General features: G+C 41.8%; 1 protein-coding gene across 1 annotated transcript; it reads left to right on the top strand.

Annotated features, from left to right (window-relative positions):
• The first annotated feature begins 29,872 nt into the window (after nucleotides 1-29,872).
• Nucleotides 29,873-142,002, top strand: LOC109866658 (leucine-rich repeat and fibronectin type-III domain-containing protein 2). The gene is made up of 5 exons (XM_020455440.2): nucleotides 29,873-30,145; nucleotides 89,532-89,647; nucleotides 99,640-99,740; nucleotides 127,576-128,972; nucleotides 138,775-142,002. The coding sequence occupies exons 4-5, from the start codon at nucleotides 127,597-127,599 to the stop codon at nucleotides 139,796-139,798; spliced, it is 2,400 nt and encodes a 799-aa protein (XP_020311029.1). The 5' UTR covers nucleotides 29,873-30,145; nucleotides 89,532-89,647; nucleotides 99,640-99,740; nucleotides 127,576-127,596; the 3' UTR covers nucleotides 139,799-142,002.
• The last annotated feature ends 2,177 nt before the right edge of the window (nucleotides 142,003-144,179 follow it).

The following is a 144,179-nucleotide window of genomic DNA, read 5'->3' as shown; positions in this document are numbered from 1 at the left end:
GGAAATTATTAGACCAAAAGATGAGGACACAACAGTTCACCTGACACAAGACTGAATGCATACATTACACTCGATTTTATGTGCATTTTACATTTACTGTACTTTTCACCATATTTGTTGATAACAAAATCGGAAAATACTTTGGATACATTAAGTAACATGATAAGAATATTCATGGAAATGTGGGGTGGGGAGAGGACTAACTGGTGTCTCCAAGTGGCCTCACACCTCTGCAGAGTGTGCACAGTTCCTATGACATTTCAATACCTTTTCATGGCTCAAAGTAGAGTCTTCAACTATAAGGTCCTTTTTTAGCTCTCCTAGCTGTGCCATTGAGGAACTAGAGTATTTGCATTTGTAGTTTTGTTTGGAACACAACCCTACAACCTCAGCATCAACAACTACTGTTGTTGTTTACGCAATCCAAAACAGCCCATTATAAATCGCAATCTGGGTCAGGTGGGCATACTTTAAAAGCATGTTCTATTGCCACCATGGCTGGCTAACTTATACAATATGATATTACAGTGTTAGGCTTTCCCAATGCAAGGAGAAGGAGTCATGAGTGCATTCAGGTACATGTGCCTCGGCTAATTATCTTCACAATTTCTAAGCTCATTCTGTTCAGAACAACCCAGGACATGACACCATGTCATCTTGTAACTGTACATCAAACATAGTGATCATAAAATGTTGACACTGTATATGACATGAGTTCAGTTTTATGATACGGAAATGTGTAATGCACATTTGGACGGGTGGGTGGCTTGCATGTATGACATCAAAGCGGTATTTATTATAATACTTCACATCTATGGAAGACCAGACCTGCCATAACAGAATTCGATGAATAAATAAATGCACGCAAAAAGAGAAATGTATCAATAAATCCACACATAAATAAATTAGCAAGGAAAAACAAAAATACGAACCAAAATGTATTAATTTTCTCTTCATCATCTGTATGTACTTAATTATTTATCTAGAGATGATCTAATTACTCAAACTGTAATTCATTTTATTCATGTATTTACTTCTAAAATTTCTTCCTCCAATATGATGATGAGGGGATGTCAAACGTCTGTGGGTGGTATCTACCACACCATTGGTTGATCAATGTCATGGCGCGTTGCTCAATTGCTTTTGCCTGCTACGTGAAGATACTCACCCACAATAACAATTTGCCACAATAGTAGAATTTGTGTTTCGCCTTCAAAATAAAGGTTCTGCATTGAAACTGATGCAAACAGATACAAATAGTGGAATCATGTCATATTCTGAATGGATAATGCTTAACATGTTTGGATTATATAAATTCAACAAAATACTATAATTTGTTTTGTTTGCATATGGGGCATACTGTATGCATTGTACAGCCTTGTCTAAGGATCTTGGGTCCATGAAATATTCACAACTGTGAAGAGTTTACACAAATATTAGCATCGTAGCTCTTATTGCTGGACTTTGACAACACTATGAAATGAGCCACATTGTGTTGGCCGTTGCTAATAAACAATCCATCTCCAGATAATCTGCTTCTCCGTGTGGAGGCATCAAAAGACTTGGGTCGGCTAGCTGCCATTAACTAGACAACTATCTTGAAACTGCTGGGGGAACGCTGGCCAGCTAACATCAGCTGACTACCACCCACAACGAGCTAAGTGGACTCAAGCTAGGTTTCTAGAAAATAACAACTAGCTATATAATTGGTAGTTATATTTTAAAGACTAGCTAATCACTATTCTAACAGTTTTTGTCAAACTACTTCGTTCCTCTGTTTGTATATATTTTTTTTGGTGACCTAAAGTTGGCCAGAAAAATGCCCCTCCTAATTATACTTCAAATAGATTGCGTTGTTTTCATATAATTTGGCTGATAAGTGGGCTTTTGCACATTTACATGGGTGTTGCATTAGCTAGTTAGCTAAGTTACTGACAGACTAAGTTCATTCTTATTCATGTTTTTGTTGCATTTCAGGTGGAGTGGCATTGCTAACAGGCAAGCATGCAAACAGGCCAGCATGCAAACAGGCCAGCATGCTAACAGGCCAGCATGCTAACAGGCCAGCATGCTAACAGGCCAGCATGCTAACAGGCCAGCATGCTAACAGGCCAGCATTCTAACAGGCCAGCATGCTAACAGGCCAGCCCTCATACTCACAAAGAATCTCAAAATAGAAGTATTGATTTCAGGATCAGTTTTGCCTTCACACTGAGAACAATTTTATATATACACAGTTGAAGTCAGAAGTTCACCATAGCCAAATACATTTAAACTCTTTTGTTCACAATTCCTGACATTTAATCCGAGTAAGAATTCCCTGTTTTAGGTCAGTTAGGATCACCACTTTATTTTAAGTGAAATGTCAGAATAATAGTAGAGAGAATGATTTATTTCTGCTATTATTTCTTTCTTCACATTCCCAGTGGTTCAGAAGTTTACATACACTCAATTAGTATTTGGTAGCATTGCCTTTAAATTGTTTAACTTGGGTCAAACATTTCGGGTAGCCTTCCACATGCTTCCCACAATCAGTTGGGTGAATTTTGGCCCAATCCTCCTGACAGAGCTGATGTAACTGAGTCAGGTTTATAGGCCTCCTTGCTCGCACACACTTCCTTCGTTCTACCCACTCATTTTCTACAGGATTGTGGTCAGGGCTTTGTGATGGCCAATCCAATACCTTGACTTTGTTGTCCTTAATTAAGCCATTTTGCCACAACTTTGGAAGACCAATTTGTGACCAAGCTTTAACTTCCTGACTGATGTCTTGAGATCTTGCTTCAATACATCCACAACATTTTCCTTTCTCATGACGCCATCTATTTTGTGAAGTGCACCGGTCCATCCTAAAGCAAACTTAGGATATAACTAAGTTATTGTTTATTAGCAGCGGCCAACACTGCCAACACTGCCAGTGTACAGCACTCTGGGTTTCTGCCAACACTGCCAACAGTGCTGGCAGTGCTGCCAGAAACCCAAAGTGCTGTACAGAAACCCAGCCTAAAACCCCAAACAGCAAGCAATGCAGGTGTAGAAACACGGTGATTAGGAAAAACTCCCTAGAAAGGCCAAAACCTAGGAAGAAACCTAGAGAGGAACCAGGCTATGTAGGGTGGCCAGTCCTCTTCTGGCTGTGCCGGGTGGAGATTATAACAGAACATGGCCAAGATGTTCAAATGTTCATAAATGACCAGCATGGTCCAATAATAATAAGGCAGAACAGTTGAAACTGGAGCAGCAGCACGGCCAGGTGGACTGGGGACAGCAAGGAGTCATCATGTCATTTAGTCCTGAGGCATGGTCCTAGGGCTCAGGTCCTCCGAGAAAGAGAAAGAAAGAGAGAATTAGAGAGAGCACACTTACATTCACACAGGACACCGAATAAGACAGGAGAAGTACTCCAGATATAACAAACTGACCCCAGCCCCCCGACACATAAACTACTGCAGCATAAATACTGGAGGCAGGAGGGGTCAGGAGACACTGTGGCCCCATCCGAGGACACCCCCGGACAGGGCCAAACAGGAAGGATATAACCCCACCCACTTTGCCAAAGCACAGCCCCCACACCACTATCTTCAACCACCAACTTACCATCCTGAGACAAGGCAGAGTATAGCCCATGGCACAACCCAAGGGGGGCGCCAACCCAGACACAATTTTTAAAATATATTTTCCTTTATTACTTTCTAACCCTACCACCCCTCCCCTAATTGGAGTAAACTAATCAACAACCATGCTTAGGCTTCTACTTTCAGCCCATACGTGCTATGTAAACTTTACAGGCAAAGTCTATTTTACAATAGTAAAATGGTCTTAATTCTTACTCCTTCCTCTAACTTCAACCTCACCTATCTATTTATTTCACAACCGTTCTGAATCTATATATGTTTTACAGACACAGTATGTTTGACACTAGTTAACTTGTTATTAGTTGTTATTGTTCCCAACCTTCAGCTCCGTTCAACCCCTCCCATCTATCTCTTAACACCATCCATATTGGGTTTCTATTTGCCATATTTTTCAACTGTTTAGTGATGTTTCACAAAAAGTTCTGAACCTTTCTATTCTCAGAATTTTTACAGATTTTAAATCAAAAATTACATTTTTTTGCTAAAACTATTATTATATTATTGATTGATTGACTATGACTTTTCAGATCACCCAGAAGTGCTATCTGCAGAGTTAGCTCCAGATAGGTTTTGCAATTCTTCAGTCATTCATGGACCTGTGACCAAAAACAAGCTGCATATGGGCAGTACAAAAATAAATTATCTAATGATTCTGTCTCTTCGTAGCAAAATTTGCAGAGCTGGGAAGATTGTATCCCCATATATATATATATATATATATATATATATATATATATATATATATATATATATATAAACATTCTATTGGTTGCAATAATTTTGTGTAATAAATTAAAATTGAAAAATTGGTTTTGAATCCGGCATCATTTTGTGTATCAGTTCATAAACCATGTGCCATGGAATCGGTACATCGAAAATCTAAACTATTTTGCAATCTATAGGGAAGAGCTGTCAATTTTTTGGTCCTTAAATGAAACTGGTATACGTTTTTATTTATCTCAATTTTCTTTAACCAATTATGGTCTTTAATGCAGGGCTGCCAGACAGGTTCCCTACTTTTTTCCCCTTCGGCTTTCCTCTTCAATTTTTGTGGTAATTAGTTGGTTTTAGTTTTGTGTAGAGCAGACATATACATATATGTTTGTTAGCTGTACGTTTGACTGTACGTTTGTATATTTATTTTTTACACCATTTAACTAGGCAATTCAGTTAAGAACAAATGTTTATTTACAATGACAGCCTAGGAACAGTGGGTTAACTTCCTTGTTCAGGGGCAGAATGACAGATTTTTAACTTGTCAGCTCGGGGAGTCGATCGAGCAACCTTTCAGTTACTGGCCCAACACCCTAACCACTGGGCTACCTGCCACCCTCGTTATATGATACTGCTAAAGCAACACTCGAGTGGTTTAAGGGGAAACATTTAAATGTCTTGGAATGGCCTAGTCAACACCCAGACCTCAATCCAATTGAGAATCTGTGGTATGACTTAAATATTGCTGTACATCAGCGCAACCCATCCAACTTGAAGGAGCTGGAGCAGTTTTGCCTTGAAGAATGGGCAAAAATCCCAGTGGCTACATGTGCCAAGCTAATAGAGACAAACCCCAAAGAGACTTAAAGCTGTAATTGCTGAAAAAGGTGGATCTTTCTTGTTTAACACGAAAAAATATTTTGCATCTTCAAAGTGGTAGGCATGTTGTGTAAATCAAATGATACAAACCTCACAAAATCCATTTCAATTCCAGATTGTAACAAAATAGGAAAAATGCCAAGGGGGGTGAATACATTCACATGCCTCTGTATATGTCACTACCTTTGATTCCTTCCCCAGGCATTATTGTTTTTGTTTTGAGTTTCATGTCAGTGTGCTGTTAGTGGTGCTTGTTTTGAAATATGTTCTGTTTATTTTATTAAAACACTCACTCCCTGAACTTGCTTCCCGACTCTCAGCGCACATCATTACAGAATGACGCCTCACCAAAGCGAAGCATCAGGGTTTTTGTTTTGTGTTGGAGGGCGGGTCTGGGTGTCCGAACCGGAACTACCTGGGGGGCCTCTGCCGGTTTCTCCGGTTCCCATGCCTCAGCTGGCTCGAAGGGGTTCCATACCCCAGCGGGATCAATAGGCTCCCATGCCTCAGCTGGCTCGATACCAGGCGGTGATTCAACCGGGCAGGATGCTTTCGATGGTGCAGCTGTAGAACCTTCTGAGGATCTGGCGACCCATGCCAAAACTTTTCAGTCTCCTGAGGGGGAAAGGCTTTGTCGTGCCCTCTTCACGACTGTCTTGGTATGTTTGGACCATGATTGTTCATTGGTGATGTGAACACCAAGGAACTTGAAACTCTCGACTCGTTCCACTACAGCCCCGTCGATATCTTGATTTGGATCTCTTTTAGTCCCCATTTGGACTCATCTTCCTAGAGTCCTTAAACATTCAAATACAATTTATTATACGAACACATTTCCACATATAACACACTATTACATTACATACATAATATACTAACATAATGACCCAACTAATACTCAATTTAAAATTATCTTATCGACTGATGACCAATCAAGAACATTGCGCATGACTACAACAGAAGAACCATATCTCCACCTTAAAACCATCCCTGCTGCTTTGTTCTGTGCATTCAAAAGCCTCCTAACTTCACTTGATGATGCATTTCCCCAGACCACAGAACAGTAGTTCACCTGACTCTCAATTAATGCTTGTGTTATTTGCTGAAGAATTTTTCCTGGTAAATATTTAGCTATTATTCTGATTATGCATGCTGTTTTAATATTTTTTTTACAAAGATTAGTTATTTGAGACGACCATGATAAGCAGTTGTCTAGTTGCACGCCCAATAGTTTGGTTTCTGCCATTTCTTCAATTTGTACTCCTCCCATACTTAATTCTATCCCATGCTGTTTTTGCCTTTTCCCTAGTGAAACAGACCAACATAACCTTGGTTTTCTTGGTGTTTAAAACAGGTTTGTTTTGGCAAACTCACTCCCTTATATTCTCCAAATCTCCTTGTAAAGCTTGCTGTACCAGTTGAACCGTTTGTCTTGCTGCATAAATTGTAGTATCATCTACAAATATAGTAGCTTGAGTTTCAGCTAAGGCATAGGGAAGGTCGTTGGTATATATTAAATAGAGGCCCAAGGCAGCTGCCCTGCGGTATTCCACAGTTTAACACGAGGGGAAGAAAATGAACCATTGATATAGGTGGACTGTTTCCTGTCAGTTAGATATGACTGTACCCAATTCAATGCTACCACCTTAAAACCATAATGCATTCATTTTGTCAAAATTATTTCATGATCCACTAAATCAAATGCTGCACTGAAATCTAAAAATAGTACACCCACAAACTTGCCATTATCCATAGCATTGAGCCACTGGTCAGTCATGTCAACCAATGCAGTGGTAGTGGAATGTTTTTTGCAATAAGCATGCTGATTGGCTGTAATTAGATCATTCTTTTTCATGTACTCCCATATTTGTCGACTCACAATACCCTCAAATATCTTACTGAGTGTAGGGAGTAGACGAATTGGTCGACTATTGGCAGGAGTAATTGGTTCTTTGCAGTCTTTTGGAATAGGACACAGTTTCGCATGCTTCCATACATTTGCAAACATCCCTTTTTCCAGTGACCAATTAAATATGTTTCTTAGTGGAACTGCAGTCTGGGGAGCAGCACATAGAAAATAAATATTAATGGGGGCCTGTTTGGACCGCCTTTCCTGTAGTCCACGATCAGCTCCTTTCTCTTGTTCACATTGAGGGAGAGATTTTTGTCCTGGCACCACATTGACAGTTCTCTTACCTCCTCCCTATAGGCCTTCTCATCGTTGTCGGTGATCAGGCCTACCACTGTTGTGTCGTCAGTAAACTTAATGATGCTGTTGGAGTCATGTTTGGCCACGCAATCGTGGGTGAACAGGGAGTACAGGAGGGGACTAAGTACAAGCCCCTGAGGGGCCCCTGTGTGAAGGATCAGCGTGGCAGACGTGTTCTTGCCTAATCTTACCACCTGGGGTCGGCCAATCAGGAAGTCCAGGATCCAGTTGCAGAGGGAGGTGTTTAGTCCCAGAGACGTTAGCTTAGTGATGAGCTTTGTGGACACTATGGTGTTGAACGCTGTGCTGTAGTCAATGAACAGCATTCTCACATAGGTGTTATTTTTTCAAGGTGGGAAAGAGCAGTGTGGAGTACGATTGAGATTGCATTATCTGTAGATCTGTTGGGGCAGTGTGTGAATTGGAGTGGGTCTAGAGTATCCGGCAGGATGCTGTTGATGCTTTCAAAGCACTTCATGGCTACCAACGTGAGTGCTACGGGGCGGTAGTCATTTAGGCAGGTTACCTTCACTTCCTTGGACACTGGGACTATGGTGGTCTGCTTGAAACATGTAGGTATTACAGACTCGGTCAGGGAGAGGTTGAAAATGTCAGTGAAGACACTTGGTCCGTGCATGCTTTGAGTACACGTCCTAGTGATCCTAGTGATCCGTCCAGCTTTGTGAATGTTGACCTGTTTAAATGTTTTGTTCACATCGTCTATCGAGAGCGTTATCACACAGTCATCCCAAACAGCTGGTGCTCTCGTGCACGCTTCAGTCTTGCTTGCCTAGAAGCAAGCATAAAAGGTATTTAGCTCGTCTAGTAGGCTCGCGTCACTGGGCAGCTCGCGCCTTGGTTTCCCTTTGTAGTCCGTAATAGTTTTCGAGCCCTGCCACATCCGACGAGCCTCAGAGCCAGTGTAGTAGGATTCAATCTTAATCCTGTATTGACGCTTTGCTTGTTTGATGGTTCGTCTGAGGGCATAGCAGGATTTCTTATAAGCATTCGGATTAGTCTCCCGCTCCTTGAAAGTGGCAGCTCTAGCCTTTAGCTCGATGCGGATGTTGCCTGTAATCCATGGCTTCAGGTTGGGATATATACATACTGTTAATGTGGGGATGACGTCGTCGATGCACTAATTGATGATTAGCCTATTCCAATGTAGCCTATTCCAGTCTGTGCTAGCAAAACAGTCCTGTAGTGTAGCATCTGCGTCATCTGACCACTTCCGTATTGAGCGAGTCACTGGTACTTCCTGCTTTAGTTTTTGCTTGTAAGTAGGAATCAGGAGGATATAATTATGGTCAGATTTGCCAAATGGAGGGCGGGAAAGAGCTTTGTATGCATCTCTGCGTGTGGAGTGAAGGTGGTCTAGGATTCTTTTTCCTCTGGTTGCACGTGACATTTGGCAACATTTTTGGTAAAACTGATTTAAGTTTGCCTGCATTAAATTCCCCGGCCACTAGGAGCACCGCTTCTGGGTGAGCATTTTCTTCATTGCCTATGGCCTTATAGAGTTGGTTGAGAACGGTCTTAGTGCCAGCTTTGTTCTGTGGTGGTAAATAGACAGCTACAAATAATATAAATGAGAACTCTCTTGGTAGATTGTGTGGTCTACAGATTATCATAAGTCATCATAAATTCTCTACCTCAGGTGAGAAATGCCTTGAGAATTCTTTAATATTAGACATTGCGCACCAGCTGTTCTTGACAAATAGACTCACACCCCCACCCCTCGTCTTACCTCTGTTCTGCGGTGCATTGTAAATTCCGCCAGGTCTATATTATCCGTATCATCATTCAGCCATGTCCTGGTGAAACATAAGATATTACATTTTTTTAATGTGCTGTTGGTAGGATAATCTTAATCATAGGTCATCAATTTTATTTTCCAATGATTGCACGTCAGCAAGAAGAATGGATGGCAGTGGAAGTTTACTCGCTCGTCTGCGGAGTGTCAGATGGCAGACCGATTCTGAGGCCCCTTTTCCTGCGTCTTTTCTTCAAGCAAATTAAGGAGATCTGGGCCTGTTCCAGTGAAAGCAGTATAGCCTTCTCGTCGGGCTCGTTCAAGGAAAAGGTTTCTTCCAGTCCGCGGTAAGTTATCGCTGTTCTGAAACCGTTTTCTCCGTTCGGTGGGTGTGCCGGGTGTGGCTTGAAGCAATGAGTGACGTATTTTAAAAGGGCAGTGGTGCAATTTGAATGCACAACCCAACCCTCCCTGTTTTTTAACTGGCCGTTCAGTACAGCACCATTTTCATTCAATTGAGTGTTCTATTAAGTTATGTGCTGAATGCAGCCCTGACCAATTGAGCTAAATGATCATTTCAGTGATTGCTTAAATTAAACACAACTGGTCCTCCAGGTTGGTTAAATCAGAAACATGAAGTGCCTGTGGCACTCCAGGACCAGGGTTGCCTACCCCTTCCCTAGAGATATTGATAACCACGTTTCCAGCCGAACCTTTTTGTGAGTAAAGTGCTTGTAGTATAAAAAAATTCATTACAGGCTTGATGGAAACAGAAACATTTTCGTAAAACTTTTAAAATGTAGATCAAACAAAATACGTTAGACAAGGTGGGATCTGTTTGTGTCGGTAAAATTAATATGTGGGAAATGTCGGTGGAAACTCTTTTACGTTCAAATATTGATATAATAACGATCACATCAGCGTAAAACCCACTACGACTAATCAGGAAAGAATTCAGTTTATTCGACTACAGATTAAATCATTTATGATGAACTTCACAGGATGTTGAATGTGCAAGTGATGAGCTTGATGTTCCTTTCCAATAAATATAAATAAATAAGGGTCTTATTCTAGTGACATGATTATCGATGCTTACCTGCCATTTGACAAATAAAAATGATCTTGCTCTTTTGTCCATAATAATCTAATCATGTAGGCTATACCTGGGGCGGCAGCGTAGCCTAGTGGTTAGAGCGTTGGACTAGTAACCGGAAGGTTGCGAGTTCAAACCCCCGAGCTGACAAGGTACAAATCTGTCGTTCTGCCCCTGAACAGGCAGTTAACCCACTGTTCCTAGGCCGTCATTGAAAATAAGAATGTGTTCTTAACTGACTTGCCTGGTTAAATAAAGGTAAAATTAAATTAAAATACCTGCACTCTAGCCAACAGCACAGTTACAGTACTGTGAGAGAACTGTCGGTAGAGTTAAAAATGCGATGGAATCCCAAATAACTAGTATTTGTTATTCGGTACATGGGTATTTAACTGCAAAATTTATTTTTATGTGCACTATGTCATCATACACAGCCTTTAATCAATTTAATGGAAACACAAACTCCTGGTGGGAAAATGTGCATATTGTTTTTATGCAAATTTTAGAATATTCGCATGAAAATCTGTTGCCAATTGGATGGAAACCTAGCTAATGACACTAACAAAAGGGTTGAATTGTTCAGCAACATGTGCAATAATTGCTAACGTGGCTTTAGTGAAGAAAGATACATGATGTGACATGGGCTTGGATGGTGGCACACATCTTCTTCAAGCTTTCTGACTGAATACTTGAATACTCTGTCAACAATTATTGTATGTAACCACTCAAATTCATACAAACTCCTACGGATGCAATCATTGACTTACATTCACTATATCGGCTTGTCACGTTCTTCAATCTTGTCTGGGATATATATTGTAGTTGACTGACCTGTGTGATGTATCTGACATGCATTAATAAAAATGTATTCACCCTGGACATGAGACTTGCATTTACTTTTCAACTTTTGAATCATAAGCTCCAAATGTTGTCTTTGTTTAAGTTACCACATGACAAGGTAGTGAGTGCTAGAAAGAGCGAGAGCCCTTACCCCTGACCTCCCTCTGGTCCAGGGCCTCCTCCCTAGTATCATGCAATGTAAACGAAAACAATATGGTGACTTACTGACACAAGGTGCTCCGTGTTCCTGCTGGTAGCAAGCCTCAACCTGGATGCATAGAAATGTACCGCCTTGTAGTATGGTTCCATCCATCTCCACCAGGCTCTAAGAAGTCAAATGACAAACCTGCAGAGAAAAATAAAATACAATTGTATCTGTATTTAGGATTCATGTATCAGTTTGCCTACTTCACATTCATGTCTGTAAATGACAACAATAGATCTGATTAAAAGTACGCATGCAATTTTGTGATAACGGCTATGACAAAATACATGGCATACGTGAATTTATAGCTAGCTAAGAAATTATTTATATTATGCCACCACGTTTCATCTCACTAACAATTGCTAAGGCAAAGAGCAAATTCCATGATTGTAGCTAATCCATATTGTTGCTAGCTTCACATAGGTTATTTCCATCATGATAACATGCTCCTCCTTATTTGACTGTAGTTAGCTAGATGCCTGTAAATGTTAAGACCTAATTTAACAGCCAAATGGCTTCAAATATGGATGCTGTCAATAATTAGCCAATGTAGCTAACTAGCTAAATAAATGACAACCCTATTAAATACGAGTGGTGCACTGCATCTCAGTGCTAGAGGCGTCACTACAGACCCTAGTTGCAGACGACACAACAGTGATAGGCCTGATCACCGACAATGACGAGACAGCCTATAAGGAGGAGGTCAGAGACCTGAGACTTATTCTTCTGGTGGTGCCAGAATAACACCCTATCCCTCAACGTAATCAAGACAAAGGAGATGATTGTGGACTACAGGAAAAGGAAGACCGAGCACACCCCCATTCTCATCGACGGGGCTGTAGTGGAACAGGTTGAGAGCTTCAAGTTCCTTGGTGTCCACATCAACTACAAACTAGAATGGTCCAAACACACCAAGACAGTCGTGAAGAGGGCACGGCAAAGCCTATTCCCCCTCAGGAAACTGAAAAGATTTGGCATGGGTCCTCAAAAGGTTCTACAGCTGCAACATCGAGAGCATCCTGAATGGTTGCATCACTGCCTGGTATGGCAATTGCTCGGCCTCCGACCGCAAGGCACTACAGAGGATAGTGCGTACAGTCCAGTACATCACTGGGGCTAAGCTGCCTGCCATCCAGGACCTCTACACCACCAAGACCACAGCCACCCCAGTCATAAACTGTTCTCTCTACTACCGCATGGCGAGCGGTACCGGAGCACCAAGTCTAGGAACAAAAGGCTTCTCAACAAGTGTTATCCCCAAGCCATAAGACTCCTGGACAGGTAATCAAATGGCTACGCAGGCTATTTGCAATGTCCTGCCCCCACAACCTCTCTTTTACGCTGCTGCTACTCTCTGTATATCATATATGCATAGTCACTTTAACCACATCTACATACTACCTCAATCAGCCTGACTAACCGGTGTCTGTATGTAGCCTCGCTACTTTTATAGCCCCGCTACTGTATATCGCCTCACTACTGTTATTTTTCACTGTCTTTTTACTGTTGTTTTTTATTTCTTTACTTATCTATTGTTCACCTAATACAATTTTTTTACTTAAACATGTCACTGTTCTTTAGAGCCTGTAAGTAAGCATTTCACTGTTGTATTCGGCACATGTGACAAACATTGATTTTATTTGATTAAGTTCAATTCCAGGCTGTATCACAACCGGTCATGATTGGGAGTCCCATAGGGCGGGCACAATTGGCCCAGTGTTGTCCGGGTTAGGGTTTGGCCATCATTGTAAATAAGAATTTGTTCTTAATTAACTGACTTGTCTATTTAAATAAAGGTTAAATAAAAATGAATAAATACAATTAAGTATCCACTATTGGTTTATAAATGGTCTAGCTAACGTGAGCTAGCCAACATGCATTGCTTCTGACACATGCCACGATATTGCTTGCTTTCCATCTGACAGATATTTATCTATTGTTGCTAGCTAGATAATAATGGTTTATGATAATTACAGTTTAGTTCATTATCTAGCTAGCTAAGTGTTAAACTGAGAGTCTGGCTGTAAAACACAGCTAGCTAGCCACCTCGACTTTATTGTAGCCAAACTAGCTAATGTTAGCTTGATACTCACTCAGTAACGTTAGCTTACCATGCTTTTCTGGCCAACTGGACATTACTCTCGTCCATCCCGGTCAACTCCTTCTTGCCTACTCATATCTCTTGGTCTTTTTCTAGGTTCAACACTATATGGCTGTAGTCTGATGCCTTATTTTCAAAAGCAACCCACTCGTAACACAGCCACATGGTGCAGTCAATTGCTCAGTTTTCCAAAACTGTTCACCTCTTTCTACATCATCAAGCAAGGACAATATTCCATTTAAACATTTTTGTGTGCTTTTATGGTGGGCGTGTGGCACAGCAGCATACAATAGATTGTATCTCCAATTTCCCCAAAATAAGTGACATAGCTACTGTATATGTGCTACACATTATTGTTTGAGCAGTGTAAAAACATTGGCCTTAAAATCTTGTACACCATTCTGCCATATTGTACACAGGCAAATGCAATCGACCAATGGTGTGTTAGATACCACCCACATACGTTTGCTTGACACCCCCTCATTATCATATTTGAGGAAGAAATACATAAATAAACAAATGAAGAAATAATATAAAGGAATAAAATGGAAGAAAGTGGGATAAATTATTTAAATAACTATGTATTTATTTGTGTGTGTGTTCATTCATTCATCCATTTATTTCATTCTAATTCTGGCAAGTTTGATCCTCCATAAACATCTCATTTTTAAAAGTACATAGAGTCTTTATTTACAGCATTTCCTTCTCTCAGACAACACAATTGAGTTGGAGGGATGGGGGCTACTTCTTGTCGATTAAGGTGCTTACATTCTGAATGGATGTCAGTCAAAACTCATTGAGCTCTGATGTCATGTATAGCATGTTACTGTACAGCCACTGTGTACTAATTTAGGCGGTTGTCAGTACCCAAAGCTGCCATTTTCAACCCTTATGCAGGTGTGCGTGTAAATGGTTAACCCTAAAAGCGGCAACATTTTCTGTTGTTGTTTGAACACACTAACTGGGGTCATTTTTCTAGCATACAGAAAATGTTATTTTTCATTACTTCATATTAACACAGAAACCATAGTGTTGAAAATGTTATTGTCCATAACTAGCTGTTTGACAAAGTCCACAAAAAAATTATTGTTGAAAAATGATGACGTTTTTGACCCCAGTTGCACTTTTAGGGTTACAGAGGCTGATAGGGGTGCCATCAGAAAAAAAACAAGTAAAATAAAGTGTTGACAGATTTCTAACATCAAAGGCCCAGAGTTTGCAGAAGAAGGTAATTTGGTGTGGTGTACTGATCGTGATCCAAGAAGCATCCACGTTGGGGGCTGCTGCTTAGGAACAGAGTTGGTGTTGTGACCACTGTGTTTTAGAAGGCTGTATCCTGTTGCCTTGGCTCACCGCCACCGATGTGAGCTGATAGGTCACGGCAGGCCTTGAAGAGACTGGGTAAATATATTGTGTCCGGAGAAGGATCAGGTGGCGAGGCAATAGCGACAGAGGATTACACAGAGGTCAGGGCAGAGAGGGAGCTCAGGGTACCCAGGGAGTGTCTGGATCTGTGCATTAGAGTGGCTTAGACTGTGTCTGATCCGGATCCATGCTTCTTTTCTTGGGTTCAGATGGATGAGGGGGGGTTGGGATTTGCTTAACAACATGCTTGGCTGCCTTATCAGATGTCTGGAACATTATTGTAGTTAATATACAGAGTTTTTCAAGAACAACTTTAGTACAGAGGCTTTCGGACTTGGGGAACACGTAAAATAGTGACCTGTTGATATTTAAGGTCCATTATGTAGTTTTTTGTACAACCTAACAGATTTTAGACATACTGTTCATTTCTGTTATGGATTTGTCATTCTTGTTGAAAGCAAGTCTGATAAGCTATAGATTTGTTCTATGTGCAATATATTTTTCTGCTTCACCATAAGTTTTGTGTTTGCTTCTTTGATTTTCAGTTTGTACATCAGCTTCAAACAGCTGTACAATATTTGGGGTTATTAAAAATATATTTCACAGCAGATTAGATGGTACAATGGTTCTCTGTTGCATCAACTGAAATCCAACGAACATTCAAAAATGATAGAAATCAACAAATGTAAGAGCTATTACCACATACTGGTGACATGGGCCTGGATGGTGACACGTCTTCAAGCTGCCTGACTGCTACAACGGTTCTAGGAAACCAGGCCTCGATGGTGACACATCTTCAAGCTGCCTGACTGCTACAAAGGTTCCAGGAAACCAGGCCTGGATGGTGACACATCTTCAAGCTGCCTGACTGCTACAAAGTTTCTAGGAAACCAGGCCTGGATGGTGACACATCTTCAAGCTGCCTGACTGCTACAAAGGTTCTAGGAAACCAGGTCTGGATGGTGACACATCTTCAAGCTGATTTGATTTGATTTGCCTGACTGCTACAAAGGTTCTAGGAAACCAGGCCTGGATGGTGACACATCTTCAAGCTGCCTGACTCTGCTACAAAGGTTCTAGGAAACCAGGCCTGGATGGTGACACATCTTCAAGCTGCCTGACTGCTACAAAGTTTCTAGGAAACCAGGCCTGGATGGTGACACATCTTCAAGCTGCCTGACTGCTCCAAAGTTTCTAGGAAACCAGGCCTGGATGGTGACACATCTTCAAGCTGCCTGACTGCTACACAGGTTCTAGGAAACCAGGCCTGGATGGTGACACATCTTCAAGCTGATTTGATTTGATTTGCCTGACTGCTACACAGGTTCTAGGAAACCAGGCCTGGATGGTGACACATCTTCAAGCTGATTTGATTTGATTTGCCTGACTGCTACAAAGGTTCTAGGAAACCAGGCCTGGATGGTGACACATCTTAAAGCTGCCTGACTGCTACAAAGGTTCTAGGAAACCAGGCCTGGATGGTGACACATCTTCAAGCTGCCTGGTTGCTACAAATGTTCTAGGAAACCAGGCCTGGATGGTGACACATCTTCAAGCTGCCTGACTGCTACAAAGTTTCTAGGAAACCAGGCCTGGATGGTGACACATCTTCAAGCTGCCTGACTGCTACAAAGGTTCTAGGAAACCAGGCCTGGATGGTGACACATCTTCAAGCTGCCTGGTTGCTACAAAGGTTCTAGGAAACCAGGCCTGGATGGTGACACATCTTCAAGCTGCCTGACTGCTACAAAGTTTCTAGGAAACCAGGCCTGGATGGTGACACATCTTCAAGCTGCCTGACTGCTACAAATATTCTAGGAAACCAGACCTGGATGATGACACATCTTCAAGCTGCCTGACTGCTACAAATATTCTAGGAAACCAGGCCTGGATGGTGACACATCTTCAAGCTGTCTGACTGCTACAATGGTTCTAGGAAACCAGACCTGGATCAATCCCCTGATCAAACCCCTGAGCAAATCTAAGAATATACCTCTACCTTTTGTGATAGGAAGAGTGATTATCAGTGACAATATACTATGCATTGAGGTGATGCTTCTGTGTAATCAATAGTGTTACTATTTTATTTGTACTATTATTTTGGAACTGCATCGATGGGAAGGGCTTGTCAGCAAACATGTCACAGTAAAGTCTACAGTTGTTGTATTCAGAGCATTTGATAAATTAAATTAGATTTGATTAAATCACGTGTTTGAGGACTGGATCTTCACAAGCCCATTCATATAAGATCACTCATGTTTCATTGTATACATCTTTCTAAATGTATATAAATGTAATTGAAAAGGGAATATACAAAATCCCCAAAAGTAATTCCTGGAGTCGCCTCTTCACTGTTGACTGGTGTTTTGCGGGTGCTATTTAATGAAGTGGCCATTTGAGGATTTGTGAGTCGTCTGTTTCTCAAACTAGACACTAATGTACTTGTCCTCTTGCTCAGTTGTGCACTCCCACTCCTCTTTCTATTCTGGTTAGGGACAGTGTGCTCTGTTCTGTGAAGGGAGTACTACACAGGAATGTACGAGATCTTCAGTTTCTTGGCAATTTCTCACATGGAATAGCCTTTATTTCTAAGAACAAGAATAGACTAACGAGTTTCAGAAGAAAGTTTTGTGTCTGGCCATTTTGAGCCAGTAATCAAACCCACAAATGCTGATTCTCCAGATACTCAACTAGTCTAAAGAAGGTCAGTTTTATTGTTTCTTTAATCAGAACAACAGTTTTCAGCTGTGCTAACATTATTTCAAAAGGGTTTTCTAATGATCAATTAGATTCTGAAGCGGCAGGTAGCCTAGTGGTTAGAGCGTTGGACAAATAACCGAAAAGTTGCTAGATCGAATCCCCAAGCTGACAAGGTAAAAATCTGTCAGTTAACCCACTGTTCATAGGCAGTCATTGTAAATAAGAATTTGTAATTAACTGACTTGCCTAGTTTAAAAATAAAATGTGGCTTTTAAAATGGTAAACTTAGATTAGCTAACACAATGTGCCATTGGAACACAGGAGTGATGGTTGCTGATAACAGGCCTCTGTACGCCTATGTAGATATTCCATTTTTTTTTTTTTTTTATCTGCCGTTTCCAGCTACAATAGTAATTTACAACATTAACAATGTCGACACTGTATTTCTGAACGATTTGATGTTATTTTAATGGAGGAAAAAAGTTTTTCAAAAACAAGGACATTTCTAAGTGACCCCAAACTTTTGAACGTTAGTGTACATATTTAGTGTTAGAGAAAATGTGCCTCTCTTGATCAAACCGTCTACACCCATCACTGTGAACGTCTCACAAAGCTCTAGCTTGGCTTCCTGAACTCGTTAGGAACTCACATTTTACCTCATATCATTAAAGAGTGTTTTTTGTTTTAAATCTATTCATTATTTTAGATTACTGGCTATAAATCAATCTAAGAATGTGCTACAGTGACAAAACTCTGCTGCTGCATTACAATGTAAGGATTTCATGCATATGTGTTGTTAGTGGCTGTGATGTAGGCTTCAGCCAGGAGTTGATGGACAGTCGGAATAGCAAATTAAATGGTAGGAGGGACATCCCAGGTTCAAGTGGTGTCAGATTTCACATCCTGCTTCACATATGCAGAAGAGACATACTCCTGTGTCCGTGTGTCACGTTAGTCATAACGAGGAGACCAAGGCGCAGCGTGATATGAATACATTCCTCTTTAATGAAAGAGAACACTGAACAAATTATACAAAACAAAATTAACGTGAAGCTTTATATAACGAGTGCTGACATGCAACTAACCATAGACAATAACCCACGAAACCAAAATGGAAAATGGCAACCTCAATAGGATCCCCAATCAGAGACAAAGATAAACATCTGTCTCTGATTGGGAACCAATTCAGGCCACCATAGACAATACCAAAACAAGACAAGACAAGACAAAAACACACACCACCCTCGTCACCCTGACCTAACCAAAATAATAAAGAAAACAAAGATAACTAAGGTCAGGGCGTGACAGTACCCCCCCAAAGGTGCGGACTGCCGGCCGCAAACCTAAATGGGAGGGTCTGGGTGGACATCTAACCTCGGGGGTGGCCCTGGACGCCGCCCCCCTTCTTTACTCTGAGTCCGCTCTTGTAGCACAGACCCGTGGATCATCGGAGGCTCTGGACTGCGGATCCTCGCCGTAGGACCCGGGCTGGGGACCCTTGCTGCGTGGATCATCACCGGATGTTCTGGACTTGGGACCGTCGCTGGAGGCCCCGGGCTGGGGACCGGCGCTGGAGACCCCGAGTTGGGGACCGTCGCTGGAGACCATCGCTGGAGACCCCGGGCTGGGTACTGTCGCCAGACGCTCTGGACTGCCGAGGCGCACTGTAGACCTGGTGCGTGGTGTTGGCACTGGTGGTACTGGACTGGTGACACGCACCTCAGGGCGAGTGCGGGGAGGAGGCACAGGATACACTGGACAGTGGAGACGCATTGGAGATCCAGAACATAGAGCTGGCTCAATACGTCCTGGCTGGATGCCCATTCTAGCCCGGCAAATGCGAGGAGCTGGAGTAGAGCACACCGGGCTAGAATAGCACACTGGAGACACCAGTTACACACTCCCCACGGTAAGCACGAGGAGTTGGCTCAGGTCTCCTACCTCACTCATCCAATCTCCTCGTGTGCCACCCCCCAAAAAAGTATTGGTGCTGCCTCTCGGGCTTCCGTGCTAGCCGTGTACCCTCATATCGTCGCTGTTCCTCTATTCTCCGGTATTTCTCCTCCTTAGAACGGCGATACTCCCCAGGCTGCGTCTAGGTTCCTGCTCCATCTACTATTTCCTCCCATGTCCAGGATCCTTTTCTGTCCAAAATCTCTTCCCAAGTCCATAACGTCTGCTCCTCCTTTTCACGCTGCTTGGTCCTGTTATGGTGGGCTATTCTGTCACATTCGTCGTAACGAGAAGACCAAGGCGCAGCGTGATATGAATACATTCCTCTTTAATGAAAGAGAACACTGAACAAATTATACAAACCGACCGTGACGCTATCTATAACGAGTGCTGACATGCAACTAACCATAGACAATAACCCACAAAACCAAAATGGAAAATGGCAACCTAAATAGGATCCCCAATCAGAGACAACAATAAACAGCTGTCTCTGATTGGGAACCAATTCAGGCCACCATAGACCTACATTTACTTAGACAATACCAAAACCCCATAGATATACAAAACCCCCTAGACAAGTGAAAACACATACCACCCTCTTCACACCCTGACCTAACAAAAATAATAAAGAAAACAAAGATAGCTGAGGTCAGGGCGTGACACAGTGAGAATCCGGGCTAGCGCTCAATGCAAGACATTTCACTCTACTGTGTCCACATATCTATTGTACTATGGATTGTTAAGCATCATAATAAATCAATCTGGGTTGTGTTGCCTGTGATAAGAACCAGTCCCTTTGCATTACATTTTCAATTCCAGTTAGGCTTTTCTAACTTGCTTTCATTAAAAATAACTTTAAGTTAAGCCACAATACAGCATCAAACAATTATCATTCGACAGTGACCAAAATGTAAGATTAGAAACCATAGAATTTGTGTTGCACATCAAACCCCTTTCCCAAAGCTGTGTATAATGCAACAGCGAGAGGGATTTCTAAATCGTGCACTGAGCCCTGAGGCAAAAAGAAAATCTCTGTCTTTAAATTAGACAATTTGAGTGTAAAGGCAGGTGTTTGTTTACAGTTGACAGCGCATGCTGTGGGAAGTAAACCCCCCAAGCAGAACATAAATATTTTATATATTTACAAAAACAAATATATGGGGGATTGGAAATGATGCAGACAATTACATTGATGGAAGCCAGAATCTATGTGTAATATTAAAGCTCCCCACCTATTTTTTTTTAATTACAAAAAAATAACTTGTGATTTCATCTTAGAAAGGTGCTCTTCTCCTCCAACAGTAGAGCTACAGACTATAATAATAAATGCATGTGGTTACACAACACTTGTGGAGATTATTTAAGAACCAACACCATTTGCTATGCTGTAAATCTCTCAGAAGTACAGTAGCTATCTTTGTGTTCTGTTGTTTTTTGATTTTGGCATTCATTAATGTCAGTCAACACCACACGTCCGCATAGACATACATAATACATGCACAAAAACACAAAGCATAGACATGCATGTAATAGCATATATGTATTGTAAATGCTAAGTAATTGTACCTCATTTGGATCTAGATGACAGATGCAGGCAGTCACAGGTCATGACATCAACTGATCCCAATACTCTGACTGATTCTCCTTAGCTGCTTGACTTAAACGCTGATCAACATTTTAATCTGAGGGAATACACATTTGCATTATTATTACCAGGAAAATATGAATGAGATGTTAAAGTAAACATCTGTTTGAATAAAAATTGTAATCCCTGTTACAGGATACAAATGCATTTAACAATATTACTCCATGGGACATGGATTCAAATGCATGAAGCATTCTGTCAAAGGAAACATGTTTTTTGATTGCTTATATTTTCTCTGGATGAGAGAAAACATGCTGCTGTCTTATCTTAAATTTCTTAGGGATTGGTGTCCCTTCCATGGGATGGTTGAGCTAACGTAGGCTAATGTGGTTAGCATGAGGTTGTAAGTAACAAGAACATTTCCCAGGACATAGACATATCTGCTATTGGTAGAAAGCTTAAATCTAGCTGCACTGCTCAATTTACAGTAGCTATTACAGTGAAATAATACCATGCTATTGTTTGAGGAGAGGGCATAGTTTTGAACATGAAAAGTTATTAATAAACAAATTAAGCACATTTGGGCAGTCTTGATACAACATTTTGAAATGAAATACAATGGTTCATTGGATCAGTCTAAAACGTTGCACATACACTGATGCCATCTAGTGTCCAAAATCTAAATTGCACCTGGTCTGGAATAATACATTACGGCCTTTCTCTTGCATTTCAAAGATGATGGTTCAAAATAAATACAAAAGAACAGTTTTTTTCTTTGTATTATCTTTTACCAGATCTATTGTGTTACATTCTACTACATTCCTTTCACATTTCCATAAACTTCATAGTGTTTCCTTTCAAATGGTATCAAGAATATGCATATTCTTGCTTCAGGGCCTGAGCTACAGGCAGTTAGATTTGGGTATGTCATTTAAGGCAAAAATTGAAAAAAGGGGCTGATTCTTAAGAGGTGTTTGGATGTTTTACTGACTTCTTAACTGACTTCTGAATGTACATGTACATTATGAAGTATGCTACTGGGTATAATAGCTTCACTCCCCAGCTGTCTCTATATGCAGTTATACGAATGTATGAACATCCATGCCAACCACTGTGAGCATTATCTTAGCAAGAACATCAGCAATACAAATACTGTAAGTACACAGTATACAGTATATGTCTGGGTATTTAAACAGTTTCTAAACAAAGCCAGTGCACACAGTTTCTGGTATTGATGAATGTGAATAATAATAAACAGAACAGCCACATATGCACAAAGAAACTGTAGACTTCTAGTCTAAGACTACGACATTGCCAAGATGGCGGCCATGATTCTAGGTTAGTGAGACATAATCTAGCTGTATTATTTGATTTACCTTTTAGGAAAATGTATTCCATCTCCAGGACTTCAAAGGGCTTGGAGTGTGGAGTCCAGGGGGTTTGTGAAATTGCATTGACTCACTATACCCAAAACGTCCGCATCTCAGAGGATTTTTGATATCCTCTCGACAGGTTGAAGTGATGCCATTTCTGACAACCCCATCAACCTCAAAAACACATCCATGAACACACACTCCACGTCATTTATTTCAAGTAGGCAGAGGCAAATTGTCAGGTAGCACACCAAAAGTGAAGGTGATCGAAAAGGATGAGAAGGTGTTTGCCTCTTTCTCCATTTTCTCTTAGTCAATGAAATCTCTGTAGGAGAAAAGTGTGTAAAATCGAGGCAACACTTGGAAAAGGCCTAAACAACTTAGATCTTAGTAAGAAGCAGAATACACCTTGCTTTCATCAAGAGGTTTTGTATCCAATTACAAGAGAGGAAGAAGCATAAGAACAACATAACTCATTTTGTTTTAGGTTAAAGTTCCTCTTTTTCTATGCAAAAAAGCAAACTACCACAGTTATTTTGTGTCTGCCCAGAAGACATTAATATGACAAAACGTGCATGCCACATGTCATATTCTAGCAGCAAAGTCAGTTGAGAGAAGGGACATAATTATTGAACTGATCTTCCCAGTAAAAAATAAAATAAGAATCAAATCATGAAAAATAAATATGCACTGTCTTCTCTTTTAGTACATTCACACACCTGAAGTATTTACATCACGGTAGTATTAAAGCTCCCAAACACACCCTGCATCGACCACAGGCAGATAACTACAAATAAAATACATCCATAGCGCATACTTCCATGTATACTACCTAACTGAGAGAATGGACTGGGCCATAGCCAGAAAGGAATGTTAGATGTGATGCTGAAGGACCAAGACAGCCAAAGCCCAATCAACCCCTCACTAAGACCAAGAGCAGCAACCACACGTGTGCATTCTCAGTTCATGTTACCCCTTTAGGCTGCCCTCAGATTCCTCACACCCTGGTCAATTCTGTTGGCGTAGGGTTTTTTATTTTGCTGACTAAGCATGTTAGGGCCATTCTCAGGATGTTACATGGAAGTATAGAATTCTCATGACTGTAATCCCTAAAATAGGCCCGGATGGCTACCCAATCAACGTTTTCTAGGAAGAATTTCCTTTTTGCAGGCTTTTCGCTGTGCATTTACATCAACCAAGCAAAGACATCTAAACAAACAGATGGAGAGTATTGTACACACACACACACACACACACACACACACACACACACACACACACACACACACACACACACACACACACACACACACAGGTTAATGTAGACTAATATAGACTTTAATACAGACATGTTAAGATGTCTAACACACCATTTAGTGTACTGTAGACATCTGCTTTGTGTGCAATCATTGTGTTCTCTTTAAATGATCTGTAACAGCATGAAAGTGATATGCCATAACACCTTGCTCTGGGTTCAAGGTTTAAATTAACCCAAGAAGGGGATGGTGTTGACTGCTTTTCACACAGCTTAAGTAGATTATTTTATTTCTCTATGATGAGTAAACAGTTTCAAGCTGATTGCCATATCAATTTCCATAGCAATTATACCCATATATGAATGGTTCACTTTCTCTCAGGACAATTTTCTATATAGGCCGGTGCTGGAAAGCATCATTAAAAACCTAGCATCACATTACTTTTGTTCTATGGAGTATTTGTTTTACCATCGTGTCTCACTCTAAATAACATGTGATTATTATAAGATGAAAAGGTATCTTCTGGAGCATTTTTCTAACTTAAAAAAACTTCAACTAGAAAAAGTCTTAAAAGGTATTAGAAATAGATCAAAACACAATAATGTTGAAGAAAACATCCCTGCCAACTAAGGTCAACATTTATATTTAGTTTTGCAGAAATCATTTGCCTTCTGTAAGCTTAAGAAATATTGCCTAGTGTCTTGTCATTCTGTTACCAAAAGTAATTTTCTAATTTCTCTCCCTCATGAGAAAAGATAATGAAAGTTCACAGAAGTAACAAGTAAAGGTAGACCTACTAATTAATTATAGTGTATATAGTAGTGTATTGTTCAGTACAGTATAGTACAGTAAAAAAAGTATAGTTCAGTACAGTAGAGTAGAGAACAGCGAAGAAAAGTATAGCACAGTACAGTACAATATTTATTTTATTTAATTTAATATTTATTTACCTAGGCAAGTCAGTTAAGAACAAATTCTTATTTGACGGGGGCTGGGATTAAATGGTACCAAAAAATGTATGCAGCATTGAAGGTCCCCAAAAACACAGTGGCCTCCATCCTTCTTAAATGGAAGAAGTTTAGAACCACAAAGACTCTTCCAGGAGTTGGCTGTCTGTCCAAACTGAGCAATCAGGGGAGAAGGGCCTTGGTCAGGGAGGTAACTAAGAACCCAATGGTCACTCTGACAGAGCTCCAGATTTCCTCTGTGGCGATGGCAGAATCTTCCAGAAAGACAACCATCTCTGAAGCATTCCACCAATCAGGCCTTTATGGTAGAGTGGCCAAACAGAAGCCACTTCTCAGTAAAATGCACATGACAGCCCGCTTGGAGTTTGCCAAAAGGCCCCTAAAGGATTCTCAGACCATGAGAAACAAGATTCTCTGGTCTGATGAAACAAAGGTTAAACTCTTTGGCTTAAAGACTAGATGGAGAGGTCTTCTGGTCAGACTTCGAAGGTGCACCCCACACACTGCTTCCGAGTATATTACTTGCAAATGTCCAGTCTCTAGAAAACAAGGTAGACAAAATAGGGCAATGGTTGCTTTCCAGAGAGACATCAGGGATTGTAACATAGTCTGTTTCACGGAAACATGGCTCTCTCGAGATATGCTTTAGGAGTCGATACAGCCACCTGGATTCTTTGTAAATCGCGCCCACACAAATAAACATCTCTCTGGGAAGAAGAATGGCGGGGGTGTATGTTTCATGATTAATGACTCATGGTGTAATTGTAACAACATACAGGAACTCAAGTCATTTTGTTCACCTGAACTAGAATTCCTCACAATCAAATGCCAACGTATTACCTCCTCAGAGAATTCACCTCGGTTATTGTCACAGCCATGTATATTTAACCATTCTGACCACGACTCAATTTTGCTCCTCCTTTCCTATAGGGCAGAAACTTAAAAAGGATGTACTAGTGTTAACAACTATTCAATGCAGGCCTGACCAATCGGAATCCACGCTTCAAGATTGTTTTGATCACGCGGACTAGGACATGTTCCAGGTAGCCTCAGAAAATAATATTGAAGTATACGCTGATTTTATAAGTGAGTCTATAAGGAAGTACGTAGGAGATGTTGTACCCACCATGAGTAGTAAAACCTACCCTAACCAGAAATCGTGGATAGATGGCAGCATTCGCGCAAAACTGAAAGCGCAAACCACCTTATTTAACCATGGAAAGGTGACTGGGATTATGGCCGAATACAAACAGTGTAGTTATTCCTTCCACAAGGCAATCAAACAAGCAAAATGTCAGTATAGAGGCAAAGTGGAGTCTCTATTCAATGGCTCTTCTACTCCATGGCCGATATGAGTAAGACATTTAAACGTGTTAACCATCGCAAGGCTGCTTTGAGGATAGTCGTGTCCTCAGAGCATGCGCAGACCAGCTGGTGTGTTTATGAACATATTCAATATCTCCCTATCCCAGTCTGCTCTCCCCACATGCTTCAAGATGGCCACCATTGGTCCTGTACCCAAGAAAGCAAAGGTAACTGAACTAAATGATTATCATCCTGCAACACTCACTTCTGTCATCATGAAGTGCTTTGAGAGGCTCATCAAGGATCATATCACCTCCACCTTACCTGTCACCCTAGACCCACTACGATTTGCTTACCACCCCAATAGCTCCACAGACAATACAATCACCATAGCACTGCACACTGTCCTATCTCATCTGGACAAGAGGAATACCTATGTAAGAATGTTGTTCATTGACTATAGCTCAGCATTCAACACCATAGTACTCTCCAAACTCATCATTAAGCTAAAGGCCCTGGATCTCAACCCCGCCCTGTGTAATTGGGTCCTGGACTTCCTGACGTGCAGCCCCCAGGTGGTGAAGGATAGGAAACAGCATCTCCACTTCGCTGATTCTCACTGGGGCCCCACAAGGGTGCGTGCTCAGCCCCCTACTGTACTCCCTGTTGACCATTACTGCATGGCCATGCACAGCTCCAACTCAATCATCAAGTTTGCAGATGACACAACAGTGGTAGGCTTGATTACCCCCAACGACGAGACAGCCTACAGGGAGGCTGTCGTGACAGCAAAACAACCTCTCACTCAACGTCAACAAAACAAAGGAGATGATCGTGGACTTCAGGAAACAGCAGCGGGAGCACCCCCCTATCCACATCAGCAGTGGAGAAGTGGACAAGATGGAAAGTTTTAAGTTCCTTGGAGTACACATCACAGGCAAACTAAAATTGTCCACCCACACAGACAGTGTGGTGAAGAAGGCGCAACAGCCTTGTCACCTAAAACCCTCACAAACTTTTACTGATGCACAATTGAGAGCATCCTGTCAGGCTGCATCACCACCTTGTATGGCAATTACACCGCTCACAACCGCTAGGCTCTCCACGGGGTGGTGCGGTCTGTACAACGCATCACCGGGGCAAACTACCTGCTCTCCAGGATACCTACAGCACCCAATGTCACAGGAAGGCCAAAAAGACCAAGGACAACAACCACCCGAGCCACTGCCTGTTCACCGTGTTACCATCCAGAAGGCGAGGTCAGTACAGGTACAAGCTGGGACCGAGAGACTGAAAAACAGCTTCTATCTCAAGGCCAACAGACTGGTAAACAGACATCACTAACACAGAGAGGCTGCTGCCTACATACAAACTTGAAGTCATTGGCCACTTTAATAAATGGATAACTAGTCACTTTAATAATGCCATTTTAATAATGTTTACATTTCTTACTCATCTCATATGTGTATACTGTATTTTATTCCATCTATTGCGTCTTGCTTATACCATTCTGTCATTGCTCATCCACATATTTATTATTCTATTCCTTTAATTAGATTTGTGTCTATTATGGAAGTTGTGGAACTGTTAGATTACATGTTAGATATTGCTGCACTGTCGGAACTAGAAGCAGAAGCATTTTGCTACACTTGCAATTACATCTGCCAACCATGTGTATATGACCAATAAAATGTGATTTGATTTGATTTGAATGCCAAGTATCACATCTGGAGGAATCCTGGCACCATCCCTACAGTGACGAATGGTGGTGGCAGCATCATGCTGTAGGTGTAATGAATACTCAGGGAGAAAAGGTGTAGATTCCCCCGCGCAGAGTGCGACAGATGTCTATTAAGACTTCGCAGAATGCAGGAATCGTGGTCACATGCAGGCAATGGTCAAACACAGGTAGACAGTCAAAAACAAACAACACCTCACAATCATACAAACAGAAAGAACTGAACTAAATAGGGAACTGATGAGACCAGGTGAGAAACGAACACAGGGGAAATCAATGAACAAAAATTAAATACAGGGCTATGTTCCAGAACACAAAGAAACATGACTACGATCAAGAACACAAAGAAACAGGGCTACGTTCCAGAACACAAAGAAACAGGGCTACGATCAAGAACACAAAGAAAAAGAACACAAGGTTGACTAAGAAAAGAAAAGCAGAACCTTACAGTAGGGATGTTTTCAGAGGCAGGGACTGCGAGACTAGTCAGGATCGAGAGAAAGATGAACGGTGCAAAGTAAAAAGAGATCCTTAATGAAAATCTGCTCCAGAGCACTCAAGACCTCAGACTGGGGTGAAGGTACACCTTCCTACAGGACACTGACCCTAAGCACACGACAAGACAATGCAGGACTGGCTTCTGGACAAGTCTCTGAATGTACTTGAGCGGCACAGCCAGAGCCCGGACTTGAACCCGATCAAACATCTCTGGAGAGACCTGAAAATAGCTGTGCAGTGACAATCCCCATCCAAGCTTTAAGAGCTTGAGAGGATGTGCAGAGAAGAATGGGATAAACTCCACAAATACACGTGTGCCAAGCTTGTAGCTTCATACCCAAGAAGACTCAAGGCTGTAATTGCTGTCAAAGGTGCTTCAACAATGTACTGAGTAAAGGGTCTAAATGCTTATTTAAAGTGATCAAGTGATATAAAAGAGCAAGCATTTCTAAAAAACTGTTTTTGCTTTGTCATTATGGGGTTTTGTGTGTAGATTGATGAGGGAAAAAATTATTGAATCAATTTTAGAATAAGGCTGTAACATAACAAAATGTGGAAAAAGTCAAGGGGTCTGAACTCTATCCGAATGCACTGTAGATGGCCACACAATAGGAAAATCATAATAATGCACACACCATGCATATACACTGTATGAAAGAATATCATCATTTTGGAGGGGATCTAAACTTAACTAGGCCAATTGAAAACATCAAACCGGACACAAATAAAGCAAATGGCACGACAAATGATATGATAAAACTCTGACTCAGACTTATGGCAAGTGGCCTATGTCCACCACCAAATTTCATGTAGTGCGTCTTTTGAGTGGTCAAAGCTACGCGAATGACTTTGTATCTGGCTTTATCTGACTTTGTATGCACCCATGTTCAATCTTGTTTCACGTAAATGTCGTTATATTTCAATATCTAGGATTAATGTTTTAACTATGACTCCAGCTGTGACAGATTTCAACCTAGGCATTTGGCATCCTCATCTGAATGTGTTTGTTTTGGTCTCTGATTTCAACAAATATGAATGATATAAAGTATTATCTAAGAATGATAACCAATCCTCTCAGTTGAACGATGCTTTTTGACATTGTTTTGACTGTTTTCAGCAGAATATTAATAGGATCATTGAGGTTGTTTTTAAAAATCTCAATATCAAATCATTTCCAGATATCGGTTTGTTAAGCTTTAAAACTTTAGGTTGGATGAAATTAGATGAAATATCGGATAGAGAACAATATGCGAGCAATGTTGGTGAAGGTTGTTAAATCTTGTATGGAAACCTGGCTATAATGGTGTTGTTGCGGCTGAATGAGCGCTACCAGTCACTCACTTTCTGTCTCTCCCGCGGTTACCGAGACACGGGCTGGTTATACCACCTACTAGAGGCCTCAACCAGCTATCTGCTGATCTCCTCTGAACTGCGGTACATCTCGTGTGATTGTTGCAGCCAGAGGATGTAGTCTACTCTTTTCTACATGGTTTTGCTAGGAGGGCAAATTTATCCGGGATAGCTATACTGCCAAAAACCGGATGCATTCTGAATTGAACAGTATTGGGTTTTTAATCATATGATATTTAAGTAGCCTAAGGAAGAACGGGAATCGTTTCCAGTAAGAACGACTTACAGTACGATACATTATGACAATCGAGTGAGCATTTGGTTTTTATTGAAATAACTCAATACACATTTGACCAGTATCGCTGCGCCAATGTACTGTAGTGACCGCCTTTCAAACTGCTGAAGTACTTCGCTGAGAGACTGGAGCGGATGTTTCGCACTGAGTAGGTCGCTTTGCAACTCGCACTATCCACAGAGCGAGCCGGTGATGAGGGCTGGTCGGGATTGCGTTAGTATATTGGAAATTCAAAACGATTTTGGAATAATGGCGAAGTGAAAGTAAGGACGCCGAGGATGCAACATCTTGTTGGTAGAATACACGATGGACAAACGCCTGCCGTGAACGGTAAGAAAGGCACAACCACTGTCCGTTTTCTGTTAATGAGGTTTCATGATTATCAAATCGTTAGAATGGCACATTGAAAAGTCAGGTACTTTGTCTAAACGTACTTTCTCATGCCCTTATCCATTGTAAATTATTTTCAAGAAATCCATGACTATGTATAGTTACTGCCAAAATGGGTGTATAGTTCAAGTTGGTATTGATATTAGATGGAATTACTCGTGTTGTTGTTTAGAATATTGCTGCATTCGGTTATCACTTTTCGCCTGCGCCGCCACCCTAGTCGCATTTGATGCCAGGCTGCGCGTGCATGTCCCATGGATAGGCTATTGAATCCTATATCAAGAAACAGTCATTGAGATTCAGCAATCATGATCAAACACGACTGACTGTGAGATAACGATATCCATATTCATCTAGCTTTTCAATGATTTAATTGAGATGTAAAGGTACATTTATAGCAAGGTTTTTAAGGGGACATGTGATTGGGGAATCAAATTGGACATGATTATTCTATTATCATGACCCAAATGCAGATAAACGGCTGTTAATGCATGATTAACGAAAATGTAGCTTGTACATGCATGAGCATGTTACAGATTATCCTGGCACATTCAAACACTTTGGAGCCATCTGTGACTTGAAGTGCACCAATTTTGCACTATTCTGTCCCTGTCATTACACTGCATGCATATTCAGGCATGAACTTAGGGGTGGCTGGGAGCCTAGTGGTTAGAGCATTGGGCCAGTAACTCAAAGGTTGCTGGTTTGAATCCCTGAGCTGTCAATGTCTGCTGGAAAAAGAACTGCTTGCATTGCTGGAATTGTTGCTTACATATTATGTGTAGGGGCCTGGGGATTCGTTTTCAAGAACTACTGAATACTAGGGATACTCTGTGAGTACCAAAAACACCGCATCCAGTACTGTTGCTTTCCCAAGTTGGCTGCATCCTATGTAATAGATGGATGAACTGCTGGGAAAATAAGTAATCTTATCCAAAGTGTGGAGTCATATGGTGAAAATGACATGTTCCATTTAGAGGTGGGGATGGAGAGAGCACCATTGAAAAGAAACACGGAAAATGTGTTGGGTATTCATGTCACCTTCATTTTCTTTCATTTGAAGCACATGCAATCATGCCTGTAAAATGATTTTGTGACCTTGGGACTATAATGTTATATTTGCACAAAGCAATGTTCTGAAATATTCAGCATCAAAGTTTTCACATCCAAGAACTAAAAACTGTTTTGTAGTGAATTCGTCTTTCATAAGCCATTAAGGTCCTCACCTTTAAAGTACCCAAAGTGTGTAGAATCAAAATCCTTAGATATTTGTAAATATGTTATTTTAGGTGGGTGCAAACACAGAACCTTGTGGTTTTGAAATTTCAATCTGGATTCAGCCATAAGGTTCTATCTGGCGCAGAATGTTACAAATATTTATATTTCAATAGAAAAGTACAGCTATTTAATGATTAAATAAATAGAATGCTCTTCTTTCTAATCCCATCAACAAATGTATTGTTAATGTTTGTCACACATTTGTTAAAGCGCTAGTTCACTAAAATGACAAGTACACTGTAGCCTATGGAGAACTAGCAACATTGCTAAAGCTTAGCCCTGGATGAGTAAACTGATACATTTTTCTTGTCTCCGACACCCACAGTCAGTTAACTACTTGCTAGTTATCAATACAATGTGGTATGCTAATCCTTCCATGGAGGTTTTCATATTGATATGGAACAAGACAAAAACAGCAATGCCTCTCCAATGCGCCTTTACCTTCGTGGGAATTGGCTTATATGGACATGGCTAAATTGAACTGTTTCTTACAGAAGGCAATTCAGAGAAACAGATGGTAATTTTGCTGCACATAGAAAGGCGTCCGGAGTGCATTCAGGTGCGTGTGCAGCAGTGAATGTTCTTCACAATAGACAAACATGGGCTCATTCTGTTCAGAACAACTCAGGACATGATGCCATGTCATCTTGTAACTGTACATCAAACATAGTGATCATGAATGTTGACACTGTATATGACATGACATTTATAATATGGAAATGTGAAGTGCACATTTGGACTCACGGGTGTTTGGCTTACTTGTATGGCATCAAAGTGGTATTTATTATAATCCTCAACGTCTCATATTTCAAATACATAGAGTCCTCTTAATTTACAGCTTTTCTCTCATTCGGAACACCATTTTTTTTAAAGTTTCCCAATTAGTAGGAGGGAAGGAGGCCACTTCTTGTTGCGTTCAGAACGTCTGTCAGTCAACACCCATACAGGACTGTGAAGCTCAGAGCCTGAGCTCTGATGTCATTTATAGCATGTTACTGTACAGCCACTGTGTTTATTTGTTTTTACCATAAAGAGCTTAAGTGATGGTCATTCTTCTGAACAAGTGGTGAAAAACATCTAAGTAATTGTAAAAGAGGACCAGAACCTATTATATGAATAATCAAGAATTTGGGACTATAAGGTTCTATATGCAAAATGTATGGTTTTGAGATGAGTATTTTTCAAGTTCCAGATCTCAGAACTGTTTTGTGATGTCTTTCTCTTTCATGACTCAATAAGTACCTTACATACAGTTACTTTTGATTGACAACCCAGCATTGTGTGATGTTTGCAAAGATAGAACGTTCAGATTTTTCACACATTTTTAAAAACTTTTTCACAAATCTGACACATCTCATGTAAAGGACCACCTAAAGAGCAACGATCTATGTAGGTAACTCATTTTTGACCAAAATGTCAGCTAGAACCTTAAAGTCACAAGGTCCCGATTTGTCCAATTTGGATAATTGGAATGTGGTTTTTAGAGAAGATTGGCAACTAGCTATATTCTTTTGCCTTTATGTAAGCATAATTTAGCCTCTGCTAAGGGATCTGAACCTTAATCACACTGGAGGTAGTGTGCTTGCCCTGTAACCACAGGGTTGTTGGTTCAAGCCTTGCTCTGGCTTTTCTCCCCCTCAATTGCTTTATGTCTACAACATAAACTTAGTAGTAGTGTTGCTTCAGAGAGATGATATTGCATACTCTTGAATAGCAGCAATGAAACATGTATTTTAGCTTAGAAAGCAGGTGAGCTGCAGTACTGTGTTTTTAACCATGAAGTTTCTAGTTCAGAACTTTACTTTCTCAGTATTTCCATGCTATATAGTCACGTGTTCAAGAATGTGTGAAGAAAAAATAATGAGCACCTTCCACAACATGCTCTCCAAACCTGCAGTGCTAGTTCTAAGATATTTATAAAACTGGTCCTAGATTCTCTGTCCTGCCAGAGCTGCCTGTGAAGTCAGTCCACAGCGGTCAGTCTGTGTGAAGTAGTTTACAGAGGCACCGCCAACAATAGGCTAACCTTAATACCTGTGCTGCGCAGCCAGGAACACTTAACTCCCTCCCTGGTGGAGCTAGCTGGCTCACTACCACGTCACAGCAGGCAGGCCATGCAGAGGGAAGGGATCCTGGCTATAGTGCTCACTGCTAAACCCATTGTCTGCTGTTTAAGAGATGGCCTTTGCCTCACAGGGATTAGAAACATGCCGCTAATTTACTTACTATTAACCATTTCACACTACAGCTGGGCGATATAGCCAAAATATCATACCACGGTATTTGACAGTATTTTATGTTTTTGAGTAGTGACCCTAGGGTGGCAACACATACATTCTAAGTGATTTCAATGGGTCTTTCTCCATTCTGATTGTTTTATACTGCTCAATTCTACTTCAACCAATAATCAGTTTCTGCATTTTCATACATTTTGGCATTTTCTGCACTCATTTGAGATAATTTCCCATGTAGGGCTGCATGATATGGGCAAACAATCTAGGCCTTATGTTGCAATTGCAATTTGACTTGCGATTTAGAGCAAAACATTTGGGTGAACTGTTGGAATCATGGAAATAGAATGTATAGTTAGAATATAATAGTTGGCACTTTGAATACAGCGATGTTTGACATGACGACAAATGAAAATGCCAGGGAGAAGTTATTGTGACATGGTAGGCACCAAAGTGTTAATAGTAAGTGTTTCTTAGGGGACCTTATAATCTTTGGCTACATTGAATGTATTTTCTTAGCTATATCATGTGGCTAACATACAGTATTCAGGCTTTGCATATTCCTCGATATACCGCCCTGCCCTAATTCACACCATACCTCCCATGAGCACGCTCCAACTTCATGGTGACATGGCTGCATGGAGGTCACAGCTCAAATCTCAAGGATGTAGAGTTGGTGGAGGGGTTAACAGACAAAAAAAATCACATCCAGATTCTGCCATTTTACAAGGAATCTGATTCCCCACCTTTTTATTGCACAGCATCTGTATTGGTAACTGTATGTGAATCCATCCCCCTTCTCCCAATCTGTATACTGGGAGCCCCTGTACATAGACCTTAAAATAGAAAAATAGACACTTATTCTTGTGATTGTATTCTAATGACAACATTAAAATCACTCTTGTGAGGATTCTTTATTCCTTGTGCAGCAACAACATATATACCATTATTGGTCTATTTAATGTGAAAAGTTCTACGGGTTGGGTTGGATCGCACTCTGGTGCAGGCCTTTGGGCTCTCTAATAATACCTCTCTAAGCAGCCCCTGGGCTGGGCCTCTCAGAGGATCTGCTAGCTATAAATAATGTCACATATGTCACCGTTCTTCTGACTGACGCACGCTAAGCCCCATTCTTAGCTGCCTGCACACTACACAGGACGCACAGCACAGAGAGCGTGCACGGTTGTGTGGTGTGTCTGAGGGACTGAGCTATGGGACTCCAACTGTGTGTGTGTGTGTGTTTGTGTAGGGGATTGGGAGGTGACATAGACCTCAGGCCTGCTTCTCTCTATCTCTTCATCCACCTCTTCATATTACTCCTGGTTTTATCACCTCTCTGCATCGCTGGTGTTTTCTTCCTTACTCACTAAGCTTGCCCTCTCTGCCTCGCTACGCTCTCTCTCCATCTCCTCTCCTCTCCCCTCCCACGGAGCTTGCCCTCTCTGCCTCACTCTCCCTCCCCTCTCCTCTCCTCCTCTCCCCTCCCACCCAGCTTTCCCTCTCTGCCTCGCTACACTCTCAGTTCCTCCCTCCCTTTTCCTCCTCTCCCCTCCCAACCAGCTTGCCCTCTCTTCCTCGCTACGCTCTCTCTCCATCTCCTCTCCTCCTTTCCCCTCCCACGGAGCTTGCCCTCTCTGCCTCACTCTCCCTCCCCTCTCCTCCTCTCCCCTCCCACCCAGCTTTCCCTTTCTGCCTCGCTACGCTCTCAGTTCCTCCCTCCCTTTTCCTCCTCTCCCCTCCCACCCAGCTTTCCCTCTCTGCCTCGCTACGCTCTCAGTTCCTCCCTCCCTTTTCCTCCTCTCCCCACCCATCCAGCTTGCCCTCTCTGCCTCGCTCTCCCTCCCATCTCCTCCTCTCCCCACCCACCCAGCTTGCACTCTCTGCCTTGCTCTCCCTCCCCTCTCCTCCTCTCCCCACCCACCCAGCTTGCACTCCTGACTGGCAGACTGTCGAGCCTGCCAGAGAAAGAGGTTACTGTCACTTTGTTTTGCCAAATATATTTTCTGAGAATTTTACACGCCCGTCAGCATAAGGAAACAATAGCATCGCCGTGGGACGTATAAAGACTGCTTGCTGTGCTGAGCACTAAAACCATCAAAATTGTTTTACAGTCTTAAAGGGATACTTCAGGATTTTGGCAATGAAGCCCTTAGTCTACTTCCCCAGAGTCAAATGAACTCATGGTAACCATTTTCATGTCTCTGTCCAGTATGAAAGAAGTTGAAGGTAGTTTGGCTCGCCAATGCGCAATGACTGGTAGTCTATGGGTATCTGCTAGCATGCTAGACTTCCCGTCATTGCACTAATGCTAGTTAGCAACTTCATTCAAACTGCACACAGAGGCATAAAAACGATATCCACAAGTTCATCAGACTATGCGAAAGTAGATTTAAAAAAAAATGCATTTCACCTTTATTTAACCAGGTAGGCCAGTTGAGAACAAGTTGTCATTTACAACTGCGACCTGGCCAAGATAAAGCAAAGCAGTTTGACAAAAACAACAACACAGAGATACACATGGGATAAACAAACGTACAGTCAATAGCACAATAGAAAAAATCTGTAAAAAGTTTGTGCTAATGAAGTTAAAAGGTAAGGCAATAAATAGGCCATAATGGTAAAGTAATTACAATTTAGCAATTAACACTAGAGTGATAGATGTGCAGATGAGGATGTGCAAGTAGAAATACTGGTGTGTAAAAGAGCAGAAAAACAAAAACAAATATGGGGATAAGGTAGGTAGTAGGATGGGCTATTTACAGATGGGCTGTGTACAGCAACAGCGATCGGTAAGCTGCTCTGACAGCTGATGCTTAAAGTTAGTGAGGGAGATATAAGTCTCCAACTTCAGTGATTTTTGCAATTCTTTCCAGTCATTGGCAGCAGAGAACTGGAAGGAAAGGTGGCCCAAGAAGTGTTGGCTTTGGTGATGACCAGTGAAATATACCTGCTGGAGCGCGTGCTACGGGGGGGTGTTGCTGTGGTGACCAGTGAGCTGAGATAAGGCAGAGCTTTACCGAGCAAAGACTTATAGATGACCTGGAGCCACTGGGTTTGGCGACGAATATGCAGTGAGGACCAGCCAACGAGAGCATACAGGTCATAGTGGTGGGTAGTATATGGGGCTTTGGTGACAAAACGGATGGCACCTTGATAGACTGCATACAATTTGATGAGTAGAGTGTTGGAGGCTATTTTGTAAATGACATCGCCGAAGTCGAGGATCGGTAGGATAGTGGAGATGCTTAATATGAGTCTGGACTGAGAGTTTACAGTCTAGCCAGACAACTAGGTATTTATAGTTGTCTACATATTCTAAGTCAGAACCATTCAGAGTAATGATGCTAGTCGGGCGGGTGCGGGCAGCGATCGGTTGAAGAGCATGGATTTAGTTTTACTAGCATTTAAAAGCTGTTGGAGGCCATGGAAGTGTTGTATGGCATTGAAGCTCATTTGGAGGTTTGTTAACACAGTGTCCAAAGAAGGGCCAGATGTATATAGAATGGTGTCATCTGCGTAGAGGTGGATCAAAGAATCACCCGCAGCAAGAGCGTCATCATTGATATATACAGAGAAAAGAGTCGGCCCGAGAATTTAACCCTGTGGCACCCCCATAGAGACTGCCAGAGGTCCGGACAACAGGCCCTCTGATTTGACACACTGAACTCTATCTGAGAAGTAGTTAGTGAACCAGGCGAGGCAGTCATTAGAGAAACCAAGGCTGTTGAGTCTGCCGATAAGAATAATGTGATTGACAGAGTCAAGTCTTTATCGATGGAGGTTATGATATCGTTTAGGACCTTGAGCATGGCTGAGGTGCATACGTGGCCAGCTCGGAAACTGGATTGCATAGCGGAGAAGGAACGGTGGGATTCGAAATTGGCGGTGATCTGTTTGTTAACTTGGCTTTCGAAGAATTTAGAAGGGCAGGGCAGGATGGATTTAGGTCTGTAACAGTTTGGGTCTAGAGTGTCTCCCTCTTTGAAGAGGGGGATGACTGCGGCCGCTTTCCAATCTTTGGAATCTCAGACGATATGAGAGGTTGAACAGGCTAGTAATAGGGGTTGCAACAATGGCGGCAGATCATTTTAGGAAGAGAGGGTCCAGATTGTCTTGCCCAGCTGATTTGTAAGGATCCAGATTTTGCAGTTGTTTCATAACATCAGCTGCCTGGATTTGGGCGAAGGAGAAGCGAGGGAGGGGGCTTGGGCCAGTTGCTGCGGGGGGTGCAGAGCTGTTGGCCGGGGTTGGGGTAGCCAGGTGGAAAGCATGGCCAGCCGTAGAGAAATACTTATTGAAATTCTCGATTATCGTGGCGACAGTGTTTCCTAGCCTCAGCGCAGTGGGCAGCTGGGAGGAGGTGCTCTTATTCTCCATGGTCTTTACAGTGTCCCAAAACTTTTTGGAATTAGTGCAAATTTATTTTTGAGAAAGCTAGCCTTTGCTTTCCTAACTGACCTTGTATATTGGTTCCTGACTTCCTTGAAAAGTTGCATATCGCGGGGACTTTTCGATGCTAGTGCAGTATGCCACAGATAAAGGGACTCATTCCCAAAATCCCGAATTATCCTTTTAAACCACAACACCAAGCACAGGGAAACACACCCACAATTACTTCAAAATTGCTGACCAACATGCCTGAGATCAGATGTAACGTGGGACCTAAAAACTGAATTCATAAGCTTTTTAGCTACAAGCATTCCCACAATGTTTAAATACATAGAGAGTATAGAGAGTTAACGCTTTCCTCAAAGGTGTCAATATCTCCTACTGTATACTGTACGTGAGGCATTTATAATTCCTTTGATACTGCAACACCCATAGAGGTGTCATAACTGGTTCCATAAAGGGTGTTATGAATGCCTTATGTACACTCCCTTCCAGTAAAGTGTTACCATTATAGCAAAGCTTCCACAAATAACAAACAGTGGTGCCATCTGATAGCAACCAACAACTGGTTTAATATTCATGTCAACCATCTCCTTCAGCAACTTGGCATCTATTTCAAAAGAGAGCGACAGCATTGCCCAATGTTTATTGAGCCACCTTACAGATCCTTTAATATCCATGCACGTCAGTGGAGGCTGCTGAGGGGAGGACGGCTCATAATAATGACTGGAATGGAGCAAATGGAATGGTATCAAACATGGAAACAGTGTGTTTCATGTATTTGATACCGTTCCTCTTATTTCTCTCCAGCCATTACCATGAGCCAGTCCTCCCCTATTAAGGTGCCACCAACCTCCAGTGATACACGGTGATTGTATTGTACGTTGCTAGGCATCATTGATTAGCCATGGTGCACATTAGCCATAGTGTAGAAATTAAATTCTCCCTTCATTTGAACTCTTAAAGTGTTTCATGCTGTGAAGATGAATGCTAGCACTAGAATGTGTCCACTCTTAAACCTGGGTTGAGTGTTGGTTGATGCTGTGTTCTGGTGATCAGAGTGCCCTCACTGTTGCCTGCCAGTGGAGGCTGCTAGCCTGAGTGTCAGTCAGAGCACCAAAGGCATTAGGCTAAAAGGACTAAAAGGCTCAAGAGATGAAAGCTCCTCTGCACAGACAGGCACTGCACTCAACTATATAAGCCTGGACTTCCTGACTGTACATAGGCGTAGCCTGGACTCCCTGGCTGTACATAGGCGTAGTCTGGACTCCCTGGCTGTACATAGGCGTAGCCTGGACTCCCTGGCTGTACATAGGTGTAGCCTGGACTCCCTGGCTGTACATAGGCGTAGCCTGGACTCCCTGGCCGTACATAGGCCTTGCCTGGACTCTCTTGCTGTACATAGGCTTAGCCTGGACTCCCTGTCTGTCTTACTCCTGATGTCAGAGAAGACAAGACAGCAGCAAGTCTCATTTGTTGTTACAACCACTGCAATGTCCCCTCATCAGCCATTGATTCTGTCCTTGGACCAGCAGCATCCCTAAAGCTGGGATTAGATGGTCACGCCTGTTTCATCAAACAGTGAACTGAACATATATGGGTAGAACAGGGTGTTCAATCAAAAGGGATGGATGTGGATTATACACAGAACAGTGGTTTAGCCTGCTCCCAGATCAGTCTTGTTAAATCCTATGGTCATTATCACGAGTTGGCATCAGAAACAAATCTGCGACCAGGCTAGGTTTGTCTTGTCCCTTCTGGTGAGGGTTCAGCTGGCAGTATCGCGTGCCACCTACCCAAACCGACCTATGCCCAGTTTAGTCATGTTGTCCATTTTTGCTCAGTTGTGGAGGTGGATAAACAATTTTTATCGGTTGGTCCCAAATGTTGTTGTTTTTTTGGTTCCAAATGGTTGGTTATAGCGAATAAAGTTAAGCTAACCCCTCAATTGACATATTTTAAGAATGCACTGCAATTATCTATTTTGATAGGGGACAGTTGCTAAAGATTAGGGTAGATCATTCACGGGACAAAAAGTTGGTTGAGAATCAGACATTTTGGGCCATTTATAAATAACGTATGGTTTGTAATTGTGGGATGTTGTCTTTGTTAAATAGCAGACGATCAAAGCAAAATAGGACAAAGAGTCATCATTTCCCACTCTCAAGCCTGTCTGTGCAAAGCCAAAAGTGGGCCCAAAGCCAAATCCACTGCTCATGTATTTAGTTATTCCTGATTCTCTGATCCCTCTCTCGTATGGACAATCCAATCCCATCACTGACAGGTCAGCACTTACAGAGTTAGAAACCAACAGGATTATAGACTGAACAATATATCCAGACATATCTTCTCTGGTGCTCTTTAGTTGTTTTGTCAGGGAAAATGTGTGGCTGTATGATACAGGCCTGGCTGCCTGCATTGCCTCTTGGTAATTCATTAAGATCTAATATTTGCTTTGTGAAGCCTCTCAGTTCTCCAGTGCAAGTAGTGCTGCTTTCTTCCAGCAGCACGCGTTCCATCACACTGTTTACACGCCAGGCTATATAAATTACTTCTCTGCATCAGAAGCACTGAGTGTCTCTGGAAATTGAGTTCAAACAATGTCAGACATTCTTTGGACACCTAACATGTAGCGCAGGTACTTTTCAATTGTTATCTGTTCAATTGAAATATGTCTGTACATTCCAGAAATAGCTTGGAACATTTGAGAGATATAGACACACAGTGAACACTTAATGCAAGAATATTTCAAGTAAACTGCTGCCTACATATTCTCTAATTAGGATTCACATTTTGTATATCACAGTTGTAACCTGGGGTATTTGTCTCTCTTGTTAGCTCCAGTGGGACACTTAAGATGGACGGCGAGGGTACAGACATACAAATAGAGAAATTGAGCTGCGCGTCTCTCTCAGCTGCCAGAGAATAAGCCCTGTGTCATTTCTTCCCCACTGTAGCCCTGAAATTAAACAAGTCTAAGGCACAGATTTACGTCGAGCTTCAGTTGGCCTTTGTGTAATTTTCTAAAGATTAATTTTGCAGTGAGGGCTTGGCTTCAGCCGCTCAATGACTCTACTCTCCCATGGAGAGAGAGGGAGGGGTGGAGAGAGGGGGAGGAAGAGAGGGAGGAAGAGAGAGAGGTGCAGAGAGAGAGAAAGATCAGGCACTGAGAGCGTCAATGTGAGAAAGGACCTAACTCTTGAAACATTGAGCAACGTATGATGAGAAAGACACAGAGAGAGTGAGATGATGAAAAAAGAGAGAGAGTGACAGAGGAGAGATGGGAAGAAAAATGATAGTTGAGAACAAGGCTGCAGAGAGTGAGAGCTGGGGAATGAGTAGGAAGCAGGAATTGAGGGGAAGAAAGGGAGGAGTGTTACTCATCATTGCACTAGAGGCTCTCATTAACACAGGTCCCTATGTGAGTGGGGGTACTGTGTCCGTGTCAGCGTGCCACAGCTGACCCGTTCTCTCTCTGCCACACGTTGTGCCATGCCCTTGAGCCATTTCCTGGCTTGCTGCAACACCTTGGCGTGCTGCATGCTGAGTGACTGTGATCTGAATGTGAAAGAAGACCACACCTACATGTGAACGCTCTCTCTCTCTCTCTCTCTCTCTGTCTCTCTCTCTCTCTTTCTCTCTCTCTCTCTCTCTAGTGCTTTAGAATGCTGGGTTATTACATTTTATATATGTGACAGGCAGCTTCTGGAATTTATGAATATGACTCACTCAATTATTATCTGTTACTGTAGTTGCCCATATTATGCAAGTTGTTATGTAGACCAAGTCAAATACATTGGTTACAGTAGTCCAAGCAGAGAAAAAGAGAAAGTCTGCTATTTGTCTATATGTTAGACATAGCATTTTCCTTATAGGACAGAGAGCTAAGTAATAGTCTTATTACTAATACTGTTTACAGATGAACGGAAAGTTACCGTTCTGGAAATTACACACACTCACATAAACACACACACACACACACACACACACACACACACACACACACACACACACACACACACACACACACACACACACACACACACACACACACACACACACACACACACACACACACACACACACACACACACACACACACACACACACACACACAGCTGTGTCCCAGAGCATCAGTATAACAGCTTTGGGAGTGTATAGTGGGAGGGAGAGCAGCAGGATAGCATGGTTCTGTTGCTAATGCTAGAATACTGGAACTCAGCATGGGTCTCCCTGCAGATATATCTTGTCTTTGATAGCTCTATATTACACCCGTTATCAGGCAGTTATACAACAACTGCCCAAAAGGTTAAGACTGGGTTTGTTTTAAAATGACTCCCTTGCTTTGATAACACTCTCATCTTACATTCAGCTTTCATATCGGGAGCTATGTGGCAAGACATGTTGTCTGGCAATTAATAAATTTCTTAAAGTCGCAGATACATTGTTAAAAACAAGCATGCATGCACACAAACACACAAACACGTACACACGTACACAAATACACACCCTTGTGATGTATAAATAGTACTGTTAGTTGTGGAACGATACATCCGTCAAACAACAATCCAACTCTGGTTTCTTGGCAACTGCATCGGCCCCTATTTATCCTTACTGCCTGGTAAGTGGAGCAGTTTGTAGAGTGAATATCTCCTAAGGGAAGGGTTGAAATCATACAGCTATTCCCTCAGGGTAGTAGCAGGCAGACCCTGGCAGAGGTGCTTAGAGCCTTTAGAGGGTTCTGTTCTCTCTCCACATGTCCATATGACAAGGATTCACTCTGTTGTGTTCTCTCTCCACATGTCCACATCACAAGGATTCACTCTGTTCTGTTCTCTCTCCACATGTCCACATCACAAGGATTCACTCTGTTCTGTTCTCTCTCCACATGTCCACATCACAAGGATTCACTCTGTTCTGTTCTCTCTCCACATGTCCACATCACAAGGATTCACTCTGTTCTGTTCTCTCTCCACATGTCCATATGACAAGGATTCACTCTGTTCTGTTCTCTCTCCACATGTCCACATCACAAGGATTCACTCTGTTCTGTTCTCTCTCCACATGTCCACATCACAAGGATTCACTCTGTTCTGTTCTCTCTCCACATGTCCACATCACAAGGATTCACTCTGTTCTGTTCTCTCTCCACATGTCCACATCACAAGGATTCACTCTGTTCTGTTCTCTCTCCACATGTCCACATCACAAGGATTCACTCTGTTCTGTTCTCTCTCCACATGTCCACATCACAAGGATTCACTCTGTTCTGTTCTCTCTCCACATGTCCACATGATTCACCCTGTTCTGTTCTCTCTCCACATGTCCATATGACAAGGATTCACTCTGTTCTGTTCTCTCTCTACATGTCCGCATGACAAAGATTCACCCTGTTCTGTTCTCTCTCCACATGTTTCACCCTGTTCTGTTCTCTCTCCACATGACCATGATTCACCCTGTTCTGTTCTCTCTCCACATGACCATGATTCACTCTGTTCTGTCCTCTCTCCACATGACCATGATTCACTCTGTTCTGTCCTCTCTCCACATGACCATGATTCACCCTGTTCTGTCCTCTCTCCACATGACCATGATTCACTCTGTTCTGTCCCCTCTCTATGTGGCACCGCTTGAACTTCTTCTTTGCACATTGTCCTCAGCTGGTGTGTGAGGGATGAGTGGCCTCAGTACTTTTGGTTCCTCCTGGTTCAATGATAGCATGTTGTGTTAACTTCATTACATTATTCAGGCAATGTATGGCAAAGACATCAAGAATCATCTCATTCAACCTTGTAGTGGAACTTTGCTCGTGAAGAAGCAGGATTGTGTAAAAGAAAAAAAAGAAAAAAAAAGTAATTATTATGTTTGCTCTTTCAGCAGATACAATTGTTTGGCCCTAAATAAAATAACCCTAAAACATGTTGTATTAAAGGAAGAACGAATCATTTAAATGTTCAGTACTTGTCATTCTTAATAAGCAGGCTTTTGTGGAGGAGCAGCAAACCCACAGTATTAGTTGTTGATGGCAGTTTTCTCCCACAGCCTCATTGTGTAATTGATCTGCCGTTCACTGCATAGCCGTTGACACCAGGCAAGCCCTGAAAAGAGGACGGGAGTGCCCAGGGGACCAGCACAGCACAAAAAAAGAGCTTTGAAGTGAAGCAAATGGTGGAGGAAGAATTCAACCTACATACCGGCTGGAAGAAACACATGGTTGCTATTCATGGCACACAATGTGTGTGTGTGTGTGTGTGTTTGGGTGCATACGTGCGTGTACACAGTATTTGTCTATCTACAAGGTGCAGTTTTTCTGCAGCTGGTCCGCCTCTTCTGGTCTCATTGACAGGGTTTAGAAAAGGGTATTATTTCACTGTTCTTGATATTATTTGCATGGTACAGTACAGCCTACCTATTAACTGAGTCCTAACTTTCTCACTGCAATCATTTCGACCCCTTGATTGGCCTGGCATGATGGCAGGATCTGAATTCAAATCAAATCAATTTTTTTGGTCACATACACGTACATGTTTAGAAGATGTTATTGCGAGTTTAGAAATGCTTGTGGTTCTAGTTCCGACAGCGCAGCAATATATAACAAATATTATCTAACAATTTCACAACAAATACTCTATACACATAAATCTAAGTAAAGGAATGGAATTAAGAATATATAAATATATGGACAAGCAACGACAGAGCGGCATAGACTAAGATACAGTGGAATAGTATAGAATACAGTATATACATATGAGATGAGTAATACATAGACTAAGATACAGTGGAATAGTATAGAATACAGTATATACATATGAGATGAGTAATACATAGACTAAGATACAGTGGAATAGTATAGAATACAGTATATACATATGAGATGAGTAATACATAGACTAAGATACAGTGGAATAGTATAGAATACAGTATATACATATGAGATGAGTAATACATAGACTAAGATACAGTGGAATAGTATAGAATACAGTATATACATATGAGATGAGTAATACATAGACTAAGATACAGTGGAATAGTATAGAATACAGTATATACATATGAGATGAGTAATACATAGACTAAGATACAGTGGAATAGTATAGAATACAGTATATACATATGAGATGAGTAATACATAGACTAAGATACAGTGGAATAGTATAGAATACAGTATATACATATGAGATGAGTAATACATAGACTAAGATACAGTGGAATAGTATAGAATACAGTATATACATATGAGATGAGTAATACATAGACTAAGATACAGTGGAATAGTATAGAATACAGTATATACATATGAGATGAGTAATACATAGACTAAGATACAGTGGAATAGTATAGAATACAGTATATACATATGAGATGAGTAATGCAAGATATGTTACCATTATTGAAGAGACCTTTTGGTTGCCCTAAATATCAATAATTTAGTGGAACGGAGACCACAGTTTGTTCCCTGTTCGGACTTTGCCTCTGACAGATAGGTTAGCGATTACAACTTTGGGCCAGTAACTGAAAGATTGCTGGTTCGAATACCCGAGCTGACGAGGTAAAACAAATCTGTCCATGTTCCCTTGAGCAAGGCACTTAACTGTTTATTCTGTGGAACCACATTACAGGTCAAGCTATCAGACACATTTTAAACTGTGCTTATTCTGTGAAACCACATTACAAGTCAAGCTATCAGACACATTCTAAACTGTGCCTATTCTGTGGAACCACATTACAAGTCAAGCTATCAGACACATTTTAAACTGTGCTTATTCTGTGGAACCACATTACAAGTCAAGCTATCGACACATTTTAAACTGTGCTTATTCTGTGGAACCACATTACAAGTCAAGCTATCTGACACATGAACCCTTTACACAGGTGGATATTGGCCCATATAGATAAGGCCAAATTGAGATGTTTCTAACAGAAGAACTATAAAAACTATATGCATGACCATGGTAGCAATTGAAAGAGAACACTGGGGATTATGGGGAAATGATCAGACCAAAGGTGAGGACATAACAGTTCACATGACGGAATCCAAACATTACACTGTTGATTTTATGTGCATTTTATATTCACTGTACTTTTCACAGCATTTGTCAGTAACAACATCTGAAAATCCTCTGGATACATTCAGTAACATAATAAGAATAATCGTGGACATTTTGGAGTAGGTGCAACATAAGACAAAAACTATTACGAAGGTTTGAGTGAGAGGACTGGTGTCTCCAAGCTGTGCGCAGTTCCTATGTCATTTCAATTTATGACTCAAGGAAAGAGCCTTCAAATATAAGGTGCTTTATTTTAGCTCTCCTAGCTGTTCAACGGCACGTTGAGGACCTGAAGCAAGAACACTTGTACTTTTTTGGTTTGGAACTGTTAGGTTCTAATTCTTCAGAGTAAATAACTCACGGACACTAGAGAAGCTTTAACCAAGTTGAATTCTACCCAAAGGGTCATTACAGCTGTAATTCAGACAACAAAACATTTCACACAAGCACTGATATTTAACCCTTTCTCCTAGGCTGAGTCTCCTCCTCCACAACCGAACAGCAAATGTATCCCTGTTGTTAGACAGAACCTTAGTGATATCTGTTCTTCCTCACTTCGTCTAACCTGACCTCTACCCCAAAGTGCTCACTCCTCCCCAACTCAAGGCTGTCATGGTGACTGGTACCAGACTGTGTCTCTTCTCCTCCCAGAGGATCCCTGATGGCTAACAATAACATATCCTGACATAATGTAAACGTTATACATGACCCTCTCTCCCTCAGTGACATTGTTAGTTTCTAAGATTTCCACCCGTCTCCCCTTATCAATGCCTGTCACATGTAATCGCTTCCCTGCACTCAACACATTCCAAGCTTAGTTGCACCCACTATATACCTTCCTCCTATAACCCTTAACTTCTGGTGTCGACCCTCAACCTTAGCACTCCATCAGCGACATGAATAAGTAACATTGCATATTCTCAGAACCCAACAGAACACAGCCTACTGTTCAATTCACATTCACTTGGAAAAGATTATAAATGAACAAACAATGATAACAAAACGTGATCAAAAAATTATAAACAATTATTATAAATGAACAAACAATGATAATAACACATTAATTACATTTAAAAATATATATATATTATAAATGAACAAACAATGAATAACAAACATTCACCATGAGGTTTACAAACTCAGAGACTTATGGCCTCTGTTCTATGATCACACCATTTTATTTCCATCTCTTATCACACAACGAAATGGCAAAAACGCTTTTTGTTTCTCCACTTTCTCTTTCTGGTTCCTAAGAAAGTGACGGCATAAGACTTGGAACGCAACAAAAAGACACACAAAACATAACAATATTAACAATGTGATAAAGTATGCATAAGTATATATGCATGAAAACCAAAGTTTGAGACCATGACAATTCCCACTCTCTCTTCACTTGACACTATTCCTCCAGGATACTTTTCTGGTGGATTCCACAAAAATGAAAGCCCTAAAAAAGCCTCCTCATGCTTTCACCCAGTTCTCCCCTTTCGGCCCCAGGTTCTGAGAGGCGTTCTCAAGTCATGTCATTTTCACTTTGTTCCCCATGTCCTCCATTTTCACCTGATAGGCACGTCACCTACCTGATATGCAAGTGCGTATCCCTAATCAACGATACATCCTCTTGAGGTAACTCAGCACTGTATATACTTTCACATCAATGACTTCAACATGTTGTTTAGAGTACAATTACCCCAACATCTATCCTCTATCATATGATGCATTAACCAATAAAGCAGCTAACCCAACCCAACTCTGATGTTTAAAGTAGCTCCCAGACCTAACCCATCTGCATGTCTTACAGTAGAATCTAGTCTTTGTCTCTCGCTCCGCTTCCTCTGACATGGTGTCTTCATGCTCACCCATTATGCAGCTGGACCTCACTTCACGTGAGAACTATGCCTGCCCCCCCCCCTCTTTACCGATGCAGGAGCTGTAAGGAGTAGTGTGTGTGGACCAAACCAACGCTGTCCTAACACCCCCGCCAGGTGTCTCTTGATGTACACTCAACCTCCAGAATTCCGCCCTTGCCCTTGGTTATCTCTGCTTTCACCTGAGGATATACATACTGCAACACATGAGTCATTTCCTTACAACATAGACTCCTCTTATGGCAAGTTCACTAATTTGTGACATTTGAATAACAGCCTCCCCTGTACTCCCATCGGTCTCCCAGTTACCAGTTACCAATCCATGTGGCACGAGCCCTCATCAACTGATATCCCGACAATGTTACTAAAGTAACCCCTGCTACTACAAGCATGGCCCATGACTATAGTCTCACAATACCCCACATTTGCGCCATAGTCCAGTTCCATGCTACCAATATAGCATCCTTCACTACTAGTTCTGCTCCTTCAGTTACTGTCCCTACAGCTCCATCAGTTACTGTCCCTACAGCTCCTTCAGTTACTGTCCCTACAGCTCCATCAGTTACTGTCCCTACATCTCCTTCAGTTACTGTCCCTACAGCTCCTTCTGTTACTGTCCCTACAGCTCCATCAGTTACTATCCCTACAGCTCCTTCAGTTCCTGTCCCTACAGCTCCTTCAGTTACTGTCCCTACAGCTCCTTCAGTTACTGTCCCTACAGCTCCTTCAGTTACTATCCCTACAGCTCCTTCAGTTACTGTCCCTACAGCTCCTTCAGTTACTGTCCCTACAGCTCCTTCAGTTACTGTCCCTACAGCTCCTTCAGTTACTGTCCCTACAGCTCCATCAGTTACTGTCCCTACAGCTCCTTCAGTTACTGTCCCTACAGCTCCTTCAGTTACTGTCCCTACAGCTCCATCAGTTACTGTCCCTACAGCTCCATCAGTTACTGTCCCTACAGCTCCATCAGTTACTGTCCCTACAGCTCCATCAGTTACTGTCCCTACAGCTCCTTCTGTTACTGTCCCTACAGCTCCTTCTGTTACTGCCCCTACAGCTCCTTCAGTTACTGTCCCTACAGCTCCTTCAGTTACTATCCCTACAGCTCCTTCAGTTACTGTCCCTACAGCTCCTTCTGTTACTGTCCCTACAGCTCCTTCTGTTACTGCCCCTACAGCTCCTTCAGTTACTATCCCTACAGCTCCTTCAGTTACTGTCCCTACAGCTCCTTCAGTTACTGTCCCTACAGCTCCTTCAGTTACTGTCCCTACAGCTCCTTCAGTTACTGTCCCTACAGCTCCTTCAGTTACTGTCCCTACAGCTCCTTCAGTTACTGTCCCTACAGCTCCTTCAGTTACTGTCCCTACAGCTCCTTCAGTTACTGTCCCTACAGCTCCTTCAGTTACTGTCCCTACAGCTCCTTCAGTTACTATCCCTACAGCTCCTTCAGTTACTATCCCTACAGCTCCTTCAGTTACTATCCCTACAGCTCCTTCAGTTACTGTCCCTACAGCTCCTTCTGTTACTGTCCCTACAGCTCCTTCTGTTACTGTCCCTACAGCTCCTTCAGTTACTATCCCTACAGCTCCTTCAGTTACTGCCCCTACAGCTCCTTCTGTTACTGCCCCTACAGCTCCTTCAGTCACTGTCTCTACCGTAACTTTCGTGAGAATAGCTCCTGCATGTAATCTGTCAAATGTTCGCCGGCTGTTAGAAATTGGGAAAAAGATGAATGATTTGGGAAAAATGTCCAACCTAACCTCTGAGTCACAGGTTTCCTGAAAGTTTACCATAGTGTCTGAAATGCCACCACTATCTCTTCTACTCTCACCATGATCTAGGTATGTGTAATGTTCAACTAATCCCCCATATTGTACACAGTTAGCTGTCCTCCCTCTACTATGAGCTATCTCCTGTAACAATATACATCTAACCCATAACACACTAGTCACTACTCCTAATGCATCTCTACAGTTATGAACATACTAACACATTCTCAAATCAATTAGTCTATATACATAATTTCAGTGACATTTGTTAGTTTCTAAGATCTCCACCCGTCTCCCCTTATCAATGCCTGTCACATGTAATCGATTCCTTGCACTCAACACATTCCAAGCTTAGTTGCACCCACTATATACCTTCCTCCTATAACCCTTAACTTCTGGTGTCGACCCTCAACCTTAGCACTCCATCAGTGACATGAATAAGTAACATTGCATATTCTCAGAACCCAACAGAACACAGCCTTGCATCCCCACCATTACACAATTACTGTTGTTGCTTACGCAATGCAAAACGTTCCATTATAAATCTAAATCTGGGTCAGGTGGGCATCGTTTGAAAGCGCATCGACCCGTATATGGGATGACAGGGGTTGTGAGTGTAAAGGGCTACACATTAAACTGTGCTTGTTCTGTGGAACCACATTACTAGTCCTGCTATTAGACACATTAACATCATTTACCTTTGAAGTATCCCAGTTAACGTCTCACAATCAGATTAGCTCCATTTCCCCCTCATGCCATCAGTTAGTGCTCCAGTCTGGCTCATATTTGTCCTACCGTTGGCAGCCGGCATCCCTTGGATTGACTTGGGTCAGAATGCCCATGTACCGACAAATATCAGATCAGACTTTTGATGCTGATGGGATTTCTTAGAAAACGTATTTGCTGTGGTTTATATTTGATCGTATTTTGGTCAGTGTAACACAGACTTTAAAATGATGTATTTCATAGCTGATAGGAAAGATTATGTCGACCCGTGTTTTTGGAGGTATTGGGTAATGTTCTATATTTTGTAGGCTAGCGATTACGACTGTATCATGTTTTTTCCCAACTGACAAGAGCTGGGTTCTGCCAACTACAAAGTGCAATTTCAAAAACAAAAAATGTAAGCCTGGTCCCAGATCAGTTTATGCTGTCTTTCAAGTTGGCAAGACAGCACAAACAGATCTGGAACCAAGCTAGCTTTGGAGTGCAGAACAGATCGCCTCACCCCCTTTGCTTTGCAGCCTCAGGACGTGTCAGTGTGTTCTTTGTTTTGTGTGATATTTTTGGATTGTCGTTAAAATGGCTCCACAGCCTGTACTCTGTAGCTAACGAGTGAGGCAAAGACTCTCAGGGTGACAACAGGGCTAAACTGATGACAGAACCCTGTGCACTAATGCAGCCCAATCCATTAAACATGGCCCAGTGGACATCCATTAGAGAGACCTATTCCCCACTCTATAGCACTGCATGGGGACAAAGAGCAGGTACAGCTGCTGTACAATACTCCTTGCTGTCATTTAGATGCCTTTCCCCTCCTGCTCTCTTCTTGGTCTCTAGCCGTCTCCATACAGCTGGTGACAGCAGTAAAAGGAGGTGGCTCTTCTGAACACACCCAGTCTGCTGTGACATCAGACAGACAGATGGGGGGGAAAGAGAGGAGGAGCGAGAACACACACAACTGTGATGCCAAACAGAAGAAAATAACAATAATTTCATACCTTGATTACATTGACACATGATCACATCTCTTTTTGAAGGGGGGGGGGATTCTTGGGAACAGATTTCCCCCAACATCTTTTTCCTGAATTCCTGGTGATTTGAGTCAATTGCAGGCTGGTTTTGGCCTGCGGGCCACCTGTTGCCGGCCCCAGTCTTACAATAGGTCAAAGCAACATCCTGCATTCTTGTTAGTATTGACATTTTGAAATGTGGCATTGACTTTTGAATGGCACTGATCTTCTGTACACAAAGTGGTAACTGTCAACTGGAGTCTGTTTGCTCAGGGTTTTACTCTTAATACAGAGATATTGCTGGTGCCGCTGCTTGTGAGAGTATGTCTGTTTTATTTGAGTTGAGTACTCCCTTGATCCCTTGTGTTATTACAGCATGATGTGGTGGCTGTAATGTATCAAAGGGGACTTTGGACATTGAGATTAAAGTCAGCCAACCACAACATGTATCCCATTGTTGTGCTGCTGTGATCTTACACTGGCTGTTTTGTTATGGCCTACGTCCTAGGAGGTCCTTGGTCACATTTATCTTATATACACTGAGTATACCTTCCTAATATATTGAGTTGCACCCAATTTTGCCCTCAGAACAGCCTCAATTCATCGGGGCATGGACTCTACAAGGTGTCGAAAGCGTTCCACAGGGATGCTGGCCCATGTTGACTCCAATGCTTCCAACATTTGAAATATATGCCATTTAGCAAATTATTTAATTCAAAGCCACATAGAGTCATGAGGGCATACATTTTACAAATCAAATCAAACCCACAATCCTGGCGTTGCAAGTGCCATGCTCTACCAACTGAGCCACAGAGAACCATGACGGGCATCCCAATCATGCCTGCCTGTAGATTTGAGCTTCTCCCAAGGGTGTCAGCTGCCTCACTGGGATTTGAAAATAATTTAAGTGACCAAAAAAGTATACTCCAATTTCCCACGTATGTCCACTTGATGATCATGGCCTACTCCGCACTGTATGGATGTATGGCAATGCTGAGACATCTTCCATTCCGTGGCAATATCCAAACAGTTTCACTATGTCATAAAAGTGCATTGTTCAATGTGCTCCTTGATGCATAAAACACAAATCATCCAGATGGATAAACAATCTGAATTATTGATAAGTTATTAAGGTAAATGAAAATCAATGGCTATTAAGTCACTCAGCCAGGACCATCAGTTAAGGAGTTGAGCAGGAGTTGTTCTTCTCAGCTGAAGATGCTGACCTTGTCCCGGTAATAAAAAGAGCAGCCGTTCAGTTTCAATCCTGTTAGTAAGCACAGCCAATGTAATATTTATAACATTTATTGGCTGAAGAATTAAGTTCAGCTTTCCTGAATTGAATCTCCCGTTCACAAAAATACCAAGGGGATGACAGGAGAATAAAAATCACCTCTCCTGCTTCCCAGTGAAAAATGGCCTGCATCCCCCATGTATCACACTTCCCACCAGCTATAGGTCTCACTTAATATTAATATAAATGTATGTGGATCTTAATGCAATATTGCAACATCTAATCTCAATACAGTAAGTGATATATCATATGATGTAGGTTAGTGAAATTTTGACCAGCAAAAAAAAGCTTATTTTTTTAAAGGATGAAAAATAGTGTTTGACTGAAAATCTGATGTACTATTGCTGCAATTCTTCATCACAAAATGTGGTGTTTGCAGTTGTTAAATCCCTATGTTAGCAATGTTTACCTCTAAATGAATGCTTTGCATTCTTGGGTAGCTGAAATTGAATTGAATTGAATAAGAAGCTCCGCCTCTTGTTCAGCTGCAATATTTGGTTCTGTAATGCTTTTCTTTGTCACGCCTCTGTCTCACCCAGATCACTATTGTTTTTCAAATGGTATTTGTTGCCTTATCTTACTTTCACCACAGTTGTCCCCTTGCCCTTTTGTCAGCCACCTCACGATGTCGGCCGAGTGCCCACGCATCAAGTTAGACTTGCAACCACTCTAGCAAATCAAATTGAATAAATTGGTTAAATAGATCAACTTCAACTATTTATAAACTATTCCACTCAGTTGGTGGAATATCTGCATGCCAATAACCAGGCCACTTTATAAATAGCCTTAAGTCCCCTGTACTTTTGTTAAGTTTATAATTAGCTCTATCTGTACACATCGGCTCCACGCCAGATCCATTTATATTGAATCAGGTTATAAATAGGCCACCACTTAAAGCCCTGTCCCATTGCTCAGTAAGAATACGGAATGACATACGAAGCATGTTGTTGGCGCACTCAGAGAGTAAATGTCTCTCCAATTAAAATAGAAAGCTTTGTCGTGATGCGTTCTCCTTTGCCACTGTGATGTATAGTAGTATAAGCTAATTGCACAACTTGTTTAGTTAACTAGGATAACCATGGTGGACATACAGTACTTTGGCAGGGCTTTCTATTGATTTATAATCTGCTCTCACAAACCAGTAAGAAGTCCCATTCAGACATTAGAAGTACACTAGGCATACTAGAAACACACAATGCGCACAAAGCTTTGATTACTCTAGTTACTGAGAAGTGATTTAATCACTGTTCTGACCCTCTCCGTTAAGCCCCTTTCAATCTAAGTTTAGAACCTTAAGATGAGACCCTGGTCAGTGAGTGTCAGTCTTAAGACAGTCTTTCAGGGTCAGACACTGACTTTCACCATTAGGATGCAAGCTAGACAGATGGGAATTTTACTAGTCCTAAACCTCAATCGACAGGCATATTATTGCACAGTTAATGGGTATGGGGATAGGTGGTGAGTGTGTGTGTCCAGGAGTCTGCGTAACAGAATAACAATGTTTTAAGCAAAGGTATTACGTATTAAACCAGCAACTTAACCTATGCCCCTGAAATGAAAATTAGCAGTTAAGTAGCCTAATTTGGGGAATACAAAACAGTCATTTATTAACATAGCCTCTGAACATTTCTTAAATGTGCTTAACATTTAAATTGTTAGTCATCTAGCAGATGCTCTAATCCAGAGTGATTTACTGTAGTGTGCATACATTTTAATACTTTTTTTGTACTGGTCCTTCGTGGGAATCAAACCCACAACACCAGCCTGCTTCCTACTGGGCCGTCTTTAGCCTGCTTCCTACCGGTCCGTCTTTAGCCTGCTTCCTACCGGGCCGTCTTTACCCTGCTTCCTTCTGGACTGTTTTTAGCCTGTTTCCTACTGGGCCGTCTTTAGCCTGCTTCCTACTGGGCCGTCTTTAGCCTGCTTCCTACTGGGCCGTCTTTAGCCTGTTTCCTACTGGACTGTTTTTAGCCTGCTTCCTACTGGACTGTTTTTAGCCTGATTCCTACTGGACTGTCTTTATCTTGCATCCTACTGGGTGTCTTTAGCCTGCTTCAACAGGTGAATCTTACTATCAACATTGTAAACAGAGTCAGAGGCATGTGGTGGCTTGGGGAATAGGGACTTAAGGAGGCGCTACTAATCCTGTTGAAGTAGGCTAATTAGAGCACATGACTTTACACTCACATGGAGAGAGAGAGCCTTCAGATTACACAGATCCACAAAGAATTCGAAAACAAACCGGATTTGGATCAACTCCCATATCTACTGGGTGAAATACCACAGAGTGCCATCACAGCAGCAAGATTTGTGACCTGTTGCCACAAGAAAAGGTCAACCAGTGAAGAACAAACACCATTGTAAATACAACCCATATTTATGCTTATTTATTTTCCGTTTTGTACTTTAAGCATTTGTACATCATTACAACACTGTATACAGTTGAAGTCGGAAGTTTACATACACTTAGGTTGGAGTCATTAAAACTTGTTTTTCAACCACTCCACACATTTCTTGTCAACAAACTATAGTTTTGGCAAGTCGGTTAGGACTAAAGGTCGACCGATTATGATTTTAACGCCGATACCGATTATTGGAGGACCAAAAAAGTCGAAACCGATTAATCGGCCGATATAAAATATATATATTTGTAATAATGACAATTATAACAATACTGAATGAACACTTATTTTAACTTAATATAATACATCAATAAAATCAATTTAGCCTCAAGTAAATAATGAAACATGTTCAATTTGGTTTAAATAATGCAAAAACAAAGTGTTGGAGAAGAAAGTAAAAGTGCAATATGTGCTAACATTTCAGTTCCTTGCTCAGAACATGAGAACATATGAAAGCTGGTGGTTCCTTTTAACATGAGTCTTCAATATTCCCAGGTAAGAAGTTTTAGGTTGTAGTTATTATAGGAATTATAGGACTATTTCCCTCTATACCATTTGTATTTCATTAACCTTTCACTATTGGATGTTCTTATAGTCACTTTAGTATTGCCAGTGTAACAGTATAGCTTCCGTCCCTCTCCTTGCTCCTCCCTGGGCTCGAACCAGCAACACACCACACCACAACAGCCACCACAACGAAGCAGCGTTACCCATGCAGAGCAAGGGAAACAACCACCCCTAGGCTCAGAGCGAGTGAAGTTTCAAACGCTATTAGCGCGCGCTAACTAGCCAGCCATTTCACTTCGGTTACACCAGCCTCATCTCGGGAGTTGATAGGCTTGAAGTCATAAACAGCGCAATGCTTGACGCACAAGGAAGAGCTGCTGGCAAAACGCACGAAAGTGCTGTTTGAATGAATGTTTACGTGCCTGTTTCTGCCTACCACCGCTCAGTCAGATACTTAGATACTTGTATGCTCAGTCAGCTTATATGCAATGCTAGAAAATATCTAGTAATATCATCAACCATGTGGAGTTAACGAGTGATTATGATTGATTGTTTTTTATAAGATAAGTTTAATGCTAGCTAGCAACTTACCTTGGCTTACTGCATTCGTGTAACATTCCACTCCTTGTGGAGTGCAACGAGAGAGAGGCAGGTCGTTAGGTCGTTATTAGTTAACTGTAAGTTTGCAAATTTGGATCCTCCGAGCTGACAAGGTGAAAATCTGTCGTTCTGCCCCCGAACGAGGCAGTTAACCCACCGTTCCTAGGTTGTCATTGAAAATAAGAATGTGTTCTGAACTGACTTGCCTAGTTAAATAAAGATTAAGGTGTAAAACATTTTTTTTTCATTAACCTGCAAATCGGAGCCCAAAAATACAGATTTCTGATTGTTAAGAAAACTTGAAATCGGCCCTAATTAAATCGGCCATTCCGATTAATCGGTCGACCTCTAGTTAGGACATCTACTTTGTGCATAACACAAGTAATTTTTCCAACAATTCTTTACAGACAGATTATTTAACTTGTAATTCACTGTATCACAATTCCAGTGGGTCAGAAGTTTACATATACTAAGTTGACTGTGCCTTTAAACAGCTTGGAAAATTCCAGAAAATTATGTCATGGCTTTAGAAGCTTCTGATAGGCTAATTGACATAATTTGAGTCAATTGGAGGTGTACCTGTGGATGTATTTCAAGGCCTAACTTTAAACTCTGTGCCTCTTTGCTTGACATCATGTGGAAATCAAAATAAATCAGCTAAGACCTCAGAAACAAAATTGTAGACCTCCACAAGTCTGGTTCATCCTTGTGAGCCATTTCCAAATGCCTAAAGGTACCACGTTCATCTGTAAAGCAAGAGTACGCAAGTATAAACACCATGGAACCATGCAGCTGTCATACCGCTCAGGAAGGAGATGCGTTCTGTCTCCTAGAGATGAACGTACTTTGGTGTGAAAAGTGCAAATCAATCCCAGAACAACATCAACGGACCTTGTGAAGATGCTGGAGGAAACAGGTACACAAGTATCTATATCCACAGTAAAACGAGTCCTATATCGACATAACCTGAAAGGCCGCTCAGCAAGGAAGAAGCCACTGCTCCAAAACCACCATAAAAAAGCCAGACTACGGTTTGGAACTGCACATGGGGACAAAGATCGTACTTTTTGGAGAACTGTCCTCTGGTCTGATGAAACGAAAATATAACTGTTTGGCCATAATGACCATCGTTATGTTTGGAAGAAAAAGGGGGAGGCTTGCAAGCAGAAGGACACCATCCCAACTGTGAAGCAGGGGGTGGCAGCATCATGTTGTGGGGGTGCTTTGCTGCGGGAGGGAAAATATCACAAAATAGATGAGGGAGGGAAATTATGTGGATATATTGAAGCAACATCAAGACATCAGAGGAAGTTAAAGCTTGGTCACAAATGGGTCTTCCAAATGGACAATGAACCCAAGCATATTTCCAAAGTTGTGGCAAAATGGCTCAAAGTATTGGAATGGCCATCACAAAGCCCTGACCTCAATCCACCAGAAAATGTGTGAGCAGAACTGAAAAAGCATGTGCGAGCAAGGAGGCCTACAAACCTGACTCAGATACACCAGCTCTGTCAGGAGGAATGGGCCAAAATTCACCCAACTTATTGTGGGAAGCATGTGGAAGGCTACCCGAAATGTTTGACCCAAGTTAAACAATTTAAAGGCAATGCTACCATACTACTAATTGAGTGTATGTAAACTTCTGACCCACTGGGAATGTGATGAAATAAAAGCTGAAATAAATCATTTTCTCTACTGTTATTCTGACATTTCACATTCGGAAAATAAAGTGGGGATCCTAACTGTCCTAAAACAGGAAATTTTTACTCAATTAAACTGAGTTGAAATGTATTTGGTTAAGGTCTATGTAAACTTCTGACTTCAATTGTATATACATAATATGACATTTGTAATGTCTTTATTCTTTTGGAACTTCTGTGGGTGTACAGTGGTGGCCAAATGTTTTGATAATGACACAAATTCCACAAAGTTTGCTGCTTAATTGTCTTTACATGTTTTTGTCAGATGTTACTATGGAATACTGAAGTATAATTACAAGCATTTCATAAGTGTCAAAGGCTTTCATTGACAATTACATGAAGTTGATGCAAAGAGTCAATATTTGCAGTGTTGACCCTTCTTTGTCAAGACCTCTGCAATCCGCCCTGACATGCTGTCAATTAACTTCTGGGCCACATCCTGACTGATGGCAGCCCATTCTTGCATAATCAATGCTTGGAGTTTGTCAGAATTTGTGAGTTTTTCTTTGTCCACCCGCCTCTTGAGGATTGACCACAAGTTCTCAATGGGATTAAGGTCTGGGGAGTTTCCTGGCCATGGACCCAAAATATCGATGTTTTGTTCCCCGAGCCACTTACTCACTTCTGCCTTATGGCATGGTGCTCCATCATGCCGGAAAAGGCATTGTTCGTCACCAAACTATTCCTGGATGGTTGAGAGAAGTTGCTCCTGGAGGATGTGTTGGTACCAATCTTTATTCATGGCTGTGTTCTTAGGCAAACTAGTGAGTGAGCCCACTCCCTTAGCTGAGAAGCAACCCCACACATGAATGGTCTCAGGATGCTTTACTGTTGGCATGACACAGGACTGATGGTAGCGCTCACCTTGTTTTTACCGGACAAGCTTTTTTCCGGATGCCCCAAACAATCAGAAAGGGATTCATCAGAGAAAATGACTTTACCCAAGTCCTCAGCAGTCCAATCCCTGTACCTTTTGCAGAATATCAGTCTGTCCCTGATGTTTTTCCTGGAGAGAAGTGACTTCTTTACTGCCCTTCTTAACACCAGGCCATCCTCCAAAAGTCTTCGCCTCACTGTCCATGCAGATGCACTCACACCTGCCTGCTGCCATTCCTGAGCAAGCTCTGTACTGGTGGTGCCCCGATCCTGCAGCTGAATCAACTTTAGGAGATGGCCCTGGCGCCAGCCTTGCTGGACTTTCTTGGGCACCCTGAAGCCTTCTTCACAACAATTGAACCGCTCCTCTTGACGTTTTTGATGATCCGATAAATGGTTGATTTAGGTGCAATCTTACTGGCAGCAATATCCTTGCCTGTGAAGTCCTTTTTATGCAAAGCAATGATGACGGCACGTGTTTCCTTGCAGGTAACCATGGTTGACAGAGGAAGAACAAGGATTCCAAGCACCACCCTCCTTTTGAAGCTTCCAGTCTGTTATTCGAACTCAATCAGCATGACAGAGTGATCTCCAGCCTTGTCCTCGTCAACAGTTACACCAACAGCTGGCCCTTTTGTGGCAGGGCTGAAATGCAGTGGAAATGTTTTTTGGGGGGGTTTCAGTTTCTTTGCATGGCAAAGAGGGACTTTGCAATTAATTGCAATTCATCTGATCACTCTTCATAACATTCTGGAGTATATGCAAATTGCCATCATACACACTGAGGCAGCAGACTGTGAAAAGTAATATTTGTGTCATTCTCAAAACTTTTGGCCACGACTGTAGTGTTTACTGTTCATTTTTATTGTTTTTCACTTTTGTATATTGTCTACTTCACTTGCTCTGGCAATGTTAACATATGATTCCCATGCCATTAAAGCCCCTTGAACTGAATTGAATTGAGAGAGACAGAGCGTTCACATGTAGGTGTGGTCTCCTTTCACATTCAGATCACAGTCACTCAGCATGCAGCATGCCGAGGTGATAGGGGAGACCTGCTCTAGTTGTTTTACCACACATAAAACATTATGCGATACCTTTTTGTAGCAAGTAAGCACACGTTGAAAATAAACTTTCAAAAAATACCTAACATTTTTTGTGGTGCATCTCACAGTATCTGTGTGAGTGCTGTGCATATGGCCTAGTTACAGGACCTAGTGCTAAAGATTAAAGCCCTCTGGGTCAGAACAGAACAACCTGCATCCGCTGAGATCCTAACACAATTTGGTGGGAAAGCGCCAACTAAGCACAACTGATGAGAGACCCTCCTTGGAGATTTGGTAGACAAGAGAAGATAGATGACGAGAGGTAGAGTACAGAGGCAGTAGAGGGCTACTTTCACACCTCTGAAACATCAATCTGCACCCATTCTGCCACTGTGACATGTGGCTGTGTGTGAGAAGAGTGTTGTGCAACACTAGCTGTAGAAGACTGTGTGTGTGTGTGTGTGTGCGCATATTAGCATGTGCGTTTTGGTCCTGTATGTGTCAGTGTGTATTTAAAGGCTCTGAGAGTGCAACCACTGTGACAATGCTCCTTTAGGGTATCCCTCTGATCAAACTGACTCCATCTTTCCCTTGCCAGTTTCCACCGAGACCGAAACTGCTCTGTGATGACTCACACAAACAACTATTGATTGAGTGTAAAATATAGATATAAAAATACACTTCTGTACTCTACAGCTACTGCTGTGTTTGCGTGTAGTCCCGACAGTACCTGTTAAGAACCTGCTTAGTCCCCATAGTGCAGTAAAACAGCTTCCTTCTCTCACACAGTGTTTCTACGAGGAAACCATACAGTGGGCTTGTTTGGAAGATTTCGCACAGATAATCAGATAAACTTGGCATGAAAGACAAAAAAGGCACTACTGTGCTTAACCTACTTTATTGCAGCATTCTCACTGTATCAGGTAACTGTTTATGGGAATGGGATGTTCCCATTAGAAGACTAATAGGAAGTATTACTTGCTAATTAGTTGTAGGCATGTAATTTACCCCTTAGCGTGTTGAATTTTAATTTTAGCTGCTGTATACTGATGAGTTGGATTGTGTTTCAATAAAATTAGCAGGGTCAATTTGGGATTTTATAGTAGATAATGTCATTAAGTTATATGTAGTTTAGGAGCCTATGTGGGGTTCTATAACATTTTACGGCTTGACAGCAGTATGCTGTTCTGACAGTATCAATAATTATGGCTGGTATTATTACACTTCTTAATGGACACTAATATCATATTGGCTGAAATGGAGAAGTATAAATACAGTGGTGTAATCTGTGGTCATAATATGGCAGCTGCTGTAAGTATACTTCATACTTCCAGGAAATAGCCTTTTCATTTTAGAATTCAGCATGTGAATCCGAAAGGCTATGATCTTTAGTCAAAAAGATATCTACTCATATTACCGTGTGGGATTATTTTACTCTGAATAATAGGCCTACAGTATGCCTGATGACAAGCCATCGTTAATTCATTGTACCCCTGAAATACATCAGAAAGAGCATTGCTCTGTCTCAGCCATATACATACAGTATGGGTCTGTCTCAACCCATCACAAACACAGCTCGATGCACGCTGACCAAGTTGTTTATCATTTCCCTCTAAGTCTTCATGTCCAATCGAGCGGGTCAACAATAGTCACAACATCCCTTGAGCTCTGTCTGATCCTAGCGAGTAAAGGAGTGAGCCAGAAACCTTTTCGTGTGAGAGAGCAGAACAGAATTCACACTCAGTACACAGACAAGCCTTAGATAAACAGAGAGTTGTTCATTTACTTTTTTGCTTTGTTTCATTCCGTGCCCACGGAATCTGAGGAAAGTTCATTTTTCCGCCTGTCAAGATTGACAAGCATGCATCATCATGCTTATTAAAACCTAATGTCTTCTCAACGCTGTGTCATTTGAATAAGAGATACAGGGAGGGGCCAATTCGCTGGAAAGCAGAATAGATTTCATGCAGTGCTTCTGTGTGAAGCCTGGTACACAAATTTTTTAAATAAAAAAATCAATATAAAATAGCACAAAGTGTCAGTCTGTCAACCCCAGGGAACTTGTTTGTGGCGCAGTCATCCGTACTAGCGATTCACTTGGTACTGGCACGAGTCAGGCGCTTCTAGACCTGGTCTCTTTTCTAAATACCCCAATTCATTTTGACAATTGCTTACCAAGAATCTTTTTTCCAAAAGGACTAATTCGAGGTGAAAAGGAATTGGAGCACTCAACAAAAAAAGGCAGATATATGTTTGCTCATTTTAATCCAATGTACAGGATGTGAACAAGTGGCTGACCCCAAATCATGTTGTTAAGTTAAAAATACAAGATAAAAATTGCTCACACCATTCAAACCTTTAAAGCCAATTATCTCAGAATCAACTTTGAATTATTTTTTTATTATAAAGTCACAAATTGTCATTAGGTTGTGTACTGTTTTTGTTTGCTATATTAGTACTCAGGAAAACTTCTGTTGTTGTCAAAGTAATTTAGGTCTCTGCGAATGTTTTTCTTCTGTTTTAGTCTCTTCCAAACAGCTTCACTAATTGATGAAAAACGCATCATAAACAAGTCCCGTTTGACAGCTGACATGCGAAAACACTTTCTCCCCAAGGATAGCGCACCTTCCTTAAATGTGACGGACATTTTAAAAACATGTTTACTTTGATTTCGCATAAAAACATGTCTTCTCCAGGCTCTTTGAGTCGGATTCAAACGGTGGAGATGAGGTGTCTTTGCTGTGGCATCTGTCACGAACCTGCTCTAAGTTCGTAACAAAAAGGGAGACAACGTGAAGATAAGGAATAATAACATATATTTATTAACTGAAGTAAACTAAATACAATTAACAATGGTGTGTGTAGTCAGTAGTGTACGCGAGTGTTTGCGTGCATAAATGTGATAATGAGGGGTGTTGAAAGGTGCATAAGCAAACAAACGTCCACAAAAATGCCAGAACCAAACTCTCAGTGTGTCTGCATGGAGAGAGTCTCCTCAATAAATGGGGAAGAGGTGTATTTATCCCAGGACACAACCGAGCCCAGGTGTGTCCCATTTCGCTTTTGGCCCTCCCGGCTCCGCCCACCGACATCCTATTAAGGAAAACAAGAGCAAAGAGAATGAATTCGGCAGACAGTGGGAGGGTCGTCACCCCATGTCACCCCACTCCCATTATAACCGGGGGCACACAAGGACCCCAGAACACCATACCAGTCAAAGAAAATACTGCCCTGGATCCTAATAGAAGACGCAGCCTGCGTCTCAAATCCATAAGGGGGTACATGTTCACACTTCCACTTGCCCCAGCCAACCTCATCCTCCCCAGACCTCAGCAACCTCTGCGCACAGGAAGCAACCTTTAACCTGTTATGGCTGTTGTTGTCATCAACAACCGCTGAATAGCATAGCGCTACATACAATAAATATTACTATAAATATTTAGATTCATGAAATCACAAGTGCAATATAGGAAAACACAGCTTAGCCTTTTGTTAATCCACCTGTCGTGTTTTGAAATGATGCTTTATAGCGAAAGCAATCCAAGCGTTTGTGTAAGTTAATCGATCGCACGATAAAACATTAAGTACACTTAGCATCAGGTAGCTCGGTCACGAAAATCAGAAAAGCAATCAAATTAATAGTTTACCTCTGATGATCTTCGGATGTTTTCAGTCACGAGACTCCCAGTTACACAACAAATATTCCGTTTGTTCCATAAAGATGATTTATATCCAAAATACCTCAGTTTGTTTGTCGCGTTATGTTCAGAAATCCACAGGAAAGAGCGGTCACGACAACGCAGACGAAAATTCCAAAGAGTTTCCAATCAATCAATCAATCCTCAGGTTGTTTTTAAAATATATAATCGATAATATAGCAACAGCAAATGTCTTTCACAGTAGGAGAGGGAAAGGAAATGGCTGTCCGAATTCTGTTGTGCAAGCAAAACTCATGTCACCACTTGACGCTATGTTATCGTTCTGGCTCATTTTTCAAAATAAAAGCCTGAAACTATGTCTGAGACTGTTGACACCTTGAGGAGGTGATAGGAAATGGAATCTGGTTCATATCCCTTTAAATCCAGCAAAGGGAGGCTATGGAACATGGAGTTTTCAAAATAGAAGCCACTTCCTGTTTAGATTCCTCAGGATTTCACCTGCAATATCAGTTATGTTATACTCAGACAATATTTTGACAGTTTTGGAAACTTTACAATGTTTTCTATCCAATACTAATAATACTATGCATATATTAGCAACTGAGACTGAGAAGCTGGCCATTTACAATGGGCACCTTTTCATCCAAGCTACTCAATACTGCCCCTGCAGCCATATGAAGTTAAGAGGAAAGAAGAAAACGAGACCAGAAGGGAGCAGACAGGAGCAATTAGAACAGGACAATACCAAACATAAGATAACATGGGTCAGTCACGTGGACATTCAGGAACAGGGAGCACAAGAGAGCGGGTCAGCAACAACATTATCAGTCCCCCTGATGTGCCGCACATCGAGATGGAATGCTTGTAAAAAAAATAACACCATCTCATTTTCCTCTGGTTAGGACACATCATGGACCTCAATGTGAGAGAAATATGGTCTGTGTAGACCACAATAGGGACTACTCCCGAGCCGACATACAACTCAGTGTGTTAGCGCCAAAATGAGTGCTAGGGCTTCTTTTTACATGACCGAGTAGTTCAACTGATAATGGTTCAACTTTTTGGAAGAGAAACTAACAGGCCTTTCAACACCACACACATCTGCTTGCAGCAAAATTGCACCTGCCCCCACATGATTAGCATCCACCTGCAAGGTAAATGATAAATCTACGCGAGGAGCAGCCAGTACCGGAGTTGAGGTACACAACCTCTTTGCATCTTCAAAACGTGTTGACAATGAGAAGCCCATACGTAAACAGCCTTAGCTTTCAGCAAATTTGTCAAGGGAGCGACCACAGTAGAGAAGTTCCTACAAAAACTATGGTATTAACCAATCATTCCCAAGAAACGCACCAGTTCCTATTTAGTAGTTGGTGGTGGAAAAGCATCAATAGCTACCACCTTAGCCCAAACAGGACGCACTTCACCCTGCCCAACCACCTTTCCAAGGTATGTAACGGTCGCCTGAGCAAACTCACATTTAGCCAGATTGATCGTGAGGCAACCCACAGCTAGGCGGTCGAACAAGGCTTGAATACGGAACAGATGTTCCTCCCAGGTATCTGCATATATCACTACATCATCCAGATAAACAGCGCACCCAGCCAGACCGGAGGACAACCCTGTTCATAAGTCGCTGAAAAGTGGCAGGTGCATTATGCAGGCCGAAACTCATAACCGAATACGAGTACAGACCAGAAGGTGTAATAAAGGCAGAGATTTCACTTGCCCTACTTGACAGTGGCACCTGCCAATAGCCCTTTAACAGGTTAAATGTGCTCACAAACTTAGCTGCTCCGACTTGATCAACGCAGACCTCCATCCGAGGAAGAGGAAATTAATCTGGCTTAGTGACATTTTACCTTACGGTAGTCTGTACAAAATCTGTTTGTCCCATCCGGTTTACTGACCAAGATACAGGGAGAAGCCCAACTGGAGAAAGATCTGCTGTATCACTCTCCAGCAGGTACCTGACCTCAGCATTCAGAAAGCAGTTTCTCTGAAAAACTCTATAGAACCGGTGAGGAATGGGGTCAGCATCCCCAACATCAATATTGTGTTCTATTACGTTTGTACGTGTAGGTGTATCAGAAAACAAACCTGGAAATCTCAGAATCAGACCGCCAATCAACAGATAGATGAGCGAAAAGGCTGTCTAAAACATCCAGTGTCTCTGAATTTTTCAATCTACCCTGCAGTATACAATCGTCAGGACCAGGAACATCTTCCTCCCCATGCACAGACCTAGCATAACAAGAATCTAGCGAAATAATGGCATCGGCCAAAAGAACAGATTTACCGTCCTCTGTAGACTCCCACTGCCTCAGAGGATCGTGCATAATAGGTTTTAACAGATTTACATGGAACAGTTAGTGTGCTTTTCGCTATTCTGGATTGGCAACTAGATAGTTTTGCTCAGTGCTCTGGTGCATAACCGTATATGGACCTTTATAAACTTGGCTTGAAAAGGAGAACCAACAATTGGCAGCAGAGCAAGAACCTGGTCACCTGGACTAAAGTGACGAGGCTCAGTTCGGCGATCAAATATGCCCTTCATCATACAGGCATCGCCGGAAATCACACACATAAGATAACAGGGACTGAGGGGGCTCGGGAGACTTCCAGTCATCCTGGAGAACAGAGAAGTCCACGCATCCTATGTCCAAACACAAGGTCATTTGGACTGAAACCCGTGCTCTCCTGTGAAACCTCCCTTGCGGCTAACAGTAACCAAGGCAACCCCTCCTCCATCTCCGTACAATAAGCTCTCGACAAAGACTTAAGTGTTAGATGGAAAAATTCCAGCGCTCCTTGACTCTGCGTGTGATAGGCGCTAGACAAATTGTGTTTAATATGGAGCTTGTTGGAGAACCTGACCAAACAGATTAGAAGTGAAGTTAGATCCTTGAATGACCTTGGGGATTCCAAACAGTGAGAAACTGAATCAAAGCTTTTAGCACAGACTTAGTGGTGATGGAGAGGATAGGCAGTAGGAAACCTAGTGGTCTGACACATCACAGTGAACAGGTAACTACCTCCCTTTTTAGAATGAGGCAGAGGACCAACAGTCAATAATCAGATACTCAAAAGGTTGGCTGAGTGCAGGAATAGGAAACAGTGGTACTGGCTTAATAGCTTGATTAGGTTGACCAGTTAATTGACAGGTGTGACAAGTTTTGATGAACTCAGAAACATGACTCTTTAACCGAGGCCAAAAGAAATGTCTTAATATGTGATTGTAGGTTTTCCTCACACCCATAAGTCCAGCAGCGTCATTTTGGGAACTCGCAAAGCTTAACTGGTACAACAACCTGACTAATAGCCTCCCCCACAAAACAACTACTATGAGACACCCACTTCCTCATCAGGACATCCGCTTGGAAAAAATAGGCATGGGCGACATCTCCCAACTGTTCCACAGGCACAATTTGGTCACGCAACACTTCTAATGTGGGGTCAGCCCATTGCTCCTTGATTAGATCAGAGCGGGGTACAGATAATGGGATAACAGGGAAAGTAGTGACATTTCTTTGTGCCATTCTCATTAGCCGACGCAGTGACCAGGTCGCCATGGCTCATAGAATGTGTCACTGCACAGAGAACACCTCTGAGAAACTCTGCACACTCTCATTAGGAATCCCTACAAATGACGGCTTAGCGGAAACCACTAGAGATGGAAACACGACAGGCCATACACGCTCACCAGCCAAGGTATTTCCAAGGACAACATTGATACCCTCAATAGGCAATGAAGGACGCAACCCCACGTCAACCTCACCTTTCACCAGTCCACAATCCAACATCAGTTTATGCAATGGAACGGAGAGTGTTCATACCTATTCCCCTAATTAGAAAACTATTCCCAAAATCAGTCTCAGCAGAGAAGGGTAACACAGACTCCAACACAAATGACTCAGAGGCACCTGTGTCTCAGGATCTTCACTTGCACTAGGTCGTTACTTCCTAACAGACACAAACCCTTCATAATGAAAGGTAAATAGTCTGGGTCAATATGGACTTTCACATGCCCCTGGGCATGAGCCAGTGTGTCAGGAGTGAACTGATGTGGGACAGGCGCTGCTAACGCCGCAGGCTTAGATTTAACATAAGCGCAAGTACTGAAATTACCCTTAGCCCTGAGAACCGGACATTTGTTTTTCCAATGAATTGATCCTTGACAGTAGTGACACTCTTGACCAATGTCAGCTTTACCACGGGAGTCAGGCTCAGCCCTAGTTGAATGAAACTCTGCCCGTAAACCAGAGTATCTTGGTGAGCGAGGCCCAAATCTCTCCAAACACCCCCACTCACTCCGAATATGGGGCTCTGCAAAGACACTTGTGAGTCAAAACATACTCATCCGCCAAAACCATAGCTTCAGCGACAGTCTTTACTTTTCGTTCGTTAATGTACGTGGCTATACGATCAGCATAATCAGATCACACACCCTTGGAAAGTCATAACTGCAGAGGCAGAACACCAGTGATTAAACTGTGAAGATAACTCTCGCGCAAACTCAACATGAGTCTGTTTATCAGGCCTTTTTCAAGTTAAATCGTTGGCGGTAAGCCTCAGGAACCAATTCGCAAATCTGGAACAGCCATTTTAACCTTATCATAACTGACACTGTTGGCTACACTAAGAGCTGAATATGCTTCCAGAGATGAGATATGGAGCTTCCCCAAAACCTACAATAACTCAACCCTAGTCTTCGTGCAGATTTGCAGTGGGTAATTACGCACTGTAGTCCGTTGGCAAAAAAAATAAATAAATAAAAACACCCAGCACGCTAGCAGACAGGGGAAAAAGAAAGGCTATAGATCCAGGTAGCAAGTGTCAATACCCTACCCAAATCTCCCACTGAGGTACACTCCTCAGACCGATGTCCCAACAGCGAGTAGAGTCTCCAAACTGGGCAGGGGCCTGGAAACTAACCAATGTTCTCTTTCCAATACAGCTCACAACGAACTATCCACCACAGTGGTAAGTTTACCAAACAAACAAAGGCAACCAGTACTGGGCACCAAACATTACAACTCAAAAAAGCAGTAACAAATGATGCAAACAAAGCACCTATAGAGTTAAACATTAACTCCATGTTTTCTCCCAAACACAATACTTTCAACATCCCAGAAGAGCCCCCACTGGTCACAAACTGGCTCGAAGTTCGTAACAAAAAGGTAGACAACGTGAAGATAAGGAATAACTAAATATATTTATTAAATGAAGTAAACAAAATACAATTAGCAATGGTGTGTGTAGTCAGTAGTGTAAGTGAGGGTTTGCATGCATAAATGTGATAATGAGGGGTGTTGAAAGGTTCCCAAGCAAACAAGCCATCAAGCAAAACAGCCACAAAAATTCCACAACCAAACTCTATCAGTGTCTCTGCATGGAGAGAGTCTCCACCATGCATGGGAAGAGGTGTATATATCCTGGGACACACCCGAGCCCAGGTGTGTCCCATTTCGCTGACGACCCTCCCAGCTCCGCCCACCCGACATCCTATTAGGGAAAACAAGAGCAAAGAGAACGAATGTTAGATCATTGACAAAACATGACAATTCAATTAATTTTAATTCCCAGTTTGTAACACAAAAAAGTGGAAAAAGTCAAGGGGTGTGAATACTTTCTGAAGGCACTGTATAGCAGGGCAGAGGAGCAAACGGCAATGGCATTTAAAGACAACAATGAAAAACATTTGCCGGATAGTCTGTCAGTGATACATTTGTATTCATTGACTGGCTTATCATGACTTAGTTTTGTCAGTGAGGACTGTGCAGCATGTTTCTATGTCTTATTGCTGTGTGTAGACATGGATGGTAATATATTTGTTCTGTAAGACCTACTTGTTTTTTCTGAGCCCTTAACCACAAAAGTAGAAGGGAGTGCTAATTATTATCACTTTACTGTGTCCACTTCCTCTAGCCTCTTGTAGAAGTGCGGTCACAAACGATTAAATGTGGAGCATACAGAGGAGGGTCCATTTAAGACAAAGATCCCTGAACCTCTCATGCTATTAACACGTTCATTCACTTTCTGTCAATCAATGTGTTTTCCTGTGTTCTTCCTACCTAATAGCTATAATTCATTACCGGGAAGGTCTGCCTCCATTATATTTCAGCCACTGGGCTTTAACATATATTCTCTCTCTCTCTCTCAATCTCTTTCTTTCTTCTACTGCCACCAACCACTCTCATTTTTATTTTCATTAGTGCAGTTTGAACAGAAATAATTCTAAAGTGGGACTTGATTTCTGTGACACAGCGAGACTCACCTAGGAATTATAGACACCAGGGCTCACTGCAGCACAGTTTGGGAGCTTATACTTTGGAAGGGCTAATGCTTTCAAGCGAACTATACAGGAGTCATGGCATCTAGGGGTTTAGGGTGATGGGGAGGGGCAGAGCTTCAGCAGCAAACTGTAATTCTAGAATACGTCCATAAGAAGAGACAGAGAAGCAGACTCATGTCTTAATCTATGTCTAGGAAGGGTGCTGTGTGTGTGTTTGAGGCTTTAGCAAGACCTGACCAAGAAGCAGGTCTTACAGTTGTAGACACTGATGATCTAAGTAGGCAGGGAGGCCAGGGATTGAGGTCACATTAGCCCAAACCAGAACCGGCCAACTTCATAATACGGCCAGCAGCTTGGCTCAACTTTTGAGTTTGTGTGTGCAGATGTTTGGTTAGGTTTTTGGCTGAAGTAATTTGGCTAAGGTAATTCCAATGATTGCCTTTTTATCAGTCAAAATGTTACTTCATAGATGGTGAACAATGCTGTGAGATGGACCAAACACTTGACTGTCTTACTACGGCATGCTTTGACTGTGAGTTGCTGTCTAGGTTGAATTATGCGGCTGTTTTGAAGACTTAATTAAAGGAATCAGGTACTTGTGGAATAGAACTAGGCCAAGCTTTGCTCATGGATATATGAAGCCGCATTTAGAGTGTTTATGAAAACCAATGAAATAGAATCCTCATCTCACTATTGCGTAGCTAACTAAATTATGTGCCAACAAGACACCCGAACAACCAATCAAGTGGCGGATCCCGTATAATCACTACTTGCAGCTTGAGTTTGTTTCTTTCCCCTTACCAAAGACACACGGTGTAGCCTTACCTCAGTAGCACCTGGCAGGTTTCAGTGACAAGAGGAACCAACTACAGCCATAGTGCTGCTGCTCTGCCTGGAAGGACTCATCCGGCGACACATCAGAAGTAGTAAATCCATTATTTACGCTCTCCAGAAACATCAAAAAGATTTTCTTGGCTGTGCGTCACCGCCTGCTGATTGGATTCATGAGAGCGATGATGAGATGGGATGCGTCCTAATCAGCCGAGCACGCAATCCCTGGAGGCTCCTGGCCTCCTCTAACCCATCCAACACACACTGACCCCTGGGGTTCAATCAGAGCCTAGCCAATTTATTATTGATGTCAGTGTAATGATAATAATAATAACATGGTGATTTAGCAGATGCTTTTATCCAAAACAACATACTAATTAACAAGATATCTTGAATATGTGCCGTTGCAGGAATTGACAGTGCCATGCGTGATCCAACAAATGCACTCTTGTGTGTGCTAAAACATCAACTTCTTTAGTTCCTTCTTATCTATTGTCTATTAATATCTCTAATTCTTCCCACTTTGGTATGTTACCACCAATACATCTCAGCCTAAGTGTGAACAAGCTGCCTTCCAAAGAATGCCATGATGATGGACAGTATAGCCTTCACTGCAGTGACAGTAGACCTCATTATAGGGGTGTGTCTTGTACAAGACCGTCACGCATGCTGAGAGGTGTGACATCAGCCACTTTATGAGCCGTCTCTCTCAGTCCAGCTGAATCATTGAAGAGGGGAAGATGTGGTGCTTGCATGTACACTTTGTCTTAGAGAGTGTGTCTGGCTGCTGTTATCATGGTGTGCAGATGAACACAACAGGGTGGATGTCTCACACCTTAACATGCATGAACAGCACCAACACGTTGGTGGTTAAAACAGCCTCAACACGTTGGTAGTTAAAACAGCCCCAACACTTTGGTGGTTAAAACAGCCCCAACACGTTGGGGGTTAAAACAGCCCCAACACTTTGGTGGTTAAAACAACCCCAACACGTTGGTGGTTAAAACAGCCCCAACACTTTGGTGGTTAAAACAGCCCCAACACTTTGGTGGTTAAAACAGCCCCAACACTTTGGTGGTTAAAACAGCCCCAACACGTTGGTGGTTAAAACAGCCCCAACACGTTGGTAGTTAAAACAACCTCAACACTTTGGTGGTTAAAACAGCCCCAACACTTTGGTGGTTAAAACAGCCCCAACATGTTGGTGGTTAAAACAGCCCCAACACGTTGGTAGTTAAAACAGCCTCAACACTTTGGTGGTTAAAACAGACCCAACACTTTGGTGGTTAAAACAGCCCCAACATGTTGGTGGTTAAAACAGCCCCAACACTTTGACGTGTAGAACCAGGGTGTAGGCATGTTAGAACCAGGGTGTAGGTGTGTTAGAACCAGGGTGGTGTATAGAGAGAGAGGATGAGCCGCTCACTGCATCTCATACTGCGTAGAGACTTCCCCAGTTCCTGCTCTGTGTTTAATCAGATGAAGCACCCGCTATGATTCTACTGCAGGGCTGATTAAGAGTGGCAGTGCTGTGAATTTAAAGAACCCGTTGGAGGGTGGCTAATGCGTTTGTTTGTCATGCATATTCCACAGTGGGTATGAAGACCTGAGTTTAGCATAACAACAAGAGGGAGCATTACATTACTTGTTATTCCTCCGAAACGTTGCTACACATAGCATGGAGTTGTTGTTGCCCCTAATATGAGAGAGAGAGAGAGAGAAAATTGGGTAGGCTGTGTAAGAAGAACCTTCACATAGCTATTACTGCTGCCATCCAATGGTGTGTGACCGAGTTTTCCTGTGCTGCAAATCTGCCACAGGCCTCAAGTCACAGCTCTCTTATAAAGGGAAACTAACACAGTAAAGGAACATAGAAGGTCAACAACTTCTTACTGAGGTGATCAAAGCAATATGCCAGACTTGAAAACCTCTTTGCTTTCCCCTGATGTCTATTAGATTTCTGATTACAGAGGTTATTTTTCCTTACCAACATTCATTAATCATTAAAAAGCTATTTGCATAGTGTGATTCAACTTGGCTGGGTTAAGATGATCTAGAATGGTTAAGCACTCTCTCTAGGAAATGCTGTTTTAAACCACTGTATTTAACCTGACAATTAACAGACCAACCACAAGCTGTAATTGTTTCCGATAATTGTTATTTACAACGGTATTCATTATAAGGTAGATTCATTCATTTATTTGTTATGTTTCAGCACTCATTATGAATTTCATATGACAGGCACTGCTGTACAAAACTAGTTGTTGTCTCTTTGTGTCTTGTTCTCTACATTTTGTCTCCCCTTGTCCCCCTCTGGAGTCGCAAGCCCATAAACCCTCCAATGCCATCGTACATCTGCACTGGTGCTTCAAAGTTGTGGAAATGATCTACACAAACGAGTGTGTTCCATATCTCAAGTCTCAATGTGCCACAATGGGCTCCTGAGAGGCGCAGGGGTCTAAATAGGCACTGCATCTCAGTTCTAGAGGCGTCACTAAAGTCCCTGGTTCGATTCCAGGCTGTATCACAACCGGCGATGATTGGGAGTCCCATAGGGCAGCGCGCAATTAGCCCAGCGTTGTCCGGGTTAGGTTTTGGCCAGGGTAGGCCATCATTGTAAATAAGAATTTGTTCTTAACTGACTTGCCTAGTTAAATAAAAAATCAAACAGTTGCATCAGTTTTGTACAAAGATGTTAGACTTTACCCTGGCATTTTATTATTTTGCATCTGCATCTTATTTAAGTCATGTTGTGCACCAATGCAATATAAACAACATCCACAGAGTTATGCAAAATGTCTGCGGTGCAAATATCTTTCCTGCAAGGCTATCAGAATATTTTTTGCACTACAGCTTATATTTCAGGGGATGTGAATACGATTCAGCAGCAGATGCCCAAAAAGCCAAGACATTTCTGTTGTACTGTGGACTGGTGCCAGTGTGTCCCAGGGGTTAGGTATGGACATTTCCTTCAAAAAGGACTCATGAGCACCTATGTGATGTCCATAGGAGCATTTCAAATTGGGTTTCAAATGAAACCTAAGCCTATATTTTTGGGAAATGGAGGCAGAGACACATTTTTCTACCATTTTCCATCTTAAAAATTAGGCATAAATAAAGATGGAAATTGGGTCTTAGAAAATCATCTACCAGAAAAAGTCTTAAAAAGGATCATAAATACATCAAAACACAATAATGTTGATGTAAAGACCCCTGCCAACTAATATCAACACTCATTTGGTTTTGTGGTACAGTGAGTGGAGCACAGTAGAGTACAGTACAATACAGTTGTACATTCAAGAAAAGTTGAGTATAGTACAGTATATTATACTACAGTATACTGCACTGTATTGTACTGAACTCTACTCTGCTGTGCTCTGCTATGCTGAGAATGACATTCATATCCACAATTATTAATTTCTGTGTAGTACAGATCAGGGACCCATGATGTAATTCCCTTATCGGGTGTAAATCCACTTCACTTACTGTAGTTCAATAACCAAAATAGATATATTTTTCAAACACAAAGTGTCATGTCACAGCTAACACCCCATTCTTTCTGTAGAGACATCTTTGAATTGTAATTGAATTGAATTGTAAAATATTTAAGAGGTTTTGGAAAATGTGGTCGCATAAAAACCTGAGGGAAACTTTACTGGCATTCCGTTACCAAAGTTTGCATCTGCACAGTTCTTCCACTAAATTAAGTAGTCGTTGTGCGTAGAGTTGTATGGTTTTTAAAACTTTGAAATTAATGTTTTTTTTTTCATACATACATTTGTAAGTTAAAAAAACGGAGTCAAAGCATAACTCCTTTACTGTGGAATTGCCCGTATACATACAGTATCATCTCCCAGAATGGGAACGTGTCCCGGCCTCCAGTCTCACTGCGCTCATGTCCTGTGCTGAACAAACAACTTACATCTGGATCAATCTACACTCTGTTATCTTAATATTTGTGCAGAAAAGATGCTGCGCTGTAAATTATACTGAGATGGATCAAAGCATTCAAGTGACAATGTGGCTGTAAATCATCTAAAGACAAGACATCTCAATAAAAGTGACTAGAGGACAATTACAGTGTGACTAAATGCGGATCCAGGGCAGGGAAGGATATCCTATGTATATACACTGAGTGTACAAAGCATTATTAAGGACAGATTCCTAATATTGAGTTGTACTGTGTCATGCATTGTATTGTGTAGGTGGGTGGCCTTGCACGAGCCTTGGCTTGTGTGAGTCAGAATGTTTCATAGGGCAGGAGCCATCTCCTGTTTCTGAAGCATGAGGCAGAGGCAGGAGACTATGTAATGATATGTATATTATGTAGTGCTATGTAGTATTATGTCGGGCAATGTATATTATATAGTGTTATATATATTATGTAGTTTTATGTAGTGTTATGTATATTATATACAATGATGTATTTTATTTGTTGTTTTGTTTCCTGTTTGGACCTCAGGAAGAGTTGCCGCTGCCTTGACTAATCAGGGATCCCATAAATGTAATAACATCATGGCAGATTGACAGACCAACCAGATATTTTGATGTTGAGTTGATTAATATTTCAAGTTCACATTTGTTTGTGTTTATCTTTGAGTCGAGAGCATAACCAGATGGAGGATGATACATGTATATCACATGGAAGGAAGAGCAGTTGCCAAACATTTACGGTCTAGAGAAGGAGAACAAGACATAGCTTGTTTACTGCCGTCAAGGAGAAGGAGAGGTCAGTGCTCTTTGTTTCACCATAAATGACTCTACCGCACTCATGTTTGAACATGAAATTAGATTGGCAATAACATGTTCACTCCTGGATTTGTCAAGGTGAATCCTGTCTAACGCTGTAGCCTGCCTATATTTGCTTCAGAGGTGAACCGTAGTGCAGAGATGAACCAGGCAAATTTCGAAGCAGAGATTCCAATTCAAATTGATCAGAACCAATCACCCCGATCCACCTCCCAAATCCCTAAGGATGGCATCAGGTGAAAAGTTTCACTTTGTTCTGTGTCACTCATTAGAGATTAGACAGACAGCTGTCCTATGGCTAACACAGTCCCATTAGCCCAGGCTAGGAGAGAAAAAGGGCCCGACAAACACACAACCTCATCTTTGTTTAAATCATTAGACTGAGGGTGTGAGCTTGATTGCTTTCCACTCACAGTGAGACGTGTCCCCCATACGCAATCATGGCCCAGTCCATAGAATTGGAGTGTGTGTGTGGTAACACCCCCACAGAGAACACTAGCTAGTTTTTTTCCCCCCAAGGTTGATGATTCCCTCATGTTTCATCTGTCGTCTCCCAGGACATGCAGATTTATTTGGCTAACGCAGCTAAAACGATGTAATTGCCATCTGCATTGAATAACAAATCGTCGATTGCAGATGCTTCCATGGCCGTCTGTGTGCGCGGCTGCGTGCACGCGGTAGCGCCTGGGTAATGTGTTTGTCAGATAGCTCTCTGGGGGGACTTTGCTCCCATACGGGCCACAGCTGTTTTATGGCTGTGAACAGTATCCCAGCCTCACCAAGACAAAGATGGGGATGTTTACAAAGCTAAAGTTATCTTGCCTTGAAGCCAGAGCCTTGAGTACAGGGCCTTGAGTACTGCTGGAGCTACACTAGATACCCCTCTAATCTGTATCCTGCCTGTGGCTGGTTGGACCTCCCTAGTGGTCTGTAGGTGCTGTTGACCAATGCCTTCTCTGCTTATAACCTTGACTCCCTTCCCATTCTCAAGTAATTTGGCAAAATAAAGCATGAAGGAAAGCACAGAGGCAAATTACACACATTTGACCACTGGAGCCAGACAGGCCACTGGAGCCTGGGGAAATTAAGTTCCACTGATAGTTTGTATTGTACATTATCAAACAGTGGTTATCAGACTTTATATTCATTAGGACTCCGTTTGTGTCTGCTGTGTGGTTGTGGCTGTTGCTTCTGGTCACACAGCACTTCTCACTTCTTCACCAGCTAGATTTGAGATGGATTTGTCCGGCTCAATATTTTAGCAATCTCAATAACCCCACTCCTCTGACCTGTCCAACTTGTGGTAGATTAAAGGAAAAAGAAACAAACAAAGTGCAAGCATCTTTTGAGTAATAAATGTGCTCTGCTGACACACACCATGAGCCATATACTCAGACTCACATTACTGACTGTGAGTCTCTCCACATTACTGACTTCTTTCTCTCCTATCCGAATGGATTTGTTCTCAATCCGTGGCAGTTTGGTGCACTGTGTGCAGTGTGTACAATTCCCTTGGGTATATGTGTGCTTCGAGCAAGTCCCACATGCCCTCCTCTCTCTATCATCCCTTAAGCTGCAGTACAGAGCCTTGTCATTGGTCTGTGTCACTCATGACCCTGCTGATTCACCCTGCCATTGGCTAGTCGCCTGCCACTTGCCACCAGTCACTCACCCACGGACAACATGACAATGGCGGGCTAGCCAAGTATCTGCTGTGTGTGTGCCTAGGTGTGGATATCACTGGGCTGCTGAAAGTGTCCAGCCATCTGCCAGTGCATATGGAGATAGCTCCGATCTGAGCTCAGGAATTAGAGATGGCAGAGTTGTCACTGAGGATGCTGTACATAGCCTCTGTGGTACTTGTGTCAGGCAATGTAACACATGCTAATTTGATTGCATGCAATTTACATTTTCTAGTCTGGTAATGGAATGTTTAGGTGACTTCATCATCTCATTTAGCATAGCAGATATGTGTGACTCATAGTTTGTTAAGATGTGTGCTGCATGAGAGAGATGGAACTCTTCTCTGGGTGGCTACACTGTAATAAGCCATTAACCAGAGATAACTTGCTAAAACATCTCACCTCTTCTGTGACACGGTGTGTAGTGGGGCCATTAACAGAAACTTCCTAATTGCCCCTCCAGACTATCCACAGACGTGCTCTATTCTCAGCCTAAAGAATTGCCCCTCCAGACTATCCACAGACATGCTCTATTCTCAGCCTAAAGAGAATCATACACACTGTGTAAAAAGCAGATAAGAATCGTGGACAGACTACGTAAACATAAATGGTACTGTAGATCTGTCCTGATGCAGTATTAGTTCTGGTGCTTTGGACAAATCATAATATCGCAGGTATTAGCATCTTTCGAATTTCGGAAGAGGAGAGGACATTTGGCCTATAGACTTGCCTGTAACTTGCAAAGAGAGAGGATGAAGCTCTTCCTTCCAGGTCCAATCTCTTCTCTTAACACGTATGGACCCAGAACTTTAGTCGAGCATCTGACCAATATAATGTTTACATACCCTACATGATTTATCTCATATGTATACGTATATACTGTACTCTATATCATCTACTGCATCTTTATGTAATACATGTATCACTAGCCACTTTAAACTATGCCACTTTGTTTACATACTCATCTCATATGTATATACTGTACTCGATACCATCTACTGAATCTTGCCTATGCCGCTCTGTACCATCACTCATTCATATATCTTTATGTACATATTCTTTATCCCTTTACACTTATGTGTATAAGGTAGTAGTTTTGGAATTGTTAGCTAGATTACTTGTTGGTTATTACTGCATTGTCGGAACTAGAAGCACAAGCATTTCGCTACACTCGCATTAACATCTGCTAACCATGTGTATGTGACAAATAACATTTGATTTGATTTGATTTATGCCAGACTTCAATTAAAACTCTACCCAAAACCTATCTTTTTGTATTTGTTTCATTAGTCCAATATTGATATAGTCTCAATGTTTTTTCATGCCAACAATCAGGTTTTCAAATGTCAAAATACAGAAATACAGTCGGTATGATGCGTTTGCTGACATGCAAAAACATTTTGAGCTACAGAGGATCATTGCATATAAACTCATAAATCCAGTCATGTTCTCATAGCACTAGGCCAGAAAACATATCATTGTTGTTACTGCAAAAAGAGGTGTCATGCCCATAGGGTGCACAAGGGTATGTGCCCCCTCAGATTTGTCTTGTTTAATATATACAATACCAGTCAAAGTTTAGGACACACCTACTCATTCCAGGGTTTTTCTTTATTTGTACTACTGTCTACATTGTCAAATAATAGTGAAGACATCAAAACTATCAAAACTATGAAATAATACATATGGAATCATGTAGTAACCAAAAAAGTGTTAAACAAAAATATGTTATATTTTAGATTCTTCAAAGTAGCCACCCTGTGCATTCGTAAAGTATACACTCGACCTTTTCCACATTTTGTTACGTTAAAGCCTTATTCTGAAATGGATTAAATAATAAAATGTCCTCAGCAATCTACACACAATTACCCAAAATGACGAAGCCAAAACTGTTTTTTAGACATTTTTGAAAATGTAAACAAATAAAAAATAATACCTTATTTAAATAAGTATTCAGACCCTTTGTTATGAGACTCAAAATTGAGCTCAGGTGCATCCTGTTTCCATTGATTATCCTTGAGATGTTTCTACAACTTGATTGGAGTCCATCTGTGGTAAATTCAATTGATTGGACATGATTTGGAAAGGCACACACCTGTCTATATAAGGTCCCACAGTTGACAGTGCATGTCAAAGCAAAAAGCAAGCCATGAGGTTGAAGGGATTGTCCGTAGAGCGCCGAGACAGGATTAGGTCGAGGCACAGATCTGGGGAAGGGTACCAAAACATTTCTGCAGCATTGAAGGTCCCCAAGAACACAGTGGCCTCCATCATTCTTAAATGAAAGACGTTTGGAACCACCAAGACTCTTCCTAGAGCTGGCCACCCGGCCAAACTGAGCAATCGGGGGGAGAAGGGCCTTGGTCAGGGAGGTGACCAAGAACCCATGAGCTCTAGAGTTCCTCTGTGGAGATGGGAGAACCTTCCAGAAGGACAACCATCTCTAAAGCACTCCAGTAATCAGGCTTTTATGTTAGTGGCCAGACGGAAGCTCAGGACCTCAGACTGGGGCAAAGGTTCACCTTCCAACAGGACAAAGACCCTAAGTACACAGCCCAGACAATGCAACGAGTGGCTCCGGGACTAGTCTTTGTATGTCCTTGAGTGGCCCAGCCAGAACCCGATTGAACATCTCTGGAGAGACCTAAAAATAGCTGTGCAGCAACTCTCCCCATCCAACCTGACAGAGCTTGAGAAGATCTGCAGAGAAGAATGTGAGAAACGCAGCAAATACAGGTGTGCCAAGCTTGTAGCATCGTACCCAAGAAGACTCGAGGCTGTAATCGCTGCTGAAGGTGCTTCAACAAAGTACTGAGTAAAGGGACTGAATACTTATGTAAATGTGATATTTCTGTAATTGTTTTAAATAAATGTGCAAACATTTCTAAAAACCTGTTTTTATTTTGCCAATATGGGGTATTGTGTGTAGATTGATGAAGGGGAAAAATATTTAATCATTTTTAGAATAAGGCTGTAACATAACAAAATGTTAAAGTCAAGTGGTCTGAATTCTTTCCGTAGGCACTGTGTATATTTATTATTTTTATGTTTCATTAACAATTTTATGAAGTTGTCTTTAGCTGGCCCAGATAGATTCCCAATCTCCTAACCTCATATCTAGCTACCAATAAGCCCTTTCAGGCTATCAATCAAGTTAGAGTAGCTAGCTGACATGTCTGCTGGCAAGGTTGGTAGACTTTAGAAGAACTTGCAATTACTAAATGTTCTGAATAAGACTCACATATTTTACCCACATTTGAAAAGAAATGCAGAGAAGCATATTTTGTTTCTTTAAATAAAATGAACCACCAGTCAGAAGGATACAGACAGCTCAAGAAGTATGCTTAGATATGCAGAAAATATATATGTTTTTCACATTGAATTAAGCATAATGATTATGGCTTTAGATTGTAGGAAAAAGCTGTTTCACATGTTTGAAAAAATGTAATTTTTTGGCAACTTCAACACAGGGGGCCTAGTCCCCCTCCGACCCCCCACCCCAGCCACCCACCACCACCAGACATCCTCATGTACTTTGTGTCCCCTCAGATTTTTGGTTTGCATGACGCCCCTGACTGTACTGCATCTTTCTCTATGGCTTTTATAATAGAGGGTTCTAAGAGGGATTTAGGTAAGGGATGTCATAAAGGCCAACTGTATGCAGATGTTTGTTTTACTCTGAGCTTAATGCTGCAGTGAAACAGCAAGGGAGAGGTTTCTGGCATCTGTATTATTGTACAGTAGCGATGAGGCACACAATCGTCCAAGCAGTGACCTCACCTCTCTTCTGTGACACCCGCCCATATTCTCACGGGGAGGATTAACATGATGGCTTTCCAAGGCAGCACATTGTCATTGTATTTTGTTCATTCATTTATCTATGAAACATACTCAATCGCTACTAAATCCTATAAGCTGCTTTGCCTGAAGCCGATCATGCTTACCTCCGCTTGTCAACAAACATTTTTTTTTTTTTTAAGGCGTGCCTATATCGTACCATATGGAACTGTTGCGTGCTTCACTGCATGCAGGATGCAACCTATGTTGAGTGGTCCTCGTAACATTGTCAAACAGCAGTTGTCAGTAGTTTGATGAAGCAGTCGAGCACATGTGCAAACGTTTGTGCTGCACTGATTTGCATTTGCAGTATCCTCCCACTCCTCTCCAAACTACATAATTCATCAGGGAAAATTAGACTCATTGGAACAAATGAGTGGTGTTACTCTATTTATGTAACGGGATAGGAAAGCATTGTAAAACACAGTAGAACAACTTTGTCTCTTCTGTTTTGCTTACTCAGCCGACCATAAGGCTGTTTACAGCCTCTTAAAAGTTAATATCCAAGTAAATATTGGAAATCCAATGCCCCCTAAATGAGTTGGCAACCTCTCTGTTTGAGAGCAGGTGTGATGTGGAGAAGTACAGCAGGCTGTAAATTCATATGGGGTGCTTGTTGTGTATTTGAGGTTTAAAAAGGCTTCTGAATTTTGTAATTTCCATTTTGAAATATCAGACATGATTTTCAACCCCTACAAAAATGGTGGATTAATTATGATCCACATATTAATCTAAATGTCTTGTTGCTGCAGGATTGATTTCCTGCTGTAGCATACTGGCTCAAATTAAGATCCTACATCTATATGTAGTTGTGAGGCCCATCAATGGCATTTTCCCCATCAAAAGCACGTACCATCTCTCCAACTCATTTATACAGGAAATCATTTTGTGTTGTTGTGGTTGTTGTTTTTACTTTGTGATTTCCTCGACGGATGTTTTATTCATTTATTCTGGCATGTTTATTACGGTAATGAAAGGAGAGAAGGGGATTGAACTCATCATGTTTTATGGATCAAAGACAAACAATGAGGTCTAAGCTTCTTTGGCGCTCTGTGTTTTCCCCCCAATTAGTCAAGACTCTGACAGCCTCATTGCTAGCTGCCTGGCTGCCCTTCTCTACCCCTCTCTTCACCAAACCCCGGGCCCCCACAACAGCTGATATGAATCAATAGGAAACGTGACGGGGGCTCTTGGGGGCCCCATGGGACTGTAGCTGATTTGCGTGGTAGAGCCGGTCCTGTATGTATGTAGGCATATGAAGCTATGTCGTAATCGGAGGCAATCTATATAAAGCACTTGGCCTCAGTCATTTTTGTTGTTGTTAATTCCTGCTTCTTTTTTTTCTTTCTTCTTCTTTCTGGCTGTTCTCTCTCATGGTTCATTCACAAACACGCCGGTGTTTCAGCCTCCTGCTCTATGTGCACAGAGGTTGAGTTTCACCAGCATGCAGTGCTATATTTAGAACGGGACTAGGCACTGTTACCTAATTGGCAGAGTGAGAGGGATGGGGTATTAACACCATTTTTTCATTTGCATTCCTGTTTTTGAATGAATACGATAAGCGAGTGTTAGTGACCAGCTCTTAGGGATGGTATATTTTGATAGGAGTTGATATGGCTGTAATAGGCAGACAAAATAGCTGTCCTTTGTTTGGCTCTCTTTTGGGAATGAACATTGACAATGAATGGGCTGGCAAAGATCAGTCTCTGTTCCTTTAGCAGTCTGCAGTGTTAACCTGTTTACTTCATGTAACCTAACACTATAACATCCAAACGCGGCTGATTTACATTGATAGTTTCAGTACCCAGTAACACCCTACCTCTTTATCAAGGGGTCAGTTTAGAGAAGGCCACATTCTAGTTGAAATGTAGTGTTATTGCATTTGCAGTGCCTCTCTAAAGCAGGAAACATGTCTATATAGTAGATTTTAATAGCAAAATACTACATATATAAAAGTGCTAGAGCTTCTATGTTTGCTTGTCTTGAACTATTTCTATTGTGGCCACAGTAAATGGAAAATAATCAATCAGTGAAAGTGGTTTAATTTGCTCTGATATTAAACTAAATGTCCACACTAAACAGCCATCATTTATAATCTTGCACTATTCAAGAACCGGGCCATAGCGCTTTTATGCAACCAAGCCTATGCTGCCAGAGTTAATCTTATTTGCATGCCATGTTTTCATTTGCCGATGACCCTCCCATGGGTGATGAGGGATATAGGCCCAGAAGATGAGATATAACAGATTTCATGCCTCAAAATCACATCAAAAAACATGTATTTGGATGACATAAGATATTCAATGCCAATAATATTGTAGTGATACAAAGTGTGGATATTTGTTTTTGTTCTCATCTTTATGTTCATACCCATTAGTTGGAGGTGTTTTTTTCTGGCTCAGCACTGTATTTTAATGGATTTTATAGGCCTGTATGCAGACGCTGGCGGTGACTCCAGTCCTATTATTCTGGTACGTAGTCATAGTCAGTATGTATTACAGAGCATATTAAAATGCTCCATTGGGTTCCTTGCCTATTAAGAGTGGTCTTGTTAGGAATCACAATCGAACTGCACCGTCAGCTCAAAGCACCAAGCTGGGAGTCTGTCTCTCTCTCTCTCTCTCTCTCTCTCTCTCTCTCTCTCTCTCTCTCTCTCTCTCTCTCTCTCTCTCTCTCTCTCTCTCTATATATATATATATACACTGTATATATATATATATATATATACAGTGGGGCAAAAAAGTATTTAGTCAGCCACCAATTGTGCAAGTATTAACTTAAGGGGGCTGAATAATTTTGCACGCCCAATTTTTCAGTTTTTTATTTGTTAAAAAAGTTTGAAATATCCAATAAATGTCGTTCCACTTCATGATTGTGTCCCACTTGTTGTTGATTCTTCACAAAAAAAATACAGTTTTATATCATTATGTTTGAAGCCTGAAATGTGGCAAAAGGTCACAAAGTTCAAGGGGGCCGAATACTTTCGCAAGGCACTGTATATATATATATATATATATATATATATATAGATATATATATTTTCTCACTATCTCTCTCTCCCACCGCTGCTCTCTGCAAAGTGATGATACCAAGCTGGGGGCTAATTTATATTTTTTCAATGATAACGTTAAGAAATAAGACAGGACAACACGTTTGTTATACATGATAAGGCAGCTGTTGGCTATCAAGGAACAATGTGTACATAGGGGGATACGTCAACAGAACTTCATTCCTTTTTCACACACGTTCCTCTCTGCACGCATTCTGACACCAATACACACTGCTACCATCCAGAAGGCGAGGTCAGTACAGGTGCATCAAAGCAGGGACCGGGAGACTGAAAAACAGCTTCTATCTCAAGGCCATCAGACTGTTAAACAGCCATCACTAACACAGAGAGACTGCTGCCTACATACAGACTTGTAATCACTGGCCATAAATGGAACACTAGTCACTTTAATAATGCCACTTTAATAATGTTTACATATATTGCATTACACATCTCATATGTATATACTGTTTTCTATACTATCTATTGCATCTTGCCTATGGCGGTCTGTCATTGCTCATCCACATATTTATATTTATATATTCTTATTCCATTCCTTACTTGGATTTGTGTGTTTTACGTATTTGTTGTGGAATTGTTAGATGTTACTTGTTAGATATTGCTGCACTGTCGGAACTAGAAGCAAAAGCATTTCGCTACACTCGCAATAACATCTGCTAACCATGTGTATGTAACCAATCAAATTTGATTTGATATATTATATAACCTTCGTTAGCAGGTGTCAGAACAGTACTCACAACACCATGTTGCTGGTCACACACAGTACAGTGCATTACAGTTTCCCCCATGTGATTACCAGCTAAGCTCTTACGTGTAAAACACTAGTTGAGTGGCGGTGATGTATCTGCTTCTGGCTCTGGCGGCTGACAGGCTGGTGCAGCCGTTCCGTGGGTGCCTCTTCGCCTTGCAGTATGGCCATGTCACTTTGATTAGGAGCACAGTCGGTCACCCTTCTCCGATAACCTGGGCTCCTCAGTCACAGTAATCGCATCCATTTGTGGAGTGACATGAAAGCGATTGGTGTGTTGGACCAACCTGGGGATGAGCACTGAGCATAACCCTGCAGCAATACAGGTAGAAGGAAAAGCAAAGGGACTAGAAGAGCTGGGAGACCTGAAAGAGAGACAGACACAAACAGACACACAGATAATGGGACAGAGAAAGATAGAGAGAGAACGAGGGAACCTTCAGAACCCTTATGTCTGCAGGGTACAATGGGTTAAGAGATAGAAAGAGTAATCCAGGACAGACATAGACTAGATATGGGTAGGACGTGAAAAATGAAAGCAATGTAATTCAAACTGAGCCACCGCTACCCCCAGGCACATTTGTTATTGTTTTTGTTTGGAGGAAATCCATCCAGCATCGTGGTAAAACAAATCGTAGGAGGTGCTCTGCAGTTCCATCGCACGTGCAGTTATGTCAGAGGGAAAAAAACTGTAAGGCCTTTGTTGTTGTATACTGAACAAAATTATAAACGCAACATGTAAAGTGTTGGTCCCATGTTTCATGAGCTGAAATATAAGATCCCAGAAATGTTCCATGAGCACAATAAGCTTATTTCTCTAAAATGTTGTGCAACAATTTGTTTACATCCCTGTTAGTGAGCATTTCTCCTTTGCCAAGATAATCCATCCACCTGACAGGTGTGGCATATCAAGAAGCTGATTAAACAGCATGATCATTACACGGGTGCACCTTGTGCTGGGGATAACAAAAGGCCACTCTAAAATGTTCAGTTTTGTCACAATGCCACAGATGTCTTAAGTTTTGAGGGAGCATGCAATTGGCATGCTGACTACATGAATGTCCACCAGAGCTGTTGCCAGATAGTTTATTGTTAATTTCTCTACCATAATCCGCCTCCAATGTCATTTTAGATCATTTTGCTGTACGTCTAACCGGCCTGACAACCGCAGACCATGTGTATCCACACCAGCCCAGGACCTCCATCCGACTTCTTCACCTGCTCACCTGTACACAATTCCTGGAAGCTGTAAATGTCCCAGTTCTTCCATAGCCTGCATATCAAATCAAATCAAATTTATTTATATAGCCCTTCGTACATCAGCTGATATCTCAAAGTGCTGTACAGAAACCCAGCCTAAAACCCCAAACAGCAAGCAATGCAGGTGTAGAAGCACGGTGGCTAGGAAAAACTCCCTAGAAAGGCCAAAACCTAGCATACTCACCAGACATGTCAAATCAAATCAAAGTTTATTTGTCACGTGCACCGAATACAACAGGTGTAGACCTTAGAGTGAAATGCTTACTTACAGGCTCTAACAAACAGTGCAAAACAAGGTATTAGGTGAACAATAGGTAAGTAAAGAAATAAAACAACAGTAAAAAAAACTGTGAAAATAACAGTAGCTAGGCTATAACAGTAGCTAGGCTATAACAGTAGCTAGGCTATAACAGTAGCTAGGCTATAACAGTAGCTAGGCTATAACAGTAGCTAGGCTATAACAGTAGCGAGGCTATAACAGTAGCTAGGCTATAACAGTAGCGAGGCTATAACAGTAGCGAGGCTATAACAGTAGCTAGGCTATAACAGTAGCTAGGCTATAACAGTAGCTAGGCTATAACAGTAGCTAGGCTATAACAGTAGCGAGGCTATAACAGTAGCTAGGCTATAACAGTAGCTAGGCTATAACAGTAGCTAGGCTATAACAGTAGCTAGGCTATAACAGTTGCTAGGCTATAACAGTAGCGAGGCTATAACAGTAGCGAGGCTATAACAGTAGCTAGGCTATAACAGTAGCGAGGCTATAACAGTAGCGAGGCTATATAAAGTAGCGAGGCTATAACAGTAGCTAGGCTATATACAGTAGCAAGGCTATATACAGACACCGGTTAGTCAGGCTGATTGAGGTAGTATGTACATATAGAAAAAAGTGACTATGCAGATATGATAAACAGATAGTAGCAGTAGCGTAAAAGAGGGGTTGGCGGGTGGTGGGACATAATGCAGATCAGTCGGTTAGCCAATGTGTGGGAGCACTGGTTGTTCGTGCCAATTGAGGTAGTATGTACATGAATGTATAGTTAAAGTGACTGCATATATGATAAACAGAGAGTAGCAGCAGCATAAAAGAGGGGTTGGGAAGGCACACAATGCAAAGTCCGTGTAGCCATTTGATTACCTGTTCAGGAGTCTTATGGCTTGGTGGTAGAACCTGTTAAGAAGCCTTTTGGACTCCGGTACTGCTTGCCATGCGGTAGTAGAGAGAACAGTCTATGACTGGGGTGGCTGTGGTCTTTGACAATTTTTAGGGCCTTCCTCTGACACCGCCTGGTGTCGACATCCTGGATGGCAGGAAGCTTGGCCCCAGTGATGTACTGGGCCGTACGCACTACCCTCTGAAGTGCCTTGCGGTCGGAGGCTGAGCAATTGCCGTACCAGGCAGTGATGCAACCAATGCTCTCGATGTTGCAGCTGTAGAACCTTTTGAGGATGTCAGGACCCATGCCAAATCTTTTCAGTTTCATGAGGGGGAATAGGCTTTGTCGTGCCCTCTTCACGAGACCCACCTATTGAGCAAGTTTGGGATGCTCAGGATTGACATGTAAGACAGTGTGTTCCAGTTCCTGTCAATATCCAGCAACTTCACACAGCCATTGAAGAGGAGTGGGACAACATTCCACAGGCCACAATCAACAGCCTTATCAACTATATGTGAAGGAGATGTGTCGCGCTGCATGAGGCAAATGTATCACACCAGATACTGGCTGCTTTCTGATCCACGCCCTACCTTTTATTCAGGTATCTGTGATTCCCAGTCATGTGAAATCCATAGATTAGGGCCTAATGAATGATGTCCTTATATGAACTGTAACTCAGTAAAATCGTTGACATTTTTGCATGTTTGGTTTATATTTTTGTTCAGTGTAACGAACGTGGCAGTTTCACCGCTATGGATTGCAGCTTTACATCCCATTTGCAGGATGTTATGTTACATGGCTCTTGTGAAAGTGTATTATGAGTACATGCAAGCTTCTCAGTTTCACCTTAATTCATGTATGATTATGTAATTGGATATGAGAATGGAAACAATGGAACCAAACATTTCACCATGCTGTACTATGTCATAAAACTGTGCATCATGAGATCCTTTAAGGTCCATCAGACTAGTTCACCATTGTGCAACTGGAGCTGTATTCCCATAATTGATCATTGATTTGCGGTAGGAAGAGGGCAGTATTTTTGTATTTTGTATTTATTTTGTATTTATTATGGATCCCTATTAGCTGCTTCCAAAGCTTCCTGGGGTCCTGCAAAATTAAGTCAGTTTATACAGTTTAAAAAACATTACAATACATTCAGAGATTTCACAACACTGTGTGCCCTCAGGTCCCTACTCCACCACTACCACATATCTACAGTACTAAATCCATGTGTATAGTGCTTATGTTATCGTGTGTGTATGCATGTGTCTGTGCCAACTAATATAAAGTAAGTGGTTTGGTACTACAGAGAGAGTGATAGGATTCTGGGAAAAGGTCCTTTCCTTGTCAGACCTGGCTTTTCGCTTGCGCATAAATCCTCTCCCTGAGTTCAGGTTTAGTTTGCAGTCGTTGTTGTTGTTTTCGCAGCTGTGCCGTGAATCACGGCCTGTCTGGTTCTCTGACGGATGACGCTGCCTTGTGCTAATGCTAACGCTCGCTAACAGGGTGTTTTGTAAGATGTGATCCAATCACAGCACTTGGAGCTCCTTCTATACGGGACGGGACAGGAGAGGTAGTGTTGTGTCCTTGAGCAAAGGCAGGTTCTCATCCCAAACAAGTCAGATAGGTATTCATGTATAGATTAGGATCATGAGTTTGTCAGTCCTGGTCTACTCAGGTTAGCTCACCTACTTGTTATAGCTTACTGTTTACACTCCCTTCAGAGTGACACCTGGTGGCTTGTACACTCCCTTCAGAATGACACCTGGAGGCTTGTACACTCCAATCAGACTAACACCTGGTGGCTTGTACGCTCATATCAGAATGACACCTGGTGGCTTGTACACTCCCTTCAGAATGACACCTGGAGGCTTGCACACTCCAATCAGACTAACACCTGGTGGCTTGTACGCTCATATCAGAATGACACCTGGAGGCTTGTACACTCATATCAGAATGACACCTGGTGGCTTGTACACTCCTATCAGAATGACACCTGGAGGCTTGTACACTCATATCAGAATGACACCTGGAGGCTTGTACACTCATATCAGAATGACACCTGGTGGCTTGTACACTCATATCAGAATGACACCTGGAGGCTTGCTCTAGGGCAAAACAGTCAACCCTGATGTCCTTTCACTGAGAAAGCAACTCACAGAACTACTTTTACAATCAATGGAATGTCATGAAGTCGTCATTGCTCATAGCGAAATCAAGGTCTCAATTGGGGGGAATGTGCTGAGATGGGGTTCATGTTTAAATTGTGTTTTCCTTCTCTCTCTTCCCTACAGGAGGGTGTTGTGATGGTCACAATGAGCTCAGGACCAAGGCCTTTGCTAAATTGTAAAGATAATGGAAGCCTAACCTAAGGGGACTCCTCCACTTAATTATCCCAGACCGGATCTCTGTGAGTCTTACATCCTATATCCCATCTCTCACTGGGACACACAGACACACATCCTCTATCACCACATACACACACACTCTACAACCCATCTCTCACACACACAGTGCCTAAAGAATGTATTCATACCCCTTGACATATTCCACATTTTGTTGCGTTACAGACAGAACTCATTGATTAAAGCAACATTTTCTCAGTCATCTACACTCAATACCGCATAATGACAAAGTGAAAAACTTTTTTTAGAAAGGTTTACACATTTATCGAAAATGAGTTACAGAAATATCAAATTTACATAAGTATTCAGTATCCCTGAGTCAATACATGTTAGAATCACTTTTGACATTGATTACAGCTGTGAGTCTTTCTGGGTAAGACTCTAAAAGGATTGCACACCTGAACTGTACAATAGTTAAACATACTTCTTAAAATAATTATTCAAGCTCTGTCAAGTTGGTCGTTGATCATTGTTAGACAGCCATTTTCAGGTCTTGACATATATTTTCAGGCCGATTTCAGTCAAAACTGTAACTAGGCTACTCAAAACATTCAATGTCGTCTTGGTAAGCAACTCCAATGTATATTTGGCCTTGTGTTTTAGATGTAATTAATCTCCCAGTGTCTGGTGGAAAGCAGACTGAACCAGGTTTTTCTCTAAGATTTTGCCTGTGCTTAGCTCCATTGCGTGTCTTTTTTTATCCTGAAAAAGACCCTTAACAATTACAAGCATACCCATAACATGATGCAGCCACCACTACGCTTGAAAATGTGGAGAGTGGTACTCAGTAATGTGTTGTATTGGATTTTCCCCAAACATAACATTTTGTATTCAGGACAAAAAGTGAATTGCTTCGCCACATTTTGTGCAGTATCACTTTAGTGACTTGTTTCAAACAGGATGCATATTTTGGAATGTGTGTATTCTGTACATGCTTCCTTCTTTTCACATTGTCAATTAGGTTAGTATTGTGGAGTAATTACAATGTTGTTGATCCATCCTCAGTTTTCTCCCATCACGGTCATTAAATGAAACTGTTTTCAATGTCACCATTGGCCTCATGGTGAAATCCCTGAGTGGTTTCCTTCCTCTCCGGCAACTGAGTTAGGTAGAACACATTTGTAGTGACTGGGTGTATTGATACACCATCCAAAGTGTAATTAATAACTTCAACATGCTCAAAGGGTTATTCAATGTCTGTTTTTTTTGCCCATCTACCAATAGGGTCCCTTCTATGTGAGGAGTGGTAAAACCTCCCTGGTCTTTGTTGTTAAATCTGTGTTTGAAATGTTCTGCTCAACTGAGGGACCTTACAGAGGTAAGGTAGTCATTAAAAAAGTATGTTAAACACTATTATTGCACACAGAGTGAGTCCATGTGTCACAACTTCCGCCGAAGTCGGTCCCTCTCCTTGTTCGGGTGGTGTTCGGCGGTCGACGTCACCGACCTTCTAGCCATCACTGATCCATTTTTCATTTTCCATTGGTTTTGTCTTGTCTTCCTTCACACCTGGTTGCAATCCCATCAATTACATGTTGTGTATTTAACCCTCTGTTTCCCCTCATGTCCTTGTCGGAGATTGTATGCTTGTATGTAATGTGCATGTATTATGTTGGTGTATGATGGGTTTTGTACCCACTTTTGTTATTTTGTACATTTTGGTTTTTGGCTTTTGGCATTTATTAAACAACTCCGTTTTTACCAAGTTCGTTCTCCTGCGCCTGACTTCCCTGCCACCAACACGCACCCGTTACACCATGCAACTTATTATGTGACTTGTTAAGCAAATATTTACTCCTTTATTTAGGCTTACCTTAACAAAGGGGTTGAATACTTATTGACTCATGACATTTCAGATTTTTATTTTTAATTCATTTGAAAACATTAAACCATAATTTCAATTCAACATTATGGGGTATTGTGTGTAGTCCAGTGACACAACATCTCAATTAATCTATTTTAAATTCAGGCTGTAACAACACAATGTGTAAAAAGTAAAGTGGTGTCAATACTTTCTGAAGGCACTGTGTGCACGCATTCACACACGCACTCACGCAAACACATACACCTCTATCCAATCTTCTGTCCCTTTAGAATAGCTTCCATCTCATTAGGCTGTCTGACCACTGGGATCACAGGCAGCAGATATAAATAGTGGCAGAGGAGTGGCAGAATCCAGACCTCTGTGTGTCCGCCAAGAGGAATCTCCTTTTTAATGCAGCCTCGTAATGCTGCTCGCGCCTGGAGATGGCTTTCCAGGAAGCTATGTATAATCCAGTTGGCGGACAGCAAATCACCAGGGATTGCCTTTTATTGAAGGTTAATATTTCAGTGTTGGGCACCAGGCCCACTTTGTTCTCTAAAAGTCTACATGTGTAGGAGTATATATTGTATTATATTATATTATTATTATTGTATACACTATAAGGAGTAGTCTGTCCTCTTAGTAATCTCGGACAGTCATAAATTGGCTCATAAACTGGCCCCAAAATGTCAGCAATAGAATACACTCTCTACTCTGTGTCTTGTGGAAAAACATCACAAACCAAGGGATTGGTTGTTGCTTTTTTGTCTAGGAAATAGTGACTCTGGAGATTTGTCAAACTACTTTCGACATCAAAGCTGAGAAGAATGCTAAACATTGGATTAACCTATTTGTCAGTGCTAGCTGTAACTTCAAGGATATGCACTTCGGACTGAATTGTCTTGTTGTCCTCAACAGCGTTCAGATGGAAGCCGGGGAATATAATACTAATGTTGAATTTACGATCCGGAGCTGCTTCTTTGGGGAACTGCAGCAGCAGACATTCAAGCCACAACAAAAAGAGCTTGAAACCTCGTCAATAGAGGTCCAATATTTATTAACTTTATTTATTGGTCTCGTAAACACCATTTGTTACTTTATCTGTGCTTATTAGGTTAAACAGCAGTCATTGATTCAGGGAACCGGTGGGGTTTGTTCCAAACCAATTGGTTGCTTTTGAAACCCACACACTCCTGATCAGCATTTTTAATTAAAGGCTGGCCATTGAATATGATATATTCCCTACAGGTGTGCTATCTTAATTTGGCCACTCTATTGTCACGGAGAAGTGTCCTGTGCAGCAAGAAATGCAAACCCCTACAAAAATGTCCAGGCTAAGCCCTGTCTAAGCCGGGGTACAGGGGGTTCTACTAAGTTATATGGAATTGCATAAGAAGGTCATACCAAGGATCATTTAGCTATTTGATTTTGAATTTTAACACCCCTTGAAGTATAAAAAAAGATATATTGACTAATGATTTGATTAAATATTTTATTTGGCTATTAGCACATATTAGCATTGAATAACAGATTACCTACATGGAACAACAGATAGTCCCAAAAAATCTAAAGGAAGTTTGTTCTGAAGTGACTGTTGTTTTACATGTATACTACCGTTCAAAAGTTTGGGGTCACTTAGAAATGCCCTTGTTCTTGAAAGAAAATGATATTATTTTGTCCATTAAAATAACATCAAATTGATCATAAATATAGTGTAGACATTGTGTTGTATGTTGTAAATGACTATTGTAGCTTGAAACAGCTGATTTCTAATGGAATATCTACAGTTAAAGTCAGAAGTTTACATACACCTTAGCCAAATACATTTAAACTCAGTTTTTCACAATTCCTGACATTTAATCTTAGTAAACATTTAGGATCACCACTTTAATTTAGGAATGTGAAATGTCAGAATAACAATAGAGAGAATTATTTATTTCAGCTTTTATTTCTTTCATCACATTCCCAGTGGGTCATAAGTTTACATACACTCAATTAGTATTTGGTAGCATTGCCTTTAAATTGTTTAACTTGGGTCAAACGTTTCGTGTAGCCTTCCACAAGCTTTCCACAATAGGTTGGGTGAATTTTGCCCCATTCCTCCTGACAGAGGATTCCTTGCTCGCACACCCTTTTTCAGTTATGCCCACAAATGTTCTAGTGGATTGAGGTCTGTGCTTTGTGATGGCCACTCCAATACCTTGACTTTGTTGTCATTAAGCCATTTTGCCACAACTTTGGAAATATGCTTTGGGTCATTGTCAATTTGGAAGACCCATTTGCGACAAAGCTTTAACTTCCTGACTGATGTCTTGAGATGTTGCTTCAATATATCCACACAATTTCCCTTCCTCATGATGCCATTTTGTGAAGTGCACCAGTTCCTCCTGCAACAAAGCACCCCCACAACATGATGCTGCCACCCCCCTGCTTCACGGTTGGGATGGTGTTCTTCGGCTTACAAGCCTCCACCTTTTTCCTCCAAACATAATTAATTTGCCAAACAGTTCTATTTTTGTTTCATCAGACCAGAGGACATTTCTCCAAAAAGTACAACCTTTGTACCCATGTGCTGTTGCAAACTGTAGTCTGGCTTTTTTATGGCGGTTTTGGAGCAGTGGCTTTTTCCTTGCTGAGCGAGCGGCCTTTCAGGTTATGTCGATATAGGACTCGTTTTACTGTGGATATAGATACTTTTGTACCTGTGTCATCCAGCATCTTCACACTGTCCTTTACTGTTGTTCTGAGATTGATTTGCACTTTTCGCACCAAAGTACATTCATCTCTAGGAGACGGAACGCATCTCCTTCCTGAGCAAATGACGGCTGTGTGGCCCCATGGTGTTAATACTTGCGTACTATTGCTTGTATAGATGAAAGTGGCACCTTCAGGCATTTGGAAATTGCTCTCAAGGCTGAACCAGACTTGTGGAGGTCTACAATTTTTTTATGAGGTCTTAGCTGATTTCTTTACATTTTCCCATGATGTCAAGCAAAGAGGCACAGAGTTTGAAGGTAGTGCTTGAAATACATCCACAGGTACACCTCCAATTGACTCAAATGACGTCAATTAGCGTATCAGAAGCTTCGAAAGTCGTGACATAATTTTCTGGAATTGTCCAAGCTGTTTAAAGGCACATTTAACTTAGTGTATGTAAACTTCTGACCAACTGGAATTGTGATACAGTGAATTATAAGTGAAATAATCTGTGTGTAAACATTTGTTGGAAAAATGACTTGTGTCATGCACAAAGTAGATGTCCTAACCGACTTGCCAAACTATAGTTTGTTAACAAGAAATTTGTGGAGTGGTTGAAAAACATTTTAATGATTCCAACCTAAGTGTATGTAAACTTCCGATGTCAACTGTATGTAAACTTCTGACTTCAACTGTATGTAGGCATATGCTAACCAATGTGAGTACAGTGGTGTGCTAAACAGAGTGAGTACAGTAGTGTGCTAAACAGAGTGAGTACAGTAGTGTGCTAAACAGAGTGAGTACAGTAGTGTGCTAAACAGAGTGAGTACAGTAGTGTGCTAAACAGAGTGTAGTACAGTAGTGTACTAAACAGAGTGAGTACAGTAGTGTGCTAAACAGAGTGAGTACAGTAGTGTGCTAAACAGAGTGAGTACAGTAGTGTGCTAAACAGAGTGAGTACAGTAGTGTGCTAAACAGAGTGAGTACAGTAGTGTGCTAAACAGAGTGAGTACAGTAGTGTGCTAAACAGAGTGAGTACAGTAGTGTGCTAAACAGAGTGTAGTACAGTAGTGTACTAAACAGAGTGAGTACAGTAGTGTGCTAAACAGAGTGAGTACAGTAGTGTGCTAAACAGAGTGAGTACAGTAGTGTGCTAAACAGAGTGAGTACAGTAGTGTGCTAAACAGAGTGAGTACAGTAGTGTACTAAACAGAGTGAGTACAGTAGTGTACTAAACAGAGTGAGTACAATAGTGTGCTAAACAGAGTGAGTACAGTAGTGTACTAAACAGAGTGAGTACAGTAGTGTGCTAACCAGAGTGAGTACAGTAGTGTGCTAAACAGAGTGAGTACAGTAGTGTGCTAAACAGAGTGAGTACAGTAGTGTGCTAAACAGAGTGAGTACAGTAGTGTGCTAAACTACCAAAGATTTCAAGATTAAAGTCATTCTATTGTTGTCCGACATCAAACTTGTCATTGTTTTTGTGAAAAAGAATAAACACAAAAATGACAGATTGCATGACATCTGCAGCCTGGCGGTCCAAAATGTTATAACATGTCTATTTTACTACCAATAAACCCATCCATTTAAAATTAATTAGTATATTTGACCCTGTTTCAGGAAACTAGATGTATGTTGCGAGTCACTACTGCACAGGAGAGCGATTTGAATGTAAACTTTTTTTAAAATCAAAATGCGTTAATTGGCAGAAATGCATTCATGAACTTGTGAACTTTCATGTGCCTTAATTACAAACTTTTATGCCGTCTGTAAATACAAATACAATTGTTAAATTACAAGCCTAGTTGGTTTAGCCACAGAAAAAGGGTGCAACCTTCCCGCAAGTCATGATTGGCTGAGATAATGAGTAGGCTGGACATTCTGAGAGATTAGTTTGGATTGGTCTGCCAGCTTCTGTCTATTTGAGCTGGTCAGTATGTCTAGGTAATCCTATCTAACGTGACTTAAAAAAACGTATTGTGTATTGAAACTGCACAAGTGTTGCTCTCCCGTTTTGGAGGAACAAGTTTTTAAATCAGTGGATTTTGAGTATGATAGCTAAGGAAATGGAGAAACCACCTGTCTCCGGATTACATCTTCAATCTAAGGGCAACCATGGCATCCAACAGGAGATGCGTCCATCCATGTATACAGGTAAGATGGTCTAGCTAGCTGCATTTTCAGATATTACACATTTCTAATTTTGACAGAAAGAGCCATTTGCTTGGCTACCTATAGCTTAATGTTAGCTAGCTAACATTGAACCTGGTTGATTAGCAACCTGCAGATTCATGCAGGGTAGTAATGTCATGAGTTGGGATTATAGTTCATTGTTTACCTAGCTAGCTAACGTTCACTGGCTGGCTCTCTAGCTAACGTTACGCGTATGATCTTATTATTCATATCTCAGAGCCATTTACTTGGCTAGCTATAGCCTAATGTTAGCTAGCTAACATTGAACCTGGTTGGTTAGCCACCTGTAGATTCATGCAGGGTAGTAACGTCATGGGTTGGGATTATGGTTCATTGTTTACCTAGCTAGCAAAGCTGTCATCAAGGCAAAGGGTGGTTACTTTTGAAGAATCTCAAATATAAAATATATTTTTATTTGTGAAACAGTTTTTTGGTTACTACATGATTCCATTTGTGTTATTTAGTTTTGATCATAGTTTTGATGTATTCACTATTATTCTATAATGTAGAAAATAGTAAAAATAAAGAAAAACCCTTGAATGAGTAGGTGCTTTTGACTGGTATGGATGTATATACAGTAAATTGTTTTGAACTGGTCCCAGAGGACCTTCAGATGAGTCTGAAGCAAAACAGTTTGTAAGCCAAACTGTTAGGACGGTACAGACGATTTTGTGAGAAGAGCAATTTTCGTGAATGTCTCATTGTCTGACAAACTCCGCTATAGCTCTGTCATCTTTCACTGCATCCATTGAAGAAAAAAAACATATCTCTAGCTTAAACTGATGGATTTTTATGTAGATTTTTTTGTTATGCTAATTCCATTTCACATCTAGGGGGTTAATTATTATCCACATAATAATTCACATTTATTTTTCATGCTGTGAGAAACTGGTCAAAACTGGTCAAATTAAGATCCTACACCTGTATCAAAGTGATACCTGTGGATATTACACATGATTTCTAAATCAATCTATGTTGTAGCAAAGCAATCTGAAGCAAAGTTCTAGTTTCTGGTCATTTTTTAAAAGAATGAGATGCAGCACAGTAGACGTGGTCTAATTCACTTGGCAGCTAATTATATTTCTCCACTTGACTAATTACTAACAGAGTTCTCTCTATCTATCTCCATCTCTCGCCATGGAATAGGTTCAAGATCATTTAGATCTCAACATGTGTAAGTCAAAGCATTTGGCTCTGGATAAAGTGAGAAATACCTACCAGATGTGGCTGCTAGGAGGCAGAAACTCACATCAGGTTCCCTCCATGTGCTTAAGATTCTGCTTTGCACTTTTTTTGTCTTGCATGATGGCCCATCGCAAAAGTAGTCAATATTATGGCACATTAGTCACTAATGGGAAAGCAGAATCCTCCTTTCAAGATGGGCAAAAGAGGAACGCGGTCATTGGCTTGTGTCATTAGTTGAAAACAAACTGTGTTCAAGGAATGTTCTGCATATTTATTCAGATAAAATCCAAATAGATGAGTGTGTTGATGAGCAGTGGAGGGTTTTAGGGGGTGAATGAATCGAAAGCCTCCGTACATACTGCTCTTTGTTGCAGTTTATGGAACATTCAAGTGTTAGATAAATAGAGATCAATATGGAAAAAGGTTAGGCCTAAAGTTGATTTGAAAGATCAATGTCATTTTTTAAAGCAAACATTTACTCCCTCAAATTTTCTTGGTTTTGAGTGCTTGACATTTTAGAGTTTTTTGCAAAGTGATTCGTCAAAAGCGGAAACACGTCTCTCTGTGCAGTTGACATGTTTATCACTCATGTATCTTTTGAACTTAACGTTTTGCAAGAATAGGGAGGTACACAATTAAAGACGATACAATGTCTCTACTCCATAAAGCCTTATAATCCAGTGCTATCCAATTCATTATAACTTCATCAAGCTCTCAATTTACATAAATGCAGCTGAATTCTTCACCCGTATCACAGAGCTAATGAGTGTGGCAAGTGCACTAGGTTGTAATTATAGGAAATATCTTATTGCAATAATATTCTGTCAGAGTGAATTATCTTAAATGCAGTTGAAAAGTCCTACACTTCTACAATGGGCTCCCATGTTTTCACACTTATTTGTCAAGCTAACCCAGTCAGTGTCAAGCTAACCCAGTCAGTGTCAAGCTAACCCAGTCAGTCTGTCTGTCACGCTAACCCAGTCAGTCTGTCTGTCAAGCTAACCCAGTCAGCCTGTCAGTGAGGTGTCTGTGTTTTCTGTGTCTGTTGGAGCTAGTGTAACAAATTACTTTTGTTATGGATAGCTAATCTTGGTTAGCCCAGAAGTAAAATCTTGCATAATTTGGTCAGCTGCGTGATTAACTTCTTGGTCTATACTCGTTAGAAATGGAGAGTTCTGATCTGTGTGGGCACACACAGGAAGCACTCGACACAAAGCAGTTTAAGCACTGCCTTCGACCAATCCTGATACACCCATATCCAGTGACGATAACCCAAAGACTGGAACTCCTGCAGCTCGTTATCTCACGCATCCCATTCTTTGGTCTAAACGCAGGAAGATTAATGGACAATTTATATAGTGTAGCTCAGTTGGTAGAGCATGGTGCTTGCAACGCCAGGGTGGTGGGTTTGATTCCCACGGGGGACCAGTACAAAAAAGGTATGAAAATGTATACACTCACCACTGTAAATCGCTCTGGATAATGACGTAAATGTAGTTCTTTGGTTTTATTGTTTTGTACCTCTTCACTTATTATAATCAATAAGACAGCTATTTCCTGTCTTACATCACCATACTCAGTATGCATTAGTCATATTTATTATATCTCTCTTTGGACTCGGATGCCCTCCCCTGCATCCCGTATGACTGTCCTATGGATACGGCTGAAAACACTATTCCCTTTGCAGGGCATTCGTCATATTCATATTGAGATTCCACTTGGTTATAAGAGGAATCTGAGTTTCTAGTACTGCTGCTCTGACAATCTAAAAGCCATCGAATACAAAACAGTAGATGATGAGGACTTACGTTGAGGATGTCTATCGCAGTGGTGTTACATAGATGGATGGCTCTTATGCGTTCCCCAAACAGTGTGTACGCTGCAGGGCAAGAGCTGTATTATTGGAAGCCGGAACTCGTTATGCAATAAATCCTAACCGTACTGTACAAGGGACTTATTTGACCACTGCATGTACAGTAATTCCATATCCACCAGATTCTCAGAATTCCTGTAGCTATTTACAAAGTGTACATAGAATTTCTGTGTTAGAGCTGATTGGAGTGTGTTGCCATGTGTAAACTGATCAGAATGTGTGTGTGTGTCCTGTGTGTTCTTCAGGTTAACCATTCCCTCTGGTGTGGTGGTCAGAGACGTGCAGGCTGTGATTGATGGGTGGCACCCTGTGAGTGAACCTATGGCAGTGAAACCACACAATACAGGTAAGTAGCACCGAGCAGAGCACAGGTGTTTGGAATCCACTTACCTCACACACCTACAGCAGAGCCAATCCCTGCGGGCCTTAACCTTACTGGTACGAAAACAAAGTTCTCTAGAGGAAAAACAAAGGTTGAGAAATCATTTAAAGGCTTTCGCTTCTGAAGAAGAAAGTATTGGGAAAGTAAGTGTTTGGGTGGAATGAGGTGGTACGAGGCTGGACTGATGATTGTTGTTTGTGTTGGCGTGGCTGAGTGAGGAGTGTTGAGGAGTATTGGACACATACTGTAGAAGCATGCAGGTTCCCTAGGGTTTATGATTTCTCTCAGACTAACCCCTGGATGCCCTTAAGACAAGGGGGAGGAAAGGCTCCAGCTCCTGCAGTCTCCTGGTTATTGAAAGTCAGCAGGCATTCTTTCTCAAGGATTATGGTGGATTTTGACCCTGACCACATCAAATCAAATCTATAACCCCCTGGGGGTGCAGGAGCTGACCAAGGTCAGGACGGTCTGCCATTAAATGCATGAAGCTGAAAATCAAGAATTTTAAGATACTTTTTGTTATTGAGCACAGACCTCGAAAAAGTTGGTTGGAGGTCAGGTCAATTCCGGTGTTTGGATATAAGTTAAGTTTGAGTCTGTGTTGTGTTGTGCGCGGAAATATGTTGAAGATTTAAACATGCCTTTTGTCTTGCTACCCATCTACAGCCAAAGGTAGTTATCTTTGTTAGTGGCACTTAGCCCTGTAAGCGTCACGGTTGTTTCTTCATTTGTTGTTTTGTTGGCGACATTTATCAAATAAAAGGAAAATGGTCCACTTCTTACGACGGCCGTGACATTCACAGAAAAACGTAAATTAAAACATTTTCAATTCTGCACAATTATCTCTTCAAGTGAATAGAAAAACAGCAGGGGGAATTTCAAGCCCTTATCTCTTTACCCTAAACTGAGTGCTGCTGAATCGAAGTTGACCAATCATTTCTGCTTTCAACATCGAAGTAAATTAATAGTCTACTACCGCTACACTGGGGACTTATTGCTTGATATGTTACAGTAAACTACACTCCTTTGCTGTATCGTTTCAGCAGCAAGACTTTTTCTCTGTTCTTGATATGGGCTGTTTCCTGGCTTCTGTTGTGAACACAGATCCAGCTGCCCAGGTCCATGGTGTGAGAAGGAGGTACCTCTCTGACACGGCCACCACGGGTAGCCTTGCCTTATGAGCCTCAGTAAGGCTTCCTCTGGCGGGAGTGGAGGATAAGATCTCTGTTTGTGAATTGGGAAATTGTTACAGCTGATACTCAGAGGTAAAATATGGGCAGTATGTAGAAGCAAAACTGACGGCAGCCATTTTGAATCTGCTATAGCCTGACTGTGCCCAGCTGTGTCCTGTGTTTTCCATGTAGACCAAATAAATCAATCAACAATGTGGGGTAAAAACAATACAGTGGACCATGCAGTAGGGGAGGATCCATGTTTTATTACACCTGTCTTGTTGCCGATAAAAGGTGATATGCCATCTTAATCAGAGTTGGACAGAGAAGAGAGGAGAAAGGAGATGTATGATGTTAGAATCCCGCCCTGTCCGTGAAACTACATCTGCCAGGATTTGAGCGGAGGAATCCCGTCGAATTTCATGGGCAGTTCTAAGATTGATACACTCTGCTTCGGTGGTTTCTCTGTCTCTTTGAGGAGAAGGGACTGAGAAAGTAAAGCACACTAACTCCTCTCCTGCAGGACATTTAATCGCATGGCTGTTAAAGCAATCCGCAACTCAATGCAATAAAACCTTCTCTGTCCCTTTAAAATAAAATTGATTGCTTCGAAAGACTGTCATTTTATAAGACAGAAGATCTCATTGTACAGTATTTTTAGAGGGAAACTGGGATTACTGTAAAACTCTAAAATCATACAATGTACATAATATCTATTTGCTTCTACAGCGTTTTGGGCTATTTGCTCAGACAAAGAAAATCAATTTTCACAGAAAGAAAAGTGCAGGGTTAGGATTGTACTCTTATTATAATGATGCAATAACTCCTACACAACAATGACTGAGATAAAGCCTTGCATAATCCAATAAGAATAGATTTGACAACAGTTTGTTTGTCTGAGGATACTCATTCCTCTATTTTCTAAGAGAACATCATGTTGTGTGTTTGTGCATGTGTGTTTTTGATTTTACTATCCTTGTGGGGGACCAGAAGTCCTCACAAGGATATTAAAACAAGGAAAAGGGACATTTTAGGCTTAGGGGTTAGGGTTTAAGGTTAGGGTTAGGGAAAATAGGATTTTGAATGGGAATTAATTGTTTGGTCCCCAAAAGGATAGTAAAACAAACATGTGTGCGTGTGTGTATATGTGTTTGCGTGCGCTTGCCTGCGTGTCTTCGTGCGTGTGCCTTTGTGCGCGTGCCTTCGTGCGCGTGCATGTGTGTGTGTGGGCACTAGATGTGGGAGTCTGACAGTACAGGCTATCGTATCTAAGAGAGTAGGAGGACAACATTATGTTATTAGCTGCTAGAGGAGCCAGCTGAATGAGGCACTAGCACAAGGTTAATGGGTATTACATCTGAGGGTACAAATACGAATGACTCTCTTGACAAACAGAAATGATTTATTACATGGACGTAATTGTGCTGGATCATTTCCCTCGACACAGCCAGGGAATATAGACCATTTTTCTCCATTCTCTTATCATTTGAGGACAATTTGAAACAATGAAATATATATATTTCTTAACATTATTGTAAATAAAATTGTACGTCTCTGTTAAAGAGTCTGAATGCTACTACATTAATGTAAACAGCAGTACACAATAGATCCCTTTGTAGTATCATGTCTGGAACCATCCATATTACTTGTTCTTCTACTCAGTGTTGTTGTTTGACTCCTGGAACAGTCATGTGAAGCTGGTGTCTTTGTGTCAGTGGTCCAGAGCAGTCAGAGAGAGAGAGAGTGCACACACATTTGAGCGCACGCACACGCATGCACGCACACACACACACACACAGTAAGATGTGTCTTAGCCTAACACGTGTTCAGCACTGGCTATGTCGGATTTTTTTCTTGCAAAGATACTCCACATGAATCTGAATACATTTAATCAGCCTCATTGTTGGGTATCCTTGGGGGAATCCCCCAAATTGGAGAGAAGATATGGACACCAATGGAACCCAACATAACAGTCAAGATTAACAACCGTCTCTATGTCTCCATCAGAAAAGGACAGCTCTGTATTTTCTCCATCTTAAAGGGACCCATTTGCCCCGTTTGTTCCTCTGCGATCTTCTGTGAGGTGTTTGGTTTTCATCCAAAAGGATTAGTTATTTAATGCCGACAGCCAGTGCGTAGGTTTTTTGCTGCAATGTTCTGGAGAGTTGTGCTGTTGTGGAGAATGCAGCGGTTGTATGGGGAGGCAGAGCTCCTCTGTAATCCTTCCTTCTGTCTTAATGCCAGCAGCGGGACTCTGTGTCCAACTGGCGGAGGAATACGTGTGGGAGAGCGAGGGGATAAACACTTGCTGTGGTAGAGAAAATCATTCAAATGGAAGAAAGAACAGACCCACCAGCTCTCTGTTTTGTGTGGGCACAGACATGCATACACACATGCAGTGTTGCTTCCATCCCTCTCCTTGCCCCAACCTGGGCTTGAACCAGAGACCCTCTGCACACATTGACAACAGTCATCATTACCTTTTAGAGGTCTTCACAGGTCCATTTTGGACCCGTTCCAAAATGGACCTGGGGCTTTCCCACCCAGACCCGACATAATATTTTAAATATAGAGACCTGTTCCGAACGGACCCGAGGACAACTAGACTTGTTCTTTATAGACCTGTGCGGATCCAAATTAATTACATATTGTGAGAGAAATTATGTATTTTCCTGATTTATTTGAAATCAATGGTTAAGAATTCAAATCTAACTAACTGTAAGACATTTCTGTCCTGCTAGTGTCTGTGTTTTTATGGTCTCCACTCTAGTTCCCTGCAGCTAATCTGGGCGTATGATGACCAGAGATGGTTAAGACTACATTACATAGACAAGAATGTGTTTTACTAGATAGCTTAGGAGTAGAACAATCCCTCATTGTCTCAAAATCATCCTTGCATCTGCGAGACTAAGCCAGGGTGGGGTTAAGACAATACACCCCCTTGCAGATGACAGGATGAACCCAAAGTGGCTTATGATGCCCCAATCTGCATGGGAGGGGTGGAACCAACCATGACTAAGCATTCTTAGTGTCAGTTATAAACTCAGAAAAAAAAGATACGTCCTTTCACTGTCAACTGCGTTTATTTTCAGCAAACTTAACATGTTTAAATATTGGTATGAACATAACAAGATTCAACAACTGAGACATAAACTGAACAAGTTCCACAGACATGGGACTAACAGAAATTGAATAATGTGTCCCTGAACAAAGGGGGGGTCAAAATCAAAACAGTCAGTATCTGGTGTGGTCACCAGCTGCATTAAGTACTGCAGTGCATCTCCTCCTCATGGACTGCACAAGATTTGCCAGTTATTGCTGTGAGATGTTACCACACTCTTCCACCAAGGCACCTGCAATTTCCCAGACATTTCTGGGGGGAATGGCCCTAGCCATCACTCTCCGATCCAACAGGTCCCAGACGTGCTCAATGGGATTGAGATCCGGGCTGTTTGCTGAGCATGGCAGAACATTGAGGAGGATGTCTTCTCTGTAACGCACAGCGTTGAGATTGCCTGCAACGACAACAACCTCAGTCCGATGATGATGTGACACACCGCCCCAGACCATGATGGACCCTCCACCTCCAAATCAAACCCGCTCCAGAGTACATGCCTAGGTGTAACGCTCATTCCTTCGAAGATAAACGCGAATCCGACCATCACTGGTGAGACAAAACTGTGACTCGTTAGTGAAGAGCACTTTTTGCCAGTCCTGTCTGGTGGGTTTGTGACCATAGGTGACGTTGTTGCCGGTGATGTCTGGTGAGGACCTGCCTTACAACAGGCCTACAAGCCCTCAGTCTAGCCTCTCTCAGCCTATTGCGGACAGTCTGAGCACTGATTGTGCGTTCCTGGTGTAACTCGGGCAGTTGTTGTTGCCATCCTGTACCTGTCCCGCAGGTGTGATGTTTGGATGTCCCGATCCTGTGAAGGTGTTGTTACACGTGGTCTGCCACTGCGAGGACAATCAGCTGTCTATCCTGTCTCCCTGTAGCACTGTCTTATGCATCTCGTTCCACAGGTGCATGATCATGAATTGTTTATGGTTCATTGAACAAGCATGGGAAACCGTGTTTAAACCCTTTACAATGAAGATCTGTCAAGTTATTTTGATTTTTACAAATTATCTTTGAAAGACAGGGTCCTGAAAAAGGAAGTTTCTTTTTTTGCTGAGTTTATAAAGAACTCTTCAAGGTTAGGTTACTCGGTCCAACACTCAACTGTGTGGGGTCGACCAGCCTCATTATTGCAATAATTAATCGATATTGAATAAAGATGATTGTTTGAAGAATAAAAATATATATCTCACTTGATTAGAATATTCCACGACAATATCGCCTAACTTTTGCCAATCACGGAGCGAGGCTCTTGGGCTGTGGCCTATTGCTGCTTTGTTGACTTATGGTTGGCCAACAAAAAGCTATACACGCCACGCTACACTCTCGTGAAAAGCAAGAGCAGCAGTATAAATTATACAGTTTTATCGCTCTCTTTACTGTAGCAGTCACATTTGTCAGTTAAAATTACACATACCTGAGACCTGTCACAATCAGATCTGACCCAGACCTGTGACATTATTTAGAACTCTGGATTTGAACCCACTCGGGTCCCAGATTTGTTCTCAGGTATTCATGTACAGGTGGATCCGTAGATACCTCTATTACCTATCGCTCCACAAAATCTGCTGCCCTTGCAGAGCAAGGTTATCAACTACTTCAAGGACTCTGTGCAAGTTACGTCACTGATTGAAACGCTACTAGCGCACACCGCTAACTAGTTAGCCATCTCACACGGGTTACACTCGTCCCCTTTTGACCTCCTTCTCCGCCGCAGGTAGTGATCTGAGTCAACATCATCAATATAACAGTATTGCTTCCATCCCTCTCCTTTCCCCAACTTCGGCGTGAATCAAGGACCCTCTAAACAACAGTCACCTTCAAAGTAGCGTTACCTATCGTGCCACAAAAGCCACAGAGCAAGGGAATCAACTACTTCAAGGTCTCTGAACGAGAGACATCCCCGATTGAAAAGCTACTAGCTCGCACCTCTAACTAGCTAGCCATTTCACACTGGCTACACACACACACATGTACACAGAAAAACATGCACAGACATACACACACAGTTAGGGCTTTAAGCATTTAGTAGGGTTACTTCTGCAACACTTCTTCATGAGTACAATATAGGTCACAGTCTGCATTGATAATCACAATGCTGCTGTGATCATTGAAGTTGTTTGTGAGTGTGTCCACCCTGAGCACATACATTATATTACACAACACCACTTCCGGCAGTCTGTAGAGGAGGCCTGATGGATCCCAGTGGCAGCTGTCACCATGCCTAAGAAGCCAAGCTGAGGATAATTATTGATAATTGCTTTGGGAGCCATTATTTTCCCCGTTCTACCGGCCACACAACATGGCGCTGTGTGTGTGTGTGCCCGTGTGTGTGTGTGTGCAGAGGGAGTTTAGTGTGACCAAGACAACTGGAAAACACAAACGGAGATCTATTTCTGCTGCCTGCAAGCTCTGGATAGATTTCTCCAAGGGGATACCCTAGCTTAATTGGATGGGAGAGGATTTAGTCCCAGTCACTCAAATGCCATTGGTTGATTCTCACTGTGTAAGCAAGTTCATGTGAGTGCTGATGGCTTACATTTTACATAGTTACTTAAGAGTCAGTAAAGAGTGTGGATCATTTCACAGTTATGGTAGTCCAGCAGGATCAATTCAGTCATTTGTAGTTGTTGTGCTCTTAGTTGTTACGGAAATTGACCCACTATGCTGTTTACTTTCTGCATCTACACCATATCGCGGAGTCTACCTTTAATGAAATAGATTTCTGTGAGTTGATTGATTTGTATATATATACAGTGAGCACCATAATTCATTGGACAGTGACCATTTTTTTGTTATTTTGGTTCTGTACTCTAGCACTTTGAGTTTGAAAGGATACAATGTGAAGGTGAAGTGCAGACTGTCAGCTTTAATTTGAGGGTATTTTCATACATATCGGATGAACCGTTTAGAAATTATAGAAGCTTTTGTACATGGCCCCCCCCATTTTCATGCATCAAAAAACATTGGACTGTTTAACATAATGTAGAATAAAGTAATCATTGTTAATATTTGGTCGCATATCCTTTGCATACAATGACTGCTTGAAGTCTGCGATGCATCGACATCACCAGATGCTGGGTATCTTCCCTGGTAATGCTCTGCCAGGCCTGTACTGCAGCCATTTTCAGTTCTTGCTCGTTTCGGGGACTTATTGCCTTCAGTCTCCTCTTCAGCATGTAAAATGCATGTTCAATTGGATTCAGATCTGGTGATTGACTCGGCCAGTCAAAAACCCCTTCGTTGCTCTAGCAGTATGTTTAGGGTCATTGTCTTGTTGCTTGATGAAGTGCCGTACAATGAGTTTGGAGGCATTTGGTTTTATCTGAGCAGATAAAATATTTCTGTAGACTTCAGAATTCATTGTTCTACCTCTGTCTGCAGTCACATCATCGATGAAGACAAGTGAGCCTGTTCCACTGGCAGCCATACAGGACCAAGCCATAACACTCCCTCCACCATGTTTCACGGATGAGGTGGTATGCTTTGGATCATGGGCATGTCTTTTTTTTCTCCACACTTTCCTCCTTCCATCACTCTGGTACATGTTCATCTTTGTCTCATCTGTCCATAATACTTTTTTCCAGAACTCTTGGGGCTCTTTTAGGTGCTTTTTAGCAAACTAATCTCGCCTTTCTGTTCTTCAGGCTTATCAGTGGTTTGCATCTTGTACTGTACCCTCTGTAGTCCTGCTGGTGTAGTCTTCTACATATGGTAGACTTTGACACATCAACAACTGCATCCAGGAGAGTGTTTTTGATCTATTGGGCTGTTGTCAGGGGGGTTTTGTTCACCATAGAGAGTATTCTCCTGTCATCCACTACAGTGGTCTTCCTCAGTCTACCGGGTCTTTCGACATAATTGAGTTCACCAGTTGTTTTTTTCTTGTTAATGATGAACCAAACTGTTGACTCGGGCATGCCCAGGGTTTTTGCAATGTTGCTGATTGATTGGTTTTCATTTCTGAGCTTTATGACGGCCAACTTCATTTGCATCGACACTGCTGTCTTCCTCATGTTGTCACACCCCAACAACAACCTCAAAAGGCAATAGCAAAGTCTATAATCAATACTACTCATCTTTATCTTATCCGACCTGCCACAACTGAAGTAATTCAATTATGTATTTTATTAAAATTTAGATCACTCTACTAATATATGTTTTTGAGATGTTTTAAACATATGTTGTATGTGTGACACTCAATATTGGTATCCCCTGTCCCTACTAGTCACGAGGCACATTCACACCTTAGCCCAGGAATAAGAGCCTCCTTAGTCTTGGGCTAGGGCAGATTTTAGCCCGGGTGTAAGTTGAGTGTTCACACTTGCATATTCTAAAGTGGGCTAGCACCAACCTTAGCCCAGTGCTAGCTGGCCCTGCTCCTGAGCTTGCCCAAAAGGGATGCCTAAAAAACACTGTACCAAAATAGCCTGTGTGAAAGACGGTCAAGAACAATCCTTAGATAGGCAAGCTTTAAACAAACCATCAATGTTGGAAATCAAATGCTAGGCTAGAAGCAAGATGGAATCAAATGCTGAGCTAGAAGCAAGATGGAATCAAATGCTGAGCTAGAAGCAATAGGGAATCCAATGCTGGGCTTGAAGCAAGAGGGAATGAAATGCTGAGCTAGAAGCAAGAGGGAATGAAATGCTGAGCTAGAAGCAAGAGGGAATCAAATGCTAGGCTACAAGCAAGAGGGAATCAAATGCTGGGCTAGAAGCAAGAGGGAATCAAATGCTGGGCTAGAAGCAAGAGGAAATCAAATGCTGGGCTAGAAGCAAGAGGAAATCAAATGCTGGGCTAGAAGCAAGAGGAAATCAAATGCTGGGCTAGAAGCAAGAGGAAATCAAATGCTGGGCTAGAAGCAAGAGGCAGTCGAATGCTGAGCTAGAAGCAAGGGGGAATCAAATGCTGGGCTAGAAGCAAGAGACAATCAAATGCTGGGCTAGAAGCAAGAGGAAATCGTGTGTTAATAAATGTCTAATTCCTTGTAACATTGGTCGCGTGTCAGAGATAGAATGTTGGTCAGGTGGCAGAGATAGTATGTTGGTCGCATGTAAGAGATAGAATGTTGGTCGCATGTAAGAGATAGAATGTTGGTCGCATGTAAGAGATAGAATGTTTGTTGCCTGTATGTTACGATTTTCTAGGTGTGATGAAGTAGAGTCGGACCAAAACGCAGCGTGTAGATTGCGATCCATGTTTAATGAAAACGTAAAACTCGAATCAATACAAATGCACTACAAAACAACAAACTTAACGTAATGAAAACCGAAACAGCCTATACTGGTGTAAACTAACATAGCGACAGGAACAAAGACATCAGGACAATCACCCACGACAAACTCAAAGAATATGGCTGCCTAAATATGGTTCCCAATCAGAGACAACGATAAGCACCTGCCTCTGATTGAGAACCACTCCAGACAGCCATAGACTTTGCTAGATAACCCCACTAGCTACAATCCCAAATACATACACACCAAAACCCCAAGACAAAACACACCACAATACAAAAACTCCATGCCACACCCTGGCCTGACCCAATACATGAAGAAAAACACAAAATACTTAGACCAGGGCGTGACACTGTAAGAGATAGAATGTTGGTTGCATGTGAGAGATAGAATTTTGGTCGCATGTGAGAGATAGAATTTTGGTCGCATGTGAGAGATAGAATTTTGGTCGCATGTGAGAGATAGAATTTTGGTCGCATGTGAGAGATAGAATGTTGGTCGCGTGGCAGAGCTAGAATGTTAGTATTGTGGCTGAGCTAGAATGTTGGTTGATTGTTAGAGATAGAATGTTGGTCGTATGTAAGATAGAATGTTGGTCGCCTGTCAGAGATAGAATTTTGGTTGCCTGTCAGAGATAGAATTTTGGTCACATGCAAGAGATAGAATGTTGGTCGTGTGTAAGAGATTGAATGTTTGTTGCCTGTAAGAGATAGAATGTTGGTTGCATGTGAGAGATAGAATGTTGGTCTCATGTAAGAGATAGAATGTTGGTCGTATGGCAGAGATAGAATGTTGGTCGCGTGGCAAAGATAGAATGTTGGTCACATGAAAGAGATATAATGTTGGTCTCATGTAAGAGATAGAATGTTGGTCGTATGTAAGAAATAGAATGTTGGTCGCATGTAAGAGATAGAATGTTGGTTGCATGTGAGAGATAGAATTTTGGTCACATGTTAGAGATAGAATGTTGGTCCCATGGCAGAGATAGAATGTTGGTCACATGAAAGAGATATAATGTTGGTCTCATGTAAGAGATAGAATGTTGGTGTTATGTAAGAGATAGAATGTTGGTCTCATGTAAGAGATAGAATGTTGGTCACATGAAAGAGATATAATGTTGGTCTCATGTAAGAGATAGAATGTTGGTCTCATGTAAGAGAGAATGTTTGTCGCATGTAACAGATAGAATGTTGGTCGCATGGCAGAGATAGAATGTTGGTTGCATGTAAGAGATAGAATGTTGGTCGCATGGCAGAGATAGAATGTTGGTTGCATGTAAGAGATATAATGTTGGTCTCATGTAAGAGATAGAATGTTGGTCGCGTGGCAAAGATAGAATGTTGGTCACATATAAGAGAAATAATGTTGGTCGTATGTAAGAAATAGAATGTTGGTCGCATGTAAGAGAGAATTTTGTTCATGTGGCAGAGATAGAATGTTGGTCACATGTAAGAGATAGAATGTTGGTCGTGTGTAAGAGATAGAATGTTAGTTGCATGTAAGAAATAGAATGTTGGTGGCATGTAAGAGATAGAATGTTGGTCGCATGTAAGAGATAGAATGTTGGTCGCATGTAAGAGAGAATATTGGTCGCATATAAGAGAAATAATGTTGGTCACATGTAAGAGATAGAATGTTGGTCATATGTAAGAAATAGAATGTTGGTCGCATGTAAGAGATAGAATGTTGGTTGCATGTGAGAGATAGAATGTTGGTTGCATGTGAGAGATAGAATTTTGGTCGCATGTGAGAGATAGAATGTTGGTCGCGTGGCAGAGATATAATGTTGGTCACATGTAAGAGATAGAATGTTGGTTGTGTGTAAGAGATAGAATGTTGGTGGCATGTAAGAGATAGAATGTTGGTCTCATGTGAGAGATAGAATTTTGGTCGCATGTGAGAGATAGAATGTTGGTCACATGTAAGAGATAGAATGTTGGTCGCATGTAAGAGATAGAATGTTGGTCGCATGTAAGAGATAGAATGTCGGTCGCATTTAATAGATAGAATGTTGTCTGCATGTAAGAGAAAGAATGTTGGTCGCATGGCACAGATACAATGTTTGTCACATGTAAGAGATAGATAGTTGGTCGCATGTAAGAGATAGAATGTTGGTCGCATGTAAGAGATCGAATGTTGGTCGCATGGCAGAGATAGAATGTTGGTCACATATAAGAGATAAATGTTGGTCGCATGTAAGAGATAGAATTTTGGTCGCATGAGAGAGATAGAATATTGGTCGCGTGGTTGAGCTAGAATGTTGGTCGTGTGGCTGAGCTAGAATGTTGGTTGCATTTGAGAGATAGAATGTTGGTCGTGTGTAAGATAGAATGTTGGTCGCGTGGCAGAGATAGAATTTTGGTCACATGTTGTGTTTGTCCGTTCGCTCTGGGCTTTGGAATACAAGTGTGAATCCTTAGCCCAGGGCTAAAGCATAGCCCATGGTTAACTAATGCTTGTGTGAACACAGGTTAAGCTAGCCCAAGGCCAGTCTAACCCAGGGCCAAGAACAATGAAGGGTAAAAAGACCTACTGTGGGTCCTCTCTGCTAATCAGTCCTGAGATGGGTTAGGTCTGTATTGAAAATCTGCAACGATAATAACTTTACTTCCCATTAGTCGACATAATTGCATCTTCGTGAGCGTTCCATTATCCCTGTATTAAATGCCCCGTCATCATTTCTTGAGTGACTTATTGTTTAGGTATTGCCTACATCCCAGAAGTGATTCCGCTTATTTATCTTCTCATCTCTTTCACAGCAGTACTGTGTGGCTCCAATTCAGATGGAACGGCAAAGCACTAACCCCATCATGACATCCACCATCTCATCCAACAGTCTTATCAGTATATTCCCTTTTCCATCTCTACGGATCGCATTCTTGGATTTGACCCTACACTGTGTTGTTATGATTATTGTTTGGGAAGTTTCAAAGAGAATATGGAATACCATTTTGTTTCTGGACAGATGGGACTTCTTCACAGGCTAGCTATAACCCCTTCTGGGCAGCCACTGCAGTGACTCCACTGTATTTCATTATTCCAATGAAGTATATACTGTGTGTGTATATATATATATATATATATATATATATATATATAGTAGAGAGTAGAGAATACTTTTTTTTATGTATAAGGGGTAGATCATCTTTAATATTGCAGATATATTGTAGGTTCCATCTATGTAATTGTCTGCATCACTTCCAATCCCCCATATATTTTTTTGCAAATACATACATATATGTCATGACGTTGGCCTGTGTGTAAGGTTTATGACTCCCCCCCCCCCCCCCCCATAAATACCTTTCTCCCTTCACTCTCTCTCTGACTCTACTAAAGGACTCTTGAATAGCCTTTGTTAACCTTCCTAGGGCAGGGGTTGCGCTAGCGGAACACCTCGACAACATTCCGCTGAAAAGGCAGTGCGCGAAATTCAAAAATATTTTTGGGAAATATGTAACTTTCACACATTAAAACCTGTTATGGCTGCAACCCTTTGTTCTCAATTTCCGCCTGAAGACATACCCAAATCTAACTGCCTGTAGCTCAGGCCCAGAACCAAGGATATGCATATTCTTGGTTTCATTTGAAAGAAAACACTCTGGAGTTTCTGTAAATGTGAATTGAATGTAGGAGAATATAACACAATAGATCTGGTTTAGATAATACAATGAAAAAAACATACGTTCATTTTTATTGTTGTATAATCATCTTTAAAATGAACAAGACAAAACAAACATTCAGATAGGATGATGGGGACAATTTCAGTGAAAAGCATAAGGGGGCAACAGTACTTGTGCAAAGTTTCAGAATGATAACTTCCAAAATGAGTGTGCTACATGACATTTATCATGAAGTCACCCAGGTGTCCCACACAAGTGGCCCAAATGTACCCAAGGGGTACAAATTGGTGAAGTCATACATTTTGAATGGAATAAATATATACAAAATACCAAAATGGTTTTCTAACACACCCCCCAAAAAATTGAGAAAAAACATGAAAAAATATATATATACATTTACAAAATAACACTTTCAATATTTGGAAGACCCTCAGTCCTCTACACAATATTGTGCTGCTGATGCCAGGTTCCATAGCAGTCTCTTTCTGCTGTAAAGAAGAGGGTCACCAAGCATGTGGTGCAGGTGATGGGGGACTTCATTTTGCAAAGAACACAGGGACGCCTCCATGCTGTGCCTTTTTGGCCCTGAGGCACATCCATGCCTGCAGAAATAAATTTGGGCAGATGAACACCACTTGTGGCAGGAGCTGGATGAACCAGCTTCAGTGGGGGATGGAAACCTTGGCCCTGGGGGCTCCCATTCGGAGTCAGTGTCACTGTGAAAGAAAATGTTCAGTTAGAATAGTTTCACATATGAGCCCTGTATCAACAGGTAAAATAAACAGATATATACAGTATATGCACATATTTTTTTTTAAATATATGTTCCTTTTTTACTTTCTAACCCTAACACCCCTCCCCTAATTGGTGTAAACTAGTGAACACAATGCTTAGGCTTCTACCTCCAGTTTATACATACTATAAACTTTACGGGCACAGTCTATTTTACAATAGTTATATTTTGTTTGTTTTTACTTCTGTCCTTCATCTAACCTCAACCTCTCCCATCTATTTATTTCACAAAAGTGCTGAACCATGATACTTTTTAAGGACACAGTATGGTTTATATTAGTTGTTATTAGTTGTTATTATTCCCAACCTTCGGCTCCATTCAAACCCTCACATCTATTTCTTAACATCATCCACAATGGATTTAACACCATCCATATTAGATTTAACACCATCCACATTGAATTTAACAACATCCATATTAGATTTAACACCATGCATATTAGATTTAACACCATCCACATTGAATTTAACAACATCCATATTGGATTTAACACCATCCACATTAGATTTAACACCATCCACATTGAATTTAACAACATCCATATTGGATTTAACACCATCCACATTAGATTTAACACCATCCACATTGGATTTAACACCATCCACATTAGATTTAACACCATCCACATTGAATGTAACACCATCCACATTGAATTTAACACCATCCACATTGGATTTAACACCATCCACATTGGATTTAACCCCATCCATATTGGATTTAACACCATTCATATTGGATTTAACACCATCCACATTGAATTTAACACCATCCAGATTGGATTTAACACCATCCACATTGGATTTAACACCATCCATAATGGAATTATTTTTGCCATTTGTCAACTGTGCTGTGATGTTTCACAAAAGTTCTGAACCTTTCTATTCTCATAAAATATATATTTTTCTCAAAGTATTATTATATTATATTATTGACCCTGTAGAGCTATCTGCAGAGTTAGCTCCAGGTAAATGTTGCAATTCTTCAGTCATTCCTGGACCTGTGACCAAAAACAATCTGCATATGGACAGTACCAAAACAAATGATCTAATGATTCTGTCTCTTCGCATAAAAATATAGCTGGGAAGGTTGTATCCCCCATATATATAATATTGGTTGCAAGAATTTGGGATATTAATTTGAAAAATTCAAAGTTTTGCCTATCAGTTCATAAACCATGTGCCATGAAATCAGTACGTTGAAAATCTCTTCCCAACTATTTTGTAATCTATATGGCACAGCTGTCAATTTTTGGTCCTTAAATGAAACTGGTATTCTTTTTTATTTTTCTTATTTTTCTCAACCAATTATGGTCTTTAATGCAGGGCTGACAGACAGGTTCCCTACTTTTTCCCCCTTCCACTTTCCTCTTCCATTTTTGTGGTAATGCTACAATTAGTTGCAGTTTTGGGTAGATTAGATATTTCCATATATTTGTGTAACTTAACTCCACCAGTCCTATTTATGATATCATTTACAAAGATGATACCTTTTTTAAACATTTAAAAATATATATATATTTAAATATATTAGTATATTTGAGTTTAACCACAGTATTTGTTGTATTATTTGTTCCATTTTTTTCTGGTAGATTAAATTGAAATTGCAAACAACTTTCTATGGCTTGTTGTAAAAATAGCGATATTTGGGAGATTATTTCCTTTTCAAATAACTGAAAGTGCAAGTTTGTAAACTGAAGCCTTTAGTGAGAGGTCTAATACTTTAATATTAATATTTAATCATTTGTGCCCTCCGAATTCATATTAATTCTATAAATAGGCACATTTAATATTGTCTGACTTGCCGTTTAAAAGAAAATGGATACTTTTTCCTGTTTGGTAAGGTGTAGGCAAGCCCATAAGCAAATAGGTCAACTGGGATATGACAAAATATTTAATCAGGGTGATTTTTCCACAAATAGACAGGTATTGTCGCTAGGTATAGCAAGATCTTATGTCTTTTCGCTAACTTTCTATTAAAAAGTATTGGAGTGAGATCATTTATTTATTTTGGGATATGTATACCGAGTATTTCCACATCACCATCACACCATTGTATTGGTAAACTGCACGGTAATTTAAATGTTGTATTTTTTTGTGATCCAATATGTAATATAGTACAACAATTTTGTTGTAATCCAGAGAGGTTAGAAAATGTATCTAGATTCTCTATGAGGCTGTGGAGAGATCCAAATTGTGAATGTGAAATAAAACATGAATCATCAGCATACAATGACACCTTTGTTATTAAGCCCTGGATTTCTAACTTGATATTATTTTTGGATCTGATTTAAATAGCTAACATTTCGATAGCCATAATAAATAGATATGCCAATAGTGGACAACCTTGTGGACAACCTTTACTCATTTTGACAGTTTAAATCATTCTAAGAAGTAGCCATTATTTACTATTTCACACCTAAGGTAATTATGTAGGCCTTTATTGTAAATAATAATTTGTTCTTAACTGACATTCATGGTTAAATAAAGGTTAAATATACATATATTTTTAAACTATACATAACTTTTTTTTTTTTTTTTACCCTTTTTTCTCCACAATTGGTAGTTACAGTCTTGTCCCATCGCTGCAACTCCCGTACGGTCTCGGGAGAGGTGAAGGTTGAGAGCCGTGCATCCTCCAGAACATGACCCCCCAAGCCACACTGCTTCTTTGATGCTTAAACCAGAAGCCAGCCACACCAATGTGTCGGAAGAAACACCTGATGACTGTGTCAGCTTGCATGCTCCCGGCCTGCCACAGGAGTCACTAGAGTGCGATGGGACAAGGACATCCCAGCTGGCCAAACCCTCCCCTAACCCAGACGATGCTGAGCCAATTGTGTGCTGCCTCATGGGTCTCCCGGTCGCGGCCGGCTGTGACACAGCCTGGGATTGAACCAGGATCTGTAGTGACACAACTATCATTGCGATGCAGTGCCTTAGACCGCTGCACCACTCGGGAGACCCCACTATACATAACTTTAACCCATTTTATAAGAGATTCTCCAAAATTTGAAATGTTCCAGGTATTTATATATAAACTCCAGTCGTACTTTATCAATGTATCGTCCATGTAAAAATCCTGTCTGATTCGAATGAATAATATCCAACAATACCTTTTGAATTCTAGCCGCTTCACATTTTGCTACTATTTTTGCATCACAACACTGACGTGTAAGGGGCTTCCAAATTTTTAAAAGGACTGGATCTTTATATTTATCACTTGTATCCTGTTTCAGTAATAATGAAATCAGACCTTGTTGAGTGTCCAATAATCTACCATTTACATAGGAGTGGTTAAAACATGCTAATAATGGTCATCTGAGTATATAAAAAAAAAAGTTGTTATCCACTGGTATCCCATCCAGCCCTGGAGTTTTCCCAGATTTAATACTTCCACTGGTATCCCATCCAGCCCTGGAGTTTTCCCAGATTTAATACTTCCACTGGTATCCCATCCAGCCCTGGAGTTTTCCCAGATTTAATACTTCCACTGGTATCCCATCCAGCCCTGGAGTTTTCCCAGATTTAAAGGCTTTAATTGCATCAAGAAGTTCCTCCTCTGTAATTTTGCCTTCACATGAGTCTTTCTGTTCAGCTGTTCATTTTAAAATACATACAATTAGCTTCAGTTATAAGAGATGGATGAGACTGAAACGAAAACATATGCTTAAAGTACTTTGCTTCCTCTTTCAAAATATAATTTGGTGAATCATGGGTGACATTTGTAACAATTATTTTTAGTAGCATCTTCTATGTTGAAGATCTTTTTTTAATTGTGCATTTTTCCCCATATTCCATCCAGTTTGCTTTATTTTATAATATGTTACACTGGATCTTTCTTGAATAAGTTCCTCCTTTTCTTTTTGTTTTTCCTCTAACTTATTCTGAGCCTCTATGGTTACAGTTTTATTGCTATCTAACTGTACAGTTAGCCCTTCTATTTCTTTTGATAACTATTTTGACCTACATTTATTTTGTTTTAGAGCTGAGTACTGAGTTGCATGGCCTCTAAAAGCACATTTAAATGTGTCCCATGCAATAAGGGGATCTACTGTAAAAATGTGTTATATATTCCTCTGTCCTAGTTAAAAACAAGGTATCATCCAATAGGCTTTGATTAAATTTCCAATATCCTCGCACGTGTAAATTCAGTAAGAGTAATATATATATGCCAATTATCTGATGGTTCGACCGTATTCTTTACATAAAGACTGTTTATGGATGGGCATTTCTTACTGTAAGCAGTTCCTCTAGATAATTTATGCTTCTTTTAGTTTCCGAAACTGTCCTACCACAGAGCCATGCAGAGCGTCACTTCCAGAAAAGCAGCAGGACTTTCTATGCCACTTGTATTGACTTGGAAACATACAGTAAAGTAACATCAGGGCCTATTCGTATTTCATTGCTGTTTAATTGCTCTCATTATCTCGAGATTGCTTTGTGCTCTGTCAATAATTATTTTCTGCGATAATGAATCACTTTTTCCCCCAACTGTACGCATGCAGTTATCTGCAGTACAGTACTCAAAGTACCCTTGAAGGCCCTGTGTGAAGCACTTCTACAAAGATGAGGCTTAACAACAGAAAGCAAACATTACAAAAGTGGGCCAACAACACTTATGCTGAATTTGTTGTTCACAAAAGCACCGGAAGAATCCCAATGGAGAAAGCCATTGATCTTCTCAAGGCCAATAACTTCCACTCCACTCAAAGCCATTTACAAAACTATGATGAGTAGATGACCTTGGAAGGCATGCTGTGCGAATAGAAGTCAATAGACACCGCAACATATCAACAACTGTGTCTGTAGTGAAATCTCTCTGTGATTTTAGCTCAATTTCTAATCTTCTTTTAAAAAATGAATGTTGCTTCACGACTTTTGATTAGTTTAAAGGCTAGAGCACACTGGATAAGATCTGCCTTTTAATATTGTTTTGCTCAGAACCCAGTGAACTTCATACTCTCTGAACTATAGGCAGAAACTTAAGCAGGAAGCACCCGTGGTAAAGACTGTTCAATGTTGGTCTGACCAGTTGGAATCTCTGCTTCAAGATTGTTTTGATCAAGTGGACTGGGATATGTTCCTTGTCGCCTTTGGGAATAATATCGACGTATACATTGACTCTGTGACTGGGTTCATCAGGAAGTGCATAGGGAACTTCCTACTGTGACGATTAGAACTTATTCTAAACAGAAACTGTGGATAAATGGCAGCATTTGCACAAATCTAAAAGCACGAACCACCACATTTAACCAGAGAAAGGTGACTGTGAACATGGACGTGTACAAACAGACCATCTATGAAAGGGTTCTGGCAGCCTGCAGGCCAAATTTGACCCACGGTGGTTTTATTTGCCCGGTCTACAGCTGGATCTGGTTGATGATCCCCGATCTATGACCTCCGTAAGGCAATCAAAGAGGCAAAACGTCAGTACAGAGACAAAGTGGAGTCGCAATTCACTGGCTCAGACACGAGACACATGTGGCCACATCGCAGACACCGACACCTCACATCCGGACCTAAACACCTTCTTCGCTTGCTTCGAGGAAAATAACACAGAGCCATTTAAGTATGTTAACCCTTCCAAGGCTGCCGGTCCAGACGGGAATATCTGTCGATCCTATTCTCTCTCTCTCTTTCGCCATCCCTTTGTCCATCTCTGCCTTTCTGTGGCCTTGTGTCCCTCTGGTCCTCTTTGGGATCTACACTGACTCTTTTTAAATGTGATTCCTGCTTGTGTATGAGCATGCAGGCTTCGTGTGGGAGGACGTGGGAGGCTGTCTGACACACACTGATAAGAGCGGAGTCACATCTCCAGGTCCCACTCAGAGAGAGAGAGAGAGAGAGAGAGAGAGAGAGAGAGAGAGGCTGGCCAGGAGATAAGAACAAATGGTTATAGGAAATGCTATAGGCAAGAGCCATATGATTGGACGATGAACAAAGTCAGAACAGCAGTGACAAGTGTGGGATGATGGTCCCTGTTTGAAGTGTGGTGTTGACGCTGCTATATTTACAGATGATGAGGATGAGGAGGATGAAGGCCTGTGGGTGCTTTGTCTTTCATTCACAGGCTCACTGTCATTCTCATCACAGCAACAGGAATAGCACTGGTGAGTTGGTGACTAACACTGTCCTGTTATCAGTGATATTACTGACATACAGTCTCTTTCTCTCTTTCTTTACAAACTGCCGTGCTAATCTTGTTTCGCCTCGGGTGAGCAGCTTATTCTCACTTACCACTGGGAACACAACAAACTCCTCTCACAAAGAGATTATGAGTTCGTTTTTGTTGGACAGTATTTGTTTAATGCTCTTCATTTGATTAGTTATTCATTAGAGCGGGCCAGAGGTGAGAATGCAATACCAGGGGAAGGCCCTAACTAACTGAGCTGCCAGATGGGCCAACTACAGCTGACCACCCAACCAGGGAGACCAGGGGCACTGAGGGGACGTTGTGGGGGTCGGCTTATACAGATGCTCCCTGAGACACAGAGCTCTCTATCTCATCCCATTACCTGTGACTATGGTCCACTAGGGAGGCTAGCTGGGAACTATCCCCACAAGGATAGTAAAACAAGAAAAATTATCTCCCTCGTGGGGACATTTCCCAGATCCCTATGAGGACAAATGCTATTTTAAGCTTAAGGGTTAGGTTTAGGGTTAGGGTTACAATTAGGGTAAGGGTTAGGGTAAGGGTAAGGGGTTATAGGTTTAGGAGCTAGGTTTAGGATTTGGGTTATGTGTTAGTGTTAGGGTTATGGTAAAGGTTAGGGAAAATAGGACATGTATTTTAGGCTCCCACGAGGATAGAAGAACAAAATGCGTGTGTGTGTGTGTGTGTGTGTGTGTGTGTGTGTGTGTATGCATACCTGCCCCTTTAGTCTGTGTGTATGTTGGTGCATGCATATCTTCATGCCTATTTAACTGCGCTGCCAACATACCTACAGATGGCCTCTCTCTCTCTCTCTCTCTACCTGGTATTACACAGGGACTCTCTCTCCCTAGCATTACACAGGGCGTCTCACTCTCTCTCGCTCTCTCGTTCTCTCTCCCTGCAGCCTGTAATCATCCAGAGTATTCTCCTCTCAGAGATCTGGCCATGAAGCCCGCTGATCTGTGGCAATGTGATCTATGGCGCTAAGGAGATGGAGACTATAACCGAATAGCTGGCATCCCAAAGACTCTATTTGACCAAGGAAGGATCCAAATGCTGGCCTGAGCCACTGGTTCATATATTTCATTTAGATTCTTAATTTTGGAGCAGGCAAAATTAATCCCCTTTATATATCTTCCCAAAAGAGCAATTTATTATCCCTGAAAGGCATCCTTTGCCATGTCACACCAAAGAGGCCTTTGAGTAGGTGAACCGAGCATTAGCTGATGAGGTTAATTAAGCAGACAGTAGAGGAGCTATCCATTGTGTCACCTCCACTTCCAACAGCCATTATTAATATTCATCTTTTCTATGGAGATTACTTGGCAGGAGAGAGAGAGAGAGAGAGAGAGAGAGAGAGAGAGAGAGAGAGAGAGAGAGAGAGAGAGAGAGAGAGAGAGAGAGAGAGAGAGAGAGAGAGAGAGAGAGAGAGAGAGAGAGAGAGAGAGAGAGAGAGAGAGAGAGAGAGAGAGAGAGAGAGAGAGAGAGAGAGAGAGAGAGAGAGAGAGAGAGAGAGAGAGAGAGAGAGAGAGAGAGAGAGAGAGAGAGAGAGAGAGAGACCAGCTTTGTGAATCAAGAAGCTCTGGTGTTATTAAAATGAGGGAGACAGAGCGACAGGGCTCTGTAAGGGAGAGGGAGAAAGTGTTTTCTTTTCTCCTAGTTAGCTGAATAAGCTCATCTTTTGCCCAGGCTAGCTGTTATGAAAACCCTCCCTGACACTTTTCCTAAATGAGATCAGTGTTGCCTGGGAAATCCATGCAGCCATGCGGTAAGAACTAAAATGGCCCTGCAGAAGAAAAAGGTAACACATCACGGGAACGTGGCCTTACAGGGCGTGATGATGTGTTTGTGCATTTGTCTGTCTGTCTGTGGAAGGATGCTTAATTTAACAAGCCTAGTGACCCACAGCTCTCCACTCCCTCCCCTTTACCCTGTGCCCTGTCATTTAGACCTCTTTCCCGCCCCAAATCACTGACATTTCCCCTAAACACTTAAACCGTCTCCATCAACTTGGTAATTCACTCTCTAAGTGCACACTCAGTTGCAGACTCTGCAGCCCTCTCTTCATGAAGGGTATGGGAGATTTCAGTCTGAAAGCTACTTAAAGCATTTTCACTAAACCGCTAGCAGAAGAATGCTAATACAGAGCCGGTCTCCCCATGTCTTGAAGATTAAATAAAGTATCTCTGCTGATCCAGCTTCTGCGGCTTCTCCAGACAAAGACTCAACACCCGGATCGAGGCATTTACACTGGATCTCTGTGTCTGCAACGTGACAGAGATGTGATTTTCATATGCATACCGGCAGAACCCTCTCAATTCAATATCTTCATCTGACTAGGACCATGATGCACACCATCCTAACATGCATTATCCTAACAATCTCACTAGAAACATGCAGTGTGTAGTCAGAACGTACAGCACAAGTGCAGACAGACAGGCAGTATCCACATAGTCTTGTTCATTGTCAATGTAAATGGGAGAGCAGGTGTGGGTGAATATATCAATTTAAGCCTAACTTTTTTTCTGAATACTTTTATTTAGATATGAGATGTACCGGCCTGCAAAAGCAATTATAGAACTGCAAATACCCACATCTGGATGTGATGTGGAGGCTTGATATTTATCTGGGTTGGAAACATGTTACCTCCAGATGAGAGTCTTAATGAGAGAGATACTTGTGAAACATTGGAAGAAACTGGTAAGAATAGCATATCCATGGAAATATGCATCATCATATCTTTTTAAAGAAGCATAGGTAGAGCTCTTAGACTATAGCCCAGCAAACATTGCCTAACACCCAAACAGTCAGCACCCCAACAAGAACATCATAACGGCAACAAAAGATTTTCCCCTGAGGAAATTATGATTTGACAATAACAATGAATAATACAAGAATGATAAGAAACGAGTTAGCTACTTCAGTACAAACATCATTCTATTTGGTGAGTTATACAATGGACGAAGATCTGGGTTCCTTGTAAGTATCCGATGCCAAGCGCATAATCTCCCTTTACCATCGGTCCTATTAACCAACGTACAATCAATGGAAAATAAAATAGACGAACTACGATCACGTATATCCTACCAACGGGACATTAAAAAGTGTAAGATCTTGTGTTTCACTGAGTCATGGCTGAACGACAACATGAATAACATACAGCTGGCGGGTTTGAAGCTTTTTCGGCAGGATAAAGCAGCAGCTTCTAGTAAGACAAGGGGTGACGGTCTATGTATATTTGTAAACAACAACTGGTGCACAAAATCTAAGGAAGTCTCGCGGTTTTGCTCGCCTGAGTTTTGCTCGCCTGAGTCTCGCGTTTTTGCTTGCTTTCAAGGAGCGGGACTCTCATGATAAGCTGTAGACAACACTATTTACCAAGAGAGTTTTCATCTATATTCTTTGTAGTTGTCTATTTACCACCATAAACCGATTCTGGCACTAAGACGGCACTCAATGCCAGAACAACATCCTCTCCCTCAACGTGATCAAGACAAAGGAGATGATTGTGGACTACGGGAAAAGGAGGACCAAGCACATTCTCATTGACGAGGCTGTAGTGGAGCAGGTTGAGATATTCAAGTTCCTTGGTGTCCACATCACCAACACACTATTATGGTCCAAACACATTAAGGCAGTTGTGAAGAGGGCACGACAAAACCTATTCCCCCTCAGGAGACTGAAAATATTTGTCATGGGTCCTCAGATCCTAAAAAGGTTCTACAGCTGCACCATTGAGTTGCGTCACTGCTACATCTACAAGACCCTGCTAGGTAAAGCCCCGTCTTATCTCAGCTCACTGGTCACCATAGCTGCACCCACCCGTAGCACGCGCTCCAGCAGGTATATCTCACTGGTCACCCCCAAAGCCAATTCCTCCTTTGGCCGCCTCTCCTTCCAGTTCTCTGCTGCCAATGACTGGAACGAACTACAAAAATCACTGAAACTGGAGCCACTTATCTCTCTCACTAGCTTTAAGTACTAGCTGTCTTAGCAGCTCACAGATCACTGCACCTGTACATAGCCCATCTGTAAATAGCCCAAACAACTACCTCATCCCCTACTGTATTTATTTATTTATTTTGCTCCTTTGCACCCCAGTATTTCTACTTTGCACATTCATCCTCTGCACATCTACCATTCCAGTGTTTAATTGCTATTTTGTATTTACTTCGCCACCATGGCCTATTTATTGCTTTACCTCCCTTATCTCACCTCATTTGCTCACATCGTATATAGACTTGTTTTTCTACTGTATTATTGACGGTATGTTTGTTTTACTCCATGTGTAACTCGGTGTTGTTGTATGTGTCGAACTGCTTTCCTTTATCTTGGCCAGGTCGCAGTTGTAAATGAGAACTTGTTCTCAACTTGCCTACCTGGTTAAAAAAAGGTGAAATAAATAAAAAATCAAATAAAACTGCCTGGTATGGCAACTGCTCGGCCTTCGACTGCAACACACTACAGAGGGTAGTGCGTACGGCCCAGGTGCCAAGCTTCCTGCAATCCAGGACCTCTATGTTAGGCGGTGTCAGAGGAAGGCCCTGAAAATTGTCAAAGACTCCAACCTCCCTAGTCATAGATTGTTCTCTCTGCTACCGCACAGCAAGTGGTAGCGGAGCGCCAAGGCTAGCTCCAAAAGGCCTAGACTTAAGACTCCTGAAAGCCATAAGACTCCTGAACAGCTAATCAAAGAGCTACCCAGAACCCTCTTTTACTCTGCTGCTACTCTCTGGTTATTATCTATGCATAGTCACTTTATCTCTACCTACATGTACATATTACCTCAATTACATTGACTAACCAGTGCCCCCGCACATTGACTTTGTACCGGTACCCCCTGTACAGTGGGGCAAAAAAGTATTTAGTCAGCCACCAATTGTGCAAGTTCTCCCACTTAAAAAGATGAGAGAGGCCTGTAATTTTCATCAAAGGTACACTTCAACTATGACAGACAAAATGAGAAAAAAAATCCAGAAAATCACATTGTAGGATTTTTCATGGATTTATTAGCAAATTATGGTGGAAAATAAGTATTTGGTCACCTACAAACAAGCAAGATTTCTGGCTCTCACAGACCTGTAACTTCTTCTTTGATTTTATAACATAAGAGTAATCATGCTGTCGTGGCATTTCTTCCCTAAGGCAACTTATTAGCCCATATTGTTAGCATATTATCTGTGATAATGTTCTGATTCACCTGCCAGTGGGTGAGCATGTTAAAAGCTATCCCTGTGTTGATGTCTTCCCAGCTTCCCATGAGTATCCTGATTACAACCACTGTGTGCTGGTCAAATTATAATCCCACCATCCCAGCAGTGCCACACATAGCTTGTCAATCTCTGCGGTTTTCCTAACTGCCTGACTTCAAATTAATCCATCTTCCCTAGGATCCGTATAGGATTCGTCCTTGAATCGTGATTTTGGCTGAGTGATTTAAGCCTTCCCCCTGGCATCCATGGACTCCATAGCATTGGGCCCATGTTATCCTGTGATTGAATTATCCTATTTTCAATGTACTGTGACTACTGTGGCTGGCTGGGTCAATGCACAGATGACTCTAAGGTCAAGCCTCCTCTCTTATCCATCCTTCCTTAGGTTTGCCGCTGCTCTTTTCACTGGGCCAATGATTAGCCACCTCCATTTACTGGAGTACAAAAGCCTCAGATGCTTTGTGTTGACAAAGGCTTTTGGAATTCTGCCACAAGTCGATATGAATACAAATGTGGTCAAATGATGCAAAAAATACACTGCTTTATAGCATATGCTACTTTATATGGAAGTCCTTGTAAGATAATATATGAGAGAAAGAGAGAGAGAATTAATAGCTTTGGCTCATGGGGATAAGGATTTGATGGGTATATAAGGTTATAGAGGTGTGCGTGTGTGTTTGTAGGCTATATGTGTGTGTGACTGACATTAACAAAGCAGACAGGAATATTAATGAAGGACGTCATAGACATGGGGGGGCAGTTGTGTTCCACATGACTGCATACCTATTTGTCTCTAATGAGTGGTCACAGACAGGGGCTTAGGTATGTCCTCTCTAATTTGATCTCTGAGGAATGCTCATTTATTTTAGGCCAGTCTCCCCTCTGTCTATTGCTTCATTATTATATACCTCTACCAACTGATCTAGAGTCAGTTCTGTACGGTGTCTCTAAGTGCCTGCTGTCCAATGCTCTGGGCTTGAGTTATTATCCAGCATTCCCTGATTACATTGAATATATTATGATTACAGTATATTATCTCCACCTGATTGAAACATCCATCGTTGGAATTGACCCGTGTCACATGACTTCCCCGTTAGAGAGCACTACGGTGTCCTCGGAGGGACACTTCATAAATGACAGAAGCCACTAAATAAATAGCCAACCTTTTGCATGATGAATGGCTCTATCATAAATGCATTATAGTGTTTCAGACAAATTGCCCATGGTAAATCTAAATGAGTTGATGTCCCAGAGGAGCTCCATTTATGACTGTCTTATGGCTAGCTGTTAGTAGATAAGTTATTTAATTTATATTTTTTTGTCTTTGAAATGATTAATTCTGAGCCACCGATTTTCTGTAAAGATTCCCTCCCACACAGCCCTCACACAAAGACAGATGCACGCACACAAATACACACACACACATCCACCCACAGACAACAGATCAAACCTAGTTCAAATCCATGTGCATTTGATGACAGCTTTTGAGTCTGATCAAAGTGCAGTCTAATCGATACACATCAAGATGCCCCGTGGCGGCTGTCAATAACAGGCCTCAAAACCCTACTGCTGTAACCTGTCAACAACAGGCCCCAAAACCCTACTGCTGTAACCTGTCAACAACAGGCCCCAAAACACTACTGCTGTAACCTGTCAACAACAGGCCCCAAAACCCTACTGCTGTAACCTGTCAACAACAGGCCCCAAATCCCTGCTGCCGTAACCTGTCAATAACAGGCCCCAAAACCCTACTGCTGTAGCCTGTCAACAACAGGCCCCAAAACCCTGCTGATGTGTCAACAACAGGCCCCGAAACCCTACTGCTGTAGAATGTAAACAACAGGCCCCAAAACCCTGCTGCTGTAACCTGTCAATAACAGGCCCCAAAACCCTGCTGCTGTAAGCTGTCACAACAGGCCCCAAAACCCTACTGCTGTAGCATGTCAAGAACAGGCCCCAAAACCCTGCTGCTGTAGCCTGTCAACAACAGGCCCCAAAACCCTACTGATGTGTCAACAACAGGCCCCAAAACCCTACTGCTGTAGCCTGTAAACAACAGGCCCCAAAACCCTGCTGCTGTAACCTGTAAACAACAGGCCCCAAAACCCTGCTGCTGTAACCTGTCAACAACAGGCCCCAAAACCCTGATGCTGTAACCTGTCAACAACAGGCCCCAAAACCCTGATGCGGTAACCTGTCAACAACAGGCCCAAAAACCCTACCGCTCTAGGCAGAGATCCTCACAGATAGTTTACATGAGATTATAATTGTCTGCCACAATGAAAGGAGAATTAGACTGCATACTATGGAAGAACTAATCGTGTCTTTCTTTCTGTTTCTGTTTCTCTCTCTCCATTCTTCTCTTCTCTCTCTCCCTCCACCTCTCTCTCTCTTCTCCTATTTTCTATTCTCTTCTCTCTCTCTCATCTCTCTGTCTGTATCTCTCTCTCTCTCTCTCTCTCTCTCTCTCTCTCTCTCTCTCTCTCTCTGTAGATTCCTTTGTGTGACTCTACCATGGACCACATCCTCTGTTGCCTGCTGGTCCTGGGAACCGCAGTGTTGATGGCCCACGCATGCCCAAAGTACTGTGTGTGCCAGAACCTGTCCGAGTCCCTGGGGACCTTGTGTCCCTCCAAAGGCTTGCTCTTCGTCCCACTGGACATCGACCGGCGCACTGTGGAGCTCCGGCTGGGCGGAAACTACATCCTCCGCATCACCCAGCAGGACTTTGCCAACATGACCGACCTGGTGGACCTGACGCTCAGCCGCAACACCATCAGCTACATCCAGCCCTTCTCCTTCAGCGACCTGGAGACCCTGCGCTCCTTACACCTGGACAACAACCGTCTCATAGAGCTGGGTCCTGATGATCTCCGGGGCCTGGTCAACCTGCAGCACCTCATCCTTAACAACAACCAGCTGGGACGCATCTCGGACCGGGCCTTGGAAGACCTGGCACCCTCCCTAGAGGATCTGGATCTGTCCTACAACAACCTGAGGAGCCTGCCCTGGGACTCAGTCAAGCTGATGGTCTCTCTCCACCAGTTGAGTCTTGACCATAACCTCCTGGACTTCATCCCTGAGGGGACCTTTACTGATCTAGAGAGACTGGCTCGCCTGGATCTCACCTCCAACCGACTGAAGAAGCTGCCCCCAGACCCCATCTTCGCCAGGGCCCAGGATTCAGTGATGATGACCACTCCCTATGCCCCCCAGCTGTCCCTTGGCATCGGGGGGAACCCCCTGCATTGTAACTGTGAGGTGCTGTGGCTGCGGCGGCTGGAGAGGGACGATGATCAGGAGACATGCGCTTCCCCTTCCAACCTGAAGGGGCGCTACTTCTGGTATGTGAGGGAGGAGGAGTTTGTGTGCGAGCCACCCCTCATCACTCAGCACACCCACAGGATGCTGGTGCTGGAGGGCCAGATGGCCAGCCTGAGGTGCGAGGCCATTGGAGACCCCACCCCCACCATCCACTGGATGGCCCCTGACGACCGTGTCCTTGGCAACTCGTCCCGAACCGTCGTCTACGGCAACGGCACCCTGGAGATTCTCATCACCACCTCCAAGGACTACGGTACCTTCACCTGCATCGCGGCCAACGTGGCCGGGGAGTCCACCGCCTCAGTGGATCTGTCAATCATCCAGCTGCCCCACCTCAGCAACGGCACTGGTCAGGCCTCACAGCCCAAGTCCCGCCTCTCGGACATCACCGGCACCACCAGGATAAGCAAGGGGGTTCCAAAGACTCCCCCGGAGAAAGTGGTCACTGTGTCAGAGGTGACAGCCATTTCAGCCTTGGTTAAGTGGACCGTCAGCAAGGCAGCGCCCAAGGTAAAGATGTACCAGCTCCAGTACAACTGTTCCGACGATGAAGTCCTCATCTACAGGTAACAAACCTTCATTTTCAGAGAAGTAGGAACACCGATAGCTTTGATCTATGAGGGAACAAAAGATGGAGGAGACGCTCAATACACATGTTGTTTTAAGACTCCAGTAGACTTGTTTTGTTTACCTAAAGATAATGTCTCTCAGCTTTCACAAAAGATGAATGATGAAGATGAATTGTGCCAAACAGTAAATCATGCTGTTTACACTAAACAAAATACACAGTATCAATAACACTGCCATGTGTACAGAACCAGCAGCTTTCATACCCAGTTTTCCATAACAATATAGCCTACAATGGTGTTGTTAATCCTAAGTGATCAATCCATCATCCATTGTTTCTGTCTGTCCGTTGAATTGTTCGACAGCGAAACAACTCACTTCACTTTCTACTGCCTTTTTCATCATCTGATGTTTCGGTCGCTAAGCATCAGCTCCATTATGCTAAGTAGGCCATAAATAAGGGAATTTCATCCCTAAGCTTAATGGATGGATATTCTGTCAATCCAATACAGCAGCTATTTGATGAGGCTGAAAGTGTATTACAGGAAGCTGATATATAGTATATTAGCACATCTCCAAACGTCTGTGAAACCAGTTGGAAAGGAAATCCAATTATTTCATGCCATTTAAATTAGTTACTCTGTTAAAACCTAGAGAAAGGCAGATCAGTTCAGCCATAGACTTCGAGAGTAACATTTTAGTGACATATAGGTCTATATCTCATCAGACAGTATTTATTTCTGCTTATCATTACCACTACACTTGCCTATGATTACTTTCTAGTTTATTATATACACTTTTTTTCAAAGGGATTGGAATGTAAATTGTTAACTCTAACTTGTGCTATACCTGCCATGAAAAGAATGATATGTAGTCCTATAGTCAGTGTAGAGCTTTGTTATCGCATACAGTATGATTCTCCATTAGAACAACCAGTCCTTTTTCCTCTTCAAAACAAATCTGTAGAAAATCCTAAGTGTTTGCTCTTTTCTCTGACAAATCTGAATCGCCGGGCGATAAAAGACTCAGGGCTCGGAGAACAATATAATAGTATATTTATTTACCCTATGGTTAGGGCAAGATAGAATATATACCCAGAATACGTTAAGCATATTATCTTCATTCATCAGGATTGTATAAGCAGCAATAGAAGCTAAAGAAAGTGCTATACGTGGATATAGTAATGGAAGTTATGTGTCAGACACGGACTTTCAGTAATATTTCAGTTCAATTGCAATGAGTCCCTCAGAGCAATCCTTTACCATATAATGGTTTGATTGTACCATCCCATGTGATTTAATGCCTATGTTTCTCCTCGGCTTGACAATGTGTTTCAGAAATGATAGCAAGGTCCTGGATCCACTATTTTTGTCTGTTAGCTGGAGTCGCGGAGAGTGGTGGAGGATTCACGCTCCATACTTCTTGCATCACAGAGAAACGTGTTCGTTTTGGTATTTGGTGTTGTATTAGGATCCCCATTGGCTGTTGTGAAAACAACAGCTAATCTTCCTGGGTCCACACAAAACATGACATAAAACAGAACATGAATAGACATGAACAGCTCATGCACAGAACTACATGAATTTAAAAATGGCACACATAGCCTACATATCAATACATACACTTACACGTCAAATAGGGGAGAGGCGCTGTGCCGTGAGGTATTGCTTTATCGTTAAAAAAAAACAGGTTTGCTATTTATTTGAGCAATATATACTTGTATAGTTCCATGCAATAATTTCTCTATATAATACTGTAAGCTTTCTTGATTTTTCTCAGGATTTGGGGACTGTGAAAAGACCCCTGGTGGCATGTCTGGTGGGGTAAGAGTGTGTGTCAGAGCTATATCTAAGTTGACTATGCAAACAATTTGACATTTTTAACACATTCATGTTTTTTGTAAAAGAGGAAATGATGCAGTCTGTCTCTCCTCAACTCTTAACCAAGAGAGACTGGCAGCATAGTACTTATATTAGCCGTCTGATTACAATGAAGAGGAAGACGTGACGCTCTGTTCTGGGCCAGCTGCAGCTTAACTAGGTATTATTTTCAGCACTTGACCACATGACTGGACAATAATCAAGATAAGACTAAATTAGATCCTGCAGGACTTTCTTGAGTGTGGTGTCCGAAAAGCAGAGCATCTCTTTATTATGGACAGGCCTCCCTCAAGGTAACACCAAGTAGTTTAGTCTCCTCAACTTGTTCAACAGCTACACCATTCATTACCAGATTCAGCTGAGGTCTAGAGCTTAGAGAGTGATTTGTACCAAAATACAATGCTCTTAGTTTTAGATATGTTCAGGCCCAGTTTATTACTGGCCATCCATTCCAAAACTGACTGCAGCTCCTTGTTAAGGGTTTCAGTGACTTCATTAGCTGTGGTTGCTGACACATTCAGTACCAGTCAAAATTTGAACACACCTACTCATTCCAGGGTTTTTCTTTATTTGTACCATATTGTAGAATAATAATGAAGACATAAAAACTATGAAATAACACATACGGAATCATGTAGTAACCAAAAAAATGTTAAACAAATCAAAATATATTTTGTGTTTGAGATTCTTCAAAGTAGCCATCCTTTGCCTAACGCTGCAGAATGCTGTGGTAGCCATGCTAGTTAAGTGTGACTTGACTTCTAAATAAATCACAGACAGCTTCACCAGCAAAGCACCCCCACACCATCACACCTGTTCCTCCATGCTCCACAATGGTGACCCCGCCCGTGCAAAAAAAGACATTTCCATTACACACTTGTACTAGTGTTTGACAGCCAAATATAAGCACCCCGCAAATGATATACCCATTACTCTTTAGACCAAGATGGTGCTACCCAGCTAGAGCCTTGCTCTGGACCCATTTGATATTTTATCTGTTGAACCTATCCTTAGGCCAAGACATTAATACTTGAGAATGTGGTCTTTAAAATGTGTCTGATTTGGGTATGAGTGAACAGATAACATCCCATGTCATTAATAATGTAATGAAATATTCCGGCATTCCAGGAGGTTTAGAGAGTCTTTTTACAGAAATTAAATGGGATCTGCATTTGCATATTAATGGTGCGTTTCAGGCAGATAGTGATGCCGTCATCTTTATGATGAATAGTTTTCTAGCGATCATTAGCTTTGGATTTAACAACCCTTATTGTAATCGATGTGTGTATTGATGTGCTCGTAGGAGGATTATCTTTGAAAAGACAAAATTATTAAAAAAAGAGAGTTTACAAGCTCTGTTATGCTTATTTATTCTTTGTAAATGCAAAACAACACAAGACAAACCACTAACCAAACCTTGAGCTTAACACAAGCCAAAACACGAACCAAACCTTGAGCTTAACAACACAAGTAAACACACTAACCCAACCGCGATCTTAACAACACAAGCCAACATACTAACCAAACCTTGATCTTAACACAAGCCAACACACTAATCAACCCTGAGCTTAGCAACAGAAGCCAACATACTAACCAAACCTTGATCTTAACACAAGCCAAAACACTAATCTACCTTGAGCTTAGCAACAGAAGCCAACATACTAACCAAACCTTGATTTAACACAAGCCAACACACTAATCAACCTTGAGCTTAGCAACAGAAGCCAACATACTAACCAAACCTTGAGCTTAACAACACAAGCCAAAACACTACTCAAACCTTGAGCTAATGCTGCAGTTGCACTGTTTGACACTCCCAAAGTTAGCTGTTTTTCTAAAATGCACTCATCCATTATAGTTACCATAGCAGGATGTTTTATGGCAGGATATACACTCAAGTGTCACGCCCTGACCTTAGAGAGCCTTTTTATTTCTCTATTTGGTTAGGTCGGGGCGTGATTTGGGTGGGCATTCTAGTTTTTCTGTTTCTTTGCTGGCCGGGAATGGTTCCCAATCAGAGTCTATCGTTGTCTCTGATTGGGGATCATACTTAGGCAGCCTGTTTTCCACCTTAGTTTGTGGGATCTTGTTTTTGCATAGTTGCTGTTTAGCCCTGCAGAACTTTACGTTCGGTTGTGTATTTTGTTGGTTTTCCCCGGTGTCATTTAATAAAAGGAAAATGTACCACGCTTCACCTTGGTCTAATTCATCGAACGAACGTAACATCAAGGGTATGGACACAGACACAGGCTAGCATCAAGTTCCATTTAATCTCCCCACTACCGCTATAGTACAATTCAGCAGCATCTCCCAATAAATTCCCTGGCAGGGAGTGCAGAGCCCATTAGGGATTTTTGCTTATATAAGCATAATCACATTTCCCAGCACCCTGACATTTAGGCTGAATCAATGGAGCAAGAGACCCATTTGGCATGACCTTGTCTGTTATCCAGAGAAAGAGGCCGCCTTAAGAAATCATACAGTCCTCCTGGGGGGAATTAGCCATGAAATACTTTAATGATTGTTGAGTGGGAGAAATGCTATAACCTGAAGCAATGATTTGTTTGTTTGTTTTCAGTTCTTTTTTCTTTCTTGCCAATAAGGAAGTGTGTTGAAACTGTATCTGACAATAGCTTTTAAACTGTTTGGGAGGATGAGGGTAGCTGTGGCTGACTGGTGCCTATCCCTATCCCCTTCCCCACTACTTTTCCTTCCCAGAAGCAATGTTTAAGGACTCACATCCTCTCTCGCTCTGATTAATGTTATGGCCTCATGCCTTCACTGGAAACGATTTAAAGCAATCTCCAAATTGCCTTTCGATGCCCAAAGGGTGTAGGGAAAAAAACTTGTATTCATCTCCTTGTGATAAGCACAGCCAGACGTTTTTTCCTGAGTTCCACTTTGTCCCGATGTATTTTAATTCAGCTGAATGAAACATTCAACACAGACGGCCTGACATGAATCAGTCACAGGACAGAGCAGTGCCTGGCAAAATATTCACTAAGCACTGGAATTTCCCTCCATCCCATGCCTATACCAAGCAAGCAATTATCACTGTGTAATAGATTACATCCCCTGAGGACCAAAACATTTAATATTATCAACTTTTGATCAAATAAAATAAAATAAAAATCACATTATTTTAGTTACATACACATGGTTAGCAGATGTTAATGTGAGTGTAGTGAAGTGCTTGTGCTTCTAGTTCCGACCATGCAGTAATATCTAACAAGTAATCTAACAATTTCACAACAACTACCTTATACACACAAGTGTAAAGGAATGAATAAGAATATGTACATATAAATATATGGATGAGCGATGGCCGAACGACATAGGCAAGATGCAGTAGATGGTATAGAGTACAGTATATACAGTGGGGCAAAAAAGTATTTAGTCAGCCACCAATTGTGGATGTTCTCCCACTTAAAAAGTTGAGAGAGGCCTGTAATTTTCATCATAGGTACACTTCAACTATGACAGACAAAATTAGGGGGAAAAAATCCTGAAAATCACATTGTAGGATTTTTAACGAATTTATTTGCAAATTATGGTGGAAAATAAGTATTTGGTCACCTACAAACAAGCAAGATTTCTGGCTCTCACAGACCTGTAACTTCTTCTTTAAGAGACTCCTCTGCCCTCCACTCGTTACCTGTATTAATGGCACCTGTTTGAACTTGTTATCAGTATAAAAGACACCTGTCCACAACCTCAAACAGTCACACTTCAAACTCCACTATGGCCAAGACCAAAGAGCTGTCAAAGGACACCAGAAACAAAATTGTAGACCTGCACCAGGCTGGGAAGACTGAATCTGCAATAGGTAAGCAGCTTGGTTTGAAGAAATCAACTGTGGGAGCAATTATTAGGAAATGGAAGACATACAAGACCACTGATAATCTCCCTCGATCTGGGGCTACACGCAAGATCTCACCCCGTAGGGTCAAAATGATCACAAGAACGGTGAGCAAATATCCCGGAACCACACGGGGGGGCCTAGTGAATGACCTGCAGAGAGCTGGGACCAAAGTAACAAAGCCTACCATCAGCAAAGGCATTAAAGATGAAACGTGGCTGGGTCTTTCAGCATGACAATGATCCCAAACACACCGCCCGGGCAACGAAGGAGTGGCTTCGTAGGAAGCATTTCAAGGTCCTGGAGTGGCCTAGCCAGTCTCCAGATCTCAACCCAATAGAAAATCTTTGGAGGGAGTTGAAAGTCCGTGTTGCCCAGCAACAGCCCCAAAACATCACTGCTCTAGAGGAGATCTGCATGGAGGAATGGGCCAAAATACCAGCAACAGTGTGTGAAAACCTTAACTTACTTACAGAAAACGTTTGATCTCTGTCATTGCCAACAAAGGGTATATAACAAAGTATTGAGATAAACTTTTGTTATTGACCAAATACTTATTTTCCACCATAATTTGCAAATAAATTCATTAAAAATCCTACAATGTGATTTTCTGGATTTTTTTTCTCATTTTGTCTGTCATAGTTGAAGTGTACCTTTGATGAAAATTACAGGCCTCTCTCATCTTTTTTAGTGGGAGAACTTGCACAATTGGTGGCTGACTAAATACTTTTTTGCCCCACTGTACATGTGAGATGAGTAATGTAGGGTATGTAAACATTATACGTATAAAGTGGCATTGTTTAAAGTGACTTGTGAGACATTTATTGCATCCAATTTTGAATTATTATAGTGGCTAGAGATTTGAGTCAGTATGTTGGCAGCAGCCACTCAATGTTAGTGATGGCTGTTTAACAGTCTGATGGCCTTGAGATAGAAGCTGTTTCAGCGTCTCAGTCCCAGCTTTGATGCACCTGTACTGACCTCGCCTTCTGGATGATAGCGGGGTGAACAGGCAGTGGCTCGGGTCGTTGTTGTCCTTGATGATCTTTTTGGCCTTCCTGTGACATCGGGTGGAGTAGGTGTCCTGGAGGGCAGGTAGTTTTCCCCCGGTGATGCGTTGTGCAGACCTCACTACCCTCTGGAGAGCCTTACGGTTGTTGGCGGAGCAGTTGCCATACCAGGTGGTGATACAGCCCTGATACAGCCCCAGGATGCTCTCAATTGTGCATCTGTGAAAGTTTGTGAGTGTTTTTGGTGACAAGCCAAATTTCTTCAGCCTCCTGAGGTTGAAGAGGCGCTGTTGCGCCTTCTTCACCCCGCTGTCTGTGTGGGTGGACCATTTCAGTTTGTCTGTGATGTGTACGCCGAGGAAATTAAAGCTTTCACCTTCTCCACTACTGTCCCGTTGATGTGGAAAGGGGGATGCTCCCTCTGCTGTTTCCTTAAGTCTATGATCATCTCATTTGTTTTGTTGACGTTGAGTGTGAGGTTATTTTCCTGACACCACACTCCGAGGGCCCTCACCTTCTCCCTGTAGGCCGTCTCATCGTTGTTGGTAATGAAGCCTACCACCTGTAATGTTGTCAGCAAACTTGATGATTGAGTTGGAGGCGTGCATGGCCACGCAGTCATGGATGAACAGGGAGTACAGGAGAGGGCTGAGAAAGCACCCTTGTGGGGCCCCAGTGTTGAGGATCAGCGAGGTGGAGATGTTGTTTCCTACCCTCACCACCTGGGGGCGTCCCGTCCAGGACCTAGTTGCACAGGGCGGGGTCGAGATCAGGGGTCTCGAGCTTAATGACGAGTTTGGAGGGTATTATGGTGCTAAATGTTAAGCTGTAGTCGATGAACAGCATTCTTACATAGGTATTCCTCTTGTCCAGATGGGTTAGGGCAGTGCGCAGTGTGATTGCGATTGTGTCGTCTGTGGACCTATTGGGGTGGTAAGCAAATTGGAGTGGGTCTAGGGTGTCAGGTAGGGTGGAAGTGATATGATCCTTGACCAGTCTCTCAAAGCACTTCATGATGACGGAATTGAGTGCTACAGGGCGATAGTCGTTTAGCTCAGTTACCTTAGCTTTCTTGGGAACAGGAACAATGGTGGCCCTCTTGAAGCATGTGGGAACAGCAGTCTGGGATAGGGATTGATTGAATATGTACGAAAACACACTAGCCAGCTGGTCTGCGCATGCTCTGAGGACGTGGCTAGGGATGCCGTCTGGGCTGGCAGCCTTGCAAGGGTTAACACGTTTAAATGTTTTACTCACATTGGCTGCAGTGAAGGAGAGCCCGCAGGTTTTGGTAGCGGGCCGTGTCAGTAGCACTGTATTGTCCTCAAAGCGAGCAAAGAAGCTGTTTAGTTTGTCAGGGAGCAAGACATTGTGGTCCGCGACGGGAACTGTTTTCCTTTTATAGTCCGTGATTGACTGTAGACCCTGCCACATACCTCTCGTGTCTGAGCCCTTGAATTGCTACTCTACTTTGTCTCTGTACTGACGCTTAGCTTATTTGATTGCCTTGCGGAGGGAATAGCTACACTGTTGTATTCGGTCATGTTTTCGGTCGCCTTCCCTGATTAAAAACAGTGGATCACGCTTTCAGTTTTGCGCGAATGATGCCATCAATCCACGGTTTCTAGTTGGGGAAGGTTTTAATAGTCGCTGTTGGTACAACATCACCGATGCACTTGCTAATAAACTCCCTCACCGAATCAGCGTTAACATCAATGTTGTTGTTCGACACTATCTGGAACATGGGGCGGCAGGGTAGCCTAGTAGTCAGAGCATTGGACTAGTAACCGTAAGGAGGCAGGCAGTTAACAGGCAGTTAACCCACTGTTCCTAGGCCGTCATTAAAAATAAGAATTTGTTCTTAACTGACTTGCCTAGTTAAATAAAGATAAAATAAAAATATCCCAGTCCACGATTGCAGCATCCTTGAAGCTTGGAATCAGACCAGTGTTGAACAGACCTGAGCATGGGCATTTCCTGTTTCAGATTATTTAGCATCTTTTGCTCACTCCACACTAATACTGTAGTATTAGTGTGGAGTGAGTTATCAGTGAGTTATCAGAAAACACAGAACAATGTGAAAAAAAGGTATGGCATCATTGGTTATAGTTATTATCATATGGTTATATATTATCACATGGGTGTTGATGGCCAGCTTATCACATGGGTGTTGATGGCCAGCTTATCACATGGGTGTTGATGGCCAGCTTATCACATGGGTGTTGATAGCCAGCTTATCACATGGGTGTTGATGGCCAGCTTATCACATGGGTGTTGATGGCCAGCTTATCACATGGGTGTTTATGGCCAGCTTATCACATGGGTGCTTATGGCCAGCTTATCACATGGGTGTCTATGGCCAGTTTATCACATGGGTGTTGATGGCCAGCTTATCACATGGGTGTTTATGGCCAGCATACTACATGGGTGTGCATGACCAGCTACTGTGACTGAATGACTGATGTTGTCGAACAGCTCCGAGCCAGTTCCCTGGACATAACTCGTCATGTTCTCAGACAGGTTCCTGCCTTATAAGCGGACTAAGACTCGCCTGCGCAACATAGGTATCTGAGGCTCTAGCTGTTACAGAAGCCTTTCAATCTTCTCCTTTTCCCTCTTTTCCTCTGTGTTCTGGTTATTTATTCTTCTCACATCTCCATGGCTCAGACATGGGGTGGAGCGTCTGTTTGCTGCAGCAGGACAGATGGTTTAGAGAGATAAAGCCAATTACAGCTGTCTGTCTGTTAGACTAGAACCTCAACCACAAAGAGACTTAACACTGGACAACTCCTCAGGAATGAGGAAGCCCTGCTTTTCTTTCAGTGGAAATGGCATCATAAAGAACACTCAAGCACAGTTTTGTATTGATATGAAATGCATGGTGTTAAGAAAGATGCATGTTAATAACATTATCCTCCAAATCAATTAAATTGTATCAAATGTAGTAGGTTTTCACAGCTGACTTTCACAGGTTTTCACGGATGTCCAACAATGATTATGCTGACTCGACTCAGTCATCACCATGTTTAACTCTTCCTCTCTGTTTCTATAGGATGATCCCGGCCTCCAGCCAGGCCTTCCTGGTGACCAACCTGGTGTCGGGGACCAAGTACGACTTGTGTGTCCTGGCCGCCTGGGACGACACCGCCACCACCCTGACGGCCACCAACGTGGTGGGCTGTGCCCAGTTCTTTACCCGCGACGACTACACACAGTGCCAGTCTCTCCACAGCCAGTTTCTGGGGGGCACCATGATCCTGGTGGTGGGTGGCATCATCGTGGCGACGCTACTCGTCTTCATCGTTATCCTGATGGTACGCTACAAGGCCACCGACCATGAGGGGGGTGGCATCGGGGGGAGCGGCAAGCTGACCAGCGTAAGTGACACCCACTCACAGACCAATGGGGGCCGGCTGGGACAGAACGGCGTGCCCCTTCCCCTGCCCAAACCAAAGGCCAAAGTGACCCTCCAGGATGAGGTGGTGGAGTTTAAATGTGGTTCCCTCCAGAGCACCTCGTCCTCATCCTCGTCGGGGGGCTCGGTGGTCGGGGAGGGTTCCTACAGCCCCAACAGCACCCTGGCCATTATGTGGAGGCAGGCTGCCCCCTCTAAGCCCAGGGCAAACCTGGATCACCTGCTGGGGGCCTTCAACTCCCTAGAGCTCCGGGGGGCCCAGGGCAGGGGAGACCTGGGGGAGCCCTCATCCAGCAGTAGCACCCCGGTGGCGGGTGGCGATAGGCCCCACACGGACAGGGAGCCCCTGCTGGGCCGGACAATGGACTCGCGGCTGAGCCGGTTGCTCATGCTGTCTCATGACTCCAAACCAAAAAGGAGCCAGTCGTTTGACATGGGGGACTGTATGGATACAGATCAACAAACAGACCAAGCGATGGCCTCTAGCACCTCCACTGCCACAACGCCGGTGTGCAGTTACCCGCGGCGCATCAGCAACATCTGGACTAAGAGGAGCCTGTCTGTGAACGGCATGCTGCTACAGTGTGACGAGGAAGGGGATATGGGGGGGAGCAAGGGGACCTTCGACAGCCAAGAGTGGGTCATGGAGAGTACTGTCTAGGAGAGATGAGGACTTGCTTTGTGTCTTCTAAAACACTGCCCCAGAGAGATAGCAATACGCCTCAGTTCTGATAGACCTCCAGGCTGGAGGAGAAGTCCATGCCTCCTCCCTCCTTGTCCTGCATGGAATTCATTCATGTTAATCTATTGTGGATGCTCCATTTTTGTGACAGATATGTACAAAGTTCCCCCAAGTGGGTAAGTCGGCTAACGACGCTTGATGGATGGAGCTGATTCGTGGAGTGTGTTTGTATGTGTGTGTTCTCTACATGGGGAGGGGGAATGCACAGTAATGGTCAACTACAAACTACACGTAAGACATGCAATGAAACCTAGGAAATGGGAAGCAGGCCTGTTGTTCCTGAGGAGGGCCATGGTTTCTCTGACACGAGGAACGTGAAACAAATCACTGTATTTGTTGACTTGTAAATTGGCATAACACTGAACGTCCATCTTGTTACTGTTGCTGAGATGATGGGCCATGCATGGCTCTGGACTAATACTGTTGTAAGTGAATATGAAATATATAATGACTTTAATGTTTTTACATGTTTTATTTTGCTGATCAAACACACATTGTCTAATACTGTTCTTCCCCTCTGTACACGACGGGGCTCTGACTTCAACATTTGCATTATGAAAAACCTCAATATACTGTCAGGTCCAAAATGATTGGCACCCTTGATAAAGAATAACTAAAAAGACTGCACAAAATAAATAATACAAATACTGAGCTATATTGTATGCAAAAAAGGACATTATATTATTTTGTACTAATACATTTGCTCAGAGAAAGAGGTGACATCAAAATAGAGCTCTTTGGTTAAGTACACCAGAGGTGGGTTTGGTCTCGAAACATATGCATAAAAGTTCCTCATACCTATGGTAAAATATGATGACGCATCTTTAATGTTATGGGGCTATTTTGTATCCACTGGTCCTGTGGCCCTTGTTAAGGTCAACGGCATTGTGAACTTTACCAATTACCAGAAGATTGTAGCCAAAAACCTGGTTGCCTCTGCCAGGAGACACTTTGACGTAACTGGATCTTCCAGCAAGACAATAACACCAGCGCACATCAAAATCTACAAAGAAATTGTTTATTGACCACAAAATCAACATTTTGCAATGGCCATCTCAGCCTCCACTTGAACCCCATTGAAAACCTACGGTTTGAATTGAAGAGGGCATTCTATTAAGCACAGACGAAGGATGCCAAGGATCTGGAAAGAATCTGTATGGAGGAACGATCTAAGATCCCTCCCAATGTATTCTCCAATCTCATAAAACATTTGAGAAAAAGACTCTGTGCTGTTATCCTCGCAAGGGGAGGGTGCTGTAGTACTAAAAACAGAGGTGACAATACATTTAACCCCTATCTTTCTTGGATTTGTTTTATTACTTATTAAACAAAAGCCCTTTCCCTGAGTGTAAAATAATATGATTTACATTTTTAAAAATGTAGTTTGTACTATTTATTTTTTGTTCCTCTTTAACAAGGGTGCCAATAATTATGGACCTGACCGTATATCCATCCGCATTTTTTTATATCTGCAGAACCATTCGTTTCTTAACCCATTCTGACTGAATGGTACTGTGTATATATATATATATATATATATATATATATATATATATGTACACTTTATATAGGCAATTTAGTTCATCATAAAAAAATGTATATATGAAATTATTTCATGAAACCCCGTATTTGAATATTTTAACTTAGTATCCAGAATGTTTTTTGAGGCTTCGTTAAATAATGCCATATCTGGTTCCTATCAAGTTGTATTCATGTATAAAGCGAGCAAACAATTCATCCTCAAAATCATGAAATATTATCTTTTTAAGATAGCAATGTGAAATGGGTAAGGTCTTAAGTGAAAATGTAACTGTTATCGTGATGTCACTTAAAAGGTTCATTAGAGTTCATTTCAGCAAAAGAACATGGCCCCTGTTGGCCTCTAAATCAATTAACCCAGTATAGAGCTAACAACCAGCAGGAGTTTACCCTCTCTTGCACAGAAAGATTAAGCCCTCAGAAAAACTGCAGATCAACATGCTCAATCTTTGAGAGACAAGCATCCTTCTCCAATTCCAATAAACATTTTTACTTTTTCATGTGCACTACCATTCAAAAGTTTGGGGTCACTTAGAAGGTTCCTTGTTTTTGATAGAAAATCTATTTTTTTTGTTCATTAAAATAACATCAAATTGATCAGAAATACAGTGTAGACCTTGTTAGACATTGTTAATGTTGTAACTGACTATTGTAGCTGGAAACGGCAGATTTTTTTATGGAATATCTACATATATCTGCGTACAGAGACCCATTATCAGCAACCATCACTCCTGTGTTCCAACGGAATGTTGTGTTAGCTAATCCAAGTTTATCATTTTAAAAGTGATCATTAGAAAACCCTTTTGCAATTATGTTAGCACAGCTGAAAACTGTTGTTCTGCTTAAAGAAGCAATACAACTGGCCTTTTTTAGACTAGTTGAGTATCTGGAGCATCAGCATTTGTGGGTTTGATTACAGGCTCAAAATGTCCAGAAACAAAAACCTTTCTTCGGAAACTCGTCAGTCTATTCTTGTTCTGAGAAATGAAGGCTATTCCATGTAAGAAATTGCCAAGAAACTGAAGATCTCGTACAACTCTGTATACTACTCCCTTCACAGAACAGCACAAACGGTCTCTAACCAGAATAGAAAGAGGAGTGGGAGGCCCCAGTGCACAACTGAGCAAGAGGACAAGTACATTAGAGTGTCTAGTTTGAGAAATTGACGCCTCACAAGTCCTCAACTGGCGGATTCATGAAATAGTACCCGCAAAACACCAGTCACAGTGAAGAGGCGACTCTGAGATGCTAGCCTTCTAGGCAGAGTTCCTCTGTCCAGTGTCTGTGTTCTTTTGCCCATCTTAATCTTTTATTTTCATTGGCAAGTCTGAGATATGGCTTTTTCTTTGCAACTCTGCCTAGAAGGCCAGCAGTCTGGAGTCGCATCTTCACTGTTGACGTTGAGACTGGTGTTTTGCGGGTACTATTTAATGAAGCTGCCAGTTGAGGACACATGTGATGTGTCTGTTTCTTAAACTTGACACTCTACTGTACTTGTCCTCTTGCTCAGTTGTGCACTGGGGCCTCCCACTCCTATATTCTATTCTGGTTAGAGACAGTTTGCGCTGTTCTGTGAAGGGAGTAGTACACAGCGCTGTACGAGATCTTCAGTTTCTTGTCAATTTATCACATGGAATAGCCTTAATTTCTCAGAACAATAATAGACTGACAAGTTTCAGAAGAAAGTTATTTGTTTCTGGCCATTTTCAGCCTGTAATCGAACCCACAAATGCTGATGCTCAAGATACTCAACTAGTCTAAAGAAGGCCATTCTTATTGCTTCTTTAATCCGCACAACAGTTTTCAGCTGTGCTAACATAATTGCAAAAGGGTTTTTGGTGATCATTTAGCCTTTTAAAATGGTAAACTTGGATTAGCTGGCACAATGTGCCATTGGAACACAGGAGTGATGGTTGCTGATAATGGGCCTCTGTACGCCTATGTAGATATTCCATAAAAAATCGTCTGTTTCCAGCTACAATAGTCAGTTACAACATTAACAATGTCTACACTGTATTTCTGATCAATTTGATGTTATTTTAATAGACAAAAAATTTGCTTTTCTTTCAATAACAAGGACATTTCTAGGTGACCCCAAACTTTTGAACAGTCTGGATCTCATCACCTAAAATGTTTGACATTTGAGGATAAGTAGAAACCTTGCCTCCCTGACCAGTTATTGGCATGAGAAATGGACTGGAAATGCGTAGTAAACTGTGTCTAGGAATTATCAAACTTGATTTTCTTTTGTTTGGTAGCATAAATTGACAGGTAGCATAAATGTACAGTGCAAAGTGGCTCTCAACTATGCTGAAGTTGTTGGCTTTTCTGTAACGTGTACAAGTTGCATGTTTACCGAGGACAAACTCATGGGCCCATTAAGAACCTTATACACTATCTGTCTTTCCTCACATTGTGTTGTCTGAATGACTTTTTTGTGACATTCTGGATCAACTGCATCTGTACATTGACTCTGTATATTGACTTTTTTATATATATAATTGATGGAGAATGAACAAAAGCTGTACACTAGTGTCTTTATTTTCTTGGTAGGCATACAGAAATAAAGAGGTGCCTCACTGTACATTTGCAGTACAACCATTTATATTTCTCATTTGGAGTTGTAGACAATGTTTCTGTGGTCAAACATATTGTTTTTTGCTACAAAAATATAAAAACATCTAGATAATCTGGGCTTTCGTGTTTTGTCAGACCCTTATTATAAGACGTGGTAATGTGCAACATTTGTCATGTAATTGTA

This window comes from Oncorhynchus kisutch, linkage group LG21 (assembly GCF_002021735.2).
Source record: "Oncorhynchus kisutch isolate 150728-3 linkage group LG21, Okis_V2, whole genome shotgun sequence".
In the NCBI taxonomy this organism is placed as follows: Eukaryota; Metazoa; Chordata; class Actinopteri; order Salmoniformes; family Salmonidae; genus Oncorhynchus; species Oncorhynchus kisutch.
The sequence above is the reverse complement of the archived record's forward strand: the minus strand, read 5'-3'. Positions and strand labels throughout refer to the sequence as shown.

Bases quoted from the DNA above. Each gene is read 5' to 3' on its own strand.
- LOC109866658 (XM_020455440.2), top strand. From the start codon at position 127,597: ATGGACCACATCCTCTGTTGCCTGCTGGTCCTGGGAACCGCAGTGTTG. The intron at 128,973-138,774 runs GTAACAAACCTT...CTGTTTCTATAG, and splicing joins GATGAAGTCCTCATCTACAG to GATGATCCCGGCCTCCAGCC.